Source organism: Colossoma macropomum, unplaced genomic scaffold, assembly GCF_904425465.1.
Source record: "Colossoma macropomum unplaced genomic scaffold, Colossoma_macropomum, whole genome shotgun sequence".
In the NCBI taxonomy this organism is placed as follows: domain Eukaryota; kingdom Metazoa; phylum Chordata; class Actinopteri; order Characiformes; family Serrasalmidae; genus Colossoma; species Colossoma macropomum.
In genome coordinates, this window is record NW_023494802.1 from 1,567,621 (window position 1) to 1,689,516 (window position 121,896).

At 39.1% G+C, this 121,896-nt stretch overlaps 3 protein-coding genes across 3 annotated transcripts; 2 read left to right on the forward strand and 1 right to left on the reverse strand.

Moving 5' to 3' along the window:
• The first annotated feature begins 64,788 nt into the window (after positions 1-64,788).
• LOC118822623 (nuclear receptor coactivator 7-like) lies at positions 64,789-79,086 on the forward strand. Its single transcript, XM_036591797.1, has 6 exons — positions 64,789-64,908; positions 70,284-70,543; positions 72,218-72,370; positions 73,442-73,537; positions 74,791-74,864; positions 76,194-79,086. Exons 3-6 carry the CDS (start codon positions 72,239-72,241, stop codon positions 76,327-76,329), a joined length of 438 nt encoding a protein of 145 aa, XP_036447690.1. The 5' UTR covers positions 64,789-64,908; positions 70,284-70,543; positions 72,218-72,238; the 3' UTR covers positions 76,330-79,086.
• A 9,716-nt stretch (positions 79,087-88,802) lies between these two features.
• kcnk15 (potassium channel, subfamily K, member 15) lies at positions 88,803-92,199 on the reverse strand. Its single transcript, XM_036591796.1, has 2 exons — positions 91,917-92,199; positions 88,803-89,731 (listed from the first exon to the last, which is right to left on the reverse strand). Exons 1-2 carry the CDS (start codon positions 92,197-92,199, stop codon positions 88,803-88,805), a joined length of 1,212 nt encoding a protein of 403 aa, XP_036447689.1.
• Positions 92,200-110,669: 18,470 nt separating this feature from the next.
• ogfr (opioid growth factor receptor) lies at positions 110,670-121,092 on the forward strand. The gene is made up of 7 exons (XM_036591794.1): positions 110,670-111,015; positions 115,650-115,718; positions 115,826-115,907; positions 115,983-116,061; positions 117,169-117,235; positions 118,069-118,217; positions 119,853-121,092. The coding sequence occupies exons 1-7, from the start codon at positions 110,890-110,892 to the stop codon at positions 120,916-120,918; spliced, it is 1,638 nt and encodes a 545-aa protein (XP_036447687.1). The 5' UTR covers positions 110,670-110,889; the 3' UTR covers positions 120,919-121,092.
• The last annotated feature ends 804 nt before the right edge of the window (positions 121,093-121,896 follow it).

Here is a 121,896-nt window from a genome sequence, read left to right on the forward strand (position 1 = left end):
TTTCTGATGCTATATACAACCCTTCGATCATGCAAAGGGTTCTTTGAGTGTTCATGTTTCTATATAGAACCATTTTCTTTACCAAAGCGCCCTTGAAGAACCATCTTTTTTAAGTGTGTGGATGTAATTCATTGTAGTATTCAAGTAGTTATTACATTATTATTACATTCTAAGGCTTATTATTTAGTGATTACATGGAAAACAATGCAGTCGGGCTGCATTATTCATAAGTTATAGAAGTGTGTAATAAAGGTTTGGACACACAAGCAAGTAAAGGCCATTTATGGGCTTAAAGATAACATTAATAAATCATTTAAAGCTGTTTCCCCAGGCAGATGAGATGGAGGTGAGACTGAGCTTGGAAAGTTCCGTTCGGGCCACTGTCTTAAACTCACGTTCCGATTGGACGCTCGGCCAAATGCCCCCGCGGAGCGTCCCGTCACAGTCCAATGTGCTTGGACAGCCCTCCATTTCGAGACATCATTTCATAGCTAAGCACCAGAGACCCCTTACCAGCACCTCCCTGTGCCCCATTTAGCTTCGTTATTTACTCAGAGAGAGGACCCGGGAGAGAGCAGGCCGGGTGAGTGAGCGGTGGAACTGATAACTGATCTGTGTTACTGACTTCACAACTTTCTACAGATTTTCTGGGACACACCAGAGTCGAGCTCTCTCTCTCCCTCTCTCTCTCTCCATTTATGTTTCCTTATTTCTCTCTCACTCTCTCACTCCTCTCTCTATCTCCCTCTCTCCTCTTTTTTCTCATGCTTTTCCTCACTCCCTTTCTCTCTTCCTCCCTCTGTCTCTCTTTTTCCTTTCTCTGATTTTCTCCACCTTTTTCTCTCATTTCCTCTCTCTCTTTTTGTCTCTTATCCTCATTCACTTTTTCCTCTCTTTCTCCCTCTATATTTTCTCATCCCATCTCTCTCTTTCACTCTCTCTCTCTCTCTCTTTCATTTTTTTCAGTCAAGGTGGTTGAATTCTCCATCACGAGGAGGAGCGATAAGAACAGCCCTGCAGGTGCAGCAGCAGGTCGGCATGTTCTTATTACCAGAGAGAGAGAAAGAAAGAGAGAACAGAGAGAGAGAGAGAGAGAGAGAGAGAGAGAGAGAGAGAGAGAGAGAGAAAGAACAGAGAGACAGAGAAAGAAAGAGAGAACAGAAAGAGCGAAAACAGAAAAGAGAACAGAGACAGAACAGAAAGAGAGGAATAATCTTAATAATAATAATAATAATAATAGTGATAATAATAATAATAATAATAATAATAATAATAATAATAATAATAATGATGCCACATCTTAATGGGTTTATTTGAATTCTTTACAGACTATCTCAGTCTCTCTCTGCTGTTCTCTCTCTTTCTTTCTCTCTCTCGCCCTCTCTTCCTTCTGTCTCTCTCCCTCACCTCTCCCTCTCTATCCCTCTATCCCTTCTGTCCCCCACCCCCTCTCTCTCCTGGCCCGCTCTCATTTATCCTCTCCCTCTGTTGCAGGCTGATAGTGGAGATGGGTCGGCTCTATGTGGGACATCAGCACAGCCCATTTCAGATCAACGAAGAGCAAACAAAACACAGCTCCGCTCTCATCCCCCTCCCAGAGATACCCTGTCCTTTTTTTGGAGGAAAGGAGAGAAAAAAGAAAAGAAAAAAAAGAGAAAGAAATGTGGTCAACACAGGTGAGAAAGACGTGCTACCACAGCAGGACTTCGATTTGGGGAAGTGTTTCCGTTGTCTTCTGTATGAATGTGTGCTGCTGTGCCCACTCTGTTTATCTCTGTACGAGACACTACTCTGAGTCCCAGAGTAATATTGGCTTCTTGAGATGTTCAGATATCCAGCACACATGCTATAGGCTAACATGTAACATCTCTATGGTAAAATGTAGCTAGCTAAGAGTTTATAAGCACAATTAACACATTAAGATTGTAAAATGTAAACCCTGTATTTCATTTTTTGTTTGGACTGCTCGTAATGTTGCTGGCTAAATCAACATGCTTTAGTACAGCTTCAGTACAGTTCAGCTTCAGTTTAGGCTACAGGCTCTGTTATTGGCTATATTAGTGATTAGATTAGAAATTAAAGATACCTACTCATAAGATACTACAACCAGCATGAGAAAGTTCACTGTTAACTAGCATATTGATAGAATATCATCATGTAGCTAACATTACTGAGAAATCAGCAGGTACATTAGGCTGTATTTTGTCTCACTAACTGTATGAGTAGCTGCCTTTCCCATTAGCTGGGGTTTGGTACAGACAGCCTTTTATAACGTATGTTTAATGTGTGCTTTTACAGTAATCAGGGAGGACAAAGATGCGAGGGAGAGATAGACAGAGGGAGAGAGAGAGAGAGAAATATGAAATAAAATCAATTTGAAACTATCAATTTAAAATTACTTGATTTAGTGTAGGGCAGCACAGTGGCACAGTGGGTAGCAGTGTCGCCTCACAGCAAGAAGGGCCGGCTGACCAGGACCCTTTCTGTGCGGAGTTTGCATGTTCTCCCTGTGTCTGTGTGGTTTTCCTCCAGGTACTCCGGTTTCCTCCCATAGTCCAAAGACATGCAGTCAGGCTATTTGGACATGCTAAATTGCCCCTGAGTTTGAATGTGTGTGTGAATGTATATGTCTGTCTGCCCTGCGATGGACTGGCAGCCTGTCCAGGGTGGGTCCTGCTTTCTGCCCAATGACCGCTGGGATGGGCTCCTGCGACCCAGAAGGATAAGTGGCTAAGAGGATGTGTGTGTGTAAGTTTCAACATATTTTTCAGCTAAAAATAAACATATGAATCAATAGTTAAATGATTATTTAAATAAACTTAAACAGGACAACTAGAGTCAAATCAGTGTATGGTAGAGTAATAGCAGTTTACAGAAGAATGAAAAGAAAAATTAAAGGAAAAATGAAAGGAAAAGGTGCAAAGCAGTTATAGATGGGTAAAAAAAGGAGCAATGATTTGGTAAAAAAATAAAAATAAAAAATCTCTAAAGGAGAAACTTACACTAACACTAATATTCAGCACTCACCTCACTAAAATTGTAATCCTAGTTACGGCCCTGAGCATACATTGGTGTACGCTGTTATTAAAGGGTCTTCTTTCGTCTCCTCTGGTATTCGGATAGCCAGTAAGATAGTGTCACGAAACCGGTTTCTAGGTCATGAAGGAGAGTCAGAGGTTCAGTAGGAAAAAGCAGGAGCCCAGCCCTTGGGCTTGTTTGAGATGAACTGCGCATCGCTTTGGCAGCTGGTGAGAGTAGTCAATTGCAGTTGGCCCATATGGAAAAAAATATTTTTCAAACGTATTTATCAAAAATAAACCTCAATTTTATGTCATTTTAAAAAAGGTTAACTAAGTATACATGAATGAAATGAATGGTACTGACTTGTATGGTATGGTTTGTACATTGTACCATTATGTATGGTAAGAGCTCACACAAAATGTATGTCAAATAAACAAGATATCAAATCATAACTGCATTTTCACAGAGTATCGATACCTACAACATTTGCTTTCATCATGTTAAAGGTTCATTTGCTAATATTTAAATTAAGATACTGGAATAAAAAATAATTACAAAAGATATCAAACAATAAAGTACATTAGACAGTATTTTGGCTATTTTCATACATTTTCAAATGTATTTGATAGATATATTTATGTTTGTTTATTTTTGTCTGTGTGTAATATTTCAATATTCAACATACATTTCAAATTAAATGTGTTTTAAAATATATTTGGTTAATATGGCAATATTTTCTGAAATACATTTTAGTGTTTGGAATGTATTTCAGGGTACACGGTATTAGTTTTAGATGTAAAAATAATAACCATAAGCACTGCACATTTTGCTAGACTACATACTCTATTCAACACAATTTGTGTCCACATAGTTTTCAGCAGAGCTTCTAGCCAATGAGGATAAAGCTCTGTTGTGATCAAGCTGTCTCTCAGCTGGTGCAGCTCTGTAAACTCCTGCAAGATTATAATGCATATGTCACATACATGACATACAGATAAATAAACTTACAGCTACGCACTGTACTGAGACAGGTGTTGATTCATACAAGCCTCTTGTCTCTCCCTTCACAGCTGTATCTGCCTATCCATCAACAATGAAACAATCAAATAATACCTGCTCTGTGGGGGTCCTATGGAAGTCTTGACCATTGAAGAACAGTGTGACAAAGTATTCAGAGAATCAGATGGACTACAGTCTGTATCTGTAGAACTACAAAGTGCTCATAGCACAGCATTTTTAGTGTGGCTAGTTTTAATGAAAATAGTTTTAAAAGCTGTTCCTCACTCCTTTACCCCTTCTTTACCAATTCAGTGTTTTAATGTCATGTTATTGATCTTCCTAGACGAAATATGGGGTCATAACAGTAACTATGACCCCTGAAAGTCAGTCAGCAGTGAGCCATACTCATTGTGGTAGAGATGCTTCCTGCGATACCCCTGGGAGCAAATTAACTGGAAAAACATGGGCATCCAAATATATCCCACATCAAAAAGTCTGGAAATCACAAGCCTATGTTTGCTATAGGACTTGTGTGAGATGCTGCATTCACAACAATGCTTTTTTTACCCCTTCAAATGTTTTGTTTTTAAATGATTCATTTTTCCTTCACCCAAGTTTTCAGGACTTGATTGAGCTGTGACTTCAGAAAATGCGAGAAATAGGGAATTCAAGAAAACAAGGAATTCCCAAAAGACCCCCAACACCACCAAACCCCTGCCCCCCGCCTGTCTGCCTCCTGAATTACCTTTTTAATGTAAATGATGTTATCTTAAGCTCTTTATATCTGCTTTACAAATACACTGCTGCAGACTGGCAGCTGGATTTTCTGGGTTTTGGGGGAATATTTAACCTCTCGCTTTGTTTTCTCCCCAGTTATTATCGTGTATAAAGTAGAAGCTGCTCTGCTTTGCAAATCTGTGTCCCCAAACATACATTAGCTTTGATAAATTAAATAAAGACTACTGTGCATGGGGACGGGTGGGGCTGATTACGTCCGATCCCCTGTCCCTTTTGTCTAAAAATAAACAGTGCCCTTTTTGATGGGCTCTCAATGCTTAACATGCTGCTGTGCAAAACCTGTGTAATAAATGTAACTGGAGGATCAAAATTTTGATCTATTTTGCAAGAAGAGTGACCAGCAATTGTACCAGCTGAGTGTAAGTTCATGTTCACAAGCTACTAAATTTTTTTGCACAAAGTAACATAGTTTCAATGTAGCTTTAAGTTATACCTTAAAATTGTACACTGTAAGAGTAAACTCTGGCATAAAAAATCAGTTAAAATGGCTGGTCAATTTGATTGATGGAAAAAACTTGCAAGAAAACGAAATACATCTCGGTTTGCGTTGGCAATCAGTTCTGCAGGATAGATTACACCTTTGTTGGTCGGAGAAAGAAAAGATCACAGACCTCCTATCTGAAAACACAACACAGACAGTACTACTTTGTGTCTCGCACTGAGGTATTTTTCTACAGGGTCCTTCCAAAACCTTGTGGGTTAAGTACATAAGTCAACTGCGTGCAGAGCAATAAGAGCAGCTCCATCAGTGCTCAGGCTGTGTGTGACCCTGACCTCATTATCATACAACATATAACACACGTTATTTAAAAAATATAACTAACATAGCTAACATTACTTTTTTGTCATTCAGAAGATTCAAATAGCGATTACATTAGCTTTGCTAACATTACTGACAGTTCGTTGATAAAGTGCCATTTAAATATTGTGCATGAGAACCCAGTTTGAACATCAGAAATATTCCAGCAGCATAACAGAATAAACACACATACAAGAGACGGACGCTTTGAGGACACCGCTTTATTGTAAGACACAGTTTCTTTTTGAACTATAGCTATTACAACTGTCACAGCTTACGCAAAGTGAATGTGGCTCAAAAAGAGAGACATGTGCGTGATTTCACTGCATGTGGAGATCATGCATGTAATGTTTCCTGTTTATGTAGGGTGGCGATACTGATTGGCTGCAGACCATAAAAAAGTAAGTCTGTGCAACATTGTTTCAAAGGAGCACTATATGATTCTGGAGAACGATTGTTAATGTTTGAACTCAACATCAAAACTAACACACCCCTCCTTTCAGTGCTCCTTCAGAAGCTCCGCCTCCAAAACTCATGGACGCGCACTGTCAAGGCCAACGTGCCTTTTTAGATCTTTGTGGCCATAAAACCCTTCGCAAACATCGTACACACAAATACCATGAAATAACATTAAAGCGAACAATGACACAGCAAGTAATGTAGCTAATGTTAGCTCAGTGGTGGGTTAGCATGCTGTCACTACAGTTTCTGCTGTGAAGCTAACCAGTCGCTATCACAAACATTCACAAACAGGACAAAACAGTACTGACCTACTGATTCTGTGAAGCTGCAAAAATGAGTTAACATTGCCCACCTGTTCAGCAGGAGCAGCCTCCTCATCCGTTTTCATGCATTTCAAGTCTCGATGAAGCTGAAGTCAGCTTCTTTTTCCCCAGCTTCTTATTCAGATTTCCTGGTTCCGCCTTAAATTATGCATGCATGCTATGTAAGTGGTCACTGTCTGGGGAGGACAAAACAAAACATGGGGAGGGCCAATGTGTTCACAGGGCAGAGAAGCTCAGATTACACACACACACAAAGGGGGCGTGGCGTCATGCTTTGCTCAGGACGGTGTTACTCCACTATGCCTTTACGTAGAAAACAGTTGTTTGCTGCTATATTAATCTTTTAAATCATCACCTTTAATGTACACTCACTTTATGCACTACTAGTAAGGATGCACTGAAAGTGTCTGTGGTGCAACCGAAATTCTGTGTCACTAGTTTTAACTACTCTCGATGTAAGGCTTAGAATGGACTTTACACCCCAACCTATGATTGAACTTACGCTCAGCTCAGGATCGATGTTAGAAACTCAGTGTAAAAAAGGTTCCCACCAGGACATAATCCAAATTCCCTTCTCTCATTACAGTGTTTATTGGTTCTCAGGGTAGCACTCAGGATGGAGTTTTTAAAAAACATCAAAAGCCAAAGCTAGTCATGTCTTCTGCCCTTTCCCTTCAGATTCCTCCCCATTAATCAGTGTTTGATACCTTTAGAGAAGAGTTTCACCAGCATTTCAGCATCATGTTTCAAGAGCTTTTTGTTATGTTTGTGGTTCAAGAGCTGAAAAAGGGTTATGATGACATTCTTGTAAGAAAAGCAGCCCTAATTAAAAGCTGCTTGTCCTCTTTATAATCGGCGCAGTGAACTTTTGATTATATCGTCTGAAGATGCTTTTGTGTGATCTTCTTTAGTTGAAATATATGAAAAATATACGTCCTGATGAAATGTGTGAATTCATTCATGTCTGCCTTTTATCACTGATGTTGTATGATCATCTCCACCATCATCAGGTTATGAAAACAAAACTCTACTGGACATTTCTGTTAAAAATGGATGCAGGGGTCACTAGTTAGACCCATAAAAAAGAAAATGTTGTCTGTCATAATAAGCTCACTTGTAGATGCCTTTCATAAGTTAATTATTTAACTCCTTAAAATCTTAAAAGGCTTATTACATACTAAGGCTTATTATTCAATAGCTACAGGGATTTTAATGCCAACTGGTTGAGCTATTCTTAGGTTAAGTTATCAATTCTGATTTTTGCTCTGCTACAGGATTTCTGTTGTAGCCTCTTCTAGAGGTTTTCGAAAGAGTATAAAAAATATCTAGCCTGATGACAACTTAGCAAGTTTTGATTGCTCTGATGTGGCAACCACTCTACCCTCCACTCAAAATGCTCTGTGATTGCAGTGAAAAAGGTAATACTCTTAAACTGAACATTCCTAGATCTTCCATGATTCAAGAGACAGTTAAACGAGTTGATTTTTTTGTTATACAAATGGCCAATTATGTGCCAATTATGTGCCAATGAGTTAAATCATTTAATCAAATGAATCAATTTAAGAGTGTATGAGGATATTTTCTAAATGTTTTAGAAGAGACCTAAATTCATATTTAAGACCCACCAGCATAAGAACATAAGACAGCCCCCGTATTGTCTTTGTCTTTTTCTTCTTTTTCTTTTCTGTTGTTCTTTATTCCTGTGTTATTAACTTAATTGATTTTCAAAGTGTAAAAAATGTAATATGTGGCCAAAAGTATGTGGACACCAGACAATCATGCCTATATGAGCTTGCTGGGCATTCTATTCCAAAATCATAGGTATTAACATGGAGTTGCTGCTTGTCCAGTGTCCACCAAATTCAGTACTTATTCTTAAGTTTTATATTTTACTACGTGATCAATAAAGCTCTTCAACATGCAGCGAGCTGTGGGTCTGCGAGTCAATGCCATGTCCCAGCATTGCTATTCAGCAGCTGTAGCAGCCGTGAGTCAAATCCTGCTCCCCTCCTCAGACTCCATGGCCTTCTCAAACCTCAGCACTCCTGTTTATTTCAGTCTGCATCCGTCTGCAGAGGAGAAAACTTTTTGGGAAAAGAACCCTCTGTACCCCCCTACCCCACCCAGCACCACCACCACCAAACCAGCACTGAAACTGAAACTGTCAGAGTTTGATATAAACTGAGGGATGTGTGAAGATGATGGAGAAGATGCTAGATGTCATGATGTCATGGGTAGTCAGCGTCTCCTCTCGGCGCTAAAGCCAGTCAAACATCTTTCCCACTGAAGACCTTTTCATCCCCCCTTCATCCCCCCTCACTAAAAAACAGCCTGAGGAGAACATCACGGACCAATACTTTCTATCACTCTTTATTCATCTGTGTATGTCTCTCTCTATCTCTCTGTCTCTCTCTCCATATATATGTATATATATAGTACTTCTCTTTCTCAAACGTGCTCTCTCTCTCTCTGTCTCTCTTTCCATATATATATATATATATATATATATATATATATATATTGCACTTCTCTTTTTCTTTCATGCTCTCTCTCTCTCTCTCTGTATATTTTATCTCTCCATCTCGCACTACTGCTTTATTTCTTTACCTTCTCTCTGTCTCTGCTTCTGTCTCACTGTATATGTCTCTCTCTTTCTGTTTCTCTTTTGTGTTTCTCCCTCTCTGTATTTTGTCCTCTTGCTCTTTCTGTCTCTCTTTCTGTACATCTGTCTGTTTTTTTCTCTTTTGCTTCTGTCTGTAAATCTTTCTTTTTATTGTCTCTCCCTCTCTCTCTTTCTTCCTCTCTCACATGTTCTCTCCTTCTCTCTCTCCTTCTCCTTTTTTCCCACTTTCCTTCTCTCTCCCTGTCTCTCCTTCTCTCTCCCTCTCCCGCTTTCTTTTTGTTTCTATTGGTATCTTTCTCTCTCTTTCTCTCCTTCTTTCTCTTCTCTCTCTTTTTCTCCTTTTTCTCTCCCTCTTTGTCACTTTTTCTATTTCTGTCTCCATATCTTTCTCTTTTTCTCTCTCTGTATCTGTCTATCTCTGTCTTTCTCTCTCTCTCTCTCTCTCTCTCTCTCTCTCTCTCTCTCTCTGCATCTTTCTCCCCCTATCTCACTTTATTTTCCTCTTCTTTTTTCTCTTCTTCTCTCTTTTTCTCTTCCTCTTTCTCTTCTCTCTTTCTCTCCTTCTCTATCACTCTCTTCTTTTTGTTTCTCTCTCAGAATCTTTCTCTTTCCCTCTCTCCCTTTCTCTCTCTATCTCTCCTTCTCTAATGTTCTCTCTTTATCCCATTCTCTCTCTGTTTTTTCTGCTTTCTCTCTCCCTCTCTCTCTCCCTCCCTCTCTCTCTCTCTCTCTCTCACTCTCTCTCTCCTTCTTATCTTTCTCTGTATGTGTTTATCTGTCTCCCTCATTCTCTCCATTGCTTTTTTTTCTGTTCTGTCTCTATTCAGTGCTTTAAATAAAAGGAATACAGCACAGAGGTCAGTGATCTTTGCCTGGTGGCCTCTCAGTGCCAGAGTTTACATAAGCTGTTTCTCTGTCTTTTAACCGGCAGTAGAGCACAGTGTGGTCACTAATTCAAACCCAGAACTATCTGTACCCTGCTCGAGTACCTGCGTCCATTGAACATCACGCAACAGAACCTTGAAAGTAGGTGGGATTCTCTGGAGGTTGTGAGGAGGTCAGAAGTGACTGTATTAACAGTAAACCCAAGCAACAAGTGTGTTGCAAAACTTGTGAGGGAACTGATGAGAGAAAATAGAGCCCGTTGTGTTTGTTGCTGTTACAGCTAATACGCCAACAAGCTTATGTAGTATGATAAACTACATAACGCTGCTGTCGGGACAAAACCTCATATCTCCAACAGGGTAACTTTACAGAAGAAGCAAAAAATACACTTTACTTAAGTCAATGTAAGTCAATAGAACCAGACTTTTTTCCAAGTCATTTTGGGCTGTTTCTTTTGGTCCATTCATCAAGAAATTTACACATAATGTAAAGAACAACAGACATTTTCAAATTATGTCAAAAACTGAAAAACAACAAAAATGGAGATAGAAGGTTTTGTTCCATCAGCAGCAATATATACAAATACTTTTGATTAAAATACAATGTATGGGCAAATGCTTTAATTAATCAATCATTTTACACTTTATAAGGTCATGAAGACGAATTCAAGGGTGTGAACAGCTTACAATTTAAAACAAACTCTGCTCCAACGGCTCTGTTTTCCACCATTTTCATTTTTTTTTTCCTTTGTGTCATTTGTGTACACAGAACTGTGGGTAACTGAAGGCCCGGAAGGATACATCTGTTGCGTCGTCAAAATCGATCAGAACGTAGGCTGCATTTTTAGGCTGTATGTCAAGGGTCCTTCACTTTGGAACGCAGCTAGTGCCAAAGTTGTTTTTGTCTTCTATTCTTACACTGTCAAGCTAGTCAAATGTACCCGAATACACAGTGGACTTTACTTATATTTTTCACATATTTATAGAATTGGGTCATTCTACACAAACATCCACTTTTCTATCTATCCATAGATAGATAGAAAGGTGTCACTGGTGTTACCAGTCTTCATTGGTGTTACACATAAGAAGGGTAACACCAGTGACAGTAACACCAGTGACATAATGAAAAATGCATTTTACAAAATGGCTGCTACAGAGCATCAAATCACATGTTGTCAATCATGGAATATCCACTAAAATATGTAAATAAATCCATTTGTATTCTATCTTTTCACAATTACCTAAGAATAAAGTAGGTCACTTCAACTAAAAGCTTTGTATGAAATCATGAGCTAAATGAAAAAATTTCTGATAACTGAAAGACACAGTGAACTTACCATGTGCTTTTCTTCATAGATCTTTAAGAAATAGGTAAATGGAAGTCAAGTGATGTCATCAGTGTGATTTTATTTCAAAAGAAGAAAGTTTTTGTTATGCGGTAACACCAGTGACACGACTCCTGGGGTCAACATTCATTATATATTTTACAATATTTATTTGGCATTTGTTTTCTTTGTATCATTTAATTCATATATTTAATAGTCATGTATAGATTATTGTAGTTAAAAACATGTTTTTTACTTTTTTTACTTTTACAAAAAGGGGGACAAGCACTTCTGTGGCGCTTGGAATTCTATATAATTGATTTAAAAAGCCAAAATTGCTAAATTGCTGGCTCAAGAAGGTGTAATTGTTAACACAACTTATTCTTTTATTTTAAAATCTAAATAAACTTTAACCCTAACCTTTTTTTGCAAGTGTAATATATCTGTAAATGCTAGAGACACAAAAATTGACGTTTCTGTAGAATGGCCCAATTATAACTTTGTAGCGAGACTGACATAAGGCGACATAAGCTATAAGAAGACTATTAGAATTTATGCTAGCAGACACAGGACAAGTGTGTTTTTGCTCATATTTTAACACTCGACAGAGAAAAAAAAAGTAGCTTTGATTATTTGATTCTTCATCTGATTTTGTATAAACTTATGTGAGTGCATTTGCAAAATAGTGCAGTATTTCCTTCTGAAAAAAGACCTTTAGAACCATCAGGTTTAGAACCTGAAATTGGCTTAATGGTTAAAATTAGAGACCACTAGTTTTCTGCAGGACACCTTTAGATCCCATTAGGAGTCGTTTACACTGTAAGGAAAACACAAAACACCATTAGTGACTATTGAACACCACCAGGAACCAAAAGAAACCTTTCTCAAAGGTTTCTAGGATTTTTCTCAGCAAGGTTCATATCAGCTAAGAAGCTAACTGACCAAAAAGGTAGCTAATTAGCCAAATTAGATGCTTTGGAGTGAAATAAAATGACCAAAAACCATTAAATCCTTAATTGTAGTTGTTATATTGGCTCCAGCTATCACTTGAGCAGGTGGGAAATTACCTAGAACTAGAACCATAAGTTCTGCTGGTTTGGATCAGTTGTTTTTGAAAGTGAGTAAACACCTTTATAAAGGTGAACGCTTGTCCAGTAATCAAAATAATGAAATGAAATAATTTTCAAAATATTTAAGCTGGATTAATCATGTTTTGACACACATCTCTGCTACAAACAAACACTTGAACTTTGTTTCTGGCACCTACCGTTCATGTACACTTCCACCCAAAATGAGGGGAAGTGCAGTGTTACAGTTTAGCCCATGGGTGGGTTCACTGTAACAGACAGAGGGTCAGTTTAACACCCGCTATAAAAGTATGATTAATTAGTGCAAACAAAGTTAATTCAATATTATTCTATGCAGTAAGAAACAAAGATATTTTCCAACCAAAACTGCATTATATATTATCATCTTTAAGAAATCTGTGTGAATGAAAATCTGTATGAAACAAAAAGACAAAATTTACTTTATTTGTCTTTGTTTACTAAAGGTGTCTTAGCTGTAACTGTGTAAGAACTAACCCCGCAGTGCAGAGGCTGTACTGAAGCCCAGCTGCACTTCCTGTGAGCTTGTCAGCTGCTTCAAAGCGGTGCTGTGTTGTAAGAAACAAGATGGTGATTACAGTCATATAAGGCTGGATTTTGTGATTTACACAAACAGCTCAGTAACTAAAAAAACTTGTGTTGGAAAAAAGTTATTCACATGCCCTGAGAACACTCTTTAGCTCAGATCTCTTTAAAATGCTGGCGAATCGCTCTGAGTTTTGGTGGGAGACCGCGGCTAGGAAGCGTGGTGATGTGACCAGAAGCTCATGCTGCTTGACCTTCTATAACAACACCAAAACTCTGTGTTAAATTGTGCCCCACATTGGATTGTTCCCTGTGCTCGCCTACATGACAAAAATGAAACACAAAAGTTTGTGAAGTTGTAAGATCAGTTTTGAAAATATTTCTATTTTTCTGACATCTTTGTTAAATTTGTCTCAGGATCAGTACAAAATCCTATTGTAGCAGTGCAGCGCTATCTGTGTTATCCACCCAAACATGACCCTGATTTGTCCTTCAACCATCAACCTAACTAAAGAACCCTTGAAGAACATCCTTTTCTTGAGACTACAGTGATAAAACCCGGAATACCTGTGGAATCACTCTGCCGTGCTCCGTTCTTGCATGAGCTCATCCTTTTTCGAGAGGTTTAACGGATCGCCAGCTCCCAATACATCGCTAACAGAAGAAGCGAAACTCTCCCACGGTGAGCGAGTGTCTTCTTCTTCATGGTCCTGATCAACCCCACTCGGAGACCTTCAAGCCCGCTCTAGCGAGCCTCGCCGACTAACAGGAGCACGGCAGCGAGAAACAGAGGCATGCTGCAAAGCGCGCGCTGATGAATAGGACTGGCGAAGGCACCCGCAGAAAGCGAAGGGCGCGAGCTGCCATCTAATTTATTACGAGTTTCACTCTGTCAAATTTGACTCACTGGAAAGGGAATCATTTGTCTTTCTGCTCTTTCTGCTCAGCGCAACATTTTATTAGCACCATTTGCCACCGTGAGGCATCGCCTCCCAGATGAATAAACATCCGGCGCCGCTCGTGATTCATTGGGAAAACTCAGAAACAATCTTTTCCACCTTCCTCTGTTTGCGCTAATGATAGCGTTCCTCACAGACGGAGCGAGATCCGACTCAAAGTTCGGGAAGTTTGGGAGAGAATTCTGGTGCCGTGGTGGGAAAGGAAAACTAATTGTGGGTTGCTGTAGCGAAATGTCGTGAGGTAATGGCTTTAAAATCACAACAGCTCATATGCGAGCGTTCATTAAACTGTCAGCAGTATGCCTGGCCTTTTCCTCCCACACCTCGGCGCGTAGTGGGAGGCGTTCTAGATCGAAGACGATGATGATTTTTTTTTCTCTCCCCCCATAATTTTATCGTTCAGCAGCATTTCATAAAGTGGACTCCATGACCCGTTAAATTAGCCGGAGTCCTCTCCAAATGAAGCGATTCGCTGAGAGCTACAGCAATTAAACGGTTTTCCAGCACGGCTGAGGCGTTAACTAATCTGTCCGAAAACCCGCACCAGCCGACTGTAAAAGGCGTAGGCTCGCCCGGGGAAATGAAAAGCTTTAACAAAGCAAATAACCTGATACACGAGCGACAGCACTTAGGAAGCCATTACGGACCCAGATGTTATGGTAATTTGCGATACGCGCCACTATTATGCACACTTTGTACAAGAGTGCTTGGCTAAAACGCTCTATGTCAACATTCCTATGTCACCATTAACTGTCATTAGCAGCGATTCACTCGTTAGCTTCGGTAAAAATGCGCTGAATTAGCATTGCGCTCTCGTAGATTAAACGGCGGCTCCTTCAGGCTAATCAACATACATGCGCGCATAAAGACAGATGGACGCATTTTTGTCACCCATTAATCATTCATTAGGCACAAAACAGAAGACGTCCCCACATGAACGCATTGACATTCAAATGCATTTCTCAGCCTTCCGTCTTTAGTCTTTGGCAGATGCTGAGTTTGTTTTTATTTATTTATTTATTTGTTTGTTTGTTTTATTGTTTCCTTTTCCGACAATGCAGCTGCAGTCAGAACTGTAGTGCATTTTTAAGACAGGACTAACAATTCAAATCTAGCATAAAGCAACCCCACCGAACCCCCCCCCCTCCCCCCCTTTTTTTTTTCCTCCAACCAGAATCGCCATTGTGAATCCTAATCAGTGTAAACAGAGCCATTTGGAGCGTAGCCAGTTTGGGTTGGCCATTAGATGCTGCAAAAATACATAAAAAAAATGTATCCAAAAGCAATCTTTGCTTCAGACTGCCTCATCAAAAGCTCTCGATTGTTATTTCGTGGAGCACAAAAATAAGCAAAACCGAGAATAATAAGACTAATAGCACGTTTTTCTAAAGATCTTCCTTTTTTCCCTTTCTTAGATTTGTTTTGCGCCTCGTCTGTCAGGCTGGATCATCCCAGCCCCCCACTTTTCCCCTTCAAAAAAAAAAAACTGCATTATCCACAAGGCAGAACGGGATGAGTTTAATGAATTTTATCTCCTCCTACACGCTTTATCTCATTCAAATTCTAGCATAGCTGCATTTTCTTAACGTATGATGTGTTCTGCTGCAAGAAGAGTCTGACAAAAGGACTCTTTATTTTCTTTCTCTCTCTTTTTCCTTTCTGGTCCAAGAGAAGGGAAAAGTTTTATTCAGAAAGTAGGGACAAAAGGGCTGGAGAGGAAAGAGTATCGCAGTGACGAGATGAACAAGACACAGGGAATAAGAATAATGAGGAAGAAGCCCTGGGTGTCAACGTGCGGGAGAAAGACTGGGCAGTCCTTTTATGAGTTTCATTAACAGCATTCAAATCCTGTCCTTTGCGTGTAATTCTCAAGGGAAGGAAAACGCCAGATTTGAAAAAGAAATATGAAAATGTGTGGATTGGTAAAAAGAGGCAGCCTCTGGGGAAGGGTTTATATTGTTATCTGTGTTTCGTGGCTGTGTGGCTGCAGGGCGGCTGAGGGCACAACAGGAGCTACAGTGAACCTCGCAAATGACGAAATCTGATTGTTTTATCACTAAAAGTTCTGCAAAAAAGCTAATTTACCCAATTACTCCAAATGTATTCGACCAGCTAAGACAAGTTTGTGGTTTGAAGTTTGCTCTTTTGGAGCTAAGGTAGCTAACAAGTTATGTTAGTATTCAGTATTGCACAACACATTTTCTCAGGTTGTTCTGGCTTCTATGTATGGCATCAAATCCATTTCAAATTTTGCGAGCAAGGAAAACCCTCATGCAGTCAAAGAGATCTACTCGCGTGAGGAAACTAGAGACAACTACTTGCAGAAGTAGAAGCTCTCACACGCGAGAAAAATTAGCCCAACACTCGACTGTCCTTTCTGCTCGCTATTAAGCTTCTGCTCATGCAAGAGCTTTATTCATTTTTGACAATTGTGGGTGGGTCCCGAGATATGATGGGTTACTAATGATTTCTGGAACTCTGTCGTGATTGGTTGGCTGTCAGTGGTCATCATAGCTTTTTCTGCATATAACAAACTGGGAACAGGACTTTCCCTCTAGAAAACAACCTACAGAGTCTGCCAGTACAGTGGCGTTAGCTGAAATGTTTCCTGCTATTACTGAAATTCTGTCTTTGTGAATGTTCACTAATCATGATTCATGAGAGCAGTTTTCCTGACACTCAAGAGGAGTTTTCCTCATGCGAGAGTGGTCTTTCTTGCTTGCAGATTTTGAATTGGATTTGACACCATAACTGCGCTTCCGCAGATCTCAACAATGAGGGGGCACTTTCCCCACTTGCAGCCAAAACATTAAGCTGATGGGCTTATTTTCTTGAGGCTCTGGACAAGCAAACAGTATGTGAGTACTATGAGCTTTCCCATTCACTGCTCTCCTCCTTTATAACGTCTCTACTCAAACACTGTTAGAAATAAAGGTTCTGTGCAGGTACATTTTTCATTCATCAAGGTAAATGTTCCCTCAAAGGTACAACAGTGATTTTAATGTCCAATTGTGTACGTTTTTCCCAGGGAAAAGTACATACTTGTATCTTTTCATAACCTAATATTTTAAAACAGAACAATAAAATAAAAAGCCTGGGGTCTGTGGAGGCGATACAACTTAGAAAATATCATTTTAATGGATTATGGTACAATTATGTTCCCTGACTAAAGGAACTGAAATGTACCCTTGAGGGTACCACCCCAGTGACAAGAGGGGTACTGCCCCAGTCGCAGTTTAATACACAAACCGGGGCCGTAGGCCAAATTTTATTTTAGGAGGGCCTGGTTGTTAGAGACATAACCAACAACTAGCCTACTGCACTGTAGCTGTGTTGGCCAGACAGAAAAGATGAAACACATCTTTGCTAACAGAAAGGAAACAATTTGGAGAGAAATCTCCCGGGTTTTGGAAGTTTGAGATATATCAATACTGTGTGTTTTGTCCTGAGTGATAAGGATGGTTAGCTAGTTAGCTGAGTAGACTTAGCAGATACAAGCTAGCAGATACATCTGCCAAACACGATAGTGTAGCTAGGACACTCATCTTTTTTAGTTGAAGTTGACGTTTCCAATGTGGACGGTAGTGCAATTGCAATACTACATTTAAATGGTCACTTGCTGTTAGGACATGATGGTGGTAGTATCGCGAGGCCAGACGCAATCTCGTAATATGAATGTTGAAGATGGTAAAATAGTGGTGAATTTGAAAAAATGTTTTGCCTAACTATGCTCTGCATATACCAGTCCACCATGAATGGATTAAAAAATATAAGCTGTAGGCCAAAAACTCTCAAAACTACACTTTTAAAAATGATGGTTCTTCAAGGGTTCTTTAATAAAGAAAATTGTTCTGTATAGAACCATGAACACTCAAAGAACCCTTTGCATGCACTGCAAAAGCACTCTTCCGATTGATGTAGAATGTGCTATGGATGGTTCTATATGGCACCAAAAAGTGTTTCTCTATTGTTTTAGTGTCAAGCTAGTAACAATAGAAGAACTCTTTTTGGTGCTATACAAAACCCTTTTCAAAAAAGGTTCTATATAGAACCATCTCCATCAATCATTAAAGCATGCAAAAGGTTCTTTGAGTGTTCATGGTTCTATATAGTTTTCTTTACCCTTAAAGAATCATAATTTTTAAGTGTATATGATAAAAAATGTCAGAGGAGGACATCTGGTTCCTATCACCACCACTGTAAAGGAATCTGACTGTAAGCATTTCACACCAAACCACTCTGAATGACTCTACACCTCAGCCCTTATGCAGAGATTTTGAAAAATCAGTGTGATTCCCCTTTAAGAATTGGCTAGAGAAGACTTTTGGTGTTTTTGTTATTATTTTTGAGAATATATTCAACCCATTTTTGATCATCATGATAATCAGATCCACAGCAAGTAGCAGAAAACCTAAACCTCAAATCTGCTTTAATTCAAGTGAACTTGTCTTTTTTTTAAAGTGATTTCTAGCACAGACATGCTCACAAAGCAGCACTCCAGACTGCTAATGGGGAGAGCCAAGGGCACCAGCAGCAGCACAAAAGCTCCCTAGAATTAACGAATAGCTGTGATCACTCCAATGATACATGAGCAGAGTCTCCTGTGTGAAATGTGTTTCTGTCCCGTGCTGAAAGTGCCTCAGGTCAGGGGCTGCTGGAGTTTCCTACAGAGCGACCGATCCGTCTAGGATGAAAAGGTAATATTTTCTCACCTATTTTTTTTCCTTAAGTTGCTCTTTTTTGTTTCAAACACATTCCTTTTTACAGAACAGCACTTCGCTGTATTTGCTAGTGGCACATATTATGGTTATATATAAGCTGTAAAGAAATCAATGAGAATTAAACAGAAAACCATATAAAAACAAAAAAAAATGCTAATTTTAGAAGTTATATTTTAGTGAGCAGAGTGACTGATGTGACTGTTTATCTGTCTGGAAAAAGGAATGTCTGTATAACTTTCTCGCTGCTCCGCTTGGCTGCACAAACACTGTATGTATGAAAGGTCAGCATGTTTGAGGTGTAGCCTCACACTGCCGCAACGCTCACGTGAATCATGGAGTCCTTTCAAATCTCTCTTTTTTCAGTGGTGATTTTTATACAGTGAATTTGTGGGCTTAGAAGCAACATCTATTACATCCAATCAACAGTAAATGATCAAGGTTTAATCTTATTTGCTACTTGCAAGTCTTCACTTTTTTCCAGTATGCCATAATAATAACCATGTAAACGCCTGTATCTGATTACATTCCCAATCGGAAAGTTTAAGTATGTTCTGTGCATGTGAGTCGCGTCATAGTGAAAGTTTATAACGTTTAACATGGCAGGAGCAGAAACTGGTCTGCAAAGGAGACGAAGTTTATGCTTTTAACTTTAAAAGATGGTGGTGGGACGAGTGTCCAGCTTATGTGTCTCAGAACACAATGTCTTCCTCTCGGCCTTCTTTAATAAGGACATGTGAAGCAAGTTTTCCTGAGTCTGACATCATTTTAAAATAATTAAAAACACAAGCACTGCTCACTGCTGCTCGTCTCACTCTGACTGGACTCACGTGATGCTCGTTGTCATGATAACGTCTACACTAAGTGGTTCTCTACGGATACACGTAATTGTGGATCGGATTACTTGTAGTGTGCATGTAAACAGAGATTCTCATTTCACCCCTCACCCTACCACTTAGCCCTTAGCCCCCCGTTTTGCCAGGGTGTCCTGATTTTTGTTGAGATAGAGGTGTAGGACGAAGTGTTAGGCACCATGGCCCTCTAAACAAAGGTTTTTCAGAGGCACACTCCAAACAAAAACCAGCAAGATGGCTGCACAGGCGACCAAAGAAACCCACAAATGTGTTTTTTTTAGTTTAATGTCATTTCTGTGTATTAGGGTCATTTTCTTCATAACAAGCATTGAAAATTACTAATAGTATGCTATTGTCTCAGTAGCTAGCTAGCTAAATTTCCAATTCCGCCTTAAACAGTCCAGCAGTATTAATCAGAAGTGCCAGAATGCTGCTCAATATAAGGTGGAGCAGGAAAATTCAAACAAGAAGCTGGGGAATAGCTGAATTCAGCTTCATATCACTGAAGAATTAGGGGTGGGTGATAATAAATAATTGCCCCCCCCTGCACTTTACCCTCCTCTGCTGTCACTGCAGACTGGCAGGGTCGCCTACAGAGCACCACTAGTAGCCTGTTAATGAAGCAATGCTCTTTTTATTTGAGGGTCATCCAATTTTGTAAGGGAAGATTTCCACCACTACCCCTTATAACTCCGTTTCAAGGGGCAAGGTGACACTCGAAAACAAGGAGTAGCGGTAAACATAAGAAATGGGATTGGGCCTTAGCTTGTCGTCTTTTCCACTGCTCTTGAGTTTTAATGTCCGAAAACAGTACCAAGCTTTTGTTTCATATTGGATACTGTACTGTATACTACTATAAGGAGTAGCATGCAGTGTACAGTTCAGATGCAGTATGCAGTATTATCTTAGAAAAGATGGTTCTTCAGGGGGGTTTTAGTAAGGCCAATGGTTTTACACAGAACCATGAACACTCAGGAACCATTTGCATGCTTAAATGGTTCTTGCATGGTGAAATGGTTCTTCAGATTTATGGAGAATGTGTTGTATATGGTTATACATAGCACCAAAACAGGTTCTTCTATTGTTACAAGCTAGACATCATCACAATAGCAGAACCTTTTTGGTGTTATATACACTCTTAAAAGAGACGGTTCTTCAAGGATTCTTTAATGAAGAAAATGGTTCTATGTAGAACCATGAACACGTAAAGAACCCCTTGCATGATTAATGGAGAATGTGTTGTATAGGGTTCTATATAGAACCTTTTTTTAAAGGTGGCTGGTTTTTCTATTGTCACAATGTCAAGCTTATTACAAGAATTGAACATATTTGGGTGCTATGTAGAACCCTTTTAAAAAGGTTCTGTGTAGAACCATCTACAGCACATTCTCCATCCATCTGAAAAATACTTTCATGATGCATAGTGTACAGTACAGGTGCAGTATGCAGTATTCTTAAATAAGATGGTTCTTCGAAGGTTCTTTATAAAGACATTGGTTTTATATAAAACCACGAACACTCAGGAACACCCTTTGCATGCTTAAACAGTTCTTTGCGTGGTGAAATTGTTCTTCGGATTGATGGAGAAGGTGTTGTATATGGTTCTATATGGCACCAAAAAAGGGTTCTTCTGTTGTTACAAGCTTGCCCGTCAGAATAGCAGAACCCTTTTTGATGCTATGTAGAAGACCTTTCTATACAGAACCATATACAACATATTCTCCATCAGTCTAAAGAACCGTATCACCATGCAAAGAACCATTTAAGCATGCAAATGGTTCTTTGTGTGTACATTTTTCTGAATAGAAACATTATCTTTTTTAAGAGTGTATGCTATTTTGAATGCATCTGTCTGGGGGGGGGAGGCATAGCACCCCCTAAAGATCATTCCAAAGGGTTAGCATCCTTTGAGAAATTTTGATGGGCCTTCTTATGTAAATTATATTAATTTATAATATATAAATTTGTGATTTATTTATTAAAATGTGTAATTTGACAGGGAGCGGGCATTATGGGGGGGGGTGCTATGTGTGAAAATGGTTCCAATTCCTTCACCGTCCATCCACTTTGGATGTAAATGCCCTCAAATTAAAGCTGAATGTCTGCACTTTGAGCTCACAATCGTAGTCTTTATGTATGCTGTGGTAGACAGCTAAGATAACAAACATTGCCAACGTTCAAATATTTATGGACCTGACTGATTTACATAATTATAACCTAATTACAATACACGGCAATGATGCTGGTACACACTCCATGCAGGATAGTGTTTTTGTAGGACAATAAGACAGAAGTTAAACTCGCCTGAACGTAATTATCACCCACATCATTACATACCAACATCTGTTTCTCTCTTCCCCGAGCAGACAACAGTCAGCATCATCGTTATCTCCGCGCAGCTCAGACGAGATGGAAGCTGTTCAGCTCTGCTGTTTGAGAGTGAGATATACATAAGTGTACTTCAGAATGACATGAAGGGAAACAGAACACTTGTGATGCATGCACAGCATGAGGAATGTCTGACGGCCTTCATCCTTCAGTGAAGAGTCTGTGTGAGGAACAGTTCTGAGTGATGCTTATGAGTTTGAGTTTCCTCTCAACTTTAAAGATGTTTTTTTTCTGTTTTCTTTGAATAATTTTACTCCACTGAAAGTTTAGACTTCTCAGTGTAGGATCATATTTAAGAGATGAAGATGATGCAGAGATATTTTCTCATAACCTTCACACAAGAAAGAAGATGCTTGCAGGGGAATTCCACCCATTTTTCAAAATTTCTGCCTGATTTAGTGGTTGAGATGTAAACAAAGTCGTTCAGAGGTTTAATGTGAAATGGTTCATTGTAGAGAAGCCATCTTTTGGGGACTATCTTCCCTCACAACACCCTGCATGTACCTCTCTGCCATGGAAAGCTTTCTAAAAGTATGTTTAATGGCTTACATGGTCAGGGCTCGCCGGCAGGCCTATAGCTTTATTACACACTTCTCTAACCTTAAAAATAGCTCAACCATTTTAGTCTCTGTAGTTACTGAACTGCCTAAAATGCCTTTGTTTGTAATAAGCCCAGGATTTTAAGGGGTTTAGACTAAAATCTTCTCCAAATATATTGTAAAACAATGTCAATGTCATCAAGCAGTATGTTCATAACCATTTCATGTTACAACTTTTTGTGACACAGCTTTAGAGGTAGATGGCTGGTTCCACCACTGTGAACAAGAACAAAGCATTTCATACCAAACTACTCTGAATTGCTTTGTTTACATTTAAATAATTTAATAACGCAGAAATTCTGTAATTTGGTGGAATTCCCCTGTAACTTTAAAAAGCCCATATCCTACATTTTACTTGTGTTTTATTTTTTCTCTTGAGGTCCCCTCATAACATTTCTAAGAGTTTTATGTACCAAATCAATCATAATTTGTGTCTACATGACCATTTTCCAACCTTTCTACACTATAAAAAGTGGCACGTCAGATCTACTTAAAAAATTACTTCATGTGGTAACAAGCAATTGAACTAGTTTTATTCAAAAAACTACACTGATTGAAAGTTCATTCAAAGTATTTATTTAGGTTGAATTGAAAACTAGTTTATTTATTTGTTACCACATGAAGTAATTTTTTTAGATATGACGAGCTACTTTTTACAGTGTATGTCCCTTAGAATTAAACAGGCTGTTTTTGTTACTGTGCCTTTAAGGCTGATATAAGTAAATGAGCTCTGTTCCAATTGGCTGACCTGTATTGTGCCTCATTCAAAAAGCAGTCACTCCTTAAAACTTCAGTGTGAGTAGGCAGGGTTAAACGGCTGTAGACTGAATAGGTGGACATATGTAAATGTGTTGGTTTTTCATGACAAAAACAATTCATTCAAAATAGGCTATTTTTGCCTCTTTGTTTATCAGAGATGGACTGTGTGGACTGGACTGGACAGAACTTGTTAACAATGTTTACATACTACAGGGAGATTCACTCGAAAGAGGCCCCGAATATTCTGTTGTAACTCCCATTAAGATGAAGCAATCTGAACCAAAAAAATATGCTATGCTAATATCGATTGCATTACATGCGGTGCTGGAAGAGATCTCCGTTTTCTGCCAGACACATGAAGGGGTATGGGGGTATGCACCCGGAATTTGCAAACCTTGGTTGAACGTTGTGACGGCTGTCCAGCGCCTACCTCAACGCTCTGACGCATCCATTTTTCGAAGCTCCATATACTGAGGAGCACATTGCATGTTGTTTCATTCAGATTGCTTTGCCCTAGAGTTATTACAGAATATTGGGGGGCCTCTTTTGAGTGAATCTCCCTGTACATCAATCTTTTATTCCAAAAAAGTGAGGACAACTTGGTTTCTTATGATGGTTTTTTGGGTTTCCTTTAATGTACGTTATTGTAACAAGGTTTTATTTTGAACAATTTTGGACCATTTCTTTTTTTCAAATTGTGAAAATTCAAAACAAAAAGCATATTTTAAATAGAAGTCTGATCATTCCATCTAACCTGATAGAATAGTGCATGTGTTTAGTTTTTTTAATTCATTAAAAAATAACGTTTGCACAATGTAATGACGGAATTACAAAGCCTAAATAAAAATAAAGAAGGCCATTAGATGTGTCCAGAATAATCATAGTATATTATTTATCATTTTGCTCACTTCTTGTTCAAAGAATTCCAGAAATATTGAAAAAAACATATGAAAGTGCCATTTGGCAAATAGTTTGCAATATTTAAAGGGCCCATATTATGGAAACAGGAATTTTCCTCACTTTTTTGAAATAGAAGAGTAAACATTGCTTAAGTTTCAAAACGTATTGTGCCCCAGTGCACACAGTCCATAAGATGAGAAAGTTAAGCTGCAAAACGTCCTGGTTTGAATTCACTGTTGTGATGTCATTCATCTGCCTACTCAACCTACAGCACTTTAGTCTCACAGAGCCAGACGTGATCTTATACCAAGAATGCATGTCTGGGGATGACCATGAGGATTTCTGGTCTACATGTGGGGGCAGTGTAGACTTATTAGCAGGAAGCAGACTGAGAGTGAAATTTCTTAACCAATCGAACGCCTGGTGAAGGCAGAGCTCACAGTAGGGGGTGACAGTGCACTCGTCAACATTGTCCAATGGACAACAAGTCTTTTATTAGCACCATGATTGCAACATAAGTTATCATCACTGAAAAGTCCCCAAAAACTTAAAATGAAAGATGCAGATGTCTGCCGCCTGTGCAGAGAACACATTACATACGGTAAAATGAAACGTCTTGCAATGAAATTACACTTCGTACAATAGAAAATATATTCTGTTAAACTAGACTATAGAAGGTATCTTCAGAAGATATCGATGGGCAAGTAGTAAAAGGTGACCAGAAGCTGTATGTGGCTGCTGTCGTTACAGCTGCAGTAGAGGCGATGTGGACAGAGCTGGCAGCTATGTTTGAGAAAAGCTCTCGGATTTGTGTTCGAGCTAATCGATGTGCCTTCATGCCCACTAAAAAGCAAGCGAAAAGAACACTCGTTATCCGCAGCAAACAACAGTAACATTAAAAATACATAAATACATGTGCTCACCACTGAGCAACGGTGTGAATTTCATCCACAGCTGTACCAACAAGCTGCTGACTGAACAAGTCTGTCTCAAATTGCCTGAAGCTACTTCCTTGTCCGTTTCTGTGCAGCTGGAATCTCCTTTGCATTTAAAAATGACCTTGTGGAGAGTAACGGACAGATATCCAAGACCATCGATTTTTATGTTTTAAACCAGTTGTAAACAAATATATGCCTGACCCTTTATAATATATGTGCATCTATAGTTTCCCGTATGGAAATATATCAAATTTTACCGCATCCTGATGGCGAACAAGCCAAATCTGTTTTCTCTTGAGTGAATATCTCCAAACAAAATTTTGTGCATCAAGTGCATCTCTGACTAAACTAAACTGACTGAAAACATTCTGCTAATGATAGCACTCTGCTAGCTAGCCTGCTTCGTTTAAGTTATGATCTGTACTCCGGGCTTTAAAGAGCATGCGCTAAAGAAATGCTGGGATGTGATTTAGAGGGGTTGTACCATTGTTTGCAGCAAATTTCAGTCTTAGGTTTAACAGTGTTGTCCCCAGATGTGTATATTCTCAGTATGAGATCACATCTGGCTCCACAAGAGTAGGTCTGGACATACACTACTTTAAAAGAGAGCATTACAAACTTAATGTCAGTTTGTTACAAAATTTCTTGTCTTTTTGTCATGAGGGCCCTCACCTTAGACAACAGGGCAAAGAGAGAGGATAACACATATAACAAGTTTCGGCTACAAATAAGAACTCAAACTCCCAGATCTCCTCAGATCACATGACAGAAACAGAGCTGAATTTACTGGACTGGACCAGTTGGCGCTTTTATGAGCAGGCAAAGCGCAAACTGGGGATTAATATGGGGTTGAGAAATGTTGATATTTCACTACAAACTGGCAGCTGAGTTGAAATTGTAAAGAAAGTGCTTTGACCTCTGGATCCAAACATTATAAACATGCTCTTATCTGTGTTTTACACACAGCTCCTCTGTCTCTGCGCTCCGCTGTTTATGCATGTCTCTTCACCTTTTTCTCCACTCCTCTAGCTCTGTGATTGGCTGTTTGAATCACTTGTTGAGTAAATCTCTCTCTATCCCTATCACTATAGTACTCATGAACGTTTTGAATCATAAATATCAAACATGCTTGATAATATCTGAGGGTCTCTGATCACTTCAGAGTTCGATGGAAGGGCTAAAGATTCACTGGTTTCTCCTCTCACACTACCAGATCATCCACGCCGTCAGTGGCTTACGATCAAGCTCCTGACCTGGAAAATCACTTCAGACTGCGAAAATTGGTCACAAGGTACAAATTGGGCAAAGAATCGTGTAATGTAGGCCCAGCCTAACGGCACATAAGCCCCACCCACTCACACTGAAGTTATAAAGAGTGTTTCAGACTGGACTGCTTTCTGTATGAGGCACAGCCAATCCGCTCTGTTGTCTTTACACATATCAGTCTTAAAGGCACAGCAACAAAAATGGCCTGGTTAGTTCTAAGAGATAAAGAGAGGTTTGAAAACGGTCATAAAAAAATAAATTACAATTAAAAACCTGCACGCGTGTCATAAGTTGACCTCAAGAAATGAAGAAAAAAAAAAGAAAATATAGGACATTGGCTCTTTAAGTCCATACTGTATTATCATGATCATTATTATTATTATCATTATTATTATTATTACATAAAGTAGCAGAAATTTGACAGTGTAAGAGTGTGATAATTGAACCTCAGCTGATAGAATAGAGGGGTTGTGATTCAGAGTGCTCTCTGGAGTACAGGCTGTCTGCGGTGTTGGCGGTGTGCCGTATCTTCTACTCTAATTCAGAGAAACGTCCAGCTTCACTGAGCTTCACATCTACACATCTAACGGAGCGCTAAGCCGCCGCTACACCTCCGCCTGCTCTGTGCAAATGTGGCATTTCAGATACATCAGTGGCTCCTCTGTATGTGCCGGAATGCATTTGTGCGTGTATTTAGCTTCTTTTGAGGACTGAATAATCTAACAGTGAAAAAAAGGCTGCATGCAATGTGTAAATGATTAATATTACATTACATCACGTAATTTTGACAATAACTGTGTTGATGTTAATTTTACTCAGATGGATATGATGAACATGCAAATTCAATGCAGCTCTTTTTGCAGGAAGGTAAAACAAAAACATCTAGTGTTTGTGAGGACATTTGGCTGATATCCATGAAAAAACTGGTTAGTTGCTATGGTAACGTTATGGTAAGGGTAGTGTTGGAGTAGGTTAACTACACTGTAAAAACTGAAGGTGCCTTCAATATCCAACAGGGTACTCAAAGATACATTTTAGGTAAAAGAACATTTCCATATAATGTGGTTACTGACAGAAGCCTTGATAGTCTACAGGCTCATCATCATCTTCATCATTTTTACTTATATAGCAGCTTATCTATGTTCAAGGACCCTTTACAATCAGAAAACCACAAAATGCATAATCAACAATAAATAAAACAGCACAAAACACACACAAACACAACTCCATGGTTCCCACAGCTAGTGGGGGGGTTCTACTGACCACGGTATGGAGTCACTTTGCTAGCTCGGAAAGAGTTCTTAGCCACGAGGGAAAGTCTCCCTCTGCAACTGTGGTGCATCACACAGTAGGCTGGCCTGTTGAACCTTGAAGGCCAAAAATGTCCTTGGCCACGAAGGGGTAGCATTTTCCTGCAGCTGAACATCACCAGTCCAGGAAGCCTCATAGCTGCAGTATAGCACTGCTTAGACAGCCGGCCTGAGAGGCCTCAAAGCTACGGCATAGCACTGCCCATGCAGCCAACCATTACCAGTCCAGGCAGCCCCAAAGCAGCAGTGCTACATCATCCAAGCAGCCGGCCCAGTCGATCAGGTCCCCAGTCCAGAGAACCTCGTAGCCACGATACAGCGCCATTCAAGTCCAGCTATGATGCAGCTTTGCCCAAACAACCAGTCCAAGAAGCCTCTCAGCCACGGGTGGAAAAATTTCTATCTTGTATAATCTCTATAGAGAAGTGCTGACCAATAGAATGGGACACTCTAGAGAAGCCGCACAATGCCCAATGCCCAGGTGTGGGGTAGAGGGGTATAAAGCCCCCCAGCATTGGTGAACTGTTGTTCTCTGGAGTGATGGAGCTCCATCCAATACCTTTGAGATGAGTTGGAGTGATCCAGAACTGACCATCCAACATCGGTACCTGACCTCACTAATGCTCTTGTGGCTGAATGCCATCAAATCCTCACAGCAATGGTCCAACAACTACGGTGAAGGCTTCCCAGAAGAGCAGAGGCTGTTACTGCAGCAAAGGAGGACAAACTCACTGTTAATAATGAAAGTAATTGAAATGATAATAGTAACGAGCAGATATCTACAAACCCTTGGACATACAGTGCAGGTGTACCTGTGAATTGTATTGTAATAGATTTTGATTATAATATTTTTCTCTGGGTAGGTACAACATTGTTCCAGCAAAAGTATTACAATATCCCATACAAAAAAAATAATATACTGAAACTATACTACAAAATACTATATTTATATTTTGGAACATACTGACAACATACAGCGGCTCGCAAAGTCAGAGACCCCCTTCATTTACTTTATTTGCAGTCAAAACTGCCATTGGGTACAAGTTAATTCAGCCTTAGAAGCTCAACAACTACATCTAATCTCAGCTGTTTAAGTGTTCAGTGTGTCACTCTCTACCTTTATTACAGCTTCCATTCTTTTCAGGAGACTCACTTTCAGTTTCTCAAAGAAATCTGCAGACACACCTCCAAAGTTCAGTCTTAGAAGTTGGTTGATCATTTTCTGAAGTAATCAAACACATTCAGTGATGTTGAGGTCTGGACTCTGGGGTGGTCAGTCCATTGTCCAGCTTCTTTGTTTGATGTGTCTGTCTTCTTTTCTCAGTGAGGCTTCTTGACAGCTACACACTCTTTCAGACCCATAGCGCTGAGTTGTCTTCACAGTGGAAGGATGGACAGAAACGCCTGTGGATGTTTTCAGATCTGAAGCAGCTTGATTTTGTCCTCTCTCTCAAAGATGAAAGCTTTAAGTGCTGTTTATCTGATGGTGGACTGGAAATAAAGTAAATGAACGGTGGTCTCTGACTTTTGCACAATACTGTATAATAATAAGGGTGTGGGCGTGTGTGAAGTAAAAAATCAGAGGAGTCATTTGGCAGAGACGCAGGCAGTCGAGCCAACAGTGAGTGAAGGAGGTTCAGCAAATGAAACTCCATCACCATTTCAGCTTCAGCAGCTTCACTTTTACATTATAATGCTAATCCAGGGACGTCCCAGATGGTGCCTTTCCAGTGTCGTGAGTGCAGAAAAATATCATTATTTCCTCCATTTAAAAAAAGATAAAAACAGGAGGAAGAAGCAGAAGAAGAAGAAAGATCGTTCAGAGCTTCTAAAAAGATGACTATTTAGCAGCATTCTGTCAAACTAATATACAGTGGGGTCCAAAAGTCTGAGAAGACTAGTGAAAATGTTTCTATTTTGCATTTATTTCTAATTTAATACATTTGAAAACTTCTGGTCAAAGCCATTCATACATAAATATAAACATATTTATAATTCAACCCCTATTTGATATTGCTGGTTTTTAAATTGCTGCTGGTCTATGAGGCTACAAAATTGTGCTACAGCACAGTTAGGCCTTTGGGTAATTTCCTTCAGCTGTCATACATATATAAATCCCACACATGCATGTGTTCAAGCTCAGCAGCAAACATGGCAAAGAAAAAGGAGCTTTCACAAATGCTAAGAGAACAAATTATTTCATTGCACCAAAAGGGCTACAGAACTACAGAAAAATATCCCAGACACTAAAGTTCCTAGAGACACAGTTGGAGGTATCATACGTAGGTTTAAAACTCATGGTACAGCAGGAAACCTACCTGGATGTGGAAAAAAGACCAACAGTTTACCAAGAGGAATCAGACAGAAAAACCCTCACATTACTGCCAAAGACTGTGTTCCTGAAGAGGATAAGAAGAACATTACACAAGCAAGGACTTCATGCCTGGACACCTCGCCGCACACCACTTGACCAAAAAGCACATAAAACACGACTTGAATATGCAAGAAGGACACCGTGGAGTTCTGGCAGACAGTTTTATAGAGTCATGAAACTAAATTAGAACTGTATAGACGCATGGATCAGTGGCAAGCCTGGTAAAGCATATTACAATCTTGCTCGTTTGATTGGCATCACGGATTCTTTGAAATACCAGGCCATTTTGGAGAATGTGTTGTCTTCAGTACGTTAATTGAAGCTTGGTGATCGTTGGTCTTTCCAGCAAGACAGCAATCCCAAGTATACATCCAAGTCGACCAAAGCTTGGTTCAGGGATCAGTCCTGGAATGTCCTTGGGTGGCCATCTCAGTCCCTGGATTTAAATCTCATTGAAAATCTGGGGTGGGATTTAAGGATAGTTGTGGCACTATGGAAACCAAGGAACATTAATGAGCTGGAAGGTTTTGCACAGGAGGAATGGGCATAGATTCCAGTAGAGAGATGTCAGAAGCTTGTGAGCACCTACTGGAAACATTTACTTGCACATGCCCCTGTCCCAACTTTTTTGGTACGTGTTGGCATTAAATTCAAAATGGGCATATACCATTTTCCAAAAACAATACAATTTCTCAGTTTCAACATTTGCTATGTTGTCTTTGTAGTATTTTCCTTTAAAAAATATGGTTTACATGATTTGGATATGATTGCATTCTATTTTTATTTATATTCTGCACAGCGTCCCAACTTTTTTGGAAATGGAATTGTAGATGCACATGGCTGATATTTTCACTGTTGATCTGCTAGAGCTCAAACTGTTTGAACATCTGTGTGGTCTGGCTCAGAAGATCAAAGAAACAAACAGTATTTTTATTCACTGTTTCTCATTTTCATTATCATTCAAATTGTATCTTGAATGTGTGATTTTACCACTTCATTGCAGTCCTATTTAAACTTTTTTTTAACAAACTGTAACAGAAACTGTAACAAGCACCCTGTTTAATTAAGGCTATTTTTGCTGACCAAACTGAACTAGAAACAGACCCCCACCATGAAAACACCTGACTGATTGATTTGATTGATCAAAACACTGTTTCAATACGAGGGTGCAAGCCAGAGAAATCGGATAATGGCTGTTGCTTCTAACAGTGTACAGTGAAAATCTAAGCTGTCATGCCATAATAGCTTTAGAAAAAGAATACTTTTACTCAGTGTTTTGGACTCTTTTGCTATGCATTTGGTAACTGACTACTTTCCACCACACTGCCCTGACCTAAGTTTGCTCAGCTCAAAAGTTAACGAGCCAACTGGCCCTTAACTTGACGACTTGTAAAGGAAAAGAGCACAACGTCCTTCAAATCTACAGAATTTAAAACAATACAAATCAAGGAGCCTCTTATTTACCTCACTTCATATTAGACCCTCTCCATCTCCACTTACCAAGAGAGATCCAGCTTACACTACAGGCACTTCTCAAATCCCCCATCCTTACACTGAACATGCAGAGTGATGCATAATTCATCCTCCAACACGAACATTTCCATTCATTTGTACAGTGACACTCACTTCAGCTGCATGCTAATGAACAACATTTCATTTGTGTATTTACAGAAACACACAGTCACATGCAGTGCAGCACTGTATGTATGAACTATAACTCATAAACCCATCTGTGCAAGAAATGTGCAACGCAGCTGCCTTATTTGCCTAATACGATCTCGTTTCCCGACATAAAAAACACGAGAAGAAAAAACAACCTTAAACTGACTTCAAAAAAAGAAAGACAAAAACAAAAACATGAGCTGGAATAAAGTCCATTAAGCATGGAAAAGCCTCAGCTGTTTTTCCCCTCTCCTGTCGAGAGCAGGCAGCCATTTGAAAGGGAACAAAATCGTCAGGAATGGCGGAGGGATTAAATATCTGCCATCGTTTTGGGTAACCTGCACGGATGTGTTGTCAACACACCTCGGCTTTTATCCATGAAACGATTCACCCTCGCTGTCAAAGCCCAGATCCGTCAAACCCCGCAGCTCTCTCGTAGTGAAATCATTAAATACAACCCCCCCCATACCCTTCCCCCTCCCACTCCCAGCCCAAACTCAGGGTGTCTGACTAATTGCAACTTTTGACAGGAGGTGTCTCAGTCTAAATCGGTTAGCTGTTAAAATACATTTGAGTAAAGAGGTAAGCTTTCCTCCACCGACTGTGACGGAGACAGAAACACGAGCGCGGGAGGATAATGAGGCTGATTTACTGTAATAAGAACACTGATTACGAATGAAACCACATTCACCTCTTTTCTACTGACCACCAGAGGCTGCGCAGTGGATGAGGACCACCTACAGTCATGAACAATGCCACCCACCTACACTGCTAATAGCCTCATTCCAGAGATCGGCAATCCAAATATTAGGAAGAACCACTTTGTCCTTTCAATAAAAATAAAACCACCTTGGAAGCCACAACATTTTATGTCCATTTTACCATCTTGACTGTAAATGTGTCTCAGTATGTGCTGATGTATTAAAATAGGCTAAAAATATAACATAAATGAAAATACATACTTTGCTCTGCTTTAAGCTTTAGCTCAGCTATAGGCGCTTTTTCTCACATCTCCAGCACGAAACTTTTCCACATTTGACTTTTGGCTGTAGTCAGCTTCTCATTCACCGGCTTCTTGTTCTAATTTTTCTGTTCCACCTTAAATAGTGCCTGAGGCACCAGAATGTAACTGCTGCACTATTTAAGGTGGAACAGGGGAATTCAAACAAGAAGCTTGTGAATGAGAAGCAACTTCAGCCTCACAACTTTTTCAGTGTTTGACAGTTTCTCGTTGCAGATTAAACGTATCAGGAAACCAGCTGGAGTGATTATAACTGCAAATAAGTCTGTTTGTTTACAAATTATCAATGTTTGTCTTAAATCTTCGGCGCGGTGGCGCAGTGGGTAGCGCTGTCGCCTCACAGCAAGAATGGCCTGGGTTCGATTCCCAGCCAGGCGACCAGGGTCATTTCTGTGTGGAGTTTGCCTGTTCTCCCCGTGTCTGCGTGGGTTTCCTCCGGGTACTCCGGTTTCCTCCCACAATCCAAAGACATGCAGTCAGGCCAATTGGACATGCTAAATTGCCCCTAGGTGTGAGTGTGTGTGTGAATGTGTATGTCTGTCTGTCTGCCCTGCGATGGACTGGCGACCTGTCCAGGGTCCATCCTGCCTTCCGCCCAATGACAGCTGAGATAGGCTCCAGCACCCCACCGCGACCCAGAAGGGATAAGCGGTTTAGATGATGGATGGATGGATGTCTTAAATCTTTCTCTTTGTCTTTTCGTTAGCTACTAGCTAGGCAAGATTGTTGTCTGTGTTGCTATGGTGAGCAACAGTCTGTGTGCTGATCTTCAGGGTTAAAAATGGTGAATTAGCAGTTCTACATTAACTCCAGCGTTTAAGACCATTTATTGTTAAAACTGTGTTAAAACGATTAGCAGAGCTTTATTTTACTGCAAAGGAGTTTTTTTTTATTTTTTTATTTAACCTACACATCTAATTCTGCTGTGGAGCCACAACAGGTCAGTAAAAGAGCCAGCATGCAGCGCCAGAGCCACATGTTGCCCCTGCCATATTCAAACGGGAAAAGTTTTACATGAGGAGGTGGTTGTCATATTACCAATGTTTCTCAGCTATTTTAGTCCTGCCCAAATGCGCCATGTCAGCCATTTTTACAGATTGCACAGTCCCACATTAAAAAAGATTCCGACACATAATATATGCCGTAGGATACAATTCAGATTTAGATTACAGCATTATAAAATTTGAGTGTTTACTAGGGGTGGGAATCTCTAGGCACCTCACGATTCGATTTGATTACGATTCAGAGGTCTGTGATGCAATTCTAAAATAATTATCAATGCATCTTGATGCATCGTTTTTTTCTCTACAGGATTTCTTTTATCTCACTGTGTAAGGACTTGGTAGTGTTAAAGCAAAGTGTTTGTAATGATCCATAACGAACTTACTTCCGATATCTTTTATTAATAAAACAAACGGAAGTGATATGGTAAGTGAACTGGAAGACTCTCATTCGCTGCTCTTGTTTGGAGCACATGAGACGCTGCCACTCATCTGTGATAAAATGCACTGTTACGGTGAAATAAGATCCAGTGGCAATGAATGTCCCACGCATCACGTTACAGCCATACCACTCGTTTTCTTCAGTGATCCCATAACTTCGGCTTTGGTCTCGTTGTAGAGAGTGGGGGGGTTGCTGTGTCAGTAAAATATCTTCGAGACGAGACACTGTATCTCCAAAGTGTGCAACATAGCGCGAAAGCCCTGGTTCTCAAGGACTGAGTACAGACGCAAATCCATGGCAATAAAAGTTGCAACAGAGGTTGTAATTCGCCTCTAATTTGGATGGAAGCTTTGACATCGCTTGCCCAATGGTCCTCTGGTTGGCAGCAAGTACAACCGGACGGAAAACGGGTAGAAACGTCTGGTTTTTCATGCTTATCATTTCCAAAATATTTTAGTTTAGTTTGACACAACTTGTATATAGTGTGGCTCTTGTACAGGTCCCTTTTCTCTTCAACTTCATAGAAGCCAAAGTGCTTCTATACGCCAGCTCAGGGGTCGGCAAGATACGGCTCTTTTACTGCCCTGGTAAAAATGAAATAATCCTAATCTTTTGCAGCAAAATAAAGCTCTGCTGATCGTTCTAACACTGTTTTGACAGTAGATGGTCTTAAACGCTGTTAATTCACCACCCTATAACCCTGAAGGCTGGCATGCAGGCTGCCGGTCACATAGCAACACAATCTCATCTAGCAAGTAACGTTAGCTAACGAAAAGGCAAAGAGAAAGATTTAAGACGAATGTTTGGAGACGAATGGACTTATTTGCATTTATAAGCACTGCAGCTGGTTTCCTGGTACGTTAAATCTGCAAGGACAGACTGTCAAACACTAAAAAGTCGCAAAGATGAAGTCAGCCTCTCATTCGAATTTTCCCGTTCCACCTTAAATAGTGTCACATTTACATTCTGGTGCCTCAAGCAGAATTTAAGGTGGAACGGGAAAATTCGAATGAGAAGCTGGAGAATGAGAAGCGACTTCAGCCTCGTAAAACAGTCGAACACTGAGAGACGTTTTACAAGAAACTCTTCTACTTTTGAGGAAAGGATTCTGGCAGAGATGTGAGGAAAGCAGCTAAAGCTTAAAGCAGAGCAAAGTAAATCTGCGTTTTTGTTTATATTGTTTAGCCTATACTAGGACATTAGCACATACTGAGACATATTGGCCATTAAATGTTGTGGCTCCCAAGGTGGTTTGATTTTTGTTGAAAGGACAAAATGGCTTCTCTTAACATTTGGGTTGTCGACTCCTGACCTAACCTAGCTTTTAATACAGAGGGTGCCGGTTGGATTTCTCACTCATCCAGTTGTGTTTTTGTTAAGTGCCGCCACAGACTGTCCGGGCACTGCATTTCCACACTTCCAAGTTCCGCCTTTTGCGTTCCATTAACGTTACGTTATAAATTTAATATTTAGAAAATCGATTTTTGACATTTGTGAATCAATTCAGAATCGTCCACATCCGTATCATGATGCATCTAAGAATCGATTTTTCCCCCCACCCCTAGTGATTACAAGCAGAATTTCATTTAAAACACTCTTACATGCTTATTTTCCTGCCTGTGTTTGTCTCCTCAAGCTAAATTTGTCTGCTAAATGCTATCAGTTAGTTATGCTATCAGTTCTTTCATTTCAGTCCACAGGTCAAAAAGTTTATGAAAGCTCTAAACTAGTCTATACAACCCCTTCTAGGCACCAACTCCAGTGTCCGGGGCTGCTGGATGGACCTATACATCCTAGAGCAGAGGTCATCAGTTCTGGTCCTGAAGTGTGCAGCACAGTTTGGTGATTTTTCTGCTCTAACATACCTGATTTAACTCATCAGTTCATTACCAGGTTTATTAACCAGTTGTGTTAGAATCCTGTGTAAGACTCTGGCCCTTCGGAACTGGAATTGATCTGCGTCTTGGTGATTGGTATAACAGGGAACACCTAGCATCTTGCTTGTTAGTGAGGGGAGCCAGTCCAATAAACTGATTTATACATTTGGGGAAAATGACCTCAGCAAGAAACATTATACTAGCCATAGTGGAAGAGCAGAGTCATCTGGACTCCATCACAACCACAGAGTCCTTAAAGACAGGTAGCCCCTCCTACATTTAACTTACTGTGATTGGTCCTCATCCCTGCATTATTCATTTTGAGACCTCCCCCTAATCACTGGATCGTTTGTTCTGAGACCTCCCCCTGACTGTGATTGGTCCTAATCACGGCATCATTCACTCTGAGACCTCCCTCTAATCACTGCATCGTTCGTTCTGAGACCTCCCCCTAATCACTGCATCGTTCATTTTGAGACCTCCTACTAATCACTGCATCATTCACTCTGAGACCTCCCCATAATCACTGCATCGTTTGTTCTGAGACCACCCCTAAGCACTGCATCATTCACTCTGAGACCTCCCCCTAATCACTGCATCGTTTGTTCTGAGACCACCCCTAAGCACTGCATCATTCGTTCTGAGACCTCCCCTTAGTCACTGCATCATTTGTTCTGAGCCCTCCGTCTGACTGTGATTGGTCCTAATCACTACATCGTTCATTCTGAGATCTCCTCCGACTGTGATTGGTCCTAATCACTGCATCATTTACTCTGAGACGTCTCTCTAATCACTGCTTTGTTCCTTCTGAGACCTTCCCTTAATCACTGCATCATTTATTCTGAGACCTCCCCCTAATCACTGCATCGTTCGTTCTGAGACCTCCCCCTGACTGTGATTGGTCCTAATCACTGCATCGTTCGTTCTGAGACCTCCCCCTGACTGTGATTGGTCCTAATCACTGCATTATTCATTCCGAGACCTCCCCCTGACTATGATTATTCCTAATCACTGCATAATTCATTCTGAGACCTCCCCCTGACTGTGATTGGTCCTAATCACTGCATAATTCATTCTGAGACCTCCCCCTGACTGTGATTGGTCCTAATCCCTGCATCGTTAACTCTGAGACCTCCTCCTGATCACTGCATCATTCATTCTGAGACGACTGTGATTGGTCCTAATCCCTGCATCGTTAACTCTGAGACCTCCTCCTGATCACTGCATCATTCATTCTGAGACCTCCCCCTGACTGTGATTGGTCCTATTAACTGTGCTGTTTGTTTCGAGACCTCCTCCTGAACATGATTGGTCCTCTGCATAAACCCAGCTTTCTCACAATGCTCAGACATCTTTTTTGAAGTACTCTTTAAACAACTTTCATATAGTTCTTTGTGATGTTTGGAGTATATTGGAGTATGTTTGGCTTAAAACGTGTTGCAGATCATTGTCTGCTGATTTGGTCTGTGGACATTGCGATGATCATTTCAAATCACCAAAGCCTACTGGCTGGCCTAGTTGTGTGTCAGTGCAAGAAATAACAGGGAGGATCCATGTGAGAAAAACAGGCCTATTTATATTACTGTTTGCATCACACAGCATATCCCAGAATGACTTTATTGGTATTAGATTATAGCCTGTGCGCAGGCTTTACTCAGCCTCTGGCTGCCAGCAGGAACGAAATAAAACACATGATTCTGTCGCGCACAGCAAATGAAACTGTTTAGGTGTTGAACACAAACAGACAAATTTGTAATGCTGCTGAACTTAATCAAGATAATCATAAAGTGGAAGAAATATCACACCTAATGTTTAGAACAAATTACAACCAGCGTGCTATCAAGCACATTTCCTCCACAGCGTCCACTCTTCAGTTCAGCTCTGTTTATTAGAGTCCCCTGCAGTACAGAGCTCATATGCTACAAACACATATAATAATGTTTCTCTTATTTATCCTACCTGCACAGTATGCTGTCTTACTGTCAATAAGGACAGACCGCGAAGAAAATATTATGATAACCAGCTATCCTCAATGATCTTTCTCAGAGAAAAGGACAAAAAAGCAGCAACAGTGAGACAGCAATGTTAATTACAAGTGCTGGGTGTGCACTTCAACGCAAAATGCCATGCATGTTTAAAGGACACAGTGTCTAATTGTAATTAACCCACCAACTAACCCCCTAAAGTTAGTTTGCACACAACTTCCCACTGTTATGATCAGCGCTAATTACTACTTTAATATGTTATGGCGCGTGCCCATGGGTTTTGTTTTCACGGCCCTATTAACACAGCTGGAATCAACAATAAGCCCACTTTTTTTAGTTTATGATTTTTTAATTAAAAACATCTTAAACTTGAGGACTTGGCTATAACCTTGCCAAGTCATCAAACATTATGCCAATCATGGCTCACTGGTAATGACTTTGTATTAAAAAATCCTATTAAAGGACCCATAGCACTGAAAACTGAGCCTTCTTCACATTTCTTAAATTATAGTGTTTAATGTGCTATAAGCTGCAAAAGCATTGCTGGCAAAAACTCATTGTTTTTGTGATGTCATTAAAACCAATTTACATATTTTTGCATACATGGCACTTTAGCACCGCCCATTCACACAGAGTGTTTCAGTCTGGGCTGCTTCTTAAACTAGGCACAAGAGCCAATCAGAACAGAGCTGATTCACATAGATCAGCCTTAAAGGGTGCAGTAACAAAAACAGGCTGGAGGATACAAAGTAGGGCTGTAAGTAATGATTAATTTGGTAGTCGACTAATCTGATGATTATTTTTTTCATAATTCATAAGATTCTATATCGAGTTTGGAATGTTGTTTTTTTCCACAGGGCTATTTATTTGTTTTTCCCATAAAGGGAAACAGAAAAACTGCTCAGACTCAGGTGTTAAAAACTGAGCTTTTAGAAAACTTAATTTTTCAGTTTCCAGCTTTTTGAAAACGCTGACATCATGCTGTCATCTTATGACTATATATGATATGACTGCACTGCAAAAAATAGTATCTTGTCAAGTGAAATTATCTTCATTCTAGTCGATCTATCTAATATTTCTTATTTTGAGATAGTTGTGCTTTTATTGTATGATTATCTAGCTTATAGATATATGACTAGCTTCTAGACATGTTTTACCTGTTTTAAGTAATTTTATCAAGAAAATGTATCCCACTATCACACACACACACACACACACACACACACACACACACGCACACACACGCACACACACACATTTTCTAAGCCACTTATCCTTCTGGGTCGCGGGGGAAGTTGGAGCCTATCCCAATGGTCATTGGGCGGAAGGTAGGATCCACCCTGGACAGGTAGCCAGTCCATCACAGGGGACTTGTTTATCATAAATCAAAAAATACTTCTCTACTCAAATTAGGTGAACTTAATTTAGCTTCTTTGCCTGATCAAGGCTGAGTGGGCGGAGCCATGGCAACAGAAACACCCCCACGACAAGTGGTAGCTATCTTTTGTTTTTTAAAGCTTTTATTTTCTGGCAGGAACCAGACTTCTAATCTGTGTGAAATACTGACTGCCATTTTCTTAGAAAATCTCTGCTTTAGCTTCATGGCCACTTTATATTTAATGCAGTGCGCATGCTCATAATGTTCTTCTTGAGACATTAGATGAAAAATCTAATGAGGTCATGTCAGAGAACTTGTAGAGAGGAGAATTACCACTCTGTAATGTCTTCCGGGTATCTTAAGTGCTAGATGGCGCTCACGAGTGAGTCCAAGATGAATGGGTTAAGATGGGGCATTTAAGTAAAATCATAGTTTATAACTGCTTAAACATTTTTAATGTTTTAATGTTTTATTAATTTCCTGAACACTGAATAGCAGAAAACACACCACTGTTATATTTTTAAGAGCTTTTGAACTCGAGTTATAGGAGTTTAAAACGGCGCCTCATGTACGTTCATGACATCAGTGAGTCAATGAGCAAACAGTCAATGAGCTGGTCCACTCACTAACCAATCAGCACTCAATAGCAGTAATGTTAGCATCCTACTGCCCAAAACCTGCTTGCTGTAGAAAAATGGAAACATACAGGTTACTTTTCTTTGCTATTTAGTGAAATACATCCTTCTGCTTTCTAAAATTAAAGGAAATTGTGGGTGAGTGATTAGAAACTATTTTAACTTTTCGTTTTTAGCCATTGAGCTCCATTCACCCACTCCCAACACCCCCCCCCCACCCCCAAATTCGTTGAGAACTCCCTTGCGGGCACCCTCTTCTGTTTTGCAGTCATGTTCTTGATATAACGGGGGAAATAAGAAGAGACCAGTCTCCTCATAAACCAGATCTGGTATTGTTGTCTTCTACTGAGCTGGCACGCTCATATTTGTGTTCTCATAAGAATGAGAGAGATTTTCAAACATGCTGCTGGTGCGGACAATGACTTTTTTGAAAAACAATTTTGTTGCCAACATGGGCATGACGGCACCTACAGAATGATGAGACGACTTCAGAGGTCATAACTGTCTCCGCTGGAGATAAAGGAAGTATGTGTGAGGAAACATCTCTGGAGCTTCTTACTGATTCTAATCAATGAGTGGAAGGAGAACTGAAGGAAAGCAGTGAAATCTGCCATCTTCTGCTCTCTTCTTCATCTGATTCCTGTGTATTTGCACGTACAGAACACAAAAGCACACATACACTTATTGATCTGCATTCCTAGCCAAACCTTGTGTGACCAAAGCCCCCCGGACCCCCTCCTCCCACCACTTCTGTTTACTCACCGTTTGACGTCAAACATCCTAAACCATAATCCAATCAATGTTTTCATTTCCTGCTATGACATATTTTACTGATTGTGAACACTTCTGATGCTCTTCTCTCTCTCTCTCTCTGTCTCTCTATCTCTATCTCTCTCTTTCTCTCTCTTTCTCCTGCCATATCTCTTTCTCTCTGTCTCTCTCTTCCTCTTCTCTCTGTCTCCCTTCTATCTCTCTTTCTCTCTGTCTCTCTCTCTTCCTCTTCTCTCTCTCTCTCTCTCTCTCTCTCCTCTCTCTATCTCTCTTCCTCTTCTCTCTCTCTCTGTCTACCTATTTCCCACCATCTCTCTATCTCTCTGTCTCTCTCCCTTCCTCTTATCTCTCTCTTCCACCATCTCTCTATCTGTCTCTCTCCCTTCCTCTTATCTCTCTCTTGCACCATCTCTCTATCGCTGTCTCTCTCTTCCTTTTCTCTCTCCCTTTGTCTCTGTCCCTATTTCTCTCTCTTTCTGTCTCTCCTTTTGTTGTCTTTCTTGTCTATTTATTTCTCTATCACTCTATTTCTTTCTGTTCCTCTTCTGTCTCTCCTTCTTTCCTTTCCTCTTCTCTCTTTATATCTTTATTCCTCTCCTCTTCTTTCTCTCTCTCCATCTCTTTCTCTTCCTCTTCTCTCTCTCTCTCTTCCTCTTGTCTCCCCAATCTCTTCTCTCTCTGTCTTTATTTCTGTTTCTCCCCTTCCTCTTCTCTCTCTCTATGTCTCTCTCCCTCTTTTTCTGTCTATCTCTCTGTCCCTAAATCTTTTGCTATCTTTTTGTCTTTCTCCCTTTGTTGTCTTTCTGTTCTTTCTTTCTCTCTCTCCATCTCTTCCTCGTCCCTCTCTTTTTCTTTGTCTCTTTCTCCCCATCTCTCTTTCCCTATTCCTATCTTTCTCCCTTATATCCCCTCTCTCTCCTGTCTCATTTGTCTCTCACTTTTTACTTTTTTTCTCTTATCCTCTCCTTCACTCTCTATCTTCTTCTCTCTTACTTCTCTCTCTCTTGCTCTTTCCTGCTCTCTCTCTCCCTCTTTTTCTCTCACTTTCCCTGTCTCTCTTAGTTTCTCTCTCTTTCAGGCCCTCTCTCTCTTGGTGTCTTTCCTTCATCCTTTCTCTGTCTTTCTTTTTCATTTCTTCTTCCTCTCTCTCTGTCTCTCTCTTTTTTCTTTCCTTCTTCCTCTCTCTCTGTCTCTCTCCTTTTTCTTTCCTTCTTCCTCTCTCTGTCTCTTTTTTCATTCCTTCTTCCTCTCTCTCTGTCTTCCTCTTTTTAACTTCCTTTTTCCTGTCTTTCTCTCTTTTTCTTCCCTTCTTCCTCTTTCTTTGTTTTCCTCTCTGTCGCTCTCTCTGCTCTCTGTCTGTCTCTGTTTAAATGAGAGAAAGAGAAACAGTGAGAGATACAGAGGAGGAGAGAGAGAGAGACAGAGACAGAGAAAGCAAAAAGAAAGAGAGAAACATAGAGAGAGAGGAAAAAAGCCAGAGAGACACAGAGTAAGAACGAGAGAGAGCAAGAGAGAGAGAGAAAGAGAGAGAGAGAGGGGGGAAGAAGGGAAGAAAAAGAGAAAGACAGGAAAAAGGCAAGAAAAAGGAGAGAAAGCCAGGGAGAGAGAGAGAGAGAGTATCACATAGTGATGTGGTTTAAACCACAGTAAATCAGGGGTGATGCTAGTAAAAGAAAAGAAGGAGAGAGTAACTAAAGGAGTGAACGCAGGGGCAGATGAAAGAGGAGTTTGCGAGTGAAGTCCGGTCACCTCCTCCTCCGGCTACAGCCTGAACTCCAGCAGCCTCCTGCAGCTTCACACCCAGACTCCACACTAAATTTAGCACGATAACATCAGCTCAGCATCTGAGATTCACAACAGAAGCACAATATCGCCTCCTTTAGGCTACAGCAGACACTGCAGGCATCAATAACTAACTGAGCTTCACACCTCTGCAGCTTCACATGCACCAAAGAGAAGAATTTGGTGTTTTAGCTAAAAAAACAATATATCTGCCCTAAAAATCAAGATTTCTGCACAATTAAATGGAGAATAAGGAAAATGGATATATTTATGTTGTAGTCATGGTGACTATCAGCCTCTACATCCAAACCACTCTGAATGACTGTTTACATCTCAACCACTGAATTATACAGCAATTTTGGAAAATTCCCCTTTAAATAACTAATAATACAGGTTCAGTGAGCTCATACTTGTAAAGTAGTCAGATTATGTTTTTAAATTTAAACAACAAATCTTTTTATAGTGTGTCTCATTAATAGATATTATTTGTGGAAATAATAAAACATGTCTGTAATGACTCACAGTATGGTTAAAACTATAGAGGATTAAATGCTTCAGTGTATTTAAGAGGATTGAGGACTTTTCACTCTGCATATAGATGTTTTATCTTCTGCATTAACATGTGGAACCAATTAGCTAAGTTTGAGTTGAGAAGCTGAGTGACTAATTAAAACACACTGATTATTTAAATCTGGAAAACATTTGACTTCAGACTGTCTTAAAGTCAAATAGTTAAACCACATTTAAGCCATTACTTCAAGACTGTAAACAAATAAACATCTATTATTAAATAGACAGATAGACAGATAGACAGACAGACAGATAGATAGATAGATAGATAGATAGATAGATAGATAGATAGATAGATAGATAGACAGATAGATAGACAGACAGACAGATGGATAGACAGATAGATAGATACAGGCATACAGGCAGACAAAATAGCACAGACAGATGGACAGACAGAAAGACAGGCAGAAAGACAAACAGACAGATAGATAGAAAAAGAGAGACAAAAAAATTGATGGACAGACAGACAGGCAGAAAAGATAGATAGATAGATAGACAGACAGACAGGCAGGTAGAAAAGATAGATAGATAGATAGATAGATAGATAGATAGATAGATAGATAGATAGATAGATAGATAGATAGATAGATAGAAAAACAGAAAGACAGATAGATGGAAAAACAGACAGACATACAAATGGATGGATAGAAAGACAAACAGACAAAAAGACAGGCAGAAAAGATAGAAAGAAAGAAGACAGATAGATAGACAGATTGATATGTAGTTATATAGTGTAGATAGATAGATAGATAGATAGATAGATAGATAGATAGATAGATAGAAGAGACAGACAGACAAATGCATACACATCCACGTCATCTAAACCGCTTATCCTTCTGGGTCGCGGGGTGCTGGAGAGATTGACAGACAAATGGATTGATAGAAAGACAGACAGATAGACAGACATACAGACAGGTAGATAAATAGACAGATAGGTAGACAGACAGATGGATAGACAGACAGACAAGTGAATAGGCAGACAGACAGAAACACACACAGTCAGGTAGATAAACAGACAGATTGAAAGGCAGATTGATATATAGTTAGACACACAGGTGAACAGACACATAGACAGGCAGATAGGAGGATAATTAGACAGACAGGGAGGTGCAAAGACAGACAGAAAATTAGCCAATTGTACATATTTACACAAAAACACCTTGAAAGACATCATGAAATGAAGTGCAGAATTCTTTACCAACGTCCCCACCATGTTTTATTGGGCTAAAGTGGTCAGCGTAAACCTACTGCATCACGCTGTAGCATATATACGCACTGACCACAGTAAATCAGTCCTGTCAGAATGCACTGAGGTCACTGTGAGCTTCTTCTGGAAGGGCAAATGCCTCCAGCCAAACGGCACCAGCACGAACCTTTACCCTTCATGTCTCCCCTTCCTAGTCCACCGAATTTTACAGTAATTGAGGTTGTAAAGGTCATCGGATTGGTCAAGAGGTAAAGACAGTGGGCTTATCAGCGGCCGCCCGCTGGACAAAAGAGCAGTTTGATTGTGCTTGAGTTGTTGCGTAAGTGAAAAAACCAAAAAGCCCAGCAGCTGTGTCAGTCTGAATGGACATTTTTTATCTCCTGCATTAGCTTATGAAACAGGCATGGTCAGCGGCGCGGTCAGCAAAGCTTGAGCATAGAGCAAAATTGTTTTGTGCATTTAAGAACATAAGAGCCACATAGAGCAAAATTGTTTTGTGCATTTAAGAACATAAAATAACTTAAAGAACATAAAAGAGCAGCAGCAAGGCTGTTACAAATATTCAATTTAAAGTAATAACAATAACAGTTTAAATTAAAAGTGGCTTTCTTAGCGACTCAACAGGGTTTAGTTGGTAAAAATATATATATATTTAAACTCTTCTCTTGCTCTCACACACATTAAAGCAGACTCATAATGTTTTTATAGTTTATTTTTTATATAGTTCTGTGTGGTTTGATATTATCCAGTAAATAATGAGTCATTTGTCATTTTTTTACTTTTTAGACTGGACTAATCTTTAAAAATCACTAAATTACTTGATTGCTAACAAACAACAGTGGCAGTCTTATTAGCTGTAACTTTGGTCTCTGATTGTTGCTTTAGTGTAACATTAAACACAAGACAAATCACATGTTTTTATCAGTTAGATTATAATAAATGGAATCACTTGTGGTATAAATGAGTATTTCTTTCTGTTTCTTAAAAAAAAACCTGGGAAATAGATCCTGCAGCCAACTGTAATTTTATAAAAAGTGGGATCGGGAAGATTTTTTTCTGCTTTGCTAAGAGCTCTGGGTGGTGATAGCAACACCTGAAGCAATAATCCAACATAATCTCTATCTGCTCTATCTGCAGCGCACAGTCAATACCCACAGACAATCACTCTGAAGCATTTCCTTGCACAAAATACAAAACTTGCTGACTCAAAGCAGACTTATATAGGAAGTCACTGAATCCTGTGAATGGGCATTGGAAATTTGTGAGAGTACAATGAAACTTTGAAATTAGAGCTCTTTTACTGCTAACAGTTCAGGCTGTTCCTTTCAGGTTTTACCCACAGTGAAAAAGCAGATCTGGTTCCTTGTGTTCTCTTTGAGGTAATCTGGTATCCATGATGATGAGAAAGCGCTTGAGAAAATGTTACTGATAACGAATTAGCACCTGGAACACTCCCAAGTCCCATCTCTAAAAAACGCAACTTATACACTCACTTACAAATGATGGTTCTTCAAGGGTTCTATATAGAGCCATGAACATTCAAAGAACCCTTTGCATGATTAAAGGGTTCTTTGCATAGTGAAATAGTTCTTCAGATTAATGGAGAAATACAAAGTGCTCCTATATGGTCAGTGGAGTTGATAAAATGGACAGTGAGTGTGGATATAGGGAGGTGGACTTAATGAAGTGGCTGGTCGACATGTAAATATTGACACAAAATATAAATAATATCTCTGCTATTGAACTCACAAATAAAAAGGCCATAAGTAGCCAAAACTAGCTTTTCTGCCACATAGACTGAATAAATAGAAAAGGCATCTTTGATATAGACTGATGTATGATGATCTTTTGTAGTTTTCAGCGCATTGTTTTTCCACTTAAATGTGCATGCTAAACACCCGCAGTGTTCTGCACAGGATAGAAGAGTGCTTTTTTTAGTGGTAGTACATGTTGCTCTATAGACAACAACAAAAAGAAGCACTCTTTAGAGTGTGAAAAGATGTCGTCTGACGTCCCCCTGGGCTGCAGTTTGAGTAGCTGGTGTTTTTATATATCAGTGTTACTCATACTTTTGCTGCTAAAGGACCTTGTAGCTCAGAGGATGCAGTGACACTCGGGGAGAATGTAGACAGAACAAAACCTGATCAGATTTGGATGATTTTTGTTTACTACACAGTGCGACAGCAGTGATCTGTGGCTCTAAACCCTTAAAATCTCAGGCTTATTACATGCTAAGGCTTGTTATTCAACAACTACAGGGACTTTAATGCAAACAGACTGAGCTATTCTTAGATTATAGAAGTGTGCAATAAAACTTTGGGATCTCCGGTGGGCCCAGGCCATATAAGGGGTTAATGTTCTCATAGAGAACACATACTTAGAGCCATCTTGTAACATCTACACAAAAAATGAGTTCATCAGTTCAACTTAAAAATATGTCATGTAGTAACAAGCAATAGAACTAGTTTTATTGATCTGAAAAAATTACACTGATTGAAATAATCTTTCATTCAAAGTATTAATTTAGGTTGAATATAATAGTTAATTTACTTGACATGACATGAAGTAATTTTTTAGGTTGAATTGACGAGCAATATTTCATAGCGCCAACTACAGAATGGTGCACAGCTTCAGAGTTCTCTTGCCTTCTATTACACAATTTTACACACAAAGTTATTAGTCCTTATTCATCAAAGATGTTTATCGCTGCTATCGGACAAAAACCTCGTATCTCCATTTTTCAGTTTTTGAAATGAAACAGCCCAAGATGATGGGAAAAAATCTGGTTCTATTGACTTACATTAAAAGTAAAATATGTTTTCTCCTTCTCCTGTAAAGTTATCATTTTGGAGACATAAGGTTTTCTTCTGACAACAGCGATATGGTTAAATCTGATCGCAAAATGAGTGTGCTTAAATTTCACTGACAGTTTTGTTACACTGTAATAAATAACTTGCCAGTTTGACCTAAAAAAGTACTTTCTGTAGTAACAAGTCAAATAATTAGTTTTATTCAACCTAAGTAAATACTTTGAATGAACAATTCTTTTAATTAGTGCATTTTTTTTAGTTTAATAAAATTAGTTCAATTGCTTGTTACTACATGAAGTTTTTTTTTAGGTTGAACTGACAAGTTATTTTTACAGTGTATTTAACAGTTTCATCTTTGGCATATCTGCACTACCAAACACACGTCTGGTAAGAGTGTGAGCATATATGTTTAACAACCTGAAACAAATGCTTGATATGCCATCAACTAACTAAAACTACTGTCAACATCATTTATAATACCAATAATAATTAGAGCAAAAGCAGAAAATATCAATAATACTTATCATTTCTGAACATGCCAATCCAGTACAAAACTGCATGTACTTATTTTACATGCACATTGACATAAACATATGCTGCAACTGTTCCATGTTCCAATTAAAAGGACATATTACACTGCGCTCCTAGTTTATACTACTGACTCCACCCACAAAATAAACAATACGTAACACAGCTAGTGCAGAAGCATCTCACACACTGCAATATACAGCATTTAAATACGATATTAAAAAGTCTTGTTTATTTCTCATTTTATGCTTTTCAGTGTTTGCAAGTTTAACACTATAAAGTTTGGTCAGCAGGGGGCGCAGTGCACTCACTGCTCCACCTCAAACTCCGCCTTTGAGCACAGCCATTGGCTCACGAGCCACTGAATGCTGTTGTTTTATTGACTCCCAACCCAGACATCTGCATGAATTAGGGCGTGTTTCATGTAAATGAGGTGCTGGTAGGCTGGTGCTTGATTTCACGCACTGAAACTGATTCATCATTGGCCCCAAAGCTTTGCTTGTTTCCATGCCAAAAGAACATTTTATGAATCGGATGCAAAGAAGTTCGTACAACATGAAAGGTGGTCAAATCTGTGTTCTTGTTTCTTGTTACATACACTTCTGGCATGACAGATAGTGATTACATTTAAAAATGCGGCAATTAAATATTCCTTTAACATTAAAGTAAACACAGATGCTGGCCCATGCTAAGTGAACACTGGCAAAGCCCACCATCTGTGACGACTTGACACAAGAAGCGAAACACTTTGAAGCTTTATGTTCTTTTTCTATGAACATTGCCAGGAAGAATCCTCAGCATGTAGGTAAAGCGGCGCTAAACCATTTAGCAGTCTTACATCCACTTAGGGCAGTCTAAGGATTGTGACTTTGAAGAGAAAACGATGGGAACTTTCATGTCATGCTTCTTTGCAGCGTGTAGGTGCTGTGTGTTAATTAGAGCTGTAAAGTGTAGGTGGTTGAGGCGAGACATCATTGGTGGCATTTATCAGATTCTTTATGTGCGAAAGCCTGTAATGAAATTCCTCAGTATAGTGAGCGTGACTCTAAAAATATTACACCATTTTACCTGCGTGGATCAGACTGGGGAATTTTAAATGGCTCTGCAGATGCTGAGGTACATTCTAAAGCAAAATATTCAAGGCATACAGAAGGCCACCCTTCATTCATTTCAATTCAGGACATATTTCTGAGGAGATTAGATAATCCACTTGGAAGTAGAGAAGACAAAAAATGAATAAAAACTGCAGAGAAAATGAGACTCCTAAAAACCACCTGGAAGACCTGATAGACACCAAAACTGCCCCCATCATATAAACAGCACTTAAAGCTTTCCTCTTTGAGAGAGAGGAGAAAATCAAGCTGCTTCAGATCTGAAAACATCCACAGGTGTTTTTGTCCATCCTTCCACTGGGAGAAGACAACTCAGCCCTTTGGGTCTGAAAGGACATGTAGCTGTCAAGAAGCCTCACTGAGAAAAGGAGACAGACACATCAAACAAAGATGAACAATGGACTGACCACCCCAGAGTCCAGACCTCAGCATCACTGAATGTGTTTGATTACTTCAGAAAATGATCAACCAACTTGTAAGACTGAACTTTGGAGGTGTGTCTGCAGATTTCTTTGAGAAACTGAAAGTGAGTCTCCTGAAAAGAAAGGAAGCTGTAATAAAGGTGAAGAGTGACACACTAAACACTCAAACAGCTGAGATTAGATTTGAGGCTTGTGTGTATTTTTCTGTTAAATAAGTTTTTGGACTGTATTTCCTGACACTAAAAAATGAATAGCTCTGACTTTTGCACAGCACTGTAATTCAAAGTGCCTCAGTACACTCTTAAAAGATGGTTCTTCAAGAGTTCTTTAGTAAAGAAAATGGTTCTATATAGAACCAAGAACACTTAATGAACCCTTTCTATGATTAAAGGGTTCTTTGCATTGTGAAAGTGTTCTTCAGATCGATGGAAAATGTGCATGAACGTGCTACAGATGGTTCTATATAGAACCTTTTGGAAAAGGGTACTGTATAGCACCAAAAAGCGTTCTTCTATGGTTACAAGCTTGCCATCATAATGATATGGCAACTTTAGGTGATACATAGAACACTTTTCTATATAGAACCATCTACAGCACATTCTCCATTAATCTGAAAAACCCTTTCATAATGCGAGCAACCCTTTAATCAAAGGGTTGACTGTTCATGGTTCTATTTAGAACCATTTTCTTTACTAAAGAACCCTTGAAGAAGCATCTTTTTTAAGTGTGTAGTTTATGTCTTCAGATGCTCAGTTTGTACATCTTGGCCATTAAAGCTATGATCACATTGAAAAGATACACTATATGGACAAAAGTATTGGGACATCTACACATTACAACTACAGGAGCTTTTTTGAATCCCATTCTAAATGGAGTATTGAGCAGTTGATAATACTTCTTGAAAACATCAAAGACATTTACTAAAAAAAGGAGAGATATTCAGAATGCAATTCACATCGCTATGGAAACACTTACTGTTCATTTGTTCATCAGAGCAACAATAAGAGGCCACTAAAGTGCACTAAAACTCTTATTTATATGTTTCTATTTATATTTATGTACATTAGCTTGGTCAAGATGATACTTTGTGTCAAACCAAATGAAAATCAACAATTTTTCTTGGCTCTGTTAGATCATTTTCTGGAATAAACATCAAGATAAGCAAAGACAGCAGCACTGAGAAATTGTCATTAATGGAGAAAAGTAATGTAATTAACAGCAGAACTGCTTTATGATGTCTTAATGTACCTAAATTAGACTGAGCAGCCTACATATCCAGCTCAATTCTGCTTTATTGTGGCTTTAATTGGCAGATGTGATTTGAATTTCATATTCTTGGTTGGAATACTAACAGCATGTCATTTTTTCTTTAGCTCTCAAGCGTCACACCTCTCCTCCCTCACACTTACGCTACAGCAAAGTGATGTAAGAGTGAGGGAAAAAAAACAAAGACGGGGAGAAAAGAGGAGAAATCTATTTTAACCACCCGTCCACCGTTTGCCTCGCGGCTCTTCTCTTCTTCCGCCATGAGTAATTCAATTACAAAGCCACAGCGCCTCTGTTTTCCTTTCTCTTCCTCCACGTAAAAGGATAAACATGTAATTTTCAGTCTGGTGAAAGTTCACTCATAGAGACGGGATGGGGAAAAGGCGTAAACAAATCTGAGCCATCTTCGCTTTAGCTGTTTATGCTCGGTTGCCCCTTCGGCGGAAGGAGTAATGAATCCATCTCTAAAGGGTTATAAGCAGCATACAGGTTAAAGTGATAGTTCAACAGAAAAATCTAATTTACACAACTTCCTCCCCACCCAACCCCAAACGTGGCCTATCAGCCAAGACGTGTTTGCTTCTTTAGTTTTGCACTGGAGCTAATGTAGCCATGGAAGTTAATATATTAGCACTAGAACCACAGCTATGGGGGGCTCGGAGGCTAGATTTCTGATTGTTTAAAAAATATATCACAGAAAGTTTTCAAAATATGAGGCGAAAGTGCTGAGTTCTCGTATCCTCAGTACATTTTTTTCCCCATAAATAAATAGAGACTGAAAGCTCTGCTAATGCTGTGTTCAACTGGACTCGACTGGGCTGGGAGGTCAGCCCTCAATGGGGAAAAGTACGGCCAGCTAACATTAGTGATATGAGTGCTAACTCCCATAAAGGAATCTGATATGTGGCCATCTATGGACATATATCAAAAATAAAGTCAGGCATATTTTAAATTTATGTACATATATATTGTGTACACATATGTAAATATTAAATAATAGTCATATATGCATAATATATGGATCATATATATCGCTGCTGTCAGAAGAAAACCTTGTATCTCTGTTTTTGTCGTTTTTTTAGTTTTTGACATATTTTGAAAATGCCTGTTGTCCTTTGCATTGTGTGTAAATTTCATGAAGAATGGACCAAAAGAAACAGCCCAAAATGACTTGGACAAAATTCTGGTTTCTTTGACTTACATTAAAAGTAAAGTAGGTTTTTTCCTTCTCCTGTAAAGTTACCATTTTGGAGATACGAGGTTTTCTTCCGACAACAGTTATGTATATGATAGGTGGGGGAATACATATGAGTATAATATATAGATCATACACACTTCATACATACATAAATGTCTGATACATGGTTGAAGTGAATACATATAACATAGTATAATATATACTGTGATTGTGTAATATATACTGTGACAACCTTGGCATCGTAACAATAGCAGAACCCTTTTGGTGCTATATAGAACCCTTTTCAAAAATGTTCTATATAGAACCACATTCTACATCAATCTGAAGTACTTCATTTTTTGACAATCTATGTTTTTTGTCCTTGGCTTTTCTGCAAAAACAGACGGATTCTGCTGCCTGTCAGAGTCTTTCACAATCCAGTCAAATCCTGAAGAAAAAAATCATGTCCTGCAAACAATTATTCCCCACCTAAGTGTTCTGTTCAGCATTTCATGCTTAAATGGTATGGTGAAATAGTTCTTCAAATGAATGAAAACCTTTTTGAAAATAGGAGAATGTGTTGTATGTGGCTTTAAGCACAAAATGGTTCTATATACCACCATTGCCTTTCCTAAAGAACCCTTGTAGAACCATCTTTTTTAAGTGTGTAAGGATTATAAATGCATTCTGATTTCCAGTTCATGTTGACTTCCCGTTTTCTTTGATTTTCCAAATAGGAGGTGAAAAAATTCCAAATTGCGAGCTACCTTGGAACACAGCATTAGATTATATATTATTTTCGGTGGATGTTGTCACCATAGAGACGTACATGCTACCATGGATCGCACAAAAAGACATGGAATGACTTTTCTCAATAGCAACAAATAAACAGCATTAGCCTCCTCCACTGTTTCTCCTGATGGTGAGGACTTAGCTGAGCTAAGTTAGACATTTACACCTAAAAGACAGACTTCTGGACAATTAGCCTTTACCTGCTGTTGTTGTTGTTATAGTAACATATGTTAAGCAGTTAAATGTGAGGTCAACAATCGGGTGTTGTATTAAATATTTAAAAAACCTCACCCTAAACACTGATTGAAAAATCTTAGCTTGGCAGCTGTAACACACACAGTCCAACAGTCAAATTTTAGCCACTTCCTAAGCCAAAGACACATGGAGAAGTATAAGATGTGTAATAAACAGTGTGGAACGCTGTATTACCAATTAAACCTGAGAAAAAAATACATGTATTTCTGGTAAGTTAGCTAATTAGCAGGTCTGACTGTCTCACTGTGTTTCTTGGTTAACTCATAAGTATTCAGCATCACTCATATGATTCAGCATTATTTGTAGATAAAATAGATCATCCCAGATAGTAAGAGGACAGTAGCCCACTGGTGGCCCACTTGCGGCCCACTGGCTTTTCGCTCAAGGTTTTCCGGGTGGCCCACTGGTGGTTAAGTATTTGTATTAAAATATATTAGACAAACTGCAACTTTTCATTATTCATCATCTACTTTTGGTCCAATTTACTTATTTTGCCTTCATTTCTTTAATTTGTTATCCTTTGTAAATTAGCTTAGTACATAATTTTAACAGCAATATAATAAATAGAGCGGGTTATACAGCTATATTATAACTATCTGGGATGAGATTACGTTAACATGAAGGAAGCCATCGTTAAAAAAAACTGATGCTTTCTAACAGGCATTATCCACCGCAGCGGTTAGTGGATGGGCAGCAGACTCCTGAATTAGTCCAGTCTCTGTATGCACCATGCCTGTCAGGAGGAGGACAGCGGTGGATTAAACCCACAATGAGAGCATCAAACACCAGTGGGCTTCAGAATGAAATGGAGATTTCACAGACTGGTGGTAGCCTGTGATAATCACCATTCCAATCCCAATCAATGTTTACTAGCTAGCTTAGCCAAGACTGGAAGTGCAGTGCTGTTAAAAAGTATTTGCCCCTCCTCAGATTTCTTCTATTTTCACTAAATTGTCACATTTAAATGTTTTAGATCATCCAACTAATTTTAAGCTAAAGACAACACGAGTAAACACAAAAATGCACCTTTTAATTGATTATTCCATTTATTGAAGATAAACATTTATGCAAAATCTGTATCATCCATGTGAAAAAGTAATTGCCCTCCTAAATCTAATAACTGGTTGTGCCACCCTTGGCAGTAACAGCTGCAATCAAACAATTGCGATAACTTGAGTGATTTACATCGCTGTGGAGGAGTTTTGGCCCACTCTTCTTTTCAGAATTACTTTTTTTCGAGCATGAACTGCCAATTTAAGGTCTTGCCACAGCATCTCAATGGGATTCATGTCAGGACTTTGACTCGACCACTCCAAAACCTAAATTTTATTTCTTTTAAGCCATTCAGAGGTGAACCTGCTTGTGTGCTTTGGATCGTTGTCCTGCTGCAAGACCCTTGAGCTTGAGCTATAAGTCACGAACTGATGGGCAGACATTCTCCTTCAGGATTTTCTGATAGAGCAGAATTCATGATTCCATCAGTCATGACAAGTCGTCCAGGTCCTGCAGAAGCAAAGCAGCCCCAGACCATTGCACTACCACCACCATGTTTAACTGATGGTTCTATGTACCCAGGGAGCTATGTTCCCAGGGTTCTATGCTCCTAGAACCCTTTGTTTCCAGGGTTGTATGTTCCTCAGGGTTCTATATTACTATACCATTACAAATAAAGTTACAGTGCAGGTATATTTTTCATTCATCAAGGCAGATACAAGTTAGGACAATAAAGGTATAACAGTGGTTTTAAGGTTCAATTGTGTACCTTAAATAAGTTTCTCTAGATGAAAAGTACATATTTGTATCTTTTCATAGCCTAACATTTTAAAACAGAACAATAAAATAAAAAGCCTGGAGATGAGACAGGGTGTGTGGAGTCAATACAACTTAGAAAATATTATTTCAATGGATTATGGTACAGTTTCCTGATTAAAGATACTGAGATGTACCCTTGAGGGAACCACTCCAGTGACAAGAGGGGCACTGCCCCAGTGACAGTTTCAAACCTTTTTTTTCCAAGAGTGTAGGGCAGCATGTTCCCTGTGTTCTGAGTTCTATGCTCTCAAGACCCTATGTTCCCAGGGTCCCAAGTTTTCAGAGTTCTGTTTCTAGGGCCCAATATTTGTAGATAACAGTATGTTACATAATGTCAGGAACCACAAGATTACATTTAATAATGCAGTTTGCACAATGCTAATTGGATATAATCTTTGATTATTTGTTTGCTACATTAGCCTCATAGTTCCAGCGCTAAAACTAAAGAAGCAAACTTCAGACACCAAGCATGTCGTGGCTGATCGACTACATTTGAGGTGAGAAGTGGAAAACTGTGCAAATTAGATTTTTTCTCCAAACTATCACTTTAACAGGCACCTTGTCATGATGACATTTTTTCTCACTTAATTGAGCTTGGAACGTGTATTTTACTTTCTTTCTCTAGACGTGGGGATGTGTTTCATCATTTCTCGCCTCTCTCATTCCCTCCCTCAGTTTCGCGTCTCCGTTCTCCCGCAGGGCTGGTGATAACACTTGCTGTAGGTTTCATCAGATGGGCCTCTGCATATAGCCCTAACAGGTACGACATGAAAGAGCTTATGGAGTTAAAAAGCAACTCAGAAACATGTGTTTCTACCAGGCGCTGGAGTGGGTCTCAGGTTCACGAGAGCAGCTGAAGAACATTTCTGTTTCAGAGAGCCTTAAGCTCTGTAGAGCTCTGAAGACGTGTCATCATTTTGTGTCGCCAGTGGGATCCAGATGAGCCCTCAACCACACCATTCACACCTGGTTGTTTCATGTGTCTTGAGTTTCAGGATTATCCACATAAAAGTTAAGGTGTAAATGCACATGAGATACATTTAAAAGAGATTTAAATACAGTTTCTAAAACTGCCTCCACCCTGTTTACAACTGGTTTTTGTTTCAAGCAATACCCACAATACCATTCTAGTTATTAAAACTTAAAAAAAAAATTCTCTTTTTTTGGGTTTCAGTATTTCATTTTAGAGCTTTAGCATTATATATTTAGACCAAAAATACCCCAAAACAGAAGAATATAGCTTTACAAACATCAGCTCCTGTGCTAAAAGACGCTGGATCTACTGTTTCACTGCAGTTCGGTAAGTTACTCAGTACTTAAAGGGGAGTTCTATCACTTTTTCAAAATCTTTCAAAATTTCAGAAACTTACCAAGTCTGAATTGTTCACAGTGGTGGTGATAGGAACCAGACGTCCACCTCTAAAAGCTCCCTCACAAAAAGTTATTACATGAAATCTTGACTAATGTGCTGTCTGATGCCTCAGACAATTTTTTTATGATAGTCAGTGACCTAAAATATATATTTTTGGAATCTGTTCAAGGTGGGAAGGTGCATGCAGGGCGTTGTAAGGCAAAAAAGACCCCCCCACACCCCGCCCCCTACTCCCCAAATATGTACATTTCAGATTTACCACTATTTTACCAAAATGTTGTTATATCTATCATAAAACAGTGTCTCAGACATCAGGCAGTGTATTCCTAACCATTTCATGTAATAACTTTCTGTGAGGGAGCTTTTAGAGGTGGATGTCTGGTTCCTATCACCACCACTATGAACAATTCTGACTCAGTAAGTTTCTCTAGAACTGAACATTTCACACCAAACCACTCTGAATGACATCTGACATCTCAACCACTTAATTTTGTGGAAATTTTGAAAAATCAGTCGAGTTCCCCTTTCAGTAGTTTTTTGGGCTGCTACTTTTGTATATGACTGTTTTCATTACTCAGTGTATATCCAACTTAAGACCACATATAGGTGTGTGCACGTTTGAGCACCCCTGGTCAAAGTATGTTTTTTTTTTTGTTTGTTTGTTTTTTATGTTATATTTTATGGTTCATTTTTTTATATGTTAAACACAGCAAATTAACTAAATTTGCACCAAAAATGGTATATTTAAGTGTGTTTTGTAGAGAGTTTGTGAGCTTATACATTAGAATTTGACTGGGAGTTTTGAAACAACTGCATGCAACTATATTATCAGTGTCATTTCAGAACCTCATAACTGTTTATTTATTTAAAAATCGCAGCCCTTTACATTATGTTAACATGTCGTGATCAATGGACCAATAAAAATGATCAAAAATGACTTGTAATAAAAACTCATTACTGTAATGTACATTAATGTTAAAGATATTTATCATTTCTATGCATTGTAAAAAAGTGAAACAGGGCCTTTAGCTTTGTATTGTTTCATTTAATGTATTAATTTGAGTTTAATAAAACAGTTTTACTGCTTGTTAAATTAAGAATTTCTTTAACCCCTGATTTTTTCACAGTTTAAATAACCATATTAAAGTGGCTCAAATCTGAATTGAAATACAAGTTTTGTGCCACTGAGCGAGTTTGCAAATCCAATCAGTACAGCATGTTTTTCACATGGAACTGTCTTTTATAATCTGAGCAAAGAGTCAACAGAGGGACAAAACAAAGGTCATCAGGGATCAGCACTATGTGTACAGACCGAAGCCTTTTCAGCACACCTCTATTGATCATGTGAAGGAGCTGATTACAAGAACAAGCTCTCTAATCAGTAGAATATTGATAAGTTCGATCCTCCACAGCCAAAGACAAGCCAAAGACAAACGCCAGCCTGCCTGAAAGCCATCATCTCAAACGTTCACTGACCATCATCTCTCTGGAATGTGGAAGGTCACAGTCTTGAGTCAAGTGGAGTGTCTTAACCTTTATGACTCATTCGTTTTGCTGTACTATTCGCATATGATTACATCACCACAGACATCATACATTCTTATGCAAAAGTTTGGGCGCCTCTGGTCAAATTCCATATGTTGCTGTCGGTTTTCTAAGTGTAAATAAGTTACACCTTCTCTACAGAGAACACACTTCTGCACAATTCAATGCACAACTAGTGTTTATTTGCTGAATTTAACATATTGGGGAAAAACAGATAAAACTAAAAAGTCAATTTTATGTTTTTTTTTCAATATGTTAAACTCAGCAGATCAATAGAAAGTGTGCACTACAATTTGTATATTTAAGTTTGTTTTCTGTAGAGGACAAACTTTAATGTCTTCTAGGAGAAAACAGTAGTGATTTTAACCCCATAAAATCCTAGTCTTATCACATACTAAGGCTGTGTTCACATTACCAGGTTGAAGTGGCACAAATCTGTTTTTGTAGACACACAAATCCGACCACTTTAATATGTGGTCCTAGACTGGATACGTATCCGATTCATGGAATTAATGTGCTTTTCTTCCACTGCATATGAACCATTATCAATGTTACTCTGGCAGAAGTTAAAACCCGTAAACAGTGAAAAAGCAACACATCTCAGTCTTTTATAATAATGAACAACTGTGTTCAGAGTTGTTCAAACTATCTTCACAGCAAAGGCTCATTCTGTTTGTTAGTTTGTTTGCTGTTCATGGCGCACGTGATTCATTTACGTGACATTACTGATTAGGACATGCAAATGCGAGTTGTTTCAGGACCCTGGTTTGTTCACATTAATGACAGATTTCAGCCACTTTCCTAAATGAGTGTGAACCATCGTGTCAGAGAGATCAGATTCTGAGGCCTTGCCTACACATATCTGGATGTTTTAAAACATATTCTTTCTCTTCCATTTTCAAAAAAATCTTTGTCCATAACAGCAGCGCTTGCAAAGACAAGTTTTTGGGAGATAATACACCATGAATTTTGATGTGATACCCCTTAAAGAAGAACACTGGGCCTCATTCACCAACGATTCTTAAGAAATTTCTTCTCAAAACCCACTTACACGGGTTTCATGAAAATTCTGACTTACCAATGTTTTCTTATTTGGGATTTGTTCTTAGGTAAGAACAGAATCTACACTCACTCAAGAGCACAAAGGTGAGAACAGTTCTGAGCTTTTAGAACACATCATGAATCTGACATAGACTTTCTTTGAGGACCTTTCTCTAAAAAAAACATTTAAGAACAAACTTAGGAAGATATTGGTGAGTGAGGCCCATTGTGAGCATGCACACTATGTAAAATATGGAGCAGCGATTTTCTAACAACATTACAGCAGTGTGTTATAAACACTGTTAGACTTTTATCTGCAGGCTGTCGATATTTCACACAGATTCAATATCTGATTACTGCCAGAAAAAAGCTTTAACTCTCTGGTGTCCACAAAGTCACCTGTGCATCAAAGTCGATATTTCTGTATCTGTTTCTCTCTCTTTGTGCAGAAATACAGTTCAAACACTTCCTGAATGTGTAGAGCCACCCTTTCCATTCCATCTTATCATGAGATCGTACGTGACTCACATCCAGAGTTATGAGGCTATGAAGAGGGGCTGAGATACACGTCATCTGCCTCTCATTGTATGGAACTGGTGGATTTGTGTGTCTGTTAACATTTTGTGTGAAACTGACAAATCGCCCCTTTTCAGAAGAAACGTTAGTGCGTAAATGCTGGGTAAAAAAAGTTCCGCTATTGCCTTACAGAGAGTTTTTGATTTGAGAAATACAGGTGTTCGTATCACTTCAGCTCACCACAGAGAGGTGAGTCACTTTATCTTTGTTATAGTTGCCAAGATTGGAATTCAAGGATGTGTCCAGAATGGTTGAGAACCAAACACACAACAATGTGTGAGTCCAAACTAAATAAAGGACATAATTGATTTGTGGAAAAACTCCTTCACAGCTATCAAAGTATAAGAACGTCAGCTAATGTCTACAGAGCGCTAAATCGATGGACGGGTGAATATAACTATACCCAAAACACTAGATTAGCCATGTTGGCTGGAGATGTTAAAACAGCTCACTAACAATAAACTAGTTGGCAAAAAGCTAAATGGGTCGTCATGGTCCATAATGCCACTGTAGGCATTTTACCCAAACACCGACTTCAGTGACCAAACATCTACCTCTCAGATGCCGCTTTTGAGGGAGAAAACAAACAGTTGGCTTTAGCAGCAATTTTAAAGCATGAACTGCACGTTAACGTTAGTCAGCAGCGCCAAAATGCAGACACAGAGGGTCTTTTCCTCTGTTTTTTCTTTTGTAAACTACACAAACTCATTTCTCCTTTGCTCATGGTCAGCTGACAAACCACTGAAACTGATATAAGGTTGTTTTTAGTTCAAACTCAAACACTTGAGTAAGCTGTACGTGCTCTACTCATCATCATTGTTATTGTTTTAGAGGAAGCAGTGTTACCCTGCACCGAACACTTCCAGTAGAAAAAATGCGGAAATGTGAAGAGGGCCTTTTGACACTCAGGAAATCACTAAGGAACTAAGGAAACCCTTCATTTTTCATTCAGTCCACATCAGAGACACGTGTGAAATGGCCTGCAGAGAGTTTACAGCTGCTGAAGTTGCTGCAGCGGTTTTGGAAAGTAGTGATGAAGATAACGGAGCATTTTGATATGAAACTCATGAGTAACATGTTATATGAAGAAACTTCAAAGGAGAATTTAAGAAGACATGCACAAATTGGGCACATATCACAGGGGCTAATTAGCAAAAGAGCTAAAAATTAGCTGTGGGATTGTTTATGTTGCCACAACCACACCACCATCTCTGAAATGTCCACACAGTCCTGATCAAGCAGAGATTTTTCAAGCTTTTCAGTCCATTTGAATTATGGAGCTGTGATTTATTTCCAGGCTGTTAATCAAGTCATATATCTTTAGAATCATTGAGGTATTTTTGATGTTCTTAGTCGAGTTGATGCCTCATTCACAAGACCTGAGCACAGTACATTCTGACCCGTCTGCACTGCAGTTTAATGAAAAAGTAAAGCAAAATTCAATTATATGCATAGTTGTAACTCCATTGCTGAGCACACATGAACAAGCCAGTCATCAGTCATATTTTAGACAGAGGTCTACATAAAAATATCTGAATGTGACAGGACCCGAGAAATATTTGGTTCATTGAGTGCTATGAACTGTACAAATACAAGTTATGTCTAAAAATGGTATGGCTTTTTAGATGTTTTGACTCTTTTAAATTTACTTTACTATACCAAGGTCGAAAAGCCCAGTGTGTACAAAATCTGATTTTATAATGTCCATATAGTGCTTGGGCCCCAACCATTGCCACTTTTCATGTAATCTGCAGATGGTTGTTTAGCTCTTATAGCAGCTACAGTCCACAGAAATCATGTTCTACATCAAATCCAGATGCAAGCTAAATGAAAGCTGATCGTTTTGGTTGCTAACAATGACAATTTATACATATTTACCCTTTTTCATCCAGCATTCAACAGCTAATAAAGAACGAAAAAAGAAACCAGCTTCACTGCTGATGAAATGCTGTCCTCTTTTCACATTTCGGTAAAATTATCTTAGCTCTGATTGGTCATAAATGACGTGTCCATCATTCAAAAATGTGATGAGTTTTTGTATATACAATAATAATGAACACTTGATGTAGAAAGTTATGAACATCTCTTAATGCTCATATTATGCTTGGTTTTTGTTCGAAATAACCACCATTACGGAATATGATGCTTTCCTAAAGAGATTTTGAGCATTTTCTTGGTTTGAGCGCTGTGGTGATGCAACATGTTGGAGTGACTGAGGAGAACCACAGGGGGTGCACCAGAGGGGGCACCCAAAAGCAATGAAGATCGTAGAACTCAAGCCGACTCACAGGCTCTATTCTCAGAACAGAACAGATATTAAAGACAATATAAAATACAGTTATTGTACACACCAACCAAGAGGGCTTTTGTACAGTCTGAGGGCAAAGCTCAAGTCCCCCTCCCCCCCGGGGGTCTATCTGTGCACGTGCCTGAATAGTGTTGTAAATCAGCCTCATTCAGCTTCAGCTTCCACTGCTGAGTATATTGTTTGTCATCATTTGCCATATCTGTAACACCTCTGAGCAGAGCGAAACCCCCCGCCCAAGCAGCATCGCATAAACCGTGCTGGCAGTAATAGCTCAGTAGGCAGGGATTGATCAGAGTGCTGTGTGATGGCGAGGGCAGTAATGGGCCAACGGAGGGCCTGCTGCCCTGACCTGTACAGCATGACATGCACACTGTATCAGTCAGATCAATAACACAGCCCACACTGCAGCGCGGCTATAAAGCATGACTTCAGGACCCCCTTTAACTGGCCTGTGCGCTGTACACCCACACACACGCACCGTTACATGTGTGGAATACATATCATCGCTGTCTGAATTAAATGTTGTACCTCCAAAACAGTCATTTTTCAGGAGTGTTATTACTTTTAACATTACCTTAAATGGGACCGCAACATTTCTGCATAATTATACACTCCTTATATCTTCAGTGTGAAAGGGTAGGGCTAAAGTGTTGTAGGCTGAATATGTGGATGTATGGAAATGTGTTGGTTCTTGTGACATCACAAAAACAATTCAATATGAACTGGGAAAATCTGATTTTAGCTACAATGTAGCAGTGAGCTAGAATTTGTTACAGGAAACTCTAAAGCTTCACTTCACCATCACATTTTGACTTTTTGTCTCTAACCACCTCCACACAGCCTGCAACTGTTTTACTTGATTTTAGTCACTTTTTATATGATTTTGGTATGTTTTAGCTATTATTTCACTTTTATTATTTTTTTGTTTTACATCGTCTATTTCTTTTCATTTTATTAATTATGTTTTCATTTATTTTATCCTTATGTGATCTGTTAATTATTAAGTTACTATATTGTTGCAATTTTCATTTACTGATTTTTTTGTCTACTTTTACCTTTCCTATTATGGTTCTAATTACTTTTTTGCATTTGATATGTTTTTACTATCCAATTTTTAAATTTTCTGTATTGGTTTGGCTACGTTGTAAATGAGGGTCTCAATCAATGCACTCTGAGTTTAAATAACGGTTGGTTGTTTGATTGATTGATTGATTGATTGATTGATTGACTGAAATACAGCTTAGTTTTCATAAATGGACTGTATAAAACATTTTGAGACTTTAACAGTCTTTGTATACCACATTGATCTCTTTTACTAAATAAAAATGAGGTAAAATGTTTTTTTTTATGTTATGGGCACTTTAATAAAAAGACAGTTAATTAAAAAGCATGCTGTGTTTGTTTACCCTCAGTGGTTTTCCAACTTGTGATTTGGCAAATGCTTTAGAACGTAAGATTTACCAGAAAATGTGTGTGTAGCATGAAGTTTAGGCCAGTATTTTTTTGATAGCACTATGCATTTGGGTTTTGACAGTTTTTTCATGTTCACTGGTTTGCATAATTTATTTAGAGCACCCAAATGAAAAACAAGAAGTCACGCACACCATGCAGAGGTGAGACAGTGCTTGGAAATTTCATTGAAGAACTACAGACTATTTATGCATTGATAACATAAAAAGCTGAGGTGATCCATGATTCACTGGCCCCTAATGCACAGGCCCACAAATGCACACCCTGCATGCTTAGACGCTACGCCACAGCTCCTCACCTTTCACCTTCCATCATGAACCCCATTCCACAGCTTCTGTGGATTTCCAGCAAGAACAAAGAAGCCCGTAGCACCTGAGGGCTCCGTATCAACCAGACCAGGCTGCAGACGCATTAGCAGCAGTCAATGATGTGCATGTGAGACTCAGTCGGGCGAGACGGAGGCTGACGTGTTCTCATATTCTCTGCCTGCAGTGCCGGGCCAGGAGATTTATAAAGGAACACAGGGAATGTTTTGCCCCAGTAAAGAGCAGAACAGCGTGCCACAGTGATATATCTGAGCTTATAACCCGATCACACCAGGAAGACGGCCTACTTCATCAATACGGGACCCTTGGCTCTGACCCAGTGAGGGGCCGCACAGTTAGTCTGTAGTGCAGTACTGAGCCTTTACACTGCTGTCAATCACACAGGCTAACAGGCCTCTGCAGCTCTGGAGGCCTTTAAAGGAAATTCCAAAGATTTTTCTGAATGTCTGCATAATTGAGCGGCTGAGATGTAAACAGAGTCGTTCAGAGTGGTTTGGTGTGAAATGGTTGATTGTAGCGACTCTTTCTTTACAGTGGTGGTGATAGGAACCAGGGGTCGCCATGACTATACCACAAACTTGAGGGAGCTTTTAGAGGCATTAAACTCGTCAGACGTCTGGTTCCTATCACCACTAATGTAAACAATTCTGACTCTGTAAGTTTTTATAGAACGAAGCATTTCAAACCAAACCACTCTGTATGACTTTACCATGTAATTATGGAGTATTTATACAAATTATGTTTACAATCTTTTACACAATTTTAAATAAACTGATGTATCTTTTTTTGGAGGAGCAAGAAAATCATACATTATACAACTGCTTTTTAAATTAGTGAAGTTTCATAATTATAAAACAAAACTGACTGTCTCCAAACATACAGGGGAATTTCACCATTTTGTCAGAATTTCTGCATAATTAATCGGTTAGGATGTAAACAAAGTCAGTCAGAGTGGTTTGGTGTGAAATGCTCTGTTCTACAAAAACTTATCAAGTGAGAATTGTTCATAGTGGTGGTGATAGGAACCAGACATCCACCTCTAAAAGCTCTAAAAGAAAGTAATGGTTATGAATATGCCGCTTCATATATTTATAAGGCATATTTTAAAAGCCATTCGTGGTGAACAGTTGCCAAAGATTTAATATTCTATGTAAAATTTAGTAGGTTCACTGGTGGTTTTGAATAGTAAATAAAAAAATTGTAAATAAAATGGCTATATTTGTGTTGTAGTCATCAGATTCCAACCACCATCACAGCAAAGTAAAGGAATCTGCACGTTTCTCTATAAGTAAATTTCACATCAAACCACTCTGAATGACTTTTCTTTCATCTCAGTGATTGAATTATGCAAAAAATGACATTCGTGTACTTGTTACTGAGATGCTGAAAGCGTTACTATACAGAACCTTTGAATAAATAAATGTAAAGACTGTAAGAATGTGCTTTAAATTGGAGAGCAAGGGAATTAAGCGTCTCTCTGGTGCGCCCTGGCGGTGAGTGTGAGAATGCACGTGTTTTTCTGGCTTTTTGGGACATTTTAAGGGTACAGTTTACTTGCAGAAACGCACGCGCACACAGGCCGCACATGAGCACGCTGAGTACGTGGGACAGAGGCAGTAAGTGGGAACATGGGCGTGTCCAAGACCGGGGTTGCCAAAGTTTGGGGGAGGAGGGTTCTTTTGCTGAGCATGAGCTTGTGCACATATAAAGTGCCGCTCACTCGCACGCGCACTCACTTCCGTGCGCTTACACACTTGTATATTACGTTAACTTACCTGAGTACAGGACTACCAGCAGCCTGAAAGATGCTGAAATCTCTGCGTTTCCAGTTGATGGTGAGTGCATTAGACTGTCACTTCTAGTTCATAAGTTAGAAAAACTTTACTTTTTTTCATGCAATAATTTCATGCAAAAGTGTATAATAGTAGTACGGAGCTGCAGGTCAGCGTATGCATGCTTTTTTCAAACTATATTGCACTTTCTGTGTTGTGGCACCTGTTTATGATCAATATTCTTGAGCTTTTCTTGTTATTTAAGCTGTTTTTTGGAGCGTTAATCAATTAATCAAGTCTCTGTTTGTCTGAGAGCCCATTTCAAACCTCTAAGCCTCGAGCTATTGTAATGGAAATGACTCAATATTTGACTTGAACATTAAATCATTGTTTGTGGCGACTATTAGACAAGATTAATCGATACTCCACCATCAGCAGGAGGATTAGATTTGCATGTGTGCCAAAAAATAGATACAGCAGCTTTAGGCCTCCGTAGAGCGCCCCCTGTTGTGTAGATGTAGAAATGTGACCCAACTAATAAAAAAATAAGCTTTTATAAATGTGGGATCATCTTTATTATAAACACATACGCTGTTTCTGAGCACGTGACCGCTATTGACTTGATATTATTTATAATAACAGGCATAATGTAGGCAACAGGATGTGGGGCACTGCTAGGTTGACAGTGGGTCACCACATAAAATATCTACTCAAGAGCAGCTGTGGTCATGGACTGAGGAAGGAATGGCTAAAGGATGGCAACAGATGGGCTACTAAGTGGTGACCCTGCAAAAAACAACATGGCACAGATTGACATGAATTTTGTGCTGGTCTGGCACTGTTTTAGCTGGTCACTCAGCAGGGTCATGCTGGTACCAGCATCCGAAACACAACATATCGTCACTGCCCAAGGAAGAACGAGTATCTGTTTTTGTATTTTTTACTTTTCTACATAATTTGAACACAGCAGCTTGTATTGTGTGAAAAAGTAGTGTCAAATGGGCCAGTAGAAATGCTCCAAAATCAGTTGGAATAAAATATCTTTACAATAACTTCCATCAAAGTTCCATCAAAAAAAGGTTTTTGCCTTCTTCTGTGGTTACTGCTTTGGACAGCATCAGTAAGCTGGTTTTGCCGCTGGTCTGTGCTGTTTTTCTAGCAGTGGTTCCTGATAAAGTTGCCAGTGAAGGTAAAATCTGTTTATGTTGCTCATGTTGACTCTCTAGCAGCACTTTCACATGCATACATATTCATCTCCAGGCCGAGCTATTTGTGTGTGTGTGTGTGTGTGTGTGTGTGTTTTTCCTTTTTGTGGCCAAATGGATCAATTAAAATGTCACCTGGTGAACTGGTGTGAATGGCTGTGTAGTTGGCACTTGCTTTGCATAAGCTACAAAGCAGCAGCTATCCACCTCCTGCAGTCATCTCAGTGCTGTTCACATGGAAATCAGGCAGATGTGTGTAATGGATGAGATAAAAAGCAGGAAAAAAATGACAATAGGACTTCAAATCAAAGTGGGTGAGCTGGATGACCAGTTTGTGTAAGTGGTGTGCAGTAATAAATGTGGGGGAAGTGCTCAGACTGCTAACAGAGTGACATCAGAGACAGAGTTCAGGCTTTGGTCTGAATAAACACAGCGAGTGAACTGCGCAAGGCCGAAGCTGAGCTGCTATTGAGCATGATGGGATTTGCAGCCCTTTGTAGTTCTGTTCTGGATATTAATCAATAGAGACTTTTGTTGCTTAGATAGCAGTATTTACTTATTTGCTTCTTTATTTACTTACTCACTAACTTTTAGCTGGCCCACTGAAGCAGAAATACTGTAGCTTATGCTAAAACTAAGACTGTGATCCATAATAAAGCAGATTTTTTATAAAATGGTTAGTTCAAGTTTTAAAATCTGACTGGCTAGTTGTAAAATATTCAAGAACCCCATTTTGTGTAAACTGAATGAAACAACTTTACTTCCTTACCAACTAGGCTAGCAGATAGCAGGCTAAACAGGCTAAAAGATAGCTAGCTAATGGGCTAAACCACTCCTCCAGTGTTTGTGTTTACTGAATGTTTCACTGTGAAACTGCAAGAGAAGAAGTAAAAATATGTTACTTGAATGTCTTTTAGACGTGTTTTTGGTAGATCTGCCTCAAGTAGCATTAAACCCAGTAGCACCATTAGCTTGATGATAACAATAGACAGGAAATCACAATGAGGTGCTAAAGGAAATTAGCATTAGCGTTGTGGTAGTAGTTGTATGTTCAGAATTTCTGCCTCAAACACTGCAAGATTATAGTATTTTCATTACTATATGACAAAAAATAAAATGAAATGACTGCAATATTTATTGACCAGTGACTAAAAGTTCCCCTCCTTGCTTGGCAACTGTAGCGTACGCTAAACAAATTTCTCTGTGGAAGAATTGTTTATGGCTATTATTATTAATTGTAACTTAAATGATTTATTGAAAATGTATGTCATATTTTATCTTCTTCACCACTTTGTAGCAATATGCTACTTGAAGCCATGCTTTAAAGTGATTTTTTTTTCCGTAGGTAAAAGGTGTTCTCACTAAACTAAAAATCTGGAAGATAGCCATATGCTAAAACTAAAATGGTTGATTTCTAATAAAACAGATTTTTACATTTAATCCTGAAGTAAGTGTATTCTTAGCCTTCTTTTATAATTTCAGGTTTCGTGCTAGTACCCTTGAATTAACTGACAATATCTGCTTAGGTTTAGTTAGCATAAGGCAGCTGTGTGCTAGTGCTTTGGATATATTTGGCTTCAACATTCAGCTTCATGTTCAAATTGTCTTCCTTGGTATGAAGAGCAGGTAAATGTGTAAAGTAATGATTTGGCAGTTTTCTGTTCCAAGCTATTGTTGAAAGCACATACAGAAACTCTTTAAACATCTGAAATGTTTGAGTGCTGACATTTTGACATTATTTGAAATGATGGGCCTTTTGTCAGTTGTTGCTTCAATTTGGCAGCTTGTGCAAAAAAAAATTAGGCATCCTGAACAACAAATGCAGTTTTTTTAAACTGATGAGAGATAACAATGCACGCTGCATTTACAGGACTATTTCAATTCCTGTGCCCAAAATAATGTGCTGGGAATGTAAGTCTGTGTCCCAGTTCCTCTCTGTAACAGTGTAGGCCGAGGGTCTGCAGAAACAGGAAGACGAGGGAAGTTTTCTGGCAGCTGCTCAACTGGATGTGTCAGTGCACGCGTCCTGCCAACACAGGCATATTGAATCCCCGAATAAGCAGCACGCCTGGCTCGCTGATACATCACTGACAGCGTGGCTTAGTTCCACCGTCAATCTGTCCCCATCCCTCCATCCCTCTGTTTCTCAGCCTCCATCTGCGTTCACGCTGCTTTCTGTTAGCTGGCCACGGCAGCGTCACTGCTGGAGACTCTTATTAGAGCATGAAATATTTGTCCTGACCGGGACCCCGCTATTCACGTCAGGTCTGGTTGGGTCTAGACATCATTTCTCACATATTTGTCTCAGGACAGATTCAGATTTCATGCTCTGGTTTATCCCACGTGAAGTCACCTCAGACTTGCAAAGCGGTTTGGTCTGCATTTATTCCTTTATGTAATTTTTATAATTGAATCTGGTGGTAATTAGGCTATTCGTTTTGATTTTGTTTATCGATGACCAGATAATAGATGCCATTGTCAATGCAAGGTATTTTTACCCCCTTAATCCAAAGCTTATCATTTACTTATTAACTGTATTGCTTATTAGTCAGTGTCTATTATGACTTATTCATTATCTCCTATGAAACTAATGTGTGAGGTCTGTAGGTGTAAGTGAGAGGAACTGGAATGTGGACCCATATAGAGGTTAGAAAGTGCTGCCATTAAGAATGGGGAATTATGTTTGGTCTCTGGATGTGGTCCGTTTTGTGTCTGGTTTGGACAGACCTCTGTCGGGCTACTGTCAGGTTTAAACAGAGTTTTGTTGGCTACAGTTGGACTCGGACAGAATTCTGACAGACTGCAATCGGATCCGGAAAAAATTCTGTTGGAATGCAGTCGGGCTCGGACAGAATTCTCTTGGGCTGCAGTCAGGTTTGGACAGAATTCTGTCGGACTGCATTTTGGTTCGAGTTGCATTTGAGTTTTGTCAGGTTCAGACAGAGTTTGTAGGGCTTCAAATGGGTGAAGGTTTTTAACTTGCTCCTGTATGTTGGGTTGGGCTTGGGTTTGATTAAAAATTTCAGGCCTAATTAAAATTCTAGCTGTTCCTTTTCTTGGCATGCCTGTGTGCTGTTTTCCCTGCAGTTTGAACTTGCAGTAGCTTTGTGCTTCACCAGTGAAGCGCAAAGTAAGTCCAGGCAAAACTTCATAATAGTGCTGCTGTGTTTTTTGTTCATTTTGCACCTTTTGCTGAAATCCTTAGAAAAGCCATTTACGCACAATTCCTTGAGGACGCACAAAAACAATGTGTTTTGTACAGGGCCAGAGTGCAGTAGCCATTAGTCCGGCCAGCGTAAAAGCTCTTCTGTCCGTCTCCCAGGTGATGGATGTGTGTGATTTTCCGTTTTTTACGAGACAGTTGCAATAAGAAAGGCACAGAGGAACCCCATTACTGTCTGCCCAACAGCACATCCAGTATAAGGATAAAAATAAGTAAGGTAAATAAAAAGTATGGGCGGAAGGCTTTTAAATCCTGTCACTTCCAGTGTTACACCCTCCTTACACACAGAGAGAGAGAGCGAGAGACAAAAACAGAAAATTGCACGCTTTTTCTTCCTCTCTTTTCTCCGGAGCAAAGCTCATGAAAGAGAGATTTGGAAGCAAACACTACTGCTCAAAAATTTACATTACTTTTCTTATTATGTCTTTTTACTAATTTATTCAGTAATAACTTGTACACAATAGACTTAAATATTATATACTTGACAAAAGATATTTTTAGATCTTTTATTGAATATTTTTTACGTTTTTTAGGTTAAGCTATTACATGATTAATATACTGGATTTTTCAAAATTCTAGATATTCTACACTGCTAATGGTTCTTTAAAGTAAATGGTTCTAAGTAGAACACTTGAACACTCAAAGAACCCTCTGATTAAAGCATTCTTTGCATCATGAAAGAGTTCTTAAGGCTGATGCAGAATGTGCTGTATATGGTTCTATATAGAACCTTTTGGAAAATGGTTCTGTATAGCACCCAGAAGGGTTCTTTTATTGTTATGGTGTCACGCTAATTACTTAGTAGACATATTAAGCTGCAAAAGACCAACATATTAGAATCCAAAAATTGGTTTCATGTTATTTAAACCTTCGGTTCCAATCTTTTGACCAGTAGGACGCATGTACTGTATCTTTGAGGAACATGAATAGCTAATTCTTCAATTGGCCACTCGGGTGCCCTAGGATGTCTGTCTCACATGAAACCCTACATCTCCTGTTTGTTCTCACAGGTCAGGAAAAACAAGCCTTCCCGAACTTGGTATGAAGGAAGTGTTGAAGATGAGGAGGAGGAGGAGAGAAGGAAGAAGACGAAGACTTCCATGTGGTGGAGGTCGAGGATGATCAAGTGGACAGACAGAGCCTGGACAGTGCTTGTTCCGCATGGGAGGTCTCACCTACGCTGGGACTGGAGGAGATCAACTTAAATCTGCTGTGTGATCTGAAGCTCTCAGAGCCAAGCAAACTGCTCAGCCTCAGTCAGATACAGCAGGTAAGGATATGAGGATCTCTAACGTTAGGTGCATTTCCACCGCAGGAACCTTCTCAGGAACTAAAAACTTTCTTGGGAACTCAGGAACTTTTTGGGAACTTTTCGGCATGTTTTCACCAGAGGAACCATGGTAGATTTAATCTCCTGGGCTTTAGTTCCAGGAACGGTTTTACTGCCACACTGAATGTTGTTGATTGGTCAAATGCAACCTTCACGTCCAGTAATTTTAAAACCCTGCAAGAGGAAGCTGTTATGGATACTAATGGAGCAAGACAGGACAAATTCAAATGTGGACTGACCAATACATACAAGCCTTGCTTAGCATCTGTGAACTCCTTCATGAACTATGTGGATTTCCCTCTAGATATTTCTAGAAGTTCTTAGTTCCTCAGAAGGTTCCAAAACCTCTCTGGAAATGGACCTGCAGTTCCAGGACATTTCAGTTCCTCAGAAGGTTCTGGAACCTCTGAAAAAATGCAACTGTAGTTCCAGAACTCTTTAGTTCCTCAAAAGGTTCTAAAACTTTGGTGGAAATGTACCTAAAGTTCTGGAACCTTAATTCTTCAGAAGGATATGGAAACCCATGGAAGTATGCCTATAGTTCTGGAACTTTCTAGTGGAGATGTACTGGTAGTTCCTGAACTCCTTAGTTCCAAAACCTTGGTAGAAATGTGTCTTTTCTGGATCTTCTTAGTTCTTTAGAAGGTTTGAGAACCCTGGAGAGGTATGCCTGTAGTTCTGGAACTTTGTAATTCCTTAGAAGTCTGTGGAAGTCTGGACAGGTATGCTTGTAGGATCTAAAAAGTTCCTTGAAAGGTTCCAGAACCTTGGTGGCATCTTTTGAGGAACGTGCTGCAGATTGCTTTTCTGCACTGAAAAGTGAAATAAAAGCCAAATCTAAAACATTTGTTTCCAGGAAAATTTTCATTTTTTTTTTTTAGAAACTCTAAACAAGGAGTGCACAACTCCAGTCCTGCACTCTCAGAAAAAAGGGTACAAAACTGTCACTGGGACAGTACCCCTCTTTTCAGTGGGGTGGTACCCTCAAGGGTACATCTCAGTACCTTTAGTCAGGGAACATAATTGTGCTATAATCCACTGAAATTGAAAATATTTTACACTGAAAATATGTTCTAAGTTGTATTGACTCCAGACACCCTGTCTCGTCTCCAGACTCTTTATTTTATAGCTCTGTTTTGAAACATTAGGTTATGAAAAGGTACAATTATGTACTTTTCACCTGGAAAAACATATTTAAGGTCCTCAACTGGACCTTAAAACCACTGTTGTACCTTTTGAGGGAACATTGTTTGTAACTTGATGAATGAAAAATGCACCTGCACAGAACCTTTATTTCTAACAGTGTGGAGGGCAGGTGTCCGGCCAAATTAGGTTTCCCTGTACTAACGCAGCCACTAAACCTGGCAATTAACAGTTACATATAATTAGGCATATCTAAGTAGGTAAATCGCCAAACTGGGCACCCTCTAGGGCCGGAGTTGTGCACTTCTGCTCTAAACTGATTGTACTTTCTCAAGACTGAAACTGAGTGATTTTTAAAATTTATAATCTTTTCTTAATCACTAAGAGTGTAGGGTGTCATAAACAATCTGTTTTGACACTTACAGAACTAAACATATGTAAAAAGTATAAATGTTTTGTTTTTTTTTTAAGCTCTCTCAGCACTTCCCCGACATGCTGAGCGTCTGCAATTGGATGCTGATCTATGAGACACAAACCCACGGCAGCAGCCTCAGCACGCTGTACAGGATGGCCGAACAGCTGGACCACTGCATGGTTCTGATGATCCAAGACTCCTTTGGCCAGGTAAGCCTGCTGACCGAAACACTATGTTCTTTAATAATCTGTTCATTTAGCGGTCAGGGTGTGCTGAGTATAACTGGTTACACAAACATTACATGTTACACACACTTTTAGAAAAGTAATCATCTCAGAGGGAGCAGGAAAGTGCCACAAAGCAGCTTTTAAAATGAGCAAGGCCAGCAGCAGAGTGCAGTCATAATATCTACTGGTCTGCACTTTCTTTTAAGGTAACATGGGGAAACACAGCAGACAAAACACTAACAAGACTCACAAAGACAGAAAAGAACAGACTGGCTCCACGTGGGATGCATGCAGACCCTCGCTGCAGGCTAAAAAGGAATTCCACCAATTTCTTTTTTTATTTTATGTATAATTAAATGGTTTAAAGTCATTCAGAGTGGTTTGGTGTGAAATGCTCGGTTCTAGAGAAACTTACAGTCAGAATTGTTCACAGTGGTGGTGATGAATACACTGCCTGATACACTGCCAGACATCATATGTTTAAGCTTTTGTCCTAAAACATATTTTTAATTCATCCACTCCATTCATGGTGGAGGGATACATGCAGGGTGTTGTGAGGCAAAATAGTCCCACCAAAAAAGTTTTTCCCTGTTTTACCATAAACAACATTCCAGAAGACACAAGTTCTTTGGTGGTTTTGGATAGTAAATAAAATGTCTGTATTTGTGTTGTAGTCATGGTGACCTCTGGTTCCCATCACCACCACTGTAAAGACATCTGAACCATTTCACACCAAACCACTCTGAATCACTCTGTTTACATCTCAACCACTGAATTATACAAACACATGGAAAATCTGTGGGGGGAATACAACCTGTAATGAGGCACAGGTGTAGGCGATAAGCAGACCGGAAGGGGACCAATCAGAGGAGCCATTGAGACTTCATGACATTAACATTCATAAGATAAGAAACTTCATTGTTCCCTATGGGAATATTAAATTGCCTTTGTTGTCCAAATTTATATGCATACAAGAAGTTCAGGTCTGACATTGTTGAACCAAAATTAGCATATGTTTGTAGTAAATTAACATGTTCATGTTGACCTTTGCAGGTATTTGGCGTCATATGCTCCGCCCCTCTTAGAGTGAGCTCTCACTACTACGGCACAGGACAAACCTTTCTGTTCTCCTTTTCCCCACATCTACAGGTCAGTAAAATATCTCTCTCTCTCTCTCTCTCTCTCTCTCTCTCTCTCTCTTTCTCTCTTTCTCTTTCTCTCTCTCTCTCTCTCTCTCTCTCTCTCTCTCTCTCTCTCTCCTCTCTCTCATATACACTCTCTCTTTTTCTTTGTCTGTTTCTGTCCTCCCTCCTCTTTTGTCTCCCTCTCTCCCTTTAACTCTGCCTTCTCATTGTCTCCCTCCCTCCCTTTTCTTCGGTCTCTCTTTTCTCCATATCATTCCTTCTCCCTCTCTCTCTCTCTCTCTCTCTCTCTCTTTCTCTCTTTCTCTTTCTTTCTTTCTTTCTCTTTCTCTTTCTCTTTCTCTCTCTCTCTCTCTCTCTCTCTCTCTCTCTCTCTCTCATTTCCTCTCATATACACTCTCTCTTTTTCTTTGTCTGTTTCTGTCCTCCCTCCTCTTTTGTCTCCCTCTCTCCCTTTAACTCTGCCTTCTCATTGTCTCCCTCCCTCCCTTTTCTTCGGTCTCTCTTTTCTCCATATCATTCCTTCTCCCACTCTTTCTCTCTCTTTCCCTTTTCTCTCTTTCTCTTTCACTCCCTCCCTCATCTATTTTCTCCCTCTCATTCCCTCTGTCACTCTTTCTCTCCCTCTCTCCATGTTCTCTCTCTTTTCTCTTTCACCCCTCCCCCCCTTTTTCTCTTTCATCCCCCCCCTTTTCTCTTTCACCCCCCTCCCCCCCTTTTTCTCTTTCATCCCCCCCCTTTTTCTCTTTCACCCCCTCCCCCCCTTTTTCTCTTTCATCCCCCCCCTTTTTCTCTTTCACCCCCTCCCCCCTTTTTCTCTTTCACCCTCTCAACATACCCTCTCATCATTCCCCCTCCCTTCTCTCTCTCTCTCTCTCTCTCTCTCTCTCTCTCTCTCTCTCTATCTATCTATCTATCTATCCCTTTTCAGTTCAGATGGCCTTATATGCAATATTGCCACAGTCTTAATTCTCAAAATAATATATAGAATGTATATGTAAAGATAATGTGAAAAAATTAGTTTTGTTTTAATATTAGTGTTTTTCTAAGCAAATAAACACTTTCTGCCCAAATAAGCAGCTTTTTAAATCTAATTTGCTGTAGATTCGATCCTTAGCTTTGGACCACTCTGCACATCTTTCTGTTTTGATTCAGCTCATAAACTAATGAACAAGCTCCTCATGTGCTGGGATTGTACAGTAAGAGATATTTGAATGTTTTGGCTGGAAAAATCACAACCTGTTCCTTTTTTTGTTCCAGGTTTACAAATGGACCGGTGACAACTCATACTTCATTAAAGGAAGCGTGGATTCCCTGCATTTTGGCGGAGGAAGGTAATGCAAAATAATCACACACCAGTAAATAAACTGCTGTACAAACATTTTTTAATTATGATAACTTGTGATTCAACTTTATAGATTTTGTAATGTTCTTTGATTTATAATGTAAAGTATAAAATGCAGTTGTGTGCAGTGCAAAGTTTCAAAATTTAAATTTTTCGAAGTGTAAATCATACAATCATCAGTTTATTTGCTGAATTTAACACACTGGGGAGAAAAATAAATTAAGGCCTGTGCAAAAGTTATGACACGTTTTATATTTTATGCTTTCCAATATGATACCCTTAGCAAATAAATATAAATTGTGCAGTAATATTTGTTGAATGATGCCACATTTAAGTTCCCTGTAGGTGACGTATTACTTATTTTCACATATTGTTTAAAATGTAATTTGACCAGTGTTCAAACTTTTGAATTGTGTTGTATGGACATTTTTAGCATTTATTTCCCAAAATAAAAGTGTTCAGGCTATTTTGAAATGTGTAGTGTTTGTAGTATAAACCGTTTCTCCAGTTATATTTAATTATGCAAAGAAGTTTGGCAGACTTTTGGCGGACTTTTTATTTTATGTTTCATTTTTGTCCAATATGTTAACTCGGCTAATAAATTATGCACAAACATTAGCAGAAAAAATGTCATATTTCAGTGTCCCCTGTAGAGGATGTTTTAACTTACTTTCACCTAGAAAATTAACGATATATAACTTGGCTACGCCTCCTCACGCTTTTGCATATGACTATATAATTCCGTGCGATTCCAAAATAATCTGAATCATGATGAGATTTGAGAGTTCATACACACTTTAAAAAGATGGTTTTTCAAGGGATTTTTAGTAAAGAAAATGGTTCTATATAGAACAGTGAACGCTCAAAGAACCCTTTGCATGATTTAAAGGGTTCTTTGCATGGTGAAAGGGTTCAGATTGATGTAGAATGTGCTGCAGATGGTTCTATATAGAACTTTTTCAAAAAGACTCTACCTAGCACCAAAAAGGGTTCTTCTACTGTGACAAGCTGGACATCATAACTATAGCAGAACTGTTTTTGGTGCTATGTAGAACCATATACAGCGCATTCTCCATCAATTTGAAGAACCTTTCATGATGCAAAGACCCCTTTGTTTAGCAAAGCTTTCTTTAAGTGTTCATGGTTCTTAATAGAACCATTTTCTTCTAAATACTAAAGTACTCTTGATGGACCATCTTTTTAAGAGTGTAAAGAATCATAATTGAATCATTGTTCATAGGTCAGAAAAACACTCAGAAAACTGCCCCTACGTTGGACTGTGTCTAATCATTCTTGTCCTGTTCCACCATCTTCTCAGGGGCAGGTTTGGACTGTGGCTGAACAGCGACCTGATCCGGGGTCGAAGTCAGAACTGCGACACGTTTGATAACGACATTTTGTCCACCGAAGAAGATTTCATGATTAATGAAATAGAAGTGTGGGCCCTTGTCTGACTGCACGCCTCCAGAGGCTTTGTTGTATTCTTATCTGAGGAAGATCAGACGCGCATCACCCCAGCTGGGGCGGTGTGAACAAAAACGGCAGTGTGAACCGGCACAGATGGTTTCGGTGCCGGTGCCGGCAAGAGAGGGCTTACGACGATGACGAGGGAAAGCTTTTCCAATAAGAAAATAGTGCCTGTTTACTTCATGTGCACTAACTTGGATTGAGACCCTAACTTGGTTTTTTATGGCAATACTGCCACCCAGAGGCCAACCTCTGGAATGTATGGAGAAGAAGAGTTTAGAGGATTACTCTCTGGCACCACTAGAGTGTGCTAGGAGCAAAGAAAAATCAACTTTGGATGGATTTGACATGAAGGGCCAGATTACCAGTCCAGGATTAAGTCTAAACCTAGACTGAGAGGTGGTTTTAGCAGTAAGCCTTCGCAGTAATGATGATAATGATGATGATGATAACTTTATTAATAGAAGTAATGAGGTTGCACAGTAATGGGTGAAATGTATTAAATAGTAAAACCACTGGCATTACAATTTTGTCCAAGAATACACTCTTTAAAAAGATTCTTCAGGGGTTCTTCAATAAAGAAAATGGTTCTGTATAGAACCATGAACACTCACTGCATCCTTTGCATGATTAAAGGGTTCCTTGTATCATGAAATGGTTTTCAGATTGATTGAGAATGTGCTGTAGATGGTTCTGTATAAATAAAATAGTCACTTAGTATATTGAAATAATGACTTACTGTCTTGGCATATCAAAATAACATTGTCTTAAAATAAATCGAAATATCTTGAAATGATGACATTTCCATTACATAATGACTAGTTTTCTCAGAATATTGATGCAGTTTAGCAAAATAATTTAATCAGGGGTTCTTTAAGTGTTCATGGTTTTATATGACACAATTTTCTTCGCTAAGGGATCCTTGGAGAACCAGTGTGTAGGTTTAATTCAAGTCCATAAATCTAGCCAAAAGTGATGGCACCCATTACTTCTAAAGGGCCCATATCCTTCTTTTTTTCTGCTGTTTTACTTTTTTGTTTTTGGGTGGTTATATGTACCACAAACAACTGCATAATTTCCAACATATTTTTGTACCTTAGAGTTCAGCACATTTTTTTTATTACCTTTAAGATTGATATGTGAATGGGTTTGGTTCTGATTGGCTGCCCTGTATTGTGCCTCATTCACGAAGCATTCCAGGCTGAAGAACACATTGGTGACACTTTATTTTGAGTGGTCCTTTTAGATAAAACAAACACTCAACAGACTCTCAGTAACATGTGAAAAAAAATTAGAGGGTTAGGATTATGTTTTGGTTTAAGGTTAAGGTTAGGGTTAGGATTAGGGCCAGGGTTAGGGTTAGGATTTGCGTAAGGTTGGGTATGGTTAGGTGTTTGGTAAGGTTGGGTAAGCTTAGGTTTGGGCAAGGTTAGGTTTTGCGTAATTGAAGTAACATATTAACGATACGATCGAACGATCTACTTAATGTAAATAATGTATCAACAGAACATTAAGATATTTACTTCAGTGTATTCAGATGCTTCACTACTGCTACTTCACTGATATGTTGCTGATGTGTTACTCTGTTAAGAGTTTAATCGTCTACAAAGGACCACTCCAAATAAAGTGTTGCAAACACTTCTTATAACTTCAGAAAGAATGGGCGGGGCTATGTATGGAAATGCATTGTTTTTTTTTCTGCCATTAGAAAAACTGATTCAAAACAGCTTAAATGGTACATTTTAAAACTACAGTTTTACATACTACATTGAACTGCTTGCTTTCAAAGAAGTAAGGAAAATGTGGTTGATTTTCCATGATATGGGCCCTTTAATGTAAGGAAAATACAAGATTTTCACTCTAAAAAAAAGTAATGGCACCCTTTACTTTTAACTCAGCTGGTATGTTCAAGTAAGACCTTTTTTGAAAGTCATGAAACCCGACTGATCCAGTAGACGCACTACTGATGTACTGTCAATAGCATACAAACCTGTACTGTAATGGAGAATCTAGTGCATCGCACCACCGCGCACTGTACTGCGGCTCAGAAAATGTTGCCAAGGGAACGGCAGAGCAGCCGCCGCAATTTATATGCAGTTAGGTCAGTCTTTCCTCGCTGACAGTGAAAGCGATGATGGGACCAAGAGGAAGATCACAGTGATTCGTAAGGATTTGATCAAAGTGCCTTTTTTGTTCTTTTTTTTTTTACCTTTTTTTGTGTAGCAGATGGCCGACATGACAGATGGAATGGAGCTACTGTCTGCGGAGCATCAGCTTTGGTCTATTACACTGCTGCTGTCTGCCAGTTACAATGCACACCAGCGCTTTGAGTCATTTATAGCAATTACATGATCGTTATAATGTGTACATAAAGATGTTCAGAAGCTTTATGCTCACATTTCCTTCTCTTTTCACGCTCTCTGTGTCTCTGAAGTGTGAAACCGATGGGATTTTGTTCCTGAGCAATCGTGCGTGTTGATAGCTGATGTGATTGTCCTTACTTGTGGAATATATGTCCAGTTGTGTGAAATGGCACTGTGGTAAAGGTGTAGCTGTTTAATTTGGGATATTTATGTATTATATATGGACAATTTATCAGTAGTAGAGCAATTACAAGGCAATGCAGCAGCATTATTAATAGTAGTGTCTGACTCTAGATGTGTTATGTTTTGTTGCTGAACCTGATTTAAAAGCTGAATTGTATGTTGAGTTTGTTATAATCAATAAAACTGTTCTGATGCAAATTGAGTCCCTGGATGAACAGATTTCAACATGTTTACACAAAACTGATAGCGAATTATTTTGAAGAATGGGAGAAATAAAAGAGAGAAATTCATTCACTGCAGCTTTGAGCTAAAATAAATCAAAGGGCTGCACAGTAAACTGTTAGTTAGTCATTAACCTGACATTAGCCTTAGTGATACTGATATTAAAGAGGTGTGAATATGCAAATGAGCCCTCTAGCCAATCACAATTCTATTGTGTGCTATGAGCATTTTGACCAATTACAGGAGTTCTTTCTGTTTCAAACATGTTTAGCAGTATAATTGTGACTGTCACTCTTTTCTTTTACTCCTTTCTTTGTTTTTCAAATATCTCATTACTTCTTGTGCAAAGAAAGAAAATAATAAAACATCACAATGTGACTTTTTCCCCAAAATATTGTTCAGGCCTTTGAGAGACAACGTAAAAGCATGGAGAAGGTGGAAAAATGAAAAAGGAAAGAGAAAAAGTCTCTCTCAGAGAAAGAAAGAAAAAGGATACAAGAAATAGAAAGAAAAGGACTAGAAATAAAAACATGAAAGCGAGAGAAACAAAAAAGTGAGTGAGAGGAGGAGAGAAATAAAAAAGTTAAAGTGAGAATAGAAAGGAGAAAGAACAAAGTTAAGATGGAGAGAAACTGAGCGAAAGAGAAGAGAAAAAAGTTAAAGGTATAGAGAAAGAAAAAAACTAAAAAAAGATGAGAAAGAAAGAAAGAAAGAGATATGAATCAGCCCTACAAGAGAGAAGGAAATGTGAAAGAAAGAAACAGAAGAGAGGTCAGGAGAAGGGAGAAAGAAAAAGTGAAAAACAAGAAAAAAAGAGAAAGAGAGGAAGAGTGAACTAGGGAGAAAGAAAAAAGTAAAAGAAGGAACAAAAAAGTGAGTTAGAGTAGGAGAGAGATCAAAGTAAAAGGGAGAGAAGAAAGTAAAAGAATGAGAGAAGAGAATAGAAAGATAGAAATAGAGGGAAGGAAATAACAGTTAAAAAGGAAAGAGAAAGACAGAAACTAAGTGAAAGTGAAATATATATATGTGTGTGTGTGTGTGTGTGTGTGTGTGTGTGTGTGTGTGTGTGTTTGTGTGCGTGTGGAGAGAGAGAGGAAGAGAGAGATATTGCATATTAAATGTACAGTCCACTCATAGCAGTGATGGTCAGGCAGGCCGCTGTACTGTACACTTTAATTATATGATTTATTCCAGTGTTTAACTGCACCATCAGGTATTCAGGCCTCGTTTCTGAGCCGCGAGCGCTACATGAGACTCAGTCAGTGCTGTAGAAAAGAGCCGGAGGCTTCAGGAAGAGAAGATCGTCCTCCTGTAAACTGCAATCTGTGTTTACTGATCACGACAGGCCGCTGTGTTTGAGTGAGAGTGTCTGAGACGCTTCCTCAAGGCCATTTCAGAGTCTCTGAACTCAGCAGAGGAAAAAATCAGAATCAGTGGTGTGAAAAGCAGCTGCAGCTTCAGAAAAAAGACTTAAAACATAAAGCACATATAATAACCAGGTCACTTATCAGTTCAGTTACGCTTTATTCTAGTGGTCCACTGCAGCTTATCTACACAAAAACATGTAGAGAAATAATCTGGTGAAATTTGATTTTGCTGTATTGTGCTGTATAAATATAGTGCTCCTTCATAAACAGCATAAAGAGAACTGTGGTCCAGCATTAGCTCAAAACGTTCTCATCTCTCAGTTCTGGCCAGATGTTAGAAGCCCTAAAATAGCATTTACAAATCAACACTGTCAAATCCTGTTAATTATAAACTACAGAAGCGCGTTCCTGTTACTTAGAGGGGAGAAAAGATTTGGGTTTTGTTTTCTCTTTATTTCTGGCAGCAGCGTGTAAAAATACTGACTTATTTTCCCAAAATAGTGACATATTGTGTCAAAACAAAGACAATATTAAAATACTAAAATCTCATACTAATTCCAAATTATTTGGACATAATTAATTGCTATCTTGAAATGTGATTACTTACTATCTTTATTTGGACATAACATCTTAAAACCAGTATTTCAAGATACTAAGTCAATATTTAGAGTCAATAAGTTATAAGTTAATATTTTGAGAAATTAAGTGTTATTTCAATATACAAAGTCAATATTATGAGAAATTAAGTGATCATTTCAAGATAGTAAGTCAATATTTTAAGACAGTAAGTTATTTTAATATACTGAGTTAATATTTTAAGACAGTAAGTTATTATTTCAATATACTAAGTCAATATTTGGAGAAATTAATTATTTCAAGAAATTAAGTCATTATTTTAAAATATTTAATAATTTTTTTTCGGATAGTCATTATTTTGCCATGCTGCTGTCAGAGTCAGAGCAGGAAAAAAAGTGATTTTTTCCTCCTGTGTTTGGTAGGAATGAGCCTTCATAATAACAAACAGCATCAGCTCTATGATTAGAACCAGTTTTGGGTTTAGGGTCTGGATTTGGGGATTAGATTTAGGTTTTGGGTTGACATTGAAAGAGGAATTACACCAATAATTCAGAATTTGCATAATTCAATCGTTAGGATGTAAACAAAGTCAGACGTCGCGTTCCTATCACCACCGCTGTGAACAATTCTGACTCTGTAAGTTTCTCTAGAACAGAGCATTTCACACCAAACCACTCTGAATGACTCTGTTTTTATCATAACCATTAAATTATACAGAGATCTTGAAAATTCCCCTATTAGTCCCCTACATTAGTGTAAAAGTAAGTGTTGAATAGTCAAATAGATATTAGGTTAAAGACAGTTTAATATAAGGTGAACACCTACAATGTCATCATACAGTGGACCATCAAAATAAAGTGTTACATTGGCAAACAGAGAAGCAGCACAGACATGCAATTCTGGAACAAAAAGGGAATGATTAAATAATTTTGTGAAAATTGTTCCCTAAACAGTACCGAAGGCCTGTGTTTGGTAAGCTGGACTTGTGCTGACCCCGTCCCCAAGGCACTATTAAAACCTTATCATATCTGCGGCTAAGCTAAACCTCCTCTTCACTGCCACCTGGGCCATCTTTAGTTCAGGGATAGGTTGGCAAGAAATCTGATTTGCCCAGTTTTTCCTTTTGCCCCAAATGTAGTCGATCAGTCAAGACGTGTGGTGTCTGAAGTTCTGTGCTGGAGCTACGAGGCTAATGTAGCTAATGAGTAACGTAAGCTTATAGTCTCCAGTAAGCATTGTGTTAACTGCATGCCTGAAGAATTAAACAAATTGTTAAATAATCTCAAATCATCATCATCATCATCATCATCATCATTGTTATCATCATCATCATTGTTATCATCATCATCATCATCATCGTTATCATTGTCATCATCAGGGTGCACAATACAGACCTCCTGTCTTTTAGCAGCACTGGGTGGCACCGTAGCAGACTGGCTCACCCAGTTGGTCATTCATAGCATAGCAACTGTAACTATGCCTGAGATACTTCTAAAAAACTATACAATATGTCGTAGTATATTTGTAAAATCTGAAAATTAGCCCAATTTCTAAAGAAACTGGAAGGAAAAGTGTGACTCATTTTTCAAACCGAAGACCAAAGAAGATCTCAATTAATGTGTGGAAGAGATTATTAACAAACTAAAAAAGAGCATTTCCAGAAAAATTGTAAAACCAAACATTTTGTTGCCATTAAAGCATTAATGCCACTATGGTGAGTGAGTTAGCAGTCTGTAAACACTGAAGTAGCCAGCCGACATGGGTCCCACCCAAATACTAAGGGGTATTTCGCACACTGATCATCATCATGGTATTCTTTATTTAAGCTTGGGATTACACAGATCCTCATTTTCCATGTGGCCGAGTGCCATAGGGAGAATGAAAAGCTAGAAGAAAACAACCAAAAAATTTAAGAAAACAGCCAAAACATTTTGCACCACTAGCTAAAAGCAGCATTGCCAAGCTCATTAAACAGCCTGGTCTCAAGATGAATTACTACATATTTGACTAAAAGACTATTTCCAGGATTCGTACAATATGTACAAAATTCACTTTTCGTGGATATACACATTCATGCATATAAAGCTTGAGGGACCGGAAGTGTAATAGAGTTCCTTATGTGGCTTCAGGCTTTGTATGACATGCTTACCTAATAGCTACATTAGCCTCATAGCTCCAGAGCGAAACTAAAGAAGAAGAAACAATAACACTTTATGTGAACCTTGCTGCATAACATTCACATAACATTGACATAACCATGACAGATGTCATATGGTCTCATAAGCTGTCATGACAGATTATGTCCAGTAATATAACAGAGCCAAAAGTTCATTACTGTTAAGGCCACTGTATGACGAATGCACACGTAGCATCATCCAGCATGGACCAGCATCGCTGGTCAACATCAAAACCAGTGTCTCTGATGCTGGTAGGCTAGTCAACCAGCATGAACTAACTGAGCTGTGCTGTTTTCATTAGCCTTTGTATTGTTTATCTAAAATGACTGGCTGCCTTTCTCTGTGTAAATTTCACACTGCATGTGATCTACTGTTGCTTTCTGTGGTCTCTGTATGGCTTTGATTTAATGTAGTAATGGCAAAATGCTGAGAAATTGAAGCATGCTCAGAGTCAGCTTCATGAAAAACAATCTGGTGGCCTTGAACTGTCATGGCAGATGTCATTGTTTGAGGTCATAATGACACATAGTAGAAATTAGCATGATGTAGTCTGTCATGACATCAAACATTATGGTATCAGCCCTGCAATTACTTTGATGACTACACAACACTGAGTATGCTGACATGCATTTATCTGATTATTTAAGTGGTCATGTAAACAGCATACTCTGATTTCTTAGATTGGATTAAGGCCTAGAAATCTGATTTAGGACTCTGATAAAGAGCATCCATGCATGTGAACTCTTACTCTGATTTCTTTCATTTCTTTCAGTCTGCGCATGTGTGAAAACAGAACACTCTTCCAGAAACAGCAAGCAGAGTTTAACACAGCACCCACGAGACACAACACAACACTTTTGGAGCGATGCTGAAACCAACTACATGCCAGTTACTGCCTGACTCGTGTAGACCTGTAGTTCTCCCATTATCTGATTATTAAGTGCATGTAAACACCTTGAACGAATTTTTGACAAAATCCGATTTTCTGCAGTTATCAGATTATTAAGTGTACGTAAACATACACACTGTTATGTTACTGAAAACAGTCTGTCATGACAGCATAGAACATCTACCACGACCAAGACATGATTATGTCATTGTACATTTACTCTTTAGTGCAAGTTTGGACGCCCTATGTTTTGTTTCAGATTTTTCTGCATATTTTAATACACAATTACCATTTATTTGCTGACTTTAACATACTGGGGGAAAAATAAAACATAAACTGTGGCTTGTGCACCAGTTATGGCATATTAAATAACTGTTTTTTTTTTCAGTAGGTTACACTTAGCAAAAAAATAGAAATTGCGATTTAAAATTTGCAGAAAAATACTTAAGTATGTTTTCTATAGAGAATGTGTAACTTTGTTTCGCTTAGAAAATCAATAGTAAAATCATGTAATGTGACCAAAATTTTGTATTCAGCTGTGTAGTTTATATGTACAACAAGGCCTAACAGTGTTGCTAACTAATCACATGCAAGTACATGCTATGTTAGTACAGTGCAGACATCTCTTGCAAATCTATCACTTCTTTTGAATATAGGGAACCAGGCACAGCTGGGTTTTCTTAAAATATATGGCATAGGAGGATGATCTTTTGCCTTCAGTAAGAAACAGAAGTATAATATGGTTTCACATAGGAATAAAGTGAAAACCAATAGGCCCTTTTCACATTTCTGCATTTTTTCTACCGGAAGTTGTCATTGCAGGGTAATGTTGCTTCCACTAAAGCAATAACAATAACAAAGATGACAAGCAGAGCGTGTTCAGCTCACTCAAGTGTTCGAATTTGAAGCAAAAACAACCAGTGGTTTGTCAGCTGACCATGAGCAGAAGAGAAACGAGTCTGTGCATTTAACAAAGGAATAAACTTCATCATACGGAGGAAAAGAACCTCTGTGTCAGCATTTCGGCACTGCTGACTAAAGTTAACGTGCAGTTCGTGCTTTAAAGTTGCTGCTGCAGCCGCTTTCAGAGGAACAGTTTTCATTTTCTACCTCAAAAGCTGTCGGCATCTGAGAGAGCGAGTAAAACGTCTACAGCAGCACTACAAACCACAACGGCCCAGCGTGCCTCCCTGCTGGTATGTGTGCATCTCTAGCTTTTTGTCAACTACCTAGTTATTGTTAGCAAGCTGTTTCAAGCTAACAGGGCTAATCTAGCATTTTGGTTATGGTTATTTTCACTTGTCCATTGACAAAGCATTTACATCCTTTATTTAGTTTGGACTCACACGTTGTTGTGTGTTTGGTTCTCCAACCATTCTGGACACATCCTTGAATTCCAATCTTGGCAACTATGACAAAGATAAAGTGACTCACCTTTCTGTGGTGAGCTGATGTGATACGAACACCTGTATTTCTAAGATTAATAACTGTCTATAAGGCAATAGTGGAACTTGTTTTACCCAGCATTTACGCCATTCCATTTCTTGTGAAAAGGGCCTATTAGACGAAACAAAAGACAGCTAATTGTGGTAGGTTGTGCAAGTGTAGGTATTGTATACAGTAGTTATTGTCATTTTTGTGCTATCAGGATGGAGTTTTCAGGTTGAACTCATAAAGATTGTGCATTGTGTGCATCTAGTTTCACGGCAGGACAGGCAAATATCATCAACGATGTGTTAGAATAAAGCTCAGATGCAAGCTACGTCAGTATAAATCATCTCCATTTCCAGGACATGCTAATGCATGCAGAATTGATATTGGCTCTGAATGCTGCTGACAGCAGCCAGTGAAAATGCCTTCAGTTTTAGGGCCAAGAGCCTCTGGTGCAAATTTAATATCATCAAATGCCGCCCTCATAAATATAAAACGAAAAGTTAGCCAAGTCTTTTTCACTCAGGCACTGGGTATCTCCATGTTACAGCCCCTTTTCTTTTGCATCTCAGACGATGCTAAAAAGGAGAATTAAAGGATTTTCATTTTCACTTATCATTTTCATTTTCGCTTGAGAAATTAAAGAATCATTCTAAATAGAAATGTCTCCCAGTGGGATCGTAGTTGGGAGCTTACTATTCTCATGCAGACGTGATTGTCTTGTTTCAAGAGTTTCTCCCATCACATTCATTTGGCCATGCATTTGCATTTGCATGCAGTAAAAAGATACAAAAACTCTTAAAACATCCAGCTAAACATGATCATGTGCCATACTCTAATGTACAGTACAGACATCTCTTGTAAATCAATCACTTCTTTCGAATATAAGGAACCAGGCAGGGCTGGGCTTTCTAAAAATATACAGCGTAGGAGGATGATCTTTTGCCTTCGGTAATTAACGCTTAGCTAGAAAGGAGTACAGAAAGAAGTCCAACATGATTTCACAAAGGAATAAAGTGGAAACCGATTGGTTAGAATAAGGCCAGACAAAAGCTGATCCCTTGGCATTGCCAAAAAAAAGCGTCTTTCACAATGAAAATAATAGGCTTGTTTGTAAAACAGCTCTCTTTTCCCTAATGGGGAAGACTGATGCCAATTTAGAGGTGCAGGTGTTTCCGGGTGATACTGTCGCCTAAAAAAAACGCATTTAGCAAGAGTGTAATAGCTGCTATAATGTGGAAAACAGCATGATCTCCCGCAGGGGTACACTTAGAGAGCTGCTACAAAAAAAAGCATTCTTGTGAAACTCTAGACCATGATGGGCTTATTTTGTGTTTTGTGACAAACTTATTGTCTTAAAGTCCCAGAGAATGCAGTGTAAAATCTTATAAGTGCTTGTGCAATACTAACTTCGAATCATATATTAAACATTCAGCAAAGTGTGGATGAAAAAGACACTGCTTAAAAACTGCTGATCCTACGTATCTGAGAAACATTTGGGTGTGGCCTAATATTCTAATGAGTATGCTTGATTGATATGCCTCAACCCAACACAGCCAGCAGTGAAGCAGAACTCAACACAACTTTGCAAGCAAGCAGAAGCATATTCTACATATACATTCAGGTCCATAAATATTTGGATGCTGACAAAGGTATAGTTATTTCAGCAGTCTAACACAGCATATTGGGGTTGTTCACCTGTTCCATGGCAAGGTGCATGTTATTCCCTCATTATTCTGCTTTAAAGTGAGCTGTACATTCTTAAAAAGAAAGAACACACAGTTGGCCAGATCAAGAACACCCTCTAGGAAGTCAGCACATCTGTGTCAAAGTCAACAATCAAGAGAAGACTTCACCAGAGCAAATACAGAGGGTTTGCCACAAGATGTAAACCAAAAACAGGAAAACCAAAAACCATTTACAAAAGCCTGTACAGTTCTGTAACTACATATTATAAACAGATGAGACAAAGAATAACTTTTACCAGAATGATGGGAAGTGTAAAGCATGGAGAAGGGAAGAAAGTGCTCATCCAAAGCATACCACCTCAGCTGTGAAGCATGGTGGAGGTAGTGTTATGGCGTCAGCATGTGTGGCTGCCAATGGAACTGATTACTTTGTATCTACTGATAATGTGACTGCTGACAGGATGAATTCTGAAGTGTAGAGACCTCTATTATCTGCTCAGATTCAGCCAAATGCTTCAAAACTCACTATACAGCACTTCACAGATGCAACTGTACGGAAGCCAGCCAAAACAGTAAAAGCCTGGCAGAGCATCACCAGCTAAGAAACCTAGTATCTATGGATTCCAGACTTCAGGCAGTCATTGACTGCAAAGGATCTGCAACCAAGTTTTAAAAATGACAATTTAATGTATGATTTTTGTCCAATTACTTCTGAGCCCCCTATAAATGAGAGGCTTTGTATGAAAATGGTTGTAATTCCAACATTGTTCAACTGAATTGGATGTAAATATTAAATTAATATCAAATAAAAGCTGACAGCCTGCATTTTGAGCTCATATTTATGACTTAATATTAACCCCAACATGCTGTGGCAGACAGCTAAACTAACTTTTATAGACACTACTGTGTCTGTTAACTAAAACATCCAGACTTTATACAGAAGGTGTGATTCTTATTCAGTTTACTGCTGGATGTGCATCCAGGGAATGGCTGGTCGGCTGAATGAACAAACAGAAGGAGATGAGGTAGCTTGATAGCTCAGTTATGTGTGCTAGGTCAGCTTTCGCTTGGTTGTTAGCTTTCGCTCACAACCTCTTGAAGAGAGGGAGACCGCGATGGACGTGGCTTTGTACAACATGTGTGCGCAGGACAAGCCTAAAAAGCATGATTTTGATTGGTAAGGGTACTGCTTACGCAGGAGTGTCCGGTTTGCACCAAAAGGGGAGACCATTTATTTGTCACTAGTATGTTATTTATAGGACAAGCAAGACCTACTTAAAAAGGAAACATGGGTTTAGACTCCCTGGGACTTTAAGGATTGACATTTGCTTATAGAAATAGAAGAATCACCCTCACGGGGTCATTAATATACAACCTGTTCACAAATGTCCCAGCAAGTTTTAGATTGTCTTGAAAAGACTTTAAATCACTTCTTAGGAAAGACCTTTGTTGTATATCATTGTCTATTTTGTATTGTGTGCTACAAAAATAGATGTGTATAATATTCAGCATCCAACCTGTGCAAATACTGTCTTAAAATGAAGCCTGCTTAAAATGAGGCAAGTTACACTGACTTCCTCCGTAAGCGGGGGAATTCTTTAAAGCTATGCCCAGGAGAAAGGTTGCTACCCGGGGAAGAAAGCCCAGTGTTGTCTCTGGTCAGGGAATCCCCATGGATTCTGTAAGAAATGGAGTTGTAGTAGACTGATTTGATGTGGCAGCTGGGATGCTCATGTTGGGATGGGATGATGCTGTTGCTCAAGCCAAGGCGGTAGCAGACATAGGAGTAGAAGGAACTTAAGCAAGATTGCTCATGGGATGGGCTTGAAGGAAGCCGAGGCAGGGTCGGACGGGAATATCTTTCATCCGCTGGGGATGGAATGAGGTTGGTACAGCTGGTGCCTTCCTCCATTGGCAGAAAGAGGGTACTATGGCTGTGCCTGTCTCTTCCATCAGCTAGGAATCCCAGGTTTTGACGTCTCTTCATTGAAGCCCTTTCTTGAGCATCCCTTCTCTCATCTTCGCTATTCATCGTCAGGAATCGCAGCACCACCAAGTTAAGGAAGGCCCCGATCACCGTCAACCCAACCAGGATGTACATGAAGCTGAAGACCACGTATGGTGTCTTCTCCTGAAGGTCCTCATTCTTCTGCAAGGCCACAAAGTCTCCAAAGCCAATGGTAGTCAAGGTGATGAAGCAATAGTAGTAGGCATGGAAGAAGGTCCAACCTTCAAAGTGGGAAAAGGCAGCCGCTCCTACACAGAGTGTCCCCAAGCAAGACAGGAAGCCGATCAGAACCATGTTCTCCATGGAGACTTCCGTACGCCGGAAGCCAAGGCACTGCTTGGCTCGGTGGAGGAGGAACCGGACAAAAGTGTTCATTCTTTCACCCAGGCTCTGGAACATTACCAGGGTCAGAGGGATGCCCAGGACAGCATAAAACATGCAGAAGACCTTGCCAGCATCAGTTCCTGGAGCAGCATGGCCATATCCTGCAATGAAGGAAGGCCACAGTCAAACAACTGATGTACATCCTCACTGTCCTCTTTTTTAGAAACCGCTACCTTGTAGTGCCACCTTGCTGGTGCATAGTTAGAGACTGATTCACAGAAACCTCAGCAACACCTCTGTGTCTGATACATTCATACGAGCACAACATACACTACCATGTCAGTGTCACTGCTGTGCTGAGAATGGACCACCATCCAAATAATATCTGGACAACAGCACTCCTGTGGTCAGAAACTGTCCAACAATGAATGAGGAGGAGGAGGACTGATAAACTGCAGCAGCAAATGTGTTACGGTCTGTAACTGTATGCCTGCATAGTGGAACTATAAGGCAGGTGTTTCTAATAAAGTGGCCAGTTAGTGGAAGTACATGATGTTTCTAACAAAGTGGCTAGTGTTTGGAATTACAAGGTAGGTGTTTCTAATTAAGTGTCCAGTGAGTGGTAGCACAAAGTAGGTGTTTCTAATAAAGTGGCCAGATAGTGGAAGCAGACGATGGGTGTTTCTAATAAAGTGGCCAGTGTGTGGAACTACAAGGTAGATGTTTCTAATAAAGTGGCCAGTTAGTGGAAGTAGAAGGTGGGTGTTTCCAATAAAGTGTCCAGTTAGTGAAAGTAGAAGGTGGGTGTTTCCAATAAAGTGTCTAGTTAGTGGAAGTAAAATGAAGGTGTTTCTACTAAAGAGGCCACTAGACATATGTAACAGTATAAGTAATATTTGTCCTTTTGACATAAATTAAGAATATTTTAAGAGTATCTAACTTATTATTAGATGTTTATTTACCTGTTTTGAATTATTTTATGTAGTGAAACTGCACCCCAATAGTGAGTATTGTACTGTAAATTTACATATGTAAATGTTCACTTTTAATTACCAGACTTACAAATATATATTTTTAGCTAATATAAATAAAGTAAAACTATATTCAAACTCAATCAAATATTTAGTCACCATGTTTTGCACTGTATATGCATAAAATACCTCAAGTAAGCATTTTAAATGGAAATACAGATTTTACAGACAGTTTAATTTTGTCCATAATTTGCACAAATGTGAGCTTAACAGTTTTTTATTAAATCTGTTTGTTATATTCTATAATGCCATGCACTGCAGCTCTACATTAATCTCACCATGATTTGCTGTGGTATAACAGCCAATGTTATGAGATGATTTTCACAGTAAAATAATGAACACAGTAAAACATAATATTGCATTAATAAACAATGTAGATGATCTTATAACATTCTTACAAAAATCTCAAAATCAAAAATTGCCAAGATATCATTTCTTACAGTGATTACAGTGCATTAAAGCCAAAAATGGTCATGCATGTCTGAACAACCAAGAATATTAAGGCAGCTTTTCATCCTAGAATATACATTTCTGCAAAACATCATGGAGAAACATGCCTTCAGAGGAACTATGCCTCAGTCTACCTATAAAACAATAATTCCACTGAAAAATTCTGCTGGATTAAATTATTAAGATGTAAGTCATTGTTCACAGTGGTGGTGATAGGATGTCCACCTCTAAAAGCTCCCTCACAGAAAGCTATTACATGAAATGAATATGAATATGCTGAGAAAATTTTGGCTTGAAACACATTTTCAGACCCATTCAAGGTGCAGGGCTACACGCAGGTTGCAGTTAGGAAAAACAGACCCTAAAGAAAACTTTTCCACTATTTTCCCATCATCAACGTTCCATGTAAAAGCTGGGAAGACGTGTAGGTTCACTGGTGGTTTTAGATAAATAAATATGTAAATAAATATCTATATTTGTGTTGTAGTCATGGTGACCCCTGGTTCCTATCAGTACCACTGTACAGAAATCTGAAATATTTCACACCAAACCACTCTGGTTACATCTCAGCCACTGAATTATGCAGAAATTTTGAAAAATTGGTGGAATTTCCCTATAAACTCATTCTTGCCTGTGGTGGTGTTGGTATTAAACTGGACTGTGAGTGATGCTGGTTCGATAGCCTGGTTGGCAGCATCATCTGTCAGCACTCAAGCCGGAATGATGTTTCTAATAAAGTGGCCACGCTGGTGCAGCAGACCAGATGGTGAAGCGCGTGCAGACCTGTGGCTCAGCAACTTCTAGAATATGAAGGAATCTACTCCTCCTGTCCACTGTGTACGTCACCAAAAGGACCCGAACTTGCCTATGGTGGTGATGACGGTGATGGCGAAGTAGAAGGAGCCGGCGAATTTCCACTGGCGGCCGGCGCGGTGGGGTTCCGCCTGCAGCACCACCCGCTCGATCTCGCGGTAATCCTCCTCGCTGAAGCGGTACTGGCGCTTCATCTCGCCGCGCTTCTGCTCCAGCATGCGCTTCCTCTCGCTCTCCGTCTCACTCTCCAGCGCGTCGAAGACGGCGGCGCCCACCAGCAGGTAGGAGAGCATGCAGAGGATCAGAGAGAGCGTCCGCACCGTCTGCTTCTGCATCGCACACTGAACACTCACTATCATAACCAGAGAGAGAGAGAGAGAGAGAGAGAGAGAAGGGAGAGAGAGGCAGAAGGAGAGAAAGAGGGAGAAGGGGGAGGGAGAGAGAGGAAGAGGGAATGGGAGGGTGAAAAGGGAGAGAAAGAGACAATGAGGAGGGAGAGAGGGAGAGAAAGAGAGAATGAAGGAGAGAGAAGCGAAGGAGAGACAAAGAGTGGCAAAAGGAATGAAAGGGTGAAAAGAGAGAGAGAACATGAGGGAGAGAGGGAGTGAAAGAGAGTGAGAGGGAAAAAGGAAGGAGATAGAAAGAGTTGCAGAGGGAATGAGAGGGAGAAAAGAGAGAGAAAAAAAAGAAGAGGGAGTGAAACAGTGAGAGAGAAAAAGGAAGAAGAAAGAAAGTGAGAGAAAGAAATGAGAGGGAGAAACAAGAAAATGTTGAAGAAGTAAGGGAGAGAATGAGAAGGGAGAAATAAAGAGAGAGGGGAAGTGGATAAGAGAGGGAGAAAAGAGAAGTAGAGAAAGGAGGAGGGAGGACAGAAACAGACAGAAAGAGAGAGTGTGTATGAGAGAAAATTAGAGTGTGAAGGAAAAGGGGAAGAAAGAGAAAAGAGAGAGAGCAAGACAAAGAGGGAAGGAGAAAGAGAGAGTGAGAGAGAGAAAAGGGAAGGACAGAGAAAAGGGTGGGGGAAAGAGAAAGAGAAAAGAGGGAGGGAGGGAGGGAGGGAGAGAATCAAAATGTGAAGGGAGAGAAAGAGAGAGGAAAGAGCGGAAAAGAGGGAGGGAGGGAGGGCAAAATCAGAGAGTGTGCAAGGAGAGATAAAAAGTAAGAGAAAGAACAAAAGGGGATGAAAGGAAAGAGAGCAAAACAGAGAGATACAGAAAGAGAGCAGGGAGAGAGAGAGAGAGAGAGAGAGAGAGAGAGAGAGAGAGGTAAAGAATGAGGGAGGAAACGAGAGGGAGAAAATAGAGTGAGAGGAAAGAGGGAGGGAGGAAAGGATTGAGGGAAGGAGAGAGGGAGAGAACAGGGAAAGAAAGAGAGAAAAAGGGGAGGAGGGAACAAGAGGTAGAAAAGAGAGAGATAGAAGAAAGGGGGAGGGAGGAGAGAATACGTCCATTTCTGCTGGTCGAAGCTTCCTACAATGAAAAGCTCCTTGCTGCTTTTTTTGAAATGGTATAAAAATGGGGCTTCATGCTTTTTGATATGACAGCAATAATATATAATATAATACCATTTTTATTCTTATTTATGGCAGTAATTGTGTTACCGTATTTTATTCCTGAGGAAATGATGTGCACATTTGAATCATGTGAAGTCAGTACACTGAGTTTCTTTACTAGCTGTTTTGTGCAAATGCAACTCTTCCAAAACTAGAACATTGGTACAAAATAATAGTGTTTGTCTTAGCAGAAAATAAGAATGATGATCAGCTTGGAAAAGAATAGAAGGGAAACACAACTGAGAAACATTACTGCGTGTGTATTACTGCACCGCTGTCCATGGTGCTGAAATACTGTTAATGAGACCAAGAAGCTGCCGGTGTTCTCTAAACAAAGGACTGACCACCTCAGAGTCCAGACCTCAGCATGTTTGGATTTCTTCAGAAAATAATCAACCAACTTCTAAGACTGAACTTTGGAGGTGTGCCTGCTGGTTTCTTTGAGAAACGGAAAGCGAGTCTCCTGAAAGGAATGGGATCCTAATTTGATAGCTGTTGAGGCTTCTGTGTAATTTTCTGTGAAATATGTTTTCTGCTTTTTTCCTGATGCTGGAAAATGAATAACTTGTACTTACAGGGGAATTCCACTCATTTTTTGCACAATTAAACCTTCTGCATAATTAAATCACTGAGATGTAAACAGAGTCATTCAAAATGGTTTGGCATGAAATGCTCTGCTCTAGAGAAACTTACCGAGTCAGAATTGTTCACAGTGATGGTGAAAGGAATCAAATGTCCACCTCTAAAAGCTCCCTCACAGAAGGTTACTACATGAAATGGTTATGAATATGTTCCTTAGTGACTGAAACACTGTTTTACAATAGTTCTGCAATCAGGTTTTGGCTTAAAACATATTTATTTTAATCCATTCAAGGTGGAGGGATACATGCAGGGTGTCTTAAGGCAAAATAGTCCCAAGTGAAACCTTATTTTTTCAGATTTTCCACTATTTTGTGGTTTAAACCATTTTTTGGTTTAAACAGTTATTAAAACGGTTAAGCCGTTACTATGGTATCTCAGGTGATTGCTAAGATGTTGCTAGGCCATTGCTATGGCTAATGTGTTGCTAGGCTGTTGCTATAGTATCCCAGGTGGTTATTAAGGTGTTGCTGGGCTACTGCTGTAATATCCCAGGCGGTTGCTAAGGTGTTTCTAGGCCATTGTTATGGTATCTCAGGTGATTGCTAAGATGTTGCTAGGCCATTGCTATGGCTAATGTGTTGCTAGGCCATTGCTATAGTATCCTATGTGGTTGCTAAGGTGTTTCTAGGCCATTGCTAAGTTGTCTCATGTGGTTGCTAAGGTGCTGTTAGGCTGTGCTGCGGTGACCCAGGTGATTGCTAAGGTGCTGCAATGTGATTGCTATGGTATTCTAGGTGGTTGCTAAGTTGTTGCTGGGCCATGTTATGATGTCCCAGGTGGTTGCTACAGTGTTGCTAGACCATTGCTATGGTATCTCAGGTGATTGCTAAGATGTTTCTAGACCATTGTTAGGGCTATTGTGTTGCTAGGCCATTGCTATAGTATCCCAGGTGGTTACTAAGGTGTTGCTAGGCCATTGCTATGGTATCCTAGGTGATTGCTAAGATGTTGCTGGGCATGCTATGATGCCCCAGGTGGTTGCTAAGGTGTTGCTAGGCCATTGCTATGGCTAAGGTGTTGCTAGGCCATTGCTATAGTATCCCAGGTGGTTGCTAAGGTGTTGTCAGACCTTTACTGTAGTATCCCAGGTGGTTGCTAATATGTGTGTATATATGTGAGCTAGTGTGTATGTGAGTCTGTATGTAATGTCTATGAGGGACAGAGTGAGAGATGTCCTTTGTGACATCATTTGTGGCAGTTAGATTAAAATGTTCTGAACAAATATGCCACTCATTTCCCATGGGGAAAATTTTGTTTGCATGAAAAAAGAAGAACAGTGGTATAACTAGAATAGCACACACAAAAAGAATCATTTTCTAAATTGCAGAGAACTATTTCAGCTCTCAAATAGTTCTTCCAGCTGTCATGGAACCCCTTTTTTAAGGGCATGTTTCTGTACCTGTAACTGCAGCTCTTGTGATGATATCAGTTTAGAAGGAGCAAGGGACAATCGATCTGTGGGCCGTTTAAAGAGCAGAAAGCCAGGTGCACTGTTTTTTGTAGCTGTGGGCAGGCGGATGTCGTTTTGATGGAGTGTTTCTGAGCTTTAATGACACTTTGATCCCCCCTCCCTCTCTTCTGTCCGGTCCTGTCTCCTCCCGCAGACAGATGAAATCTTATTTTCGCTGGTGGACAGAGGAGCAGCAGCTTTGCTTTGTTATCGGTAGAGATTTAATTGATTAAGTTGCAGGTCTGAAGCACAGACAGGGCCTGCTCTGCTCTCAGGATAATAACAGCACAGAGGAACAGATGCAGATGCTACAGGCGTTATGGTTCAGTTTAGAACACACGTGAGCTTAAATAAGACAAGTAGCAATGGATAAAGACACCTAAAGCCTTTCAGACCCTTATAATAGACCTGCTCTGGATTAACCCTTCAGTGCTGGAAAGCAGGACTTGTTTTCAGACCTGGAGTTATATAATGCACACCAGCCCACCTTAAACTCTAACTGTATTTCTCCTGCTACACAAACACACACAGAATTGACTTCTTGCTACATAATCTTTTCTAATCTTCTAAACTTTTTCATCTTCTTTTCTTACTCATCTCCTATTTATTAGTTATATGCTATACTGAGATAAATAAGGTGGTTAAATAATGATAAGAATGAAAACAGACTAAAGTTTTTGTCTTAACTGTGACTTAATCATGACAGTCAATATGCTACAAATGATGCTAACATTAGCAAAGTAACTTAAATTATCAAACATCCTGTCAACATTTCTCACTGCACACCTGCTCGGATATTTCCTCATCCTTCTTAACTACACTCTCAAAAAAGATGGTTCTTTAAAGGTTCTTTAGTAAAGAAAATGGTCCTATTAAGAACTATGAACACTCAATGAACCCTTTGCATGATTAAAGGGTTCTTTGCATCATGAACGTGTTCATAATGTGTTGTAGATGGTTTTCTATAGAACCTTTCTGAAAAGGGTTCTCTACAGCACCCAAAAGTCTTCTATCGTAACAATGTCGAGCCTGTTACAATAGAAGAACCTTCTTGGTGCTGCATAAAACCCTTTTTAAAAAGCTTTTATACAGAACCAAATTCTCCTTCAATCTGAAGAATGCTTTAACAATGCATAGAACCCCTTAATCATGCAAAGGGTTCTTTGAGTGTTCATAGTTCTAAATAGAATCATTTTCTTTACTAAACTTTTTCACCTGCTCTTGCAAAGAAGCTTACAATGAGACTCAAACACAAATGAATGCTTCTTATGCTTTTATTATTTTTTAGAATGCAGCAGTCGTCCTTTATCTCACTAGCAAACTAGCAACCTTAGCAAGTAACCGACAAGCTCCATATGGTTTAAATTTTGCCTTTATGCTCAAACCATGTAAACTTCCCTCCAAATTCTCACTGTCAACAGTTCTGTGTTGTCTAAAACTGGATATTTTCATTATTATGTAGGCCTAAAACTGTCATGGGTTCAGTGAAGAGAAAGAGAGCCGAAGTTTCTCTACTCTCTGAGAAAGTTATGGTTGCTGTTTGTGACGAAGACCAGTCTACCATTGCCTGATTGGCTGAACGCAGTGAGGTGGCTGCACTTATTTGCATGAATTTGAAATCTGCTGAACTTTTTCACAGATTTCCCAGCACCGCAAACCATCATGCATTGCGTGGTGTGGCAGAACCTTCCATTCAAATGAATAGGATGTGGCGAGGTGAAGTTGCAAGTGGACATGCACCGCTCCTCAGCAATCACTCTGCACCGCTCCTGATAATCACTGATTGCTGAGTTAACAAGTGTGCACTATGTAGTTCACACAGCTGCTGAAGGTATTGAGAGTGTTTTCTATAAGCTATCATGACATGGTTTAAACAGCCTGTTTTTGTTACTGTGCCTTTAATATATATCCATCCATCCATCATCTAAACCACTTATCCTTCTGGGTCGCGGTGGGGTGCTGGAGCCTATCCCAGCTGTCATTGGGCGGAAGGCAGGATACACCCTGGACAGGTCGCCAGTCCATCGCAGGGCAGACAGACAGACAGACATACACATTCACACACGCATTCACACCTAGGGGCAATTCAGCATTTCCAGTTGGCCTGACTGCATGTCTTTGGACTGTGGGAGGAAACCGGAGTACCCGGAGGAAACCCACGCAGACACAGGGAGAACATGCAAACTCCACACAGAAAGGACCCTGGTCGGCCGGCCGGGAATCGAACCCAGGCCCTCCTTGCTGTGAGGCGACAGCGCTACCCACTGTGCCACCGTGCCGCCCTTTAATTTAATATATATATATATAATACATGCCTTATTCAGAAAGCAGTCCAGGCTGAAATACTAGACCACTGAAGTCATTCATCATTCTGTAGGTGGTGTTGTGCCCATATTTGGAACGGCAGGTCTAATTTCTCCATAAACAGAATGAATAAGGTTTTCAAAAAATCACCTCTGTCATGCAAATTAACATGTTCAGAACCCAATACATTTTGTCCTGTGTACATTTATCCCTTGACTATCACTGGATCCTCTGAATTACGAGGTTGTTAAAGAGTCGTAAGGCTAATATTGCTACACAGAAGTAGGGAGGGTATACTGACTTATTGTGCTCCCTACATAAAACGTCTAGGTAAGATATTTTTATGGCCTAAGCCTCCTTATCAAAAATTACTACCAGCATTAGAACTACAAGGCTGAAGTCAGCCTTGTAGTTTTTACCAGCTTCTTGTCTGAAATTTCCTGTTCCACCTGAAATGGAGCAGCAGTTGTGATCAGCTATCACAAACATTATCAAATGGCACAAAACAATACTGACCTGTTTGTTCTGTGAAACAACAAAAATAAGTTTAAGCAGAGCAACCTCCTCATCTGTTTTCATGCCACATGTAGCAATGTTTATATTTCCACTCTTTAATGACCTCATAATTCAGATCAGATCCAGTGATGTTTGAGAAAAAAATGTTCACAGGACAAAATTTATCAGCTGTGGAAGATTTTTGATCACCACAGGAGTTCCTAATATGGGCATAAGAGCATGACATCAACTACAGATTGACAGTGCAATTTCAGTGGTCTATAAAGTCAGCATAAAACTGCTATAGGTGAATATATGTATATGTGTTTTTTTGTGACATTACAAAAACAAATGAATTCAAAATTGGCTGTGTTTGCACTGTTTGCACTGTAGGCTGTAAGGGATCAGAGTGAGTAGTATGTTTTAAAACTTTCAAAAATTTCAAATAAGCGAGGAAAAGTGATATTGGCCCTTTAACATCTCACCAGTGATCCATTAACAGCATTTGTGTTTGTCTCCTTTAACTCCTTTGAAGAAACAGAGAGAGAGAGAGAAAAGAAGAAAGAATGATATAGAAGATATATAGAGAGAGAGAAGAGGAGAGAGGAGAGAAATGGAAAGAGAAAAGGAAAAGAGAGGGGGAGAGCGAGAGAGTGAAATAGATGGGGAGGGGGATTAAGAGACAGAACAAGATGCAGATGCAGATGTCTTCTCTGAGTCATGAGACATAATTACCACACTGTGAACGAAGGAAGAGAGATTTGCTTTCCACACTTTCACACTTCTGTTGGACGCGTGTGTGGTGTGTATGTTTGTGTGTGTGTGTGTGTGTGTGTGTGTGTGAGTGTGTGTGTGTGTGTGTGTGTGTTTGTGTGTGCATGCATTTCTACAATTTCAGGATAAAAACATCTTTTATTTATAGAGCACTTTTAATATTGATGACAGCTCAAAGTGCTTTACAGACAGATAATAAAGTTTAACAGTAATATGAAACATTAAAGCTTGATTTAATTAGGATTTAATAGCCTTTCAGGTCCATATTATTATTGTTTATGGATTAAACATTAGTTATATACATATATGTAAGAAATATGGGACATATTCTTATTATATATCCTTATATATATCCTTATATGTTATATTATACATATCCTTATACATAGGATGGTTCCTGTCTCTCCAAATCCCAAAGTCACCCTCAGGACCACACGCCTCAATCTGAAAAGCTCTCTCTGACCCTCAATAACAGCAACTCTTAAACTGCACATCCATACTTGTGGCCTCAGGGGAGACAGAGAGAGACTCCCCAGCAGAACAGTAAACATAAACACTTCTCCTTTAGAGAGAAATCCTCTATCAGTTTATACCTCTTCACTTGCCCCTTTAACTGCTCTCCATTCTGCCTCTTAGACTGCATCCAAAACCACATACTATACTATACACCACTATGCTACACTCAACTATACTGTGCTACACTGTACTGTACTATACTACCACACTATACTACAGTAAACTATACTGTATTATACTATACCACAATATACTATACACCACTATACTTCACTAAACTATACTGTACTATACTATACCACACTATACAATACACCACTACACTACAGTAAACTATACTTTACTACACTATACTGTTCTATACTATACCACACTATACTATACACCACTATACTACACTAAACTATACTGTACTATACTGTACCACACTATACAATACACCACTATACTACAGTAAACTATACTGTACTACACTATACTGTACTATACTATACCACACTATACTATACACCACTATACTACAGTAAACTATACTGTACTATACTATACCACACTATACAATACACCACTATACTACAGTAAACTATACTACACTAAACTATACTGTACCATACTATACCACACTATACAACACACCACTATACTACAGTAAACTATACTGTACTATTCTATACCACACTATACTATTCACCACAATACTACACTAAATTACACTGTACTACATTACACTGTACTATACTAGACTATACTGTACTAAGCTGAACTGTACTACACTATGCTATACTACACTAGAAGATATTATACCACACTATCCTATATTATACTACTATACACTGTATATATTATATTAAATACTATATTATACTGTACTGAACTATACTATACACTATATGCTAAAAAGGGGAGAGCTTGTGAGCTAGTTTGAAGAATAAAGTTTGGTTCTAGATTTTTGTTTGATGCCATCAGCCATCAGTAGCACACTTGATTTAAATAATGAAGGATTGATCAGCTAAATAGTTAATACTGTGCTTCCTTGAGGAGAATGTTGGAAGTGACCCAGTATGATCTGAAACTAGCAGTGTTTACAAAGTACTTCAAGCACTTTTATTTTTTTAAAAAAGCAAGATTTTTTGTGATATGGGCCCTTTAATAGTCTTGGTCCTTTTCTTGTTTTTTTTTTCCCTGTCCATTAAAAGGTCACTTTGACACCCTTAAGAGTGTTAATACATACATCCAGAAAGTGGTTTAAAAGCAGCGCCTCCAGATGTTTTTGTGCCCTGATTACCGCCGGCTTTAATCTAGCAGAGACTTACCCACTAACACTGGCTCCTAAACACATTAGAGAACAGCACAAAATAGCATAGTGGAGAGAGAGAGAGAGAGAGAGAGACTCTTTGAAGTACCACATTCCCAGTGTGTGTCTGGCACCTAACAGCCTCCGACACACAACACTCACCACTACAAAACAAACAGAGTTCAGACAAAACCGGACTTCATCACAGCTCAGGACCCCAACAGCCCAGCACAGACACACAGACATAAAAAGACATCTAATCACTCTCTCCATCTCTTCTTTTCCTCTCTTTCTTTCACTCTCTTTTCTCTTTTTTCTCTCTCTCCCTCTTTCTTTTCCCTCTCTCTCTTTTCTCTTTTCTTCCTCTCTCTTTCTCTTCTTGTCATCTCTTTCCCTGTCTTTTTTCCAGTGGCAGACAGTAACTAGGTAAATGTAATTTGTTACTGTACTTAAGTAGTTTTTTTGTGTATCTGTACTTTTCTGAAGTATTTCCATTTTGGGCGACTGTTTACATTCACTCCACTACATTTCAAAGTCAAATATCTTACTTTTTACTCCACTACATTATGTGAAATCTGTCGTTCCTTTTGGCTTATGTGTGTATAAAAACGTAACATGTCAAAACGAAAGAGTGTGAAGCAAGAACACCAATCAGGGAACAGCGCACACTTATTTGAGCTTGTTTTGACCTGGTGGACATACCGACCCAGTGCAAGCATACGGTTCAACGTCAGTGCAGCAGCGTAAAATTTTGGGAGTGCCTATTCCTACATAAATGATGGAACTAACCTAACTTTGTGTAAATAGACCACAATATAGAAATATGTACACATATGCAGTTGTGACTGGCATGTGTCTTTTTTTCTGAATTTATACAAACACTATTTCATGTTATAGTAAATTTGTTTTTGCTAGTTAATGTTTATGAACAGAGACCTACAGATGCAATATAGTAAAGGTAAAACTCATCTGTGAACCTGTGTTTAAAGCAAGTTTTTATTAAACTTAAACTTGTAACTAAGCTGCAACTAAATCTTAAACTGAAACTTTGCTTGTTTGCAAAAAGTTGTTTCACAGCCACTTGGTTCTACCTAATGGAAATTGTTTGCCTTCAGTGTTTTGTGCTTATGATAATTTTAATAGACATCAGCGTCACTAATTAATGACATTCTATTAAAAGACTGGTTTACCAAGAGTGACACTGGAGTATTTTCACCTAAAATGAGTCAATGAAGCAAGAGTCTTGTTACAAAAATGATAGTAGGACATCAGAGTCATACTTAATCTTTTAGTACTTTCACTTTTGATACTTAAGTACATTTGAAGGCAAATACGTTTGTACTTTTACTCAAGTGGAGGTCTAAAGGGAGGACTTCTACTTTTACTAGAGTAATATTTTACCTTGGGTATCTCTACTTTAACTCAAGTACATGATTTGTGTACTTCGTCCACCACTGTTTTTTCCTCTATCTCTTTCTCTTTCTTTCTCTCTCTTTCCTATTTTCTCTCTTTGTCTCTTCTTTTCTTTTCTTCCCCCTTTTTCCCTCTCTATTTTCTCTCTCTCTCTTTCTCTTCTGTCCCTAATTTCTCTCTATATTCTCCCTTGCTTTCTCTTCTTTCCCTCTTTTCCCTCTCTTTCTTCTCTATTTTCTCTCTCTCTTCTTTACCCTTCTTTCCCCTTCTTTCCCTCTATTCTCTCTCTTTCTTTCTCTCTATCTCTCTCACACACACACTCTTCTTTCCCTCTCTCTCTTCTCTCTTGTTTTTATTCTCTCTCTTCTTTCCCTCTCTTTCTCTCTCCCTTTCTTTTTTCACTCTCCCACCCTTTCTTTTCTTTTCTTTTCTTTTCTTTCTCTTACTTTTTCATCTCTCTTTTTGCCCTTTTCTTTCCCTCCCTCTTTTCTCTTTCACTTTCCCTATCTCTCTGTTCCTTCCCTTGCTTTCTCTCTGTTTTCACTCTCTCTCCCTCTTTATTTCCTTATTTCTGCTCTCTCTCTCTCTCTCTCTCTCTCTCTCTCTCTCTCTCTCTCTCTCTCTATGTGGATTGTTCTCTTCACAGCCTCATGTGAGACAGCGTCTCTGTCTTCAAACATGTCAGCCATTTCTGTAATTTTCATGTTTGCAGAAATTCAAAGTATGAATTTGAAAGCTTTGTTTATATCTAGCGAGCTATGTTAGCTAGAAGCCACTGACACCAGCAGCTAAATTCCCGAACTGTTGGCCGTATGGCAAGAACAGTTATGAGTATTAACCCTTCTAGAAAGTGCAGGGCTTCAAAGAACATATGAATGTAGCTTCATTATTGCTGCTTGAAACAGCCCAGTTGTTATTGTTGAAATCTGTGTCCATAAAATCCAGCCAGTGGAATAACTGCTGCGTGAACAGGAATACGGCAGATTCAAACTCAATTACAGCTCGTAAAGAGCCTAAATGGGCTTTCTGAGTGTAAACATTAGCCAATACAGTGATGAAGGGCTCAGCTTGTTCGGCATTGTGGGTAATTCACCAGGGACAGTTTCCTTGATGTTTATGAACCCAATTACTGTTCATAAACACAGCACACACACACTCTCTCTCTTTCTTTATCTCTGTTTCTATCTCTCTCACTGCAGTAAATACACTGCCTCACATCTCTTATCCTACACAGCATGACAAAGAATGATGTTCATAGAGTGCACAGCTTTTAAAGAGCGATTCCACCCATTTTTTACATTTTTGCATAATTCAGCGGTTGAGACGTGAATTAAGTCATTCAGAGTGGTTTGGTGTGAAATGCTCCATTAAAGAGAAGCTGACTGTGATTTCTTCTTAAATGTTTCAATCCGAAGAAAAAAGTTATGAAAAAATGTTGTTCTTCAAATAACTTCTTAAGAATTCTCTTATTTTCGTCTCTTAACAATTTTCTTGAGAATAATTCTAAGAATAAGTGGTATTCTCGTTCTTAAGTGTGTCCTTAACCTTACGACAGCCTCATACTTGTCTCAGGCTGTAAGAGTTAACAAACTCTCATGCTTTCGGCCGTCACCCCGTATTTTCCAATGAGGATTTTTTTCTTTTGTCTGTTTCTTCCACCACCAGCTCTACTTCTGGTTTGCATAATTTTTTTTTAAACGCTTGGTTTGATGTTTTTCCCCCATTCTGCCATCCTCTGAGTGGTTTAAACTAATAACGGAAATAACAGTTAATACAAAATCAAAATGTATCTTGCGTCATTTATGGTACAGGGTAAAATGCACCATAGCCTACATAAGAAAACAATAAAGGGTTTCTTAAGAAAATGTAAAAAAAATAATTCTTTCTAATTCTAAAGTTCTTAAGTTTTTTTCAAGAATTACATTTAAGAACATTGGGCCTCATTCACCAACAGTTCTTAAAACCCACTTAAGCAGTTTTTCACTAAGATTCTGACATTCAGCAATGTTTTCTTATTCTGATTTGTTCTTAGGTAAGAACAGAATCTACACTCAATCAAGACCACAAAGGTGGGAACAGTTCTGCGCTTTAAGAACACATCATGAATCTGACGTAGACTTTTTCTTAGGACCTTTCATTTATGACAAAACTTAGGAAGATATAAACATAGAACCTTTGTAGATTTTTCCTTAAGAAAGTTTTTGTGAATCTGGCCCCTGATGATACTGCTGCATCTTTGTAATCATAGACATTGCTACTCCTGCTTTTCCCTTTTTCCGTATGCTATACTAATGATCAAATCTGATTCTCTGCTGTTATTGTTTGCTATCCGGTGTCGACCAGAAGAGGATGGGTTCCCCTTTTGACTTTTTTGTCTTGGTTCCTCTTATGGTTTCTTCCTCCTGGCCACTGGCTTGTTCATGAGAGTTCAGACCCGGATTTTTCTGTAAAGCTGCCTTGTGACAACACCGGCTGTAAAAATCGCTGTATAAATAAACTTTGACTTGACATGATGATAAACTCACACTTGTCTTAGGCTGTAAGAATTGACAAGGTCAGCATCTAAATTTATCACAGACGTTGCCTCTGCTGCTCCTCATCCTCATTCATCACCCCATAATTATCATATTTTCTAAGGAGGATTTTTGTCCTGTTGGTTCTTTCTTCCACCATCACCTCTAGGTCTTGTTTGCTAATTAATTAAATGCTTAGTTTGATGTTTTTCCTCCATTTTGCTCCTCTGAGTGGATTAAACAACAGAAATAACAGTTACTACAAATTCAAAATGCGTCTCATGTTTTTTCTCAAGTTTTTTTGAGATTTGCATTTAAGAACATTTTATGAACTTCTTAGTGTTTGTTTTAAGAACTTTCACAAGTTTTTTTTTTTAAGAAAGCTTTCGTTAATCTGGCCCCAGATTGTCTACATCACAAATATAGCCATTTTATTTACAATTTAAAACCACCAGTGAACCTACACGTATCACAAAAACAAGTATTTCCATTTTTTCGATTTTTATTTTTCTGTAAAGGAGCAAAAGAAATGCTTCAAAATTGTTTAAAATAAAATCTCCACATTACATTAACTTAGATTAAAAGTTAAGAACATTTTTGCCCTCTCATGTAAAGTGGCCATTCTGGAGATCCTTGTTTTTCTTTGGACAGTGATGATATGTAATGTTGATGATGGTAAAATTGTAGATTTGAACAAAATAAGTTTTCTTTACTGTCTGTTTTGCCTCATTTTAGGCCAAATTCTTTTCACAACTATCTTAAAACAATGTCTCAGGCATCAGGCAATGTATTCATAACCATTTCATGTAGGGAGCTGTGAGGGGGCTTTTAGAGGTGGACGTCTGGTTCCTATCATCACCACTGTGAACAATTCTGACTTCCCTAGAATAGAGCATTTCACACCAAACAACTCTGACCAACTCTTTTTATGTTTTAAGTGTTTGATTATGCAGAAGTTTTAAAAGGTGTATGTAAAATAGTTTCTTTGCCAAACTGTCGCTTTCCTCTCCAGCTCAGCCTCCTACAGGTCTCAGCATGAAGATGTAATGAAATGAGGTGCATGCAGTGGGATTTCAGTTTGCATGAGTGTATTCATGTGTGCGTTGGTGTGCTGTGTGTGTAGGAGGGGCCATTATATAAACACACCGTGAAGAGGCTGCTGGTGTGCAGATGTACGTGTTAGTCTGAGTATTTGTGTGCTTATATATATATATATATATATATATATATATATATATATATATATATATATATATATATATATATAATACAAACTGCACTCAGTTCAGTTTTGTTTAGTTCTGTTCTGATCATTTCACTTTGGTTCAGTTCAGCGCATTTCTGTTCTGTTCAGTTTACTTCAATTACGTTCACTTCAGTTCAGTTCAGCTTAGTTTAATTCAATTACATTCAGTTCAGTTTAGTTCAGTTTGTGTTGTTTTATTTATTTATTTATTTATTTATTTATTTATTTATTTAAGTTCAGTCTAGTTAGGCTTGGTTTGTTTCAGTTCGGTTTGGTTTGTTTCAGTTCAGTTTGTTCCAGTTCAGTTCTCTCTACCTACCACCCTCAGTCATTCTCCCCTTTCTCTCTTTCTCTCTCTCTCTTGCTCTCTCTCTCACTCTCCCTCTCTCTCTTAGTGGTTCTTCAGTGCACTCTTGGCAGAGTGCTATCGATGATAAAGTGGAGCAGAAATAAACAAATCCTCAGAGAGGAGACAGATTCAGATCTGCTTCAGTGATGCGATTCAAATCAATCAGCATGATGTTCACGCCCCAGAGAGGTGAGAGAGGAAGAATATTTGTTGTCGTCAAGGTGATTTCCTCCAGTGAACAAACAAAACCATCACACAGTACCTCAGAGAAAAAAGTAATATATTAAATTCACTTCATTCAAATGCGTACATCCTTTCCCCATGAATAAAATATGTTATGTCAACACAAATCTACCAAAAAAAAATTCACTTTTGTTTATTTAATGCAGTACGTTGTTTCATTGTACTGCTATCAGGAGCTCCCTCAAAAAACAAATACAGTGTTAGTCGAAGGCTCGGACAGATTATATGTATGTTTTTCATAATCCTTAAGACATTCTGATCTAAAGGTGTATGCTTAAATGCTTGAAATTTGTTGCAACCTATGTATGAATGAATGAATGTTTCCAGAACTAACAATTTAAATGTAAGAGACCTAAAACTTTTGCACCTACTTGTTTCTACACTCAGTGTCCATTTTAACAGCCCCATTTACCATATAGGAGCTCTTTGTAGTTCTACAATTACAGACTGTAGTCCATCTGTTTCTCTGCATACTCTGTTAGCCTCCTTTCACGGTGTCATTCAGTGGTCAGGAAAAATGTCAAAAATCAGAAGCAAAAGAAAAACAACAAAAGAGCAACTCCAGAAGCAAAAAATGTATCAGCAAAATCAGCAAATATTAAAAATTTAAAGCAAAAACTGGTAAAATAGGTAATAAATGTATAACCAAATGAGCAAAAATGAGTAGAAACCTTTTTTAAAAAAAACATGTTTGATTTAACTCTAAATATTTGTATTTGCAACAAGTTTCTGACGTTTTGATACTCAGTATTGTTCTTGTGGATTTTATAATTTTAGTTGAAACTTTTGGCATAAAATTAACTACACAGAAACAGACCCATGCAAAAATCAGTGCCTCCACATTTTGAACACCTCATGTTTTACAGCATAGCGGTTAGCGATCATCATTCAGCGTCTGTCAAAGGAGAAAATGAGCTTGAAAATGGCCAGCTACGGTTTAAAATCAACACCATGCCCCATCCCCCTGCAGTTACCACAGTAACCAGAGCTAAAAATAGCAGCCCGATGCAGGGGGCCATTCAACATCACATTCCCTTTGATGCTAGATGCTATTTTTATCCACTGCTGGTGAGCGGAATGCGTGAGAAACAGCTATGTGGTGCTAAGACGTCCAATTAATGTCATGACAAGGAAGGCAAATTATGCTCTCTTTCTAGCCCATTATGCTCAGACACACAGCAGTGCGCATAAAAGTTTGGCAGGATAAAATGGAACCTCTTCTGTCCCCCTGCTGCTTAAAAGCTCTATCAGACCAGGGCAATGTTTGTAATATATGTACCATCATGTAGAGAGCTAATTGCTTTGCAGTCATCTGCAATGGCACACCACAGGTCTGTCCATGTTGGAGGTAGTCAGGATGTAATGCTTAAGCAAATGACATGTGAACCATCTCGCCAGGGATTGGTCAAAACGTTGCCATGGAAACCGTCTCATGCAGCCTCATTGGTTTGTGAAGAGTAGTTATAAAGAGTCAGGCATCCAAATCCAAATCCAAGGCAAACATTGGCTGACATTTAAAACGTTAGCATACTTACACAGCCAATAGAAGTGAATGGCTGTCACTCACAGTTCCAGGACTGTCTTTTTTTCCTGTCTTTTTTTCTGTCCCGTCCCTGGCATCCCTCCTCCGCTGTACCTTGCGTTCTAGTGGTCTCCTCCGCATTAGAAACACAAGGCTGCTTACAGTGGCTTTGCCTTTGGTTCCGCATTAAAATCTAATACCAGCTGAAAGTCGACTCCTCCCAAACAACACACACACACGCACACTGATACACAGAAAGAGAGTCTGTCAGACATGATAAGAGCATTAACAGTCACGAAGCAAGTAATTATATAAATAAACAAGTCTACCAATGGGCATTCAGTGTACAAGGGAGACATATGGATGAGTGATTAGATGATTAGATGGATGGATGAATGAACAGAATGACTGGAGTCAAAAGGTCTACAGGTGGGCATTTGCTGTACAAAGAAGACATACGGATGAACGAATGGATGATTGGAGGAATGAAGGATGGATGGATTGATGGATAATTAGATGGATGGATGAATAAACAGGATGATTGGACAAATGAACAGATGGATGGATGGAGTCAACAGGGCTACTATACAAGTTAACTATATGGATGATGGATGGATGGATGGATGAACAGGAAGATTGGATGAACAGTTGATGGATGGAGTCAAAAGGTCTACAGGTGGGCATTTGCTGAACAAAAAAGAAATATGGATGAATGGATGGATGATTGGAGGATTGAACAGATGGATGGATGCATGGATGATTAGATGTATGGGTGAATAACAGAATGATTGGACAAATGAACAGATGGATGGATGGATGGAGTCAACATGGCCACTGTACAAGTTAACTATATGGTTGGATGGATGGATGGATGGATGGATGGATGAACAGATGATGGGTGGAGTCAAAAGGTCTACCAGTGGGCATTTGCTGTACAAAAGAGAAATATGTATGAATAGATGGATGATTGGAGGATTGAACAGATGGATGGACGGATGAATGAATGGATGGATGTAAGGATGGATGGATTATTAGATGGAAGGATGAGTAAACAGGATGACTAGACAAATGAACGGATGGATGGATGGATTCAACAGGGCTACTGTACTAGTTAACTATATGGATGGAATGATGGATGATGGATTGATGGACAGAATGATTGGATGGATGGATGATGGATGGTGTCGACAGGTCTACAAGTGGACATTTACTGCACCAGGGGGACCTATGGATGAATGATTGGATGAATGCACAGATGGACGGTTCTGTCTATCCATTCGTCCTTCAATCCATCCGTTCATTCGTCAATCCATAAGTGAGTAGCCTGAGTATGTTTTAACATGGAAGCCACAATCTTACAGTAGTTTAAATTTTAAATGTCATGCTATGGGAAAATACATGTGCATACATCTGCTTTGATTACCTACATGCGATATATGTGATGTCTTAGATGTTTTCAAATATATGTGTTTTTCTAATCAGTACTTAAAGTACACAGACTAACTACATGTTTCTTTACAAAGTAAGCATGATCAGTCCTGTTTAATTGGAATTTGTGCAGCACAGTTTGTAAAACATCGACTAAAATCATTGTAAATGTAGGTTTGTTATTATTATTATTATTATTGTTGTTGTTGTTTTTATTGTTATTATAGTATGTTTATATGTGCCACTAAATGTTCTATTTAGTCTGTTTCATCTTATTAAACCTCCAAAAAACTAAATATTGTGATGCATATCAAGTATCATGAAAATGCCTGGAAGTATCATGATGTAACATTTTTGCCATATCGCCCACCCCTATGCTAAATATATTTAACTGTACCCTTTTTGAATGTTTAAATATATGGCAATATATGCTCATATGTGCTATTCTACAATACCCTTGTAAAAATCCCACAAGATTCCTGCTGAAAATGTGATGGTCATACCTGCAGGAACAGTGTGAAGAACATTTCTGCAGGGATATAATCCCACAGGATTTTCAGTGATCATTTTGCTGTGGGATTCCTGAAAGCTGGACAATTGTCATGGAAATTCTTGGATCGTTCTTCACAATTTCTGAAGGGTTTTGGAGTAGCTGGAGTAAGACAACGTTTAATTCAGTTGTTCAGATACATTCATGGATTCACCTTTTCAGGCAAAAAAAAATTGCAATTGTTGTGTTCATCAAAAGGTAATCATGCAAAATTCAAACATGGTTTAATATTTAATTGTGTTTTGTATCGTTATACAGATCCTGCAGGTGTATCTGGACTCTTATCTGTGGGAATTTCTAATGCCTGCACAATTCCTGCAGGACTTTTTTGTAAATGACTCGCACATACAGGTCAAACATATATGGAAATACAAGTTTAACATATAAAACAATTTAGGGAAGTGAGTTTTCTTTATATGCGGCTCATATTATGTTGAGTATGTTAGGTGTAGTATTCTAAGTACATTTAAAGTTTTGGAGTACTGTTAAAACTGTAGGCCCGTTTAAGACGTTCCCCCTCTGTGCCTTGTCCATACAGGCATTATGGTGTTTAGCTTAGCCGCTTAGCTCCAGTCTAGCCGGCCCTGCATCACAGCTGATGGGGCTTTAGGCTGCAGAGGAGCCGGATGGTGGCGGAGCGTCAAAGCGGCCGGGAAAACAAACTTTCAGCCTCGTTTAAGCTCCTCTAACCCTCTGCTCACGTTTCAACAGGGATCGAGTGGATTTTCTGAAGCATGGAGGACGACTTGGTGTGCGAGTACGACTCCACCTGGGACACGGAGAGCGATGGAGACGAGCTGGGGGAGAACCCGGCGCGGCGCTGCAGCCAGGACAAAAATAAAAGATCCAGGACTGCTTTCGTACGTGCTTAAGCTAATTTATCACATCCAAACGCATTTAAGGCCACCAGTCTCCGCTTAGGAACCGTGAGCTTGTTTGTGGCGCGTTTAGTGCAGTTTTGTGTGTTTTTAGTGGAGTTATTACAGCAGGATTTGGGCTGCTGCTGCAGATGCTGCGGGTTAGCTAACGGATGAGCTAGCGGCTAAGCTAAGATGCACTCTTAAAAGAGATGGTTCTTCCAGGGCTCTTTAGTAAAGGGAATGGTTCTGTTTAGGACCATGAGTTCTACATAGAACCACTTCATGCGTGAATGGTTCTTTGCATGGTGAAATGGTTCTTCAGACTGATGTAGAATGTGATGTATATGGTTCTATATAGAACCTTTTTGAAAATGGTTCTACACAGCACCAACATTTTCTGGTATTGTCTCGATGTCAAGATTGTAACATGTAAGGAGAACGCTTTTTGCTGCTACGTAGAACCATTTTCAAAAAGTTTCTGTATAGAACCATATACAACACATTATGCATCATTACACCCTGAAGAACCATTTAAGCTTACAGACGGTTCTGTGTAGAACCAATTTGAACATACTCACGAATGTCAGGTTTCTAACATGTTAGATGAAACCTTCTTGGTGCTACATAGAACCATTTTTGAAGGTTATATATAGAACCATGTACAACACATCATAAATCAGTCTGAAGAACCATTTCACCATGCAAAGAACCCTTTAAGTATGCAAATAATTCTGTCTAGACACCATAAAGGGTTCTGCTATTGTCATGATATCAAGCTTCTAGCAATAGAAGAGCCCTTTTTGGTGCAATATAGAACCATTTTCAAAAAGGTTCTATATAGAACCATGTACAGCACATTCTCCATCAGTCTGAAGAACCACTTCACCTTGCAAAGAATCTTTTAATCATGAAAGTGGTTCTATGTGGAACTCATGGTTCTGAACAGGACCATTACCTTTACTAAAGAACCCCCAAAAAATGTTTTTTTAAGAGTGTAGTGATTGATGAATGATGCTTAAGAAGTGCAGATAACTTACAACACATTATCATGTTTTCCCTGCTCTAACATGCAGGATGTACTCATGAAATGGGCTGATGAGTTGAATCAGGTGTGTGATGTGCGATAAGAAAGCTGACCAACACTTCTGCTACTGGATAAAGTCATGCTCATCTGAAATCCTCCTTTTTTCAGTTGTATATCATGGTCAAGCCACCAGCCATAGTGGCAAAGGCAAAGAGAGGCCACTGCTGGCCTCTGTGTTTCAGTGAATAGAACACAGTGGGCCTTATTCAGCAGTATCTTCCTAAGTTTGTTCTTAAATGTGTTCTTGAGAAAGGTCCTAAGAAAAAGTCTACGTCAGATTAATGACGTGTTCTTAAAGCGCAGAACTGTTCACACCTTTGTGCTCTTGAGTGTCTGTAGATTCTGTTCTTACCTAAGAACAAATCCCAAATAAGAAAACACAGGTGAATGTCAAAATCTTCGTGAAAACTGCATAAGAATAAATTTCTTCTTAAGAACGGTTGGTGAATGAGGCCCGATGTAGGTAGTGCATAACAGTTTTGGTATCAAATGTGGTTTTGAAGTAGGGCTGGGCAATATTTATCATAATCATGATAAAAATTATATCACAATATGCTTCTTAGAGTATATTGATGACAAGGATTAAAAACACTGACCAGCGTTTTTCATTACAACGACTGTTATTAGTGCTGTATAATTAGAATTATTGCAGTGCAGTGAAATTTTTTTTTTTTAATGTGGCATTTCTTGTTCTTTTTCTGTTCCAACATATCAGATGTCAGAAAAAATAAATATTGTGCCATATCGTGTATCGTGAAAAGTTGTTGAAGTATCATGATATTATATTTTCTCCTTATCGCCCAGCTCTAGTTATGACTGCTTAATTTAGTAGGGAATTATTATTCTGTGTAGCTGGTCCCATTTTTTGTGCTGTGCGCTGGACACAGTGTCCCATGCACAGCACTGCAGTGAGAGTGCTCTTTAATATCAAGTCATTCTTCCAATTTTAGAGCAGTCGTGTATGATGACTACAACCATCGTTCAGTTCAGTGGCACATTACAATAGATTTCTTCCTCTCCTTCATCAGTTAGAAGTGCTCTTTTCCTGAATAGATTAAAAATGTCTGGGCGTCCTCCCTGCACAGGGAACAGTATAATCATCCTGGATAATTGGTTGCCGCTTGGCCTTGCAGCAGTGTCCTTTACTTGGAGAAGAATATGCAAAAGAGTGCTGTGGTATGCGCTACACGTAGTGGAAAAGTTTTTGTTTTTGTTCCTTTATGTATATTGCATGCTGTGTAAGGTTAAATGTAGTTATTATGTATGGTTTCAGTGTACATTTCTCTGGTGTTAAAGATGGCTTTATAGGCAAACTGCAGAAGCATAAAGGAAACAGGGCAACTTCACTGATTTCTAAAATTTTCTGAATAATTCAGTGGTTGAGATTTAAACAGAGTCATTCAGAGTGGTTTGGTGTGAAATGGTTCAGATTTCTGTACAGTGGTGGTGATAGGAACCGGGGGTCACCATAACTACAACACAAATATAGCCATTTTATTTACTGTCCAAAACCACCAGTGAACCTGCATGTGTCTTCTGAGTCTTTATATGTAATGTTGATGATGGTAAAATGGTTATCCTTTGGTCTTATAACGCCCTGCACGTCCCTCTCCACCATGAATGTATTGTAATAAATAGCTAGTTATAAAAGCATCAGGTGGCATTTATAACCATTTCATGCAATAACTTTCTGTGAGGGAGGTAACTTTGAACTGTATTTATAAGTGAAGTGAGTAAATTGGCTATGCAGCATAACTTGCATTTCCGTGACTATTAGTGGTGTAACGATATGCATCGTTTTTGGTTCCAGTTTTTAGTTGTAAGGTCGTGATTCAGTTTGATTCAGTTCGATTTTAAATATTTTAAGAAATAAATGTACACAGACCTTTATGTCCAACACAGACTGGCTCGGATAATGTTTTTTCAAAATAAAAGATTGTAAAAGAACATGTTTTTGTGCTATAAGCACCTATAGTGTGTGTAAAGTAAGCCCTGGCCACTTTAATTTAGGGGTGGACAATATGGTTAAAATTTAACATGATGATCCTTGAAGACATTCCCACGATACACGATATGCATCACAATATTTAATTTTTCGAGGTTTGATAAGTTTGAAAGGAAAGAACAACCAGTAGTGCCACATTTATAATACTGTGAAAAACTTTGTATACAGTGATTTTTGTTTAGTGTCTTAAATCCGCTGCACTGAATACAGTTAAACAGGACTAATTATGTTCTTTTTGTAATAAGACATGCTGTCGGTCAGTGTTTTTTAAGTACCAGCTACATCTACAATGTGCTCAGGAAAGCATATTGTATGGAGCCCTTCTGATAACGTTGTGTTATGTGGCAGCGGGGGCGTGGTCAAGTGACGTCTGCAAGGAAGAGGCTGGGCCAGAGTGAGGATGTGGACTGATTGGCAAACGCTTACACCTGTGGCTAATTTTCTCTCTCCCTACTAATATGAGCTTCTTTCCCCAGTAGGGAGAGAGACACAAGGGAGACATGAGCTCGCGGCAGGGAGACAAGATGAACTTGAAACTCCAGAGACGACTCTGAAGCCTGCAGTAGTGAAGAGCTTTCCTCTCACAGCCTAGCGTTCTTTTGTTTGTTGTGTGTTTATTTTGAGAGAAAGAATAAAAGCTCCCTGCCCGCTGACACTGCCGCATCAGTGCTCCTCTTTCCTTCCACCGCCCCCCACCCAGGGTATCTCAGTAGAAATAAAAATAATTTGTGGCCACGATTTAGTAAGGTGTGTGAGTGAGATCATAATGCATGGCCACTACTTAGTAAGGCATGAGAATGAGATAATTAGGCCTTGACCACAGCTTAATAAGGAATGATCTCATTACCACACGAATTACTAAGTTGTGGCCATGACTTAATTATCTCGTTCCCATGTCTTACTTAGTCATGGCCATGCATTAGGATCTCATTACCACACCTTACTTAGTCGTGGCCTTGTATTTGGATCTCGTTCCCACGCCTTACTAAGTCTTGGCCACATCTTAATTATCTCATTCCCACACCTTACTAAGTCTTGGCTACAACTTACTTGTTCCCGCACCTTAATAAGTTGTGGCCATGACTTAATTATTTCGTTCCTATGCCTTACTAAGTCGTGGCCACGCATTAGGATCTCATACCTACGCATTGATACGGCGTGGCCGCGCATAATTTTTATTTATACAGTGTGTCACCAGCAGGCCTCTGTAATATTGTTGATAACAATGTGATATTGTCATATTGCCAATGCTTACTCTGATTGGCTGCACCTAGTTTTAATAGACAGTGGTTTTCATAAAAGACAGAAAATGAGAAACGCTCAGGATGGAGAGGGGGGTGTATGAGAGATACAGTTTCAGTTTTTTCAATGTTATTTTTATTTATTTATTTTTATTACTGATTAAAATTGTTACCTTAAATCACTGCTAGCAGTCTTACCAGTCAATGCTGCTCTCAATTCATTGTGACTTTTTTATTATTGTTTAGCGCAGTTCCTGTCCTAATTGTTTGTTAGAAGCTGATGGAGCTTTTTCTCTTCCCACAGTGGTCCAATTCTTCTTCCAGAAATCTTCGTGCAGCGAAGGACATGCAGAACTACAGACACGGCTATCCAGTGAGTTTTCTTATTGAAACAAAAATAGTGATAATACCTCTTTGCTAATTTGGTTATAAACAAAACGAACTGTTCTTTGAATCCTGTTTGTCTTCATTTCTGCTCAGAATATCATTGATGAGGAAACCTCGGAGGACAGGATGCCCAACTTGAAATTTTATTTAAATGAAATAAAATCTTCTCCTGATGGTGCGTCTCTTTTTGAGTTTTCAGCTTCGAATTCCTGTAAAAATGTACAGAATATAATTTTGCTTTGTTTTTTAGATGTGTCAATTGAAACGTTTCACAATGAGTGGAGAACGGACTACAAGAGGCTGGAAAGGGTTCACTCTTACATTCAGTGGTGAGTTGTAATTATTATTTTACTTTTCTATTTTTTCCAAACTGCGAGTTAACTGCGAATTAACTTATTAAAGCACTTTGGTTTTTTGGCTGAAAGAGAAAAAAGGCCAAACATTTTGGCTGAAAAAAAAGGTTGATTAAATAGAAGTAGTAAGTATGTATAGGAATAGTAAGTAGAAGAGTCCAAATCTAACACATTACAGATAATTTCAGTATTAGTTAACACAAGATACAGTGATTAGAAAACACTGTTTTCTTTGCTCTCCTGAGCTGGGCAGCACAGATGTGTTCAAACAGTTGGAACTGCAGCAGATTAACAGTGAAAAAAAATCTGCCATGTGAAACTATTTTACTGTTTCTTTGAGTCATGATATTTGTAATTACTATTCATCTTGAGTGTCCAGAAGAGATACAAGGCTCAAGAGTTTCTCCACCATGTTTAATTCCACTTGATAATATGACTTGATATGCAGTGTAGAGCAACACAACACCGATGCCCTCTGTACACTCTCTTGTCGAGGATGTTGGATTTGGTGGCACATTCTGTAGCCTAGTACTCTAAAAAATTGAGTAAGTTTGTTATGTAAAATGTTTTATTTGTGGCCAGCTCAGTTTTGTCCTGTTGAAAGAACATTTTATCAAAAATAGAAGTGTTTTCTTTATTAACTAATATATGTTTATTTGAAAGTGTAAGTTAAACAACAAATATTTTACTTATTTCTGATCGAGTGACTGCAGTTTTTGCCATTACACACTAATTTAACTGGTTCTATTAAAAGAAATATGAAGTTTTATTTTGTTCCTTCCTTGATGATGGGACAGTTTGGATCAGTGTTGGACAGAATTTCGTTGGTCATCAAACTTTATAACATGTCAGGTCGTGTTCGGACTGAAAACTTGGTGCTGTGTACAGGTCAGGTTGGGCTTGGACAGACAGTTATTGGACGTTATTCAGGTTTGCTCCTAAATATCAGGCCAGATTAATCCAGGGCTTAAAATTGTGTTTGTAACACATGACACGAAATACCCAGTACTAGAATTGCAGTTTCATGTTTTGTCCATATCATGCACTAATCGCTTGCCTTCTGCATGAATGTGAATCTCATAGGTTGTTTCCTTTGCGGGAGCCGGGAGTGAATTACATGGCTACAGAGCTCACCAAGAAAGAAATCCAGGTGAGAATCACTTCAGTTGCGAAACATACAGAAACATGACATTTAAATAAGGCATGAAAGTTCACATCTTCTCGTTTGGATTAATCTCTCATTACATAATCATTCCCTGTCCTGGTCCTGGAGGAGCCCTGCACACGCTTTCACACTTTCACACACCAACTGCAGCTCAGTAAGAGCTTGTTAATGAGCAGATTAGGTGTGTTAGAACTAGAGAGTACCAAAATATTTATTTATTTTTTATTTGTTATGATACAGAGCCTTGTAGTGCACTGGATTAGGTCAGGTCATGAATGTAGTACCGACACAGTTGGGGTGGGAAGGGGGAGGGTAAAGGGTGTCATGTTGTTGCAGAATACAAATATATGTGGTTTTGTATTAATCTAAGATAAAAATCAATAAAAAATGTTAATGATAAAAAAAAACTAAGCAAGAGATTATAACTGTTTCAACCATTTTCTTTTTTATTATTATAAGGCAGTAAAAAAAAGTAAAAAAAAATCAATAAGAAGCTGTAACCTCTTACTCAGTCATTTGTTGAGTGTGGGCGTCTGTCTACTCTTTAAATTTTGGATGATTGTGGAGAGCCTACGTACCAGAGTAAAAGAGCGAGGTGAAATTTTTTTCCCAGTATGTTAAATTGTATTTTTTTCCCAGTGTGTTAAATTCAGCAGATTAACAACAGTTAATTTTAACACAAGTGTCTTTAAGTGTTTTCACTTTAAACATAAATAAAACATGAATTTTGACCTGGGGTTTCAAGACTTCTGCAGTCGACTGTACTTGCTGTTGTCTGTGTGTCTGTGACTGATCTTGTCGTCTGGATTTCTCTGCAGGCGTTCAGGGAGAACGAGGAGGCTAAAAGGCGTCTTGTGGATTCCTACGAGCTCATGTTGGGTTTCTACGGCATCCAGCTGCTGAGCCGGGAAACCGGCGAGGTCAAACGAGCTGAGAACTGGAGGGAGCGCTTCGCCAATCTGGAGCGGTCAGTTGCGTGCTGCACATCCTGCACGTTCACACAGCAGTGTAGATCACAGATCTCACTTAGAGACACGAGAAACCCCACAATTGTTTTGTGTATTTATTTAAAACTTGTCCATTTTCATTGAGTGCTGTGCGTTTCAGCTGCAGTAGTTAGTTAGAACTGAAGTTATTAGGGGTGTAAAACTCTGACATTGCAGTGATTCACTTAAATTATGATTCTCCAGAAAAAGATTTTTGAATAGTAATAAAAGTCTAAAGAACTGAGTAGTAAATAAGATTTTTAAGCACCTTAGCATCTCTCCAACATTATACATTTTCATATCTAAGAACCATGAACAGCCTGAACTCTATCCTCCAGTAGAGGGCAGTGTAGAGCCTGCATCTTATGGTTTTAAACTACATTCAAATATCTTAATTTTATTTTGACAGCTCTGATAAACAATAAAAACAACACACCAAGCTTTTTTATATATTTGTATATATGAAAATAGCCTGAGAGCGAGAGCATAATTAATTGAATGTAATTTATAATTGATTCATCAGAGCAGTTTTGCGCCCCTAGAAGTAATTGTTATTTTACCACAGTTGTTATCTTTCACAATCATATGTTTGCATCACGACAAACAGAAAATTAATTGGGAAGTTCAAACCTTCAGTGTTATATCACCTTTAGAGGGCGGCACTGAGTGACATTTGTTTATATAGTGTTTGTTAATTACACATTTGGAGGGCGACGGTGAGTAGCGTTTGTTAATAACACCTTTAGAGGGCGGCAGTGAGTAATGTTTGTTTATTTGATGCTTGTTAATGACACCTTTGGAGGGTGGCAGTGAGTAACGTTTGTTTATTTGATGCTTGGTAATGACACCTTTGAAGGGTGGCAGTGAGTAACGTTTGCTTATTTGATGTTTCTTAATAACTCTTTTAGAGAGTGGCAGTGAGTTATGTTTGTTATTTGAGTTTTATTAATAACACGTTTAGATGATAGTAGTGAGTAGTGTTTGTTTATTTGATGTTTGTTAATGATGCTTTTAGAGGGCAGCAGTAAGTGACGTTTGTTTGTTTAATGTTCATTAATGACGCCTTTTGAGGGTGGCAGTGAGTAACGTTTGCTTATTTGATGTTTGTTAATAACTCTTTTAGAGAGTGGCAGTGAGTTATGTTTGTTATTTGAGTTTTATTAATAACACGTTTAGATGATAGTAGTGAGTAGTGTTTGCTTATTTGATGTTTGTTAATAACTCTTTTAGAGAGTAGCGGTTTGTTTATTTAAGTTCAAGCTGTGTCGCTTCAGTTGGGAGCTATTGAGAATCAGCTGGAAAGCAAGATAACTAATCTTATGCTTGTTAATGACACCTTTGGAGGGTGACAGTGAGTAACGTTTGCTTATTTGATGTTTGTTAATAACTCCTTTAGAGAGCGGGGGTTTGTTTATTTGAGTTCGAGCTGTGTCAGAATCAGCTGGAAAGCAAGATAACTAATCAGCTAATGTGACTACTTTTCATTTGTACTTTAATAGTTGCATACAATAAACAAGAAAGACAAATTGCTAATGTTTCATTGTTACGGTTTTCCTTCATTCTCTCATAGGTGTCTGTCAATAAAATGATTTCTCTGTCGATCTCCTTTCTTTCAGGAACATGCACAATAACTTGCGGATCACCCGTATCCTGAAGAGCCTGGGGGAGCTTGGCTTTGAGCACTATCAGGCTCCTCTTGTGCGTTTCTTTCTGGAGGAGACACTCGTGAGGAAGAACCTGAGCAGCGTGAAGCGCAGCGTGCTGGACTACTTTGTGTTCGCCGTGCGAGACAAGCGGGAGCGCCGGAAGCTAATCCGCTACGCCTTCCAGCACTTCGAGCCCAAAGACAAATTTGTGTGGTGCCCCAGGAAAATCCAGAAACGCTTCAAGAAAAAGGCGGAGAAGAGACAAGACTCAGCAGTGGGCAACGGACAGGCGGCCACGAGTGAGGAGGTTCGACCCCAGAGCAAAATTAAGGATGGAGAGAGAGATGGGAAGATCATTGAGATCCAGAAACAAAGTGATGATGACCCCATGAGCATTGACTTTGAAAAGCAATTAGAAGGTTCCACGGCTGACCTGGAACTAATCCACGATGGTCCTTCACTAGACCCTTTGCCTCTCAACAACGGCAACAGTGTTGACAACGGTGAAATGGACCACTCTTGCAGCGTTGAACCCAATGCTGCTAAAATCCAGGATGCAAATGAGGAGGAACGCATGAAGGACAGTCAAACAGCGGCAGCTAAAGCACCTGAGAACATTCTGCTTGATTCGGATCAGGACAGCACCAAGGTCACGGATGAAAATGTCGTGGTAGAAACCAACAACTGTTCTCCAGAACATTCCAGCTTCCAGGAGGAGTCTGAGAACGTGATGCTTACTGCAGATTCCCGGCCCAGAGAGACTGAAGGAAGCCCCACAGTAACATGTTCGGGAAAACCGGTGGTAGAAAGTCCAAAACATGCCTTGGTGTCCGCACCTTTAGGCGAACGCGCAGAAAAGCTTCCTAGGACTGACGCATTAGGCATGTCTGACCACACAGAGGCTTCAACGACCGTTTGCTCGCTAGATAACCAAGGAAACGTTGGCACAAACAATGTCAACAGGCAAAAGAATGGGACGGAGAAGGTGGAGCCAATGGACACCGACCCCAGCGTAGGTTGCCGAGGTGATTCTTAAATGAGTCAAAGAAAAGAGGATGAATTAGTTTGGATAGATAGGAAAAATTAATTCTGCAAGTCAACACAAAACACTTCATACCGTAAATAAGTGTGGGTGGGGAATATAAACTATTAATCTTAATCATTGATGAGATATGGACAAACAAATAAATGAAATTTATTCTTCAAGGAAGGGATGGATTGTGCATTTTTTTGTTTGGCTGTTAAAGTAAACATCAAAAACAGATGTAAATGTTATTGTCACAAAGCGAAACGGAGGGAAAATGGATTATCTTTGCCTTTTTCTCATTTTTCCCTTTTTTTGTGTATAAATATTATTTGTAGGAGGGATATTAGTAAGCCCAGTGCAGAAGGAAAGTGTTGTCTTTGATACTGTGAAACATGTTGACGTGTTCTTTAACGGTCAGCAGTCTACCATATGCACTTTTCAAACCCAAATGTAAGACGACAAATTTAATGACGATGTATAAGTACCACAAACCACATGGAAAACATTTGCCAGAAAAAAAAATCACATCCAAATTTGGTAATCATTCTTAATGGGGAATTTCAAAATGTTTGTTTTTTTCTGCATAAGTAAATCATTAAGAAACGTACCAAGTCAGAATTGTTCACAGTGGTGGTGATAGGAACCAGACCTCTGCCTGATGTTTGAGACATTGTTTTACGATAGTTTTGACAGGATTTTGGCCTAAAGTGTATTTCTGACGTGTATTCGTGGTAGAGAGATGCATGTAAGATGCTACAAGGCAAAACAGTCCCCTAAGAAAACTTATTTTTTCAGATTTTACCATCATCAACATTCCATATGAAACTCTGAAGACACGTGTAGGTTCACTGGTGGTTTTAGATAGTGAATAAAATGTCTAGATTTATGTTAGTCATGGTGACCCCTGGTTCCTATCACCTCCACTGTAAAGAAACCTGAACCATTTCACACCAAACCACTCTGAATGACTCTGTTTACATCTCACAC

Coding starts and splice junctions, on each gene's coding strand:
- LOC118822623 (XM_036591797.1), top strand. CDS start 72,239: ATGCTGAGCGTCTGCAATTGGATGCTGATCTATGAGACACAAACCCAC. Junction 72,371..73,441: donor TCCAAGACTCCTTTGGCCAG/GTAAGCCTGCTG, acceptor TGACCTTTGCAG/GTATTTGGCGTCATATGCTC. Junction 73,538..74,790: donor CCTTTTCCCCACATCTACAG/GTCAGTAAAATA, acceptor TTTTTGTTCCAG/GTTTACAAATGGACCGGTGA.
- kcnk15 (XM_036591796.1), bottom strand. CDS start 92,199: ATGCAGAAGCAGACGGTGCGGACGCTCTCTCTGATCCTCTGCATGCTC. Junction 89,732..91,916: donor CACCGTCATCACCACCATAG/GCAAGTTCGGGT, acceptor CCTTCATTGCAG/GATATGGCCATGCTGCTCCA.
- ogfr (XM_036591794.1), top strand. CDS start 110,890: ATGGAGGACGACTTGGTGTGCGAGTACGACTCCACCTGGGACACGGAG. Junction 111,016..115,649: donor AAAGATCCAGGACTGCTTTC/GTACGTGCTTAA, acceptor CTCTTCCCACAG/TGGTCCAATTCTTCTTCCAG. Junction 115,908..115,982: donor AATAAAATCTTCTCCTGATG/GTGCGTCTCTTT, acceptor TTTGTTTTTTAG/ATGTGTCAATTGAAACGTTT.